Genomic DNA, 144,179 nt, shown 5'->3' with positions numbered 1-144,179 from the left:
GTAAAATAGCAAAAGTATATTTATTTATGAAAAAAATAAATAAATAGATTTAATCAATTGGAAAATTAAATTTAATTGGATTAATTAGAAAATTAAATTCAATTGGATTAATTTGATTTAAATTAAATTTAACCGGATTAAATTGATTTAACTGGGTTAGAAATTATTTAGTGTTTTGAAATTTAATAAATATGAGTATGTTAATTGTTTATCTTGAAACTTATATAGTGAAATAAATAATTAAATTTTATAATTTAAAATTTTACAAAGGAGTTATATAGTGTTTTGAGATTTAATAAATATGAGTAAATTAATTGTTTATCTTGAAACTTAACGAATATAAGTGAAATTAACTATTTAATTTTATTATTTAAAATTTTTCAAAGGAGTTATATAGTGTTTTGAAATTTAATAAATATGAGTAGGTTAACTGTTTATCTTGAAACTTAATGAATATAAGTGAAATTAACTATTTAATTTATTATTTAAAATTTTACAAAGGAGTTATATAGTGTTTTGAAATTTAATAAATATGAGTAAGTTAATTGTTTATCTTGAAACTTAATGAATAGAAGTGAAATTAACTATTTAGTTTTATTATTTAAAATTTTACAAAAGAGTTGTTTTTAGTGCAATGTTTTGGACTTTATGGTGCTTGAATATGGCGGATAAATTTGAGTTGAAATTTTGATTTGTGTTATTTAAACTGTTTTTTTAGTGTATATATGGATTCAACACTCTAAAAGACCCCTAGGGCACTTCAATTGTGCATGGGTTACTCGTCAAGCATGTGATTTCAATAAATTTCCTGTCAGATTTTAGAGAAACCCACGGAAAAAGCTTCTAAAAAGTCTCACTAAAGACAACTTGTTTTACAAATAGACACCCAAACAAAATAAAATAATTTTTTTACAATAAAATAGAATAAACAAACCCAAAGCCATTTTCATGATAAATATTGCTTTTTGGAAAAATACATCGATATCACTTTCGTGAGCTGGTCCAAAGTGATAAATGCCTTTCAATCTTTCTGAAATAATCTCACTCATTGTGATGAGTATTTGGAGAGCCCAAAACCTTCACACCAAAATGTGGATTTTAGAGAAATTATAACTGAAAAACCCATCGGAAAAGCTTCTAAAAAGTCTCACTAAAGACAACTCGTTTTACAACTAGACACCAAAACAAAATAAAATAAATTTTTTACAATAAAATACAATAAACAAACCCAAAGACATTTTCATGATAAATATTGCTTTTTGGAAAAATACATTGATATCACTGTCATGAGCTGGTCCAAAGTGATAAATGCCTTTCAATCTTTCTGAAATAATCTCACTCATTATGATGAGTATTTGGAGAGCCCTAAACCTTCACACCAAAATGTGGATTTTAGAGAAATTAGAACTGAAAAACCCGCCATAAAAGCTTCTAAAAAGTCTCACTAAAGACAACTCGTTTTACAAATAGACACCCAAACAAAATAAAATAATTTTCTTACAATTAAATACAATAAACAAATCCAAAGCCATTTTCATGATAAATATTGCTTTTTGGAAAAATACATCGATATCACTTTGGTGAGCTGGTCCAAAGTGATAAATGCCTTTCAATCTTTATATAATCTCGCTCATTATGATGAGTATTTGGAGAGCCCAAAACCTTCACACCAAAATGTAAAAGAATTATCAAACTAAATGTAATAATCGCCATTAAGATTAATCTAGATTAATCAATGTGACTGATTTATTCAAATAAATGATCTACTGCAGAAATGGTTTTTTTAAACCGACCATACTTACTTGGGTCAGTGAAGATCACAAGCCCAATCTTATTGAAGTAACAATTCTAGTAATTGCGTCCATAGTGCTGAAAATAAATATTCATTGCAATTGAGGCATGTGATAGTAGAGTATTTGGATAATAACATGGGCATCTCCTACCTATAATTCACTCTATCTATAATTCAACAGTGAATGTGATGTCTCTTAATAATAAATAATAAATAATAAATATAATATTAAATAAATAATAAACAATAAAAATATAGTAATAGTAAATAAATAATAATAAATTAATTACATGCTCTAAATAAATATAAATAAGAATAAACAGAAAAATAGTGAAAAATTAGTAAAGCTATCAAAAAGTAAAAACAAAAGAATAATCCTGAATCTGGGTGGCACCATCGACTTTATTGTTTCCCATGCAAGGAATTAATGTCCGGTACTGCCAGCTGCAGAGCAGCGTGGCCTCCCGGGACGTAAACTCATGCGAGCAGGGGAAGGTTATTAATGTTGGATCGGTTGGCGGATTCGCATTTATGTTCTGCGTTGATCGATGCAACATTCCTACTGTTATAATCATGCCGCTCCATAGTTCTTTCACCATGCCTTGTGCTCAGTCGCGTGGTAATGGAACCTGGTTTGCGGAGGCTGTTGGTGATGGACTAATTCTGGTTCACTATCGCGAGCTCCAAGCCAACTCTATCAAGGGTAATTTCTCCCCTGTTCTGGATTCATGCATTGTGTTGTTGTCTGCAAGTTCTGTGGTCGTCTATAAGTTCTGTTATATTGTATTGTCGGTTGCAAGCTCTGTTGGGCATCCCTCTCGCCTCAATCGACTCTGTCCTGTTGGTTCTCCCGTCCATAATCCATTTGCGCCCTACCTCCTGTCTGTCATCATGGTTCGCTCGGGCAAGAGGCAACGTTCAGGGGGGCATCGTGACAGTCACTTCCATCCTCTAGTCGGTCATGCCATAGAAACTGCGTCGGAACCCTTCAATCCCTCCCCCATCCATGAAGCTGGGCCTTATATAAGTTCTGGTCGTAAGCCTATCCCAAACAGTGCTTTCCAAACCGTGCACTTTAAATTTCAAAGTAATTTGCATAGGCCCCTTGTCACTGCTCACATCACCATTATTCTTTCGGAAGAGGAAAACCAAGTCTCCCCTTTGGCCTGCATTGCCCCTGATCCTTCCCCAAGCAGTGAGCATTCCTCGGACAAAGACAACATGGAGAATTGGAAAAATGAGAAGTCTGAACAGGAGGAATTTCTAAAAAATCTTCCTCCCCTTGAAGATACAGGACCTGTGGCTGAGGACGGGACTCATGGCGAGGCAGGCCATGCCATGGCAATCCCTGACAGTGACTTGAATGGCAATGAAGGTCTGAAGACTGGTGATATAGGTCTGGCTAAGAAGAAGAACCATGGCCCGGCAAAGGAGAAGTAGCGCCACTTGGGACTGTCTCTTTTTTGTTTCGGCTACTGTTTCAGGCTCGCGGTCAAGGTTTAGTGCTAATGTCCTACTGTTTTTTGGCTTCCAGATGGGAATTTGGTGACACATTATGTGTTGGGTTGCAATGTTTTTGTGTTTCTGTGCTGGCTCAGTTCTCCTTCTCGACAACACATGTCTTTCTTTATGTCTGTTATCTGGTTTCTTGATCTTTTTAACTGGTTTCCCCAGCTTATGTCTGTAAAGGCGCAGTTCTATTCTGTCGAGTGCTTCCAAGCCTCGATACTATGTAAAAATATTTTGCCTTACAGTTAATAGAAGTTAGTATTTGCAGAGAAAAAAAAAACAAAAGAATAAAACAAGAAAGTAGTAAAGTTGCATGTTGACACATGGAGTGTGTGCATGTTGTTCCCCTTCCAATGTTTGCTCTATTTAATAGATGGGGAGGAAGATGAGAGGCATTCCATCCTTCCATGATTCCATCATCCATTCTTTGGGAGAATAGTTTTAGGAGACAAAGGATACCCTGGCAGTAGTACATTAATTGAGGGCTCGGGGGTGGCTAGTTGTAGCAAGATTTTTGTGCAATTGAGCCTATAGTTAGGTGGAGAGTCGTCCCCAAGACCTTGTTGCAATAAGCAGAATTCAACTAGCGTTCCACAGGTAAGTTGTCTCTGCTCACATGTTCTTTTGAAATTTAATGTTAACTAGTTGATAAATTGTGTGTTGATTATAAATCGCTTGATTAATCTAATTAATTGTGTATTGTTATTTCGGGGTTGTTATAGTCAACTCCTAATTGAGAACATGCGAAGTTAAGATTATCAAGTAGTCGATGATCACCCACTATAGGCTTCACTATGCACCATAGCCTTTGCCCTGGATCATCTATCTGCAACCATAATAACAATTATTAAAATTTGTTTTCAATGCTTTTACTAACCACATACTATCTTTATAGGGCATACTTATGAAGATTGTAGATTCAGGAAATATTCTGGAATTTGATTGCCATGAGAGGGGTCAAACAATTGACCCCTCTCTTCACAGTCAAATTCTAAGATATTCCCAAAATCTACAATCTACATAAGTTCATATATCTTTATATAAATGGTAGATTTTAGAATATTCTAAAAATCTAAGAGACATGAATGATGATAGATAGACAAACATAAACATAAATGAACAATGTTAAAAATTTGAACGTGTGAGAGGTATTTAACACTTCTTGCCCCTTAAAGAGAACATGTCCAAAGAAAGCAATCAAGTTAGCAGTCATGGTGCTCGACAAATGGAGTAAAAACTATATTCACATAATGAAAATTGGTCTCACCTTTTCTTATGTTTCTAATCCATGAAAGGTAGATTGTAAACCCAAAAAAAATTGTGAGATTTAACATTTAAACCTCCCTAGATTTGACACACCTACTATGCTAGCTTTTGGGTTTCCTCCCCGTGACATTACTTAAAAGAAACTGCAACCAACACATTGTCAATATCCCCCTACACATGGTTGAAAAACTAAAGAACTTTGTCAATCTCCCTCTGCCCATGGCTGAAAAACTAAAGCACCATAGAGAAATCCATTCATAATTATAGGGTATTTTTATTCAGATTGCAGATTTCAAAAAAATCTCATAATCTATAGAAAAGTTAATTGTTTAACCTTGTTGCTATTTATAGAATTCTAAGATATTCTCCAAATATGCAATCAAAATTAGTTCAACAAAAATAATGAAATGTCAACGTTAAGTAAGTCGGAATCATGAAAATATGTCTGAAACTGTAAAATGAAAATCCATAGACGTGATCTCAGTTATAGAAGATTGGAAGAATAAAATTATCTGCGCAGTATGAAAGTGAAAATTTGTCCAAGGCTATAAAGTGAGAGTTATGACTAGAGAATCAACCTACTCTTCTTTGTAACTTAACTTTGTGGTTCTAGACAAATTGTCATAATTCTATTGTGTCCAATTTTTTACTTTCAAAATTCTATATAGGATTTCTGAAGGGTGGATATTTTTTTCAAAATAACAATGTGCAGTGGGAAAAGTACCCTCATTCTCAAAGAACAAGTCACATCACAAACAAACAATATCAAGAACTACTAAATTGCTTACTCGCAACAAATAAGATGAAGGACAACAAAAGCCATAACTGGAAAAAGGCTTCCAAGCCAGTGATGCTCTCTACTATTTGATGGAACCTCTGAATAGACTAAGAGAAGTAGTAGGATTAAGTGAGTCATGTAAAACTAAAATGAAGTTCTTCGTCAAGCTAGGGTGCTTATAACAGAAAACCAAAACCTACCACCGTTGTTAATCGTTTGAGAGTCCCACTTTCTACGAATAAGCAACAGTTACCACCGAACTCGGTTCGATTATGGATTGTTGGCGATGTCTTATTGTCATATGAGGAGACGTTCTTTAGGGCACTAAATGTTAGTTTTATTTTCTCCAACGACCGTCTTATACATCGAACTAGAACTCTAGCATAAATATGGTGCGCGTAATTCGACGTAAAAAATATTTGTGCACAACTATTGAGCAGAGAAGAGGAGGGTGAGCACAAAGACCTTTGCACAGATGTCAGCCATAGAGGAGAAGAATAGATGAAAATGAGAGGTGCCCTTATTCAAAAGAAAGGCCTGACGGCCTAAAAATTTGTTGGTTGTATGCACATTGGGTGTATGCCATATGTTAGAAAACAATGCACCCAAGTTTAAATGTATACCATGTTGAAGAATCTAGGGCATCTAGGTACGATGAGATTCTTCTGACGATGATAACAATTTGTGAAGTGCTTTTTACTTTTATTATTATCACAATCTTCTCTTATTATTATTAGTGTGCGTTCTCTTACTTCATCAAACAATTACCAAAACAAAAGAGACAAGAACACAAGATGTTGGCTCTCAGCGAGGGGAAAACTTCTGCAAATTTCTCTTATTGAAGTTTTAATTGACAAATGCCAAACCCTAGACCCTTGACCAGAAAATCCTCCAAGCACAAGACACAATGTCTCTTTTGTACCTTTACTTATGATCTTCAATCAAAGCCTTCTTATGCACTGCACCTTGACCTCTTTATTCGCACTTCTTCCATCAACTGACAACTCTTTTTCCGGCAACTGCAGAAACCCTAGGTCTCCTTAGAGACCTCTTCTTTAGTGTCCTTCTTTCCTTCTCTACCTCGCTTGGCAGTTTTCCTTCTCATTGATACTTAGGCTAGAGAATGGAGCCTTTCTTGAGGTATGTCCTTGAGGTTAGAGGCTGATCCTTTTAACCCTTATTGCCACTCTAATTTCTTCGCACATGTGGCTGATCTAGGGCTTGAAATAAACCCTTTCACTTACTCCTTTCCTTCGCTATGTGTGGGACCTCCTTCACCTGAGATGGAGGCCTATTTCAGGGCCTCTTTTCCACCCAATCGAAACTTCTTGTAGAGTTTCAATTCCTAACTTGTTGCAGTAGTAGAATGTCCTCTCTTACCTTCGCACATGTGACAGAAAAGAGCCCTAAAACAGTCCAAAAAACTCGGATTTTTTTCTTCTAATTTTCGTACCTTTTTTTCATCCTCTCTTCTTCATTGATTTCAGAGATGAGTAGTGATCCTTTTGTGAGGTCGAACTGCCCTATATATAGGATTTTGTCCCTCCTTTAAGGCCGACTTGACATTTGTGCATAAAAATTCATTTCTTGAGCCAACTTGAAGAGGAGACTTGTCTTTGCTTTGGAGGATCTTCTTTGACATTTTTCTTTAACTATAATACATAGATTTATATAGTGTAACATGGCCACATGGGTCTTCAATAATTACATTGACTCTTTGACTTTCCTAGAAGCACTCAAACATGTGCTTGACCTATGCAATGAGCAAGAAACCCATTTTTACAATTTATAAAAATAATAATTCTTTTCTTTTACAAGTACAAAGATCAAAATTACATTTATGAAGACCGAACCTAGTTACACTTTCTTCAACACTCCCTCTTAACTAGGGAGGTATTCACAAATCATTACAAGGTGTTTAGCCATTTTCAATCTGAAGAATTCACATAAGAGAAATCAAATTGGCAATCCATCTGTTATAGCATCATAGTAACCAACATTGTTTCCACAACAAGGCCTTGGCTGACAACTCTATCTCTCAATAGATCAAAGCACAATGTTGACGAGACCAATGATTATAGAAACCATCATCATTGTCTCTCAAGGTACATACTCACCTGGGTGTTCACTGAGTATGACCTTTTAGGACTATTCTTATATTGGGTTCCCAACCCTTAAAGAATATTGTTCCTCTTTCCTACTCTTGTCTTCGTTTCCCTACACATCCTCAAAGAGCATCAGATGCCAGACGAATACCCAATCCTCCATTCTTTCTTCCCAAGTGAAGACAAGAATGTTGCATCTATCTCTCCCTCTCAACTAGGGAAGATATTCCCATTCTTGTGAAGGAATGTACCCAAGCTCCCTCTGACCAAGAACTTGCCCAAGCTCCCTCTTAATTAGGGACTTTTCAGAGCTCCCTCTCAACTAGGGACTCTCCTTTCCTCTAGCAACATCTTCTTTGTGGGTCCTTCAGCTGCTTCATCACTTCTTTTCCTTGATTTCATGAAATTCAATTGAGCTTCTTCTTTGTAGGGCATCAACCGTCAATCACTTTTCTTTTTAGTTCGCCATGTCATTTCTTTCTTTGTGGAAAGTGGCCTTCTTGATACATATCTAGAACCTTTGTCATGTGGTTACTTCTTCATCATCATGTTTCTTTTAGAAATTTACATCCACCACATGAATGTTGGTTGTACTTGTACTTACAACCCTTGTTCCAGTAGCTCTGCATGAACTCATCCAGATATTATTCAAAAAATCAAAATATAACATTGAATCAAATAGTACCTTACGAGATGGATCTTCATCATGACATCTTGTTGACTTGAATCATTGACATCTTTCATTTTCACATCTCTAAGGCCTTTCCAGGTGTCAAGGGTCATTTGATATTTTTCTTCCTTTGTCAGAATTCCCGTGCTTTCTTCTGGGAGGTGCTTTCAACAAATATGTCGGATGTTGATTCCTAGTGTCCATGGTGTCCTTTTATCCTGATATCTTTATCTAATATGCCTTTGTATAGATTTCCTTTTTCAACCACCTCATACTCTATATGAGGACATTTATCATGTTGACCTTTATCAGTGAGTGAACCATGCCTTCATGCATTTTCTTCAATGAAAGAGATCTTCCCTATTCTTGACCATGCTACCAGAGCAATTCCCCATGCTTATTGATACAAATGATGACATGACTTTAACTAAAAACATAGATGTATACATACCTCATCTTAGTTCTTTCCTTGATCATCTCAACTTCCTTTGATAGCTTCCTAGATTGAGATTACCTCAATTTCCTTTGCTTTGCCACATCTTTCCTTGCCTACACATCATCCCGTTCTTCAATCCCCATAAGTGGAATTATCATCAAGGCATATTCCCTTTCTGAAGATCATGAACCTTCTATTTAATATTTTATCGGAGGATCCTTGTAGTCCTCATCCCGCAAATGCTCCTTTCTGCTGATGATAGTGGCCTTCTAAGATGATTCTTCTTGATCATGATCATTTCTTTGTGCCTTGATGAGGTTATCCAATGGCTACATCCTTCCATCATTGATATCTTTATCCAAGCTATATCTACATAATGCTCCTATATTCCTGAAGATGCCATTCTCATAAATCATGCATTCTATCCTATTGCTACATGTTCCTATGATACTTAAAAGTTTAAAGAATACTTATGTGAAGAAGGCGATCTCAGTCATAGTAGAGATCTGAAGGGTCCTCCTTATTTTGCTTCTTATCTTCTTCTTTCACTTCTTGTGTAATGTGGGCTTCTTCTCGTTTCCTCTTATTGTTTTCCTTCTTGAACTTAGGACAATCCCTCTTATACTATCCATACTCTTGGCAACCAAAGCATTGGACTTTGGACATGTCTCTTTTACCCTTTCTTTGTGTACCAAACTTGCCAAATTTCCCTTTTCTCTTGGCCATATCAGCAAATGCTTGCTCCTTTGATCCCAGATCATCTTTGGCTTTGATTCTAGTCTCCTTAATTTTGCATAGAGACCAAAGTTCATTCAACGGAGTAGCTTCCTTCTTGGCATATGTACTTGATGTGAAGTTGTCCCATTCATCAGGTAATGCATTGAGCACCACATTTGTAATTTCTCTGGCTGACATAACTTCTCCTAGTTCTTGTAGTTGGTCTCTCATCTCACAGACCTTCATGAAGTAGGGAGTTATTCATTCTTCCTTATATATCTTCATTTTGGATAGTTCATTACGTAACGATATTACTTCTCCAGCTATACTAACTGAGAATAGTTCCAACAACTTATCATAGATTTCTTTAGATGTTTCAAATTTGGAAACATAAGGATTGAGAGGGTCCTTTATGGATTCTATCAGAATCTTTTGTGCCCTTGTTTCAACCTTATTATACTTTTCTTAGGCTTGAGTTTGTTCCTTAGCATGAATAATGACACTCCTCCCTTCACAATCAAATTCTAAGATATTCCCAGAATCTACAATCTACATAAGTTCATATATCTTTATATAAATGGTAGATTTTAGAATATTCTAAAAATATAAGAGACATGAACGATGATAGATAGACAAACATAAACATAAATGAACAATGTTAAAAATTTGAACATGTGAGAGGTATTTAACACTTCTTGCCCCTTAAAGAGAACATGTCCAAAGAAAGCAATCAAGTTAGCAGTCATGGTGCTCAACAAATGGAGTAAAAACTATATTCACATAATAAAGATCGGTCTCACTTTTTCTTATGTTTCTAATCCATGAAAGGTAGATTGTAAACCCAAAAAAATTGTGAGATTTAACATTTAAACCTCCCTGGATTTGACACACCTACTATGCTAGATTTTGGGTTTCCTCCCCATGACATTACTTAAAACAAACTGCAACCAACACATTGTCAATCTCCCCCTACACATGGTTGAAAAACTAAAGAACTTTGTCAATCTCCCTCTGCCCATGGCTGAAAAACTCAAGCACCATAGAGAAATCCATTCATAATTATAGGGTATTTTTATTCAGATTGCAGATTTCAAAAATATCTCATAATCTATAGAAAAGTTAATTGTTTAACCTTGTTGCTATCTATAGAATTCTAAGATATTCCAAATATGCAATCAAAATAAGCTCAACAAAAATAATGAAATGTCAATGTTAAGTAAGTTGGAATGATGAAAATATGTCTGAAACTGTAAAATGATAATCCATAGACGTGATCTCAATTATAGAAGATTGGAAGAATAAAATTATGTGCGCAGTATGAAAGTGAAAATTTGTCCAAGGCTATAAAGTGAGAGTTATGACTAGAGAATCAACCTACTCTCCTTTGTAACTTAACTTTGTGGTTCTAGACAAATTGTCATAATTCTAGTGTGTCCAGTTTTTTACTTTCAAAATTCTATATAGGATTTCTGAAGGGTGAATATTTTTTTCAAAATAACAACATGCAATGGGCAAAGTACCCTCATTCTCAAAGAACAAGTCACATCACAAACAAACAATATCAAGAACTACTAAACTGCTTACTCGCAACAAATAAGATGAAGGACAACAAAAGCCATAACTGGAAAAAGGCTTGCAAGCCAGTGATGCTCTCTACTATTTGATGGACCCTCTGAATAGACTAAGAGAAGTAGTAGGATTAAGTGAGTCATGTAAAACTAAAATGAAGTTCTTTGTCAAGCTAGGGCCCTTATAATAGAAAACCAAAACCTACCACCGTTGTTAATTGTTTGAGAGTCCCACTTTCTATGAATAAGAAACAGTTACCACCGAACTCGAAGCGATTGTGGATTGTTGGCGATGTCTTATTGTCATCTGAGGAGTCGTTCTTTAGGGCACTAAATGTTAGTTTTATTTTCTCCAATGACCGTCTTATACATCGAACTAGAACTCTAGCATAAATATGGTGCACGTAATTCGACGTAAAAATATTTGTGCACAACTATTAAGCAAAGAAGAGGAGGGTGAGCACAAAGACCTCTGCACAGATGTCAGCCATAGAGGAGAAGAATAGATGAAAATGAGAGGTGCCCATATTCAAAAGAAAGGCCTATCAGCCTAAAAATTTGTTGGTTGTATGCACATTGGGTGTATGCCATATGTTAGCAAACAATGCACCCAAGTTTAAATGTATACCATGTTGAAGAATATAGGGCATCTAGGTATGATGATATTCTTCTGACGATTATAACAATTTGTGAAGTACTTTTTACTTTTATTATTAGCACAATCTTCTCTTATTATTATTAGTGTGTGTTCTCTTACTTCATCAAACAATTACCAAAACAAAAGAGACAAGAACACAAGATGTTGGCTCTCAGCCAGGGAAAAACCTCTCTCTCCTAGAGAGGAAAACCCTTCTGCAAATTTCTCTTATTGAAGCTTTAATTAACAAATGCCAAACCCTAGACCCTTGACCAGCAGATCCTCCAAGCACAAGACACAATGTCTCTTTTGTACCTTTACTTATGATCTTCAATCAAAGCCTTCTTATGCACTGCACCTTGATCTCTTTGTTTGCACTTCTTCCGTCAACTGACAACTCTTTTTCCGACAACTGCAGAAACTGTAGGTCTCCTTAGAGACCTCTTATTTAGTGTCCTTCTTTCCTTCTCATTGATACTTAGGCTAGATAATGAGGCCTTGCTTGAGGTATGTCCTTGAGGTTAGAGGCTGATCATTTTAACCTTTATTGCCACTCTAATTTCTTCGCTCGTGTGGCTAATCTAGGGCTTGAAATAAATCCTTTCACTTACTCCTTTCTTTCGCTATGTGTGGGACCTCCTTCGCTTGAGATGGAGGCCTATTTCAGAGCCTCTTTTCCACCCAATCGAAACTTCTTGTAGAGTTTCAATTCCTAACTTGTTGCAGTAGTAGAATGTCCTCTCTTACCTTCGCACATGTGACAGAAAAGAGCCCTAAAACAGTCCAAAAAACTCGGATTTTTTTCTTCTACTTTTCGTACCTTTTTTTCGTCCTCTCTTCTTCGCTGATTTCAGAGATGAGTAGTGATCCTTTTGTGAGGTCGAACTGCCCTATATATAGGAGTTTGTCCCTCCTTTGAGGCTAACTTGATAAACTGGTGAGGCCGACTTGACATTTGTGCATAAAAATTCATTTCTTGAGCTGACTTTAAGAGGAGACTTGTCTTTGCTTTGTAGGATCTTCTTTAACATTTTTCTTTAACTATAATAAATATATTTATATAGTGTAACATGGCCACATGGGTCTTTAATAATTACATTGACTCTTTGACTTTCCTATGAGCACTCAAACATGTGCTTGACCTATGCAATGAGCAAGAAACCCATTTTTACAATTTACAAAAATTAATAATTCTTTTCTTTTACAAGTACAAAGATCAAAATTACATTTATGAAGATCGAACCTAGTTACACTTTCTTCAACACTTCCTCTTAACTAGGGAGGTATTCACAAATCATTACAAGGTGTTTAGCCATTTTCAATTTGAAGAATTCACATAAGAGAAATCAGATTGGCAATCCATCTATTATAGCATCATAGTAACCAACATTGTTTCCACAACAAGGCCTTGGCTGACAACTCTATCTCTCAATAGATCAGAGCATAATGTTGACGAGACCAATGATTATAGAAACCATCATCATTGTCTCTCAAGGTACATACTCACCCGGGTGTTCACTGAGTATGACCTTCTAGGACTATCCTTATATTCGGTTCCCAGCCCTTAAAGAATATTGGTCCTCTTTCCTACTCTTGTCTTAGTTGCCCTACACATCCTCAGAGAGCATCAAATGCTAGACGAATACCCAATCCTCCATTCTTTCTTCCCAAGTGAAGACAAGAATGTTGCGTCTATCTCTCCCTCTCAACTAGGGAAGATATTCCCATTCCTGTGAAGGAATGTACCCAAGCACCCTCTTAATTAGGGACTTGTCAGAGCTCCCTCTCAACTAGGGACTCTCCTTTCCTTTAGCAACTTCTTCTTTGTGGGTCCTTCAGCTGCTTGATCACTTTCTTTCCTTGATTTCATGAAATTCAATCGAGCTTCTTCTTTGTAGGGCATCAACCATCAATCACTTTTTTTCTTAGTTCGCCATGCCATTTCTTTCTTTGTGGAAAGTGGCCTTCTTGATACTGTTGTGGCCAGCAACAACCCCCCTTCTTATTTAATATAATTCCTAATACTAAATAAGTGGGGAACCTTAGCAAAAAATTTAAAAAATCATAGTGTTTAAATTTCATTTTTCAAATAAAATTACCATCATAAGCTTAGGAAGCCCCCCTTGAAAATTCATAAAAATCTAAGTTTTATGATAAGGTAAGACGCAAATATTTCCTTAGGAATATCGCATCGCAAAAAAGAACACCTTACAAGCCGAACTCCAAAATTACGAGATTGCGATACGCGATAATATCGCATCGCATGCAGCAAATACAATTTACATTGAAAAAATTTAATTTACCGATATGCGATGACGCCGATCGCAAATCGCATTTCGCAGAAAACAAGTTAACAAAGTTTATCATATATAACGTTTCTGTGATCTGCAATATTGCGATCTCGCGATACAACGACAATGCGATAATGTGATGTAACGAGCAGTCAACTTTGCGATGTTATCATTTTGCGATATTGTGATCTGCGATATTGCGAAGCAAATTGCAAAATCGCTCCATCGCAAATCTTTCGGGCACGTATTCAAGAAAAGTATTTTCCATAAGCTGACACCTGGTTATGCGCTTTAATGCTAATAAATGAATTAGTTTCCAGTTATTAATGGAATATGGGTTCGTGCTTATCGAAAAAATCATCTCACGTAAGGTGGTATACTTGATGTGTTTGTGGCATTTAAAACTTTCCCATCACCCTTCCTTGTCATTCATTTTCACTTCACTTGTGAATTGCAGGAACGGAGAACAGAGAACGATACAAAGCAATACGCCGGTTAAAATGGGAAAGAAAAGCAAAGCCCCGAGCTCTGAGGAAAAGGAAATGGCACCCTTACATAAAGACATGGCCTGTAACAGAAATGTGGGAATTGCTACGTGGGAAGGCATGTATAATCTGCTTGAAGAGGAGAATCCCAGAGTAATGGAAGTAGTTGCTACCGCGGGCTCAAATGGTTCTTCTGAAGCATCCCTTACAGAGCTAGCTTGCTCATTCTTGCACCGGATAACAGCAAGGCCCAAAATTCTCCCATACACGGACATGGTGAAGTGGATACTAGACAGCGCAGATATCAGAAACATATAGTTTAAGACTCAAGGTCAAGAGTTCACGGAATTATCATTTTTACAAATTTTGAACTTTATATCTACTGGAAGGAAAAAGCGCAAAAGACGAAAAACGCATCAAGGAAATCCGGATCAAGAAACGGAGGCAGTTTCCGATGTGCGATTAGCGCCTAATCGAGCATCGCTAAGAAATTTTTTTCGAAAAGGCAAGTTGCTAATTTCCCAGTCACCTGCAAGCATCGAAAATTGTAAGAAAGCGATGAGACAGGCAGATTGGAAGCAGAAGGCCCAAGAAAAGGAACAAACAATCCAAGGGTTAACCAGGTTAAACTGGGATTATTACTGGGCTTACTTTGTAAAGCCACACAACCAATGGATGACTCTTAAGTGCATCATCAATTCGGCCGAAAAGATGGCGTCAGCTCTCGTCGATTCTGTTTTCTCAGCTCAACTAAAATCGGAAGTCGGCCAGCCAGCTCTTCTCAGATAGATGCTGCATGCATGTGATTTCAAGGACCAAATACATAAGTAGTTTAATTTTTAGATTTAATTTTAGTTTTATTTTGTTTTATTTTCCTGAAAAGAGGACAGTCATTTAAACCGCATCCTATATTTTTGTAATAATTTATTTTTAGACTTAGTTAGTAGTATTTAAACCCTTCTCATGCATTTAGAGAAGGGTCCTGAAATTTATCAAAAACTTATCCCCAGAACATGCACTTCTGTACCCTTTGAGGAGGTTTTGATGAATGAATGGAACATGATTTATTGATGTTTGCATTTGATATCTGCTACTGATGTTGCACTTTTGTACTCTTAGTAGATATTTGATCAAGAAGAGATAAATCGTTATCACTTGAAGCTCATGAGTAGGACTAGTTGTAAATGGTATTTCTATCTCTTAACTATTTTTGCCTTGTGTTAGAGTGATTTCCATGTCCAGTTATTTATATATTAATGTATGAATGCCTGAGTTATCATTTGGCACTTTTTTACGGTGATAGCTATTTATTTATGCTTAGTATATGAATAGCTTACTATGCAATATGTTTTTCACAACTGTTTCGTCTAACTTTTTATACGAAGTGGTTCATCTTTATTAAATTATTTTCTCATAGCAGCTGGATGATCTTTATTACCAGTTGTTGTTTGAAATCATTTTAGATCGCATAAAGGAAAGATTACACCCCGGGTTAGTGTAGATTTACATATTTCTGTTTATTAGAATATAATTTCCTTATTATTGGATTAGAATTAGAGTAGAAGTATTCCATTTAGAAACTATTAGAAACAGAAATATCCATCTTTCTCACGCACACACACAAATTGGGAAACTGGTCCCATATCCCCAGTCGGACCCGCTATACCAAACGGAAAAGGAGTTGCCAACCAAGGTCCAGACCAGGCGGGTATCCCCCTTGTTGTAGACCCGATTTTCGGGGCTTCAACATATTTGGCTCTAGAAGGAGGGCCATGAACTGTTAATGGCAAGCAAATCCAAATCTAAATACCATTATGAGAGTAAATCGCCCTCACCATCTCCTCTGACTTCTCCATTGCATTCAGAAACCTTAAATCCAGAGTTAGAAGTCGCTGGAGCAACAGCTGCTGCTACAAACCCTGATATTTCAGAACAATCTACTATTGAACCTCCTGAAGTTAAATCTTTGATTCATAAACTTCAGCGATTTTCTATATCTCCTCAAAAATCTGATAAATCTCAAGGCAGTGTGACTTCGCAATATAACCCTGCTCATCCTCTTACCAAGTTAAAGAGCGAAAAGTTTGGTGTTCAACCAACCGAATTACCTCTACCTACTAGGAAGAGAGCAAGGAAGTCTCCTAAAGGATCCGATAGCGAGACTCTTTCATCATCATCATCCATCTCAACCTCTTCACCGTGAAGTTAACCATCCACTCCTCCACTTCAGATCATTTTCCATCAGCCTATTGCAACTTCCTCAACTCCTTCTCAACCATCTGGAGTCATAATATCCTCCTCTTCTCAACCACAAGGATCATCTTTTGCACTTTCCTCTGTTAGTAGTTCAGTGATGACCCAATCTCCATGGAATAACCCAGGGGCAGTGTTAATGCTTGCACCCTTGAGTCAGTTACCGGCCCATCCTGAAAAATGGTTGCCTAAGTTTAACCCTGAGGCAGGCATGCTAGCGAAAGAGCATATAAATAACTTTATGTTCTCTATAAATCTCAATGGAGTTATTAATGAAGATGTTATTGTTCGACTTTTCCCTTATACTTTGCAAGGAACAACCGGATCATGGTATTTCTCATTACCATCTGGATCTATTACTAGTTGGGACATCTTCCAAGAACAATTCCTGACCAAGTTTGGTGATGACAGGTCTACAGTGACACTGATCAATGACTTGTCTAATCTTAGTGAAGAAGTGCGAAGTGAATGGTACATTACTGCTTTACCATCAAACCTAGCAATCTTTGTTGATAGGGCTAACAAAACAACTTTAGTTGAAAATATGAAAGAAGCGACAACAGTATAAAAACGTATTATGACCCTAGAAAAGAAAAACGTGAAAGAAGAACGAAAGTCTAAGAAGGTGTCTTTCAAAGAAGATCCCAAGAAAAAACAACCCAAAGATCCATTTGATTTAGAAGGATTACAAAAATTTTTGAAGACCATCGACATCAAAAAACAAGTGGCAGAAACTTCTTCTAAAAAGCCATATAGGCCTTTCAAAAGAAATCCTTCAACTGATTCCAAACCCCCTAACGCTATATCAAATGTTGAGTCAGAAGAAGAAGAAGAGGAAAACACTACCGAAGAACATACTGATGAAGAAGAAGTTGTAGAGTTACAAGGTATGTGGGATTTCATCCTCCCAAATGAAGAGGATCAAGAGGCATTCCTGGTTAGTACTCGCAGCAGAAATCAACTTGATCCTCCTCAACCTACACCTAAGCCAAAGAGCGCAAGCTCAATGTCTAAGGATAAAGTCGCAGCCAAGAAAACATCACCTAAAGTGACTCAAACCAGCCCAGTCCAAACAGACACATCTACTCCATCTAAAACGCTAATCGTTTCGGATGAAATGGAGTATAATATCATAGAAGATATGAAAAAGACTAGGGCCAATATTACTCTTTTTGAATTGAGCAAGTTAAAACACCAGCAGAAAGTACTTTTGAAAGAATTACATGCTGTGCCAGTTGCACCTTTACCAGCTGCTGTAATCTCTCAAGCTTCCCATGATATGGGAAGACCTCCAACTAATGCGATGAATAAAGTTGATCCAAATGATATCGCATTAATTGGAGGAAGATCGAGATCACATACTCCCCCATTTCTCCTTACTTATGAAATTTTCAATAAAAACGTGCATAATTGCTTAGTTGATTCTGGAGCTTCATCAAATCTTTTACCAAGATCAATTTGCGAAAAATTGAACGTTCAACCATAGAAATCTACTGTATGCATAGTCCAATTAGATCGATCGCAAGTCGAGGTGATTGGCGAATTAAATCAGGTTACCATAAGGCTGTCATCCAACCCAAAGGTATGTCAAGTTATCGACATTTTAGTTGCTGATATTCCTGAATTTTATGGCCTAATTCTTAGCAGAGACTGGTCAGAAAAACTTCATGGATACTTTGCATCTAACTGGTTACATATGTGGTTGCCTTATAATGGTAAACCAAACCAAATAAAAGTTGAGCGCGAACGACATCAGAAATACATAGTAACGGAACTTGAGGGAGAAAACGAACCAGTAGCATATAATTCTAACATCATTGGCAACTATTTAGTAGATTCTTTCTTAGGAAATTTTAATGCTCACACTTCACCTTACTTAGAACATTCTATTTTATCTCAAGTAGAAATTTTTTCTCAAACAGATAGTTCTAAATGCATTAATTTTATAGATAGTCCTGTAAATAAATCTTTGTTTTGGAAACTATTTTTTTATGGTTCTAAGTCTAACGAAGGAGCAGGAGCAGGATGCGTGTTAGTAAGCCCAGAGGGAGATAAAATCATGCTAACTTGCAGACTCGAATTTGAGTGCACCAACAATACTGCAGAATATGAAGCTCTAGTCCAAGGCTTGTACAAAGCAATCGAATTAAACGTCAAATACCTGCAAGTTTTCGGAGATTCTAAAATTGTAATAAGACAGCTACGTAATACTATACACTGTTAATCAGGTCATTTAAAGCATTATCAATCTCTAGTTCAAGATCTGACTGAACATTTTATAGCATTTAATATTTCATCAGTTCCCAGACTCCAGAATGCTAGTGCAGACCTCTTAGCCAACGTAGCTTCCAAGCTCATTCCTTCAGAAGATTTTAGCCCTGACCGGTTTTCAATTGAGTTAATTTTTAGACCATCTATCCCTGATAACATTACCAATTGGAGGATTTTCAATTACGATCCTGATATCGTGAGTTTTCTCACATTTGAAGGATCCTACACCAATCAAATAATTGGCGAAGACCAACATGACCAACAATTGCAACATGATAGTACTAACAATGCTATACCTAAATCAGTAGTCAAATTAGAAGACCTTTATGATTTGAAAGATCGATTCAAAATATCTACCAATTCAAAACTCCAAAGTTCAACTTTGAATTATGAATTAGTAAATCTAGGAACTGATGCCAAACCCCAGAATATCAACCTAGGCCTTGGCCTAGCCCCTGAAGAGAAATTAGCATATATCCGTCTCTTGAAACAATACAAAAGTGTCTTTGCCTGGAATTACGATGAACTCAAAACATATGACACCTCCATCATCCAACATACTATCCCAATGATTGATAATGAAAAACCTGTCCAACAAAAGTTGAGAAAGATCCATCCAAATTTAGAAAATCAGATCAAAACTGAACTCAACAAGTTATTGAAAGCCAAAATAATCTTTCCCGTTAGACATTCTAAATGGGTCTCCAATATGGTACCTGTTAGAAAGAAAAACGGAGATATCAGAATCTGCATTGACTTTCGAAACCTTAACAAGGCCTGCCAAAAGGATAATTTTCCTTTACCTCCCATGGAACAAATACTGCAGGCAATTGCTGGCTCAGAATTAATGTCATTCTTGGATGGATTCTCAGGATATAACCTAGTGCTGGTACATCTCGACGATTAATTAAAAACAACATTTAGAACTAAGTGGGGCACATACGCATATCAAAAGATGCCATTTGGTTTGATTAACGCGGGTGCCTCATTTCAGAGAGCCATGGACATCGCATTCAAAGGGTTAGTTCATAAGTCAGTGGTAATCTATTTGGATGATATTACTGTTTATTCTAAGAAACGAAACAACCATCTCAGAGATTTAAACCAAATTTTCTAACGTTGTTTAAGGTATGGAATTTCGCTTAACCCGAAAAAATCTTTTTTCGCATTAAGTGAAGGAAAGCTTCTAGGATTCATAGTGTCAAAATCTGGAATTCACATCGATCCTGACAGAATCAAGGAAATTTCCGCAGTTCCCCTACCTCACAACAAAAAAGCCATGCAATCTTTCCTTGGCCATATTAACTTTGTAAAGAGATTTGTTCCAGACTTTTCAAGAATCGTATCTCCTTTACAAGCTATGATTAAAAAGAACACAAACTTTAAATGGGGCCAAGATGAACATGAGGCATTCAATCTGATCAAACAAGCAATTATCAATGCTCCATCTTTAGCAACTCCAAATTTTTCCGATCCTTTTATTTTGTACACATTTTCCTCGGATAAATCATATGTTGCGATACTCACACAAGCAAATCAAGAAAAGGTGGAAGCCCCAATTGCTTTTTTTCAGTTCTAATTTACAAGGTGCTGAATTGAATTATTCAGATTTGGAGAAACAAGCTTATGCTGTTTTCAAAGCAATTAAATATTTCAGACCTTTCTTACTCAAAACACATACGAAGATCATAGTACTGCTTCCAGCTGGTAAGAAATCTTCTAGTACAGAAGGATGTGGGTGAGAAAAGGGCAAATTGGGTTACTGCCTTACAAGAATACGACATAGAAATCAAACCAACAAATATTGTAAAAGGTCAAGGCTTTTGCAAAATGCTGGCAGGAGCATCGCTAATGCCCGAAAATCCATCTGAAGAGGTACAACTATATGAGGTAAGCCTAAACGATGCTGAGTCATTATATGCTGATATTATTTATTATTTAAAGAATGGATATGCTTCTTCAAACCTCGATCATACCAAGAAAAGAGCCCTGAGGTTAAAAGCCAAACAATATCAACTTGTGAATAAAGTTCCTTTTAGAATAAATTATGATTATGTTCTTCTTAGATGTCTTGAGAAAGCTGAAGTTGAAAATGTCTTGCAGGAACTCCACGATGGGCCAGCAGGTGGACATTATGCTGGAGACACCACTGCTCATAAGATCTTATGCACAGGCTATTACTGACCCACATTATTCAAGGATGCAAACAACTACGTAAGGAAATGCCAAGTTTGTCAAACCGATGCTGGGAGACAAAAGAAACCATCCTTGCCACTACAACCAGTTACCATCGAACAACCTTTCGACCAGTGGGGATTGGACATAATAGGTGAGATCGTTCCTCACTCTTCTAAACAGCATAGATACATCCTTACAACGACATATTACTTTACTAAATGGGTAAAGGCAGTTCCACTCAAGACGGCTAACGCTGAAAACATCATTGAATTCATAGATTAGCTCATAATCACCAGGTTTGGATTGCCTTCTGCTTTAATGTTTGATAATGCATCATACTTTTCTGGTAATGCAATGACTGAATTTGCACTCAAAAGGGGTTTCAAGCTTAAATACTCGGCCAATTATTATCCATAGGGGAATGGGTTAGCTGAATCTACAAATAATAACTTAATTAGAATCATTAAGCGAAACATTGACCAAAATCATAAAAATTGGCGTAAGTCTTTAATATACGCTTTATGGGCAGATCGAATAACGCAGAAAGCCTCTATCGGCACTTCTCCATTTAATTTAGTTTATGGGAAAGAAGTGGTTCTTCCAACACATTTGGCAATTCCCTCTTTAGCCTTGGTTCAATACATTGATGAAGCACCAACTTCTTCTTTACAACTTAGGCAATTGGAATTGATTAAATTAGAAGAACAATGAGAACGGGCTAAAATAAATCATGCTAATCATCAAGCATTAGTGAAATCCTCTTTTGATTCCAATATGATATCCAGAAAAGATTTTCAGATGGGAGATCTAGTTTTAAAATGGGACAAGGCTCATGAGGAAAAGGGAAAACATACAAAATTTCAAAGAATGTGGCTTGGTTCTTTCCAGATCATAGAAGTCATAGGTCCATCTACCTTCATGCTACAAGATTTAAAAGGAAAAAGAGATTCTCTACCTGTTAATGGTCAAATTATTAAGAGATATTTTCCATAGAAGAACATTCTTCTATTTTTGTAGAGTACTTGTTTTTCTTTTCATAATAAAACCAGTTGTGAATGGTTACAATAGGAATTTACAAAAAAGACACCAATTCTCTTTCAAATTTTGATCTTTCGCTTGTATAAATAGCAAATCTTTTGGAAAATTGATCTTTATTATTGAAAGATACAGTTAAAAACTCTAGCCTAGATATGATACTAGTTTCAACTTCATAAAATTTGATGAAAACAACCTTTAGCGAGAAATTTCTTTATATCAGTTCAATGAAAGATATCAATAACAAAATAAAGATTCTCTGTAGAACAACGATTTCCAAAAACTCTACTATTGTCGTCAAGAGCTATCTTAAGGGAACAATGACTTCCTCCCTACTAAGGAAATCACAATTTTGAGAGGAACAATCCAAGGATACACTTTATCTTAAAGAGTGAGAGGTCTCATCATGAGCCGGCTTATCATGATCATAGACATTATAACTTGCTGACTTTGCCAATACTGCATACCACAACAGGGAAATGACTCGAGATTGTTAAATCAAAAGGCAAGGGATCTCATCACGAGCCAGCTTGTTCAACAAAGCTATAAATCAGTGAATGATTGTGTCATGAATTGGCTACCAAACCAAGACATTGCTCTTTGAGAATAAAAAATAAAATGAAAGCAGAAAGTGTGGATGTGGATTCTTCTTTGGGAATTGTAGGTTTCTTTAAGTAGGATACAGGATCATTGTTGGGTAACAAGTAACCCTGTTGAGGCTATAAACGCCTGCTGGCAGCAGAGGCTCTACCTACGACAAATGAGCATATTTAAAACTGGTTTACAGAGAAGACTTTGTTTTATCTTTACAACCCAAGTAATGACTGATGTAAATACAAGGACTAGCTTGAGGCAACAAATAATCAAAGTTGAAAATAGTTGAAACAAAATGTCATTGACAGGTTAAAGTATAACATACTTTATCTTTCTATAATAAAGTTTAACTTTTTGGAAAAAATTTCTGTTTTGGAAGTTTTGAAAATTCAAAAAAGCAGCAGAGATAACTGGTTCTTCCAAGTGAATCGCCAATTGTTGTGGCCAGCAACAACCCCCCTTCTTATTTAGTATAATTCCTAATACTAAATAAGTGGGGACCCTTAGCAAAAAAATTAAAAAATCAAAGTAGTGTTTAAATTTCCTTTTTCAAATAAAATTACCATCATAAGCTTAGGAAGCCCTCCTTGAAAATTCATAAAAATCTAAGTTTTATGATAAGGTAAGACGCAAATCTTTCCTTAGGAATATCGCATCGCAAAAAAGAACACCTTACAAGCCGAACTCCAAAATTATGAGATTGCGATACGCGATTATATCGCATTGCATGCAACAAATACAATTTACATTGAAAAATTTTAATTTACCGATATGCGATGACGCCGATCGCAAATCACATTTCACAGAAAACAAGTTAACAAAGTTTATCATATATAACGTTTCTGCGATATTGTGATCTCGCGATACAACGACAATGCGATAATGCGATGTAACAAGTAGTCAACTTTGCGATGTTACGATTTTGCGATGTTATCATTTCGCGATGTTGCGATCTACGATATTGCGAAGCAAATCGCAAAATCGCTCCATCGCAGATCTTTCGGGCACATTATTCAAGAAAAGTATTTTCCATAAGCTGACACCTGGTTATGCGCTTCAATGCTAATAAATGAATTTGTTGCCAGTTATTAATGGAATATGGGTTCATCCTTATCGAAAAAATCATCTCACGTAAGGTGGTATACTTGATGTGTTTGCGGCATTTAAAACTTTCCCATCACCCTTCCTTGTCATTCATTTTCACTTCACTTGTGAATTGCAGGAATGGAGAACAGAGAATGATACAGAGCAATACGCAGGTTAAAATGGGAAAGAAAAGCAAAGCCCCGAGCTCTGAGGAAAAGGAAATGACGCCCTTATATACAGACACGGCCTGTAAGAGAAACACGGGAATTGTTATGTGGGAAGGCATGTATAATTTGCTTGAAGAGGAGAATCCCAGAGTAATGGAAGTAGTTACTACCGCGGGCTCAAATGGTTCTTCTTAAGCATCCCTTACAGGGCTAGCTTACTCATTCTTGCACTGGATAGTAGCAAGGCCCAAAATTCTCCCATACACGGACATGGTGAAGTGGATACTGGACAGCGCAGATATCAGAAACAGACAGTTTAATACTCAAGGTCAAGAGTTCACAGAATTATCATTTTTTATAAATTTTGAACTTTATATCCGCTGGAAGGAAAAAGCGCAAAAGACGAAAAACGCATCAAGGAAATCTGGATCAAGAAACAGAGGCAGTTTCCGATGCGCGATTAGCGCCTAATCGCGCATCGCTGAGAATTTTTTTTCGAAAATGCAAGCTGCTAATTTCCTAGTCACCTGCAAGCTCCAAAAATTGCAAGAAAGCGAAGAGAGAGGCAGATTGGAAGCAGAAGGCCCAAGAAAAGACACAAACAATCCAAGGGTTAGCCAGGTTAAACTGGGATTATTACTGGGATTACTTGGTAAAGCCACACAGCCAATGAATGACTCTTAAGTGCATCATCAATTCGGCCGAAAAGATGGCGCCAGCTCTCGTCAATTCTGTTTTCTCATCTCAGCCAAAATCGGAAGTCGTCAAGCCAACTCTTCTCAGACAGATGCTACATGCATGTGATTTCAAGGACCAAATACAGAAGTAGTTTAATTTTAGATTCAATTTTAGTTTAATTTTGTTTTATTTTCCTGAAAAGAGGACGGTCATTTAAACCGCATCCTATATTTTTGTAATAATTTATTTTTAGATTTAGTTAGTAGTATTTAAACCCTTCTCATGCATTTAGAGAAGGGTCCTGAAATTTATCAAAAACTTATCCCCAGAACATGCACTTTTGTACCCTCTGAGGAGGTTTTGATGAATGAATGGAACAAGATTTATTGATGTTTGCATTTGATATCTACTACCGATGTTGCACTTTTGTACTCTTAGCAGATATTTGATCAAGAAGAGATAAATCGTTATCACTTGAAGCTCATGAGTAGGACTAGTTATAAATGGTATTTCTATCTCTTAACTATTTCTGCCTTGTGTTAGAGTGATTTTCATGTTCAGTTATTTATATATTAATGTATGAATGCCTGAGTTATCATTTGGCACTTTTGTACGGTGATAGCTATTTATTTATGCTTAGTGTGTGAATAGCTTACTATGCGATATGTTTTTCATAACTGTTTCGTCTAACTTTTTATACGAAGTGGTTCATCTTTATTGAATTCTTTTCTCATAGCAGCTGAATGATCTTTATTACCAGTTGTTGTTTGAAATCATTTTAGATCGCATAAAGGAAAGATTACACCCCGGGTTAGTGTAGATTTACATATTTTTGTTTATTAGAATATAATTTCCTTATTATTAGATTAGAATTAGAGTAGAAGTATTCCATTTAGAAACTGTTAGAAACATAAATATCCATCTTTCTCACGCACACACACAAATTGGGAAACTGGTCCCATATCCCCAGTTGGACCCGCTATACCAAACAAAAAAGGAGCTGCCAACCAAGGTCCGGACCGGGCGGGTATCCCTCTTGTTGTAGACCCGATTTTCGGGGCTTCAACAGATACATATCTAGAACCTTTGTCATGTGGATACTTCTTCTTCGTCATGTTTCTTTCATAAATTTCCATCCACCACATGAATGTTGGTTGTACTTGTACTTACAACCCTTGTTCCAGTAGCTCTGCATGAACTCATCCAGATATTATTCAAAAAATCAAAATATAACATTGAATCAAATAATACCTTACGAGATGGCTCTTCATCATGACATCTTGTTGACTTGAATCATTGACATCTTTCATTTTCACGTCTCCAAGGCCTTTCCAGGTGTCAAGGGTCATTTGATCATTTTCTTCCTTTGCTAGAATTCCCGTGCCTTCTTCTGGGATATGCTTTCAACAAATATGTCAGATGTTGATTCCTAGTGTCCATGGTGTCCTTTAATCCTGATATCTTTATCTAATATGCTTTTGTATAGCTTTCCTTTTTCAACCACCTCATACTCTATATGAGGACATTTCTCATGTTGACCTTTATCAATGAGTGAACCATGCCTTCATGCATTTTCTTCAATGAAAGAGATCTTCCCTATTCTTGGCCATGCTACCAGAGCAATTCCCCATGCTTATTGATACAAATGATGACATGACTTTAACTAAAAACATAGATGTATACATACCTCGTCTTAGTTCTTTCCTTGATCATCTCAACTTCCTTTGATAGCTTCCTAGATTGAGATTACCTCAATTTCCTTTGCTTTGCCACATCTTTCCTTGCCTACACATCATCCTGTTCTTCAATCCCCATAAGTGGAATTATCATCAAGGCATCTGCCCTTTTTGAAGATCATGAACCTTCTATTTAATATTTTATCGGAGGATTCTTGTAGTCCTCATCCCGCAAATTCTCCTTTCTGCTGATGATAGTGGCCTTCTAAGATGATTCTTCTTGATAATGATCATTTCTTTGTGCCTTGATGAGGTTATCCAATGGCTACATCCTTACTACATTGATATCTTTATCCAAGCTATATCTACATAATGCTCCTATATTCTTGAAGATGCCATTCTCATAAATCATGCATTATATCCTATTGCTACATGTTTCTATGATACCCAAAACTTTAAAGAATACTTATGTGAAGAAGGTGATCTCAGTCATAGTAGAGATCCGAAGGGTCCTCCTTATTTTGCTTCTTATCTTCTTCTTTCACTTCTTGTGTAATGTGGGCTTCTTCTCGTTTCCTCTTATTGTTTTCCTTCTTGAACTTAGGACAATCCCTCTTATACTGTCCATACTCTTGGCAACCAAAGCATTGGACTTTGGACATGTCTCTTTTACCCTTTCTTTGTGTACCAAATTTGCCAAATTTCCCTTTTCTCTTGGCCATATCAACAAATGCTTGCTCCTTTGATCCCGCATCATCTTTGGCTTTGATTCTAGTCTCCTCAATTTTGCATAGAGACCAAAGTTCATTCAATGGAGTAGCTTCCTTCTTGGCATATGTACTTGATGTGAAGTTGTCCCATTCCTTAGGTAATGCATTGAGCACCACATTTGTAATTTCTCTGTCTGACATAACTTCTCCTAGTTCTTGTAGTTGGTCTCTCATCTCACAGACCTTCATGAAGTAGGGAGTTATTCCTTCTTCCTTATATATCTTCATTTTGGATAGTTCATTACGTAACGATATTACTTCTCCAACTATACTAACTGAGAATAGCTCCACCAACTTATCATAGATTTCTTTAGATGTTTCAAATTTGGAAACATAAGGAATGAGAGGGTCCTTGATGGATTTTATCAGAATCTTTTGTGCCCTTGTTTCATCCTTATTATACTTTTCTCAAGCTTGAGTTTGTTCCTTAGCATGAATAATGACACTCCCTTTGATGTAGTTCATAAGTTCATTTTCTTTGAGAAGTAGATCATTCCTCTTTTTCCATGCAAGGAAATTAGCAGTCCCAACCAATTTGTTGCTTTCCTTGCAAAAAGACATTTTGATGTTTTCAGGAGAGAACATAAAAATACTTACTTGAGAGTGTTAGTGATGAGGAGATCTTGCTGCTTCCTTAATGAATGAAGCTTCAGCTTCTTGGATCTTGGATTTCTTCAAGATGCTTCCTTCAAGGTGCCTTGTGAGAGATTTTATTGTCATGAAAACTTATGGAAATCTTCAATGAAGGGCCTAGATCTGAGTACCTTTCTTTGAAGATGACAAGTCTTTGATGTAAACCCTTCTTCGATGAACCTTCTTGTAGATGCCTTTGGATGGAAGACTTACTTCTTTCTTTGTTCCCAGGATGGTAGTCCTTCTTGATGGATCTAGGAGAGGAGATGGTAATCTTCCTTGTCTTTGATGAAACTGGAACCCTTGCTTGTAGATATGATGCTTCAACCTTTGTGTGCCCTTACTTCTTGATCTTGATGCTTCAATCTTCTATGTGTTCTTGATATGCCCTTCCTTAACGTGTCACCTTAGCTCTGATACCATGTTGAAGAATCTAGGGCATCTAGGTATGATGACATTCTTCTAATGATGATAACAATTTGTGAAGTACTTTTTACTTTTCTTATTAGCACAATCTTCTCTTATTATTATTAGTGTTTGTTCTCTTACTTCATCGAACATTTACCAAAACAAAAGAGACAAGAACACAAGATGTTGGCTCCCAGTCAGGGCAACACCTCTCTTTCCTAGTGAGGAAAACCCTTCTACAAATTTCTCTTATTGAAGCTTTAATTGACAAATGCCAAACCCTAGACCCTTGACCAATAGATCCTCCAAGCTCAAGACACAATCTCTCTTTTGTACCTTTACTTATGATCTTCAATCAAAGCCTTCTTATGCACCTTGACACTTCTTCCAGCAACTGACAACTCTTTTTCTCGACCACTACAAAAACCCTAGGTCTCCCTAGAGACCTCTTCTTTAGTGTCCTTCTTTCCTTCTCTACCTCTCTTGGGAATTTTACTTCTCCTTGATACTTAGGCTAGAGAATGAGGCCTTTCTTGAGGTATGCCATTGAGGTTAGAGGATGGTCCTTTTAACTCTTACTGTTGCTCTGATTTCTTCTCACGTGTGGCTGATATAGGGCTTGAAATAAACCCTTTCACTTGCTCCTTTCCTTCTCTATGTGTGGGACCTCCTTCACTTGAGATGGAGGCCTATTTTGGAGCCTCTTTTCCCCCCAATCAAAACTTCTTATAGAGCTGCAATTCCTAACTTTTTATAACAACAAAATGTCCTCTCTTACCTTCACACGTGTGACAAAAAAGAGACCTAAAATAGTCCCAAAAACTTAGATTTCTTTCTTCTCCTTTTCGCTGCCCTAAAAGCACTTCAATGCTCCTTTTTGTACCTCTTTTTTGTCCTCTCTTCTTCGTTGATTTTAGAGATGAGTAGTGATCCTTTTGTGAGGTCGAACTGCCATATATATAGGAGTCTATCCGTCCTTTGAGGCCAACTTGATCAACTGGTGAGGCCAACTTGACATTTGTGCATAAAAATTCATTTCTTGAGCTGACTTGAAGAGGAGACTTGCCTTTGTTTTGGAGGATCTTCTTTGACATCTTTCTTTGACTCTAATACATAGATTTATATAGTGTAACATGCCCACATGGGTCTTCAATAATTACATTGTCTCTTTGACTTTCCTAGAAGCACTCAGACATGTGCTTGACCTATGCAATGAGCAAGAAACTCATTTTTACAATTTACAAAAAAAATAATTCTTTTCTTTTACAAGTACAAAGATCAAAATTACATTTATGAAGACCGAACCTAGTTACACTTTCTTCAACATTCCAGACATAACATATACCATTGGTTTGACATGCTATATTAGTTACGATGCTATGCCACCGAGGATTCAACCATAGGATATGGTTGATATATGCCAAATGTTATGGTTCATTGTATATTAATTGGGCGTATTGAAATATGGTTCAACGGTATACAATATATAATACATAGTTGCAACAATATGCCATTTATATGTGCTTTGGGCTACAACCTCCACGGGTTCAACCCCAAGGTGATGAACCTCCAAATCTATATATATGCAAAAGTAGTGCCACTACTCCACAACTTCATGGTTCAAAAATATGGCCTAACAATTATCTTTTATGGCCTAGTTTTATACTATGTATTATGTGTAAAAATCGTAGTTTTGGCCTTTTAGAAGTGTAGCAAAAGAAGAGATAGGTCAACAAGAGTTTGTAAAGGTCATTGTGCGACTACAAAAGAGATTATATTGTTATGTTAACAAGTGTGGCTATGTAAAGAAAGGTCGAGTGCTACAATTTTGTAGCGTGTTTATCACTATTATTGTGATAAAACATAGAGTTTTTACCCTTTTGGAGAAATGTAAAAGGAGAGCTTTTGCGAGGGGTTCTTAGTGTATTTTTGTAAAGCTAGAAAGTAAAGAGAAAATTGTGGAGCTTCGGGAATTGATGTAATTGGAGTTATTTTGCATCATAATTGAAGATGCCACTCCATTGGAAGTAGACCCAGAGACGTAACTCACATTGGGTGAACTTCGTTATCAATCTCGTTTGTGTTATTTTATGTTATTTACAATTGTTCATTTATATTAATGTGCTTTTATTAGCTTTTCGTCAAGCTTGGTTTTTGACATTCTATTTGTTGTAAATAATACTGAGAGGGGGGGGTGAATCAGTATTATCTAGCAATTTAATAAATCTTCCTTATTTGATCTTTGAATTATTTTAGCATGTCAGTACCATAAAATAATGAGCATGAAAAACAGATAGTCACACCAAAGAACACAAGATGTAAGGTGGAAACCCAATGTGGGTGAAAACCACCTGCTGCAATATGTCTCTATCTTTTTTCAATTTAGAAACTTCTTTTACAATGATTTTGTACTGGTGCAGTCCTTTACCAGTACGCAGGCTGCAACCTGCAGAGAGCTACAACTCTCTCTCTCTCTCGTTTTCAAGTCTACTCCTGGAAGGGAGCTACAACCCCCTACTTCTTTTCATAAAGCATCAGATGATCAACAAGTACATAACAGATATAGATCACTACAAATATCAGATCAGCAACAACAGAACTAACCCAGAACACCTTTTCAATAGAGAAATTCAATCAACAGAACATCTTAAAACAGAGACGCAGTTTTTCTTTCTGTGGCCTGCGACCAGACGCCATTAACCTTCTGCTACTCTGCGTCCACACACAGATATCCTTCTGCTCCGCTGCGTGCCCACGCACTGTTCCTTTGACTGCTCTGCGTTCTGTTGCTTCAGGGACGCACCCAAAGATACTATCGCGCCGCGTCTTTCGCTACAGAGACGCACCTGAAAACACTATCGCGCCGCGTCCTTCTGCTTCAGAGACGCACCTGAAAACACTATCGCGCCGCGTCCTTCTGCTTCAGAGACGCACCTGAACCTTGATCGCCCTGCGTCCCCACGCAGGTCTCTCTCTACTGTGCTGCGTCTCGGCGCACTTGCCCTTTACAGTACCTGCGTCCCGGCGCACTTTCCCTTCACTGAACCTGCGACCCTTTAGATATAAATGATATGAAGGCTTCAGGACAAACCCAAACAGTCAGATCTACAGATCTGATCATGCGCCATAGAGATCACAGTCCATTAGAAGATTCGCCCTCTTAGATCTGGACTAGATCTCACCAAATAAGATATTCAACCCAAGACCATTGCTCAATCCAAATGAACTCCTTTGCTTTATATAGGCAAGCTCCTCCTCAAAACATGGAACAATACCACGAGCCGACACCATAGAAACATAAAACCGTCGGCTAGATACCACACAAGAAACCCCCACGTGCTTTTCTCTGCCTTGAAATGTGTGCACTAGGTAGACGTACCCCCTGAACGGCTGGCCGGCGTCCCTGGACGCGGGTTCTGCATGGTATACCTGCGGGGACGCACTTTCTGCACCGATTGCCTGCGTCCTTCTTAATTTTTCAACAGACTGAGAGCCTTACCACTGGAGTTGCCATCAAGTACAACATCTGTAACATACAGTCATACCAGATAACATAATGCCAACAATCTCCCCCTTTGGACTTGATGGCAACCTCAACCTTACAAGCTTCAGCTTCATTCTCCCCCTTTGACATCAAGGGCAAAGGGTATGCTCCCCCTTAGCTCATGCTCCTCCAGATCTGCAACAAATAACCAGAAATCCACCATGAAAGAGATAGAGACATATTGCAGCTATTTCCAAGATCTCCTTCTCCATAATGCCAACAATGCATTATGTGCTCCCCCTGAGCCTTGTACCACCAATAAGAAGATGTTCAACAATAAGATGATGCTTCAACAACCCCCAGCTTTTGCCTGAGGTATTCAAATGTGTCCCTGGGCAATGGTTTGGTGAGAATATCAGCAACTTGTTCCTTGGAAGGAACATACTCCAACTTGACTTTCTGTTCAAGCACTTGTTCCCGGAGAAAATGGTACTTGATTGGTATGTGCTTGGTTTTTGAATGCATAACAGGGTTCTTTGAGATGCTGATTGCACTTGTATTATCACATAAGATGGGGATTGGTGGAGTACAAGTGATTTGAAAATCCTGCAAAGTCTGCATCATCCAAAGGAGTTGGGTGCAACAAGATGCAGCAGCAACATATTCTGCTTCAGCTGTAGATAAGGCAATGGAACTCTGTTTCTTGCTGAACCAAGATACCAGTCTGGAACCCATAAAGAACGCACCACCACTTGTGCTTTTCCTGTCATCCACGCTTCCGGCCCAATCTGCATCTGTATAAGCATGAAGAGTAAGATCTGTATCTCTAGGATACCATAAGCCATAGTTTTGAGTCCCTTGAAGATATTTGAAAATTCTCTTTACTGCCTGAAGATGAGTCTCCTTTGGATTTGCCTGAAATCTTCCAACTATTCCAACTGCATGCATGATGTCCGGTCGGGTACCTGTCAAATATAGTAAACTTCCAATCATAGATCTGTAGGTTGGTTGATGTACTGCTGCAGATTCATCATTTGCGCTGAGACTACATCTTGTGACCATGGGTGTACATACTGGTTTTGCATCTTCCATGCCATATTTCTTCAAAATTTGCTTGAGATACTTGGTTTGAGATAAAAAGATTCCTCCTTCCTTTTGTTGGATTTGCAAACCAAGGAAATATGTCAGTTCTCCTAGCAAGGACATTTCAAATTCTTTCTGCATGACCGAGGCAAAGCTTTGACTCATAGCTTCTTCATTGCTGCCAAAAATAATGTCATCTACATACACAACAAGTATTAGCAATTTGTCATTTTCGACTTTTATATACAGATTGCTATCTGCTGAACCTTTTGAGAAACCTTGTTGATGAAGATATTTGTCCAACCGGTAGTACCAAGCCCTTGGAGCTTGTTTGAGACCATAGAGAGCCTTTTTCAATCGGCATACAAGATTTGGATCATTTCCAAGAATGAACCCATCTGGCTGTTCAATGTACACTTCTTCTTCCAAGTCTCCATTCAGAAAGGCTGATTTCACGTCCATTTGAAATACTTCGAAGTTTTGAAAACTTGAGAGAGCAAGGAACATTCGGATGGCCTCAAGTCTTGCAACAGGAGCAAAAGTTTCTTCAAAGTCTATTCCTTCTTGCTGCGCATACCCTTTACAAACAAGTCTGGCTTTGTTTCTAATTACTTCTCCATTTTCATTCAATTTATTTTTGAAAACCCATTTTGTTCCGATAACATTCTTATCCTTTGGTCTAGGAACCAGCTCCCAAGTGTTGTTCTTTTCGATTTGCTCAAGTTCTTCATCCATTGCTTTCACCCAACATTCATCTTTGCATGCTTCTTTCACATTTTGTGGTTCAGTAGAGGAGAGTAATGCCAAATAGCTTGAGGCTTCTGCAACTGTTCTTCTTGTTTGTACACCTGCTTCTTTCTGCCCCACAATCTGAGATTCTGGATGATTCTTCTGAACATATCTGGATGGAGTTTTCTCTTCTATTCTTGTCTACTCCTCTGGTTCTTCTTGAGGTTCTCCTTGGGGTTCTTCTTCTTCATTATTCTGTCTTTGAGGGTAGCCTTCATCTTCTTCTATATCTTCATGATGTACTTGCCTAGGAATATATCCCTTCTCATCAACCACTACATCAATGCTGTCAACAATTCTGCCAAGTCTTTTATTGTAGCATTTGTATGCTTTGCTATGTGGAGAATAGCCAAGAAGAATGCCTTCATCTGCTCTAGGTTCAAGTTTGCCAAGCTGCTCATCAGTATTCTTGATATAGCATTTGCTCCCAAAGATTTTGAAGTGCTTTACCGAAGGAGTCCTGCCACTCCAAAGCTCATGAGGAGTTTGAGTGCTGTTCACCCGGACATTTGTTTTGTTGAGAATAACAATCGCAACATGTGCAGCTTCACCCCAGAAAGTTGCGGGAGTTCCTGATTCATCAAGCATAGCACGAGCCATTTGTTGGATTGTTCTGTTCATTCTTTCAACAACTCCATTTTGCTGAGGAGTTCTAGCTGTAGAGAATTCTCTCCTTATCCCATGTTCATCACAGAAATCGAAAAATTCATTTGAAGTAAATTCCCCACCTCTGTGGGATCTGAGGCACTTAATTTTGTGACCTGATTCATTTTCAACCAAGGCTTTGAAGGATTTGAATTTTTCGAATGCTTCATCTTTGTGCTTCATAAGTCCTAACCAGACAAACCTGGAGAAATCGTCAATAAATAATATCAAGTATTCCTCTCCTCTAGGTGTTCTTTTCCTGAATGGACCACATGTATCTGTATGTACTAGCTCAAGAGGCATGCTAGCTGATCCTTCTTTCTCTGGAAAGTTAGTCCTGGTTTGTTTTCCAAACTGACATGATCTGCATATGGTGTTGTCAGGAATTTTGATATCTGGAAGATCGCGAACTGCCTGATATTTGCATGCTTTCCTTATTTGTGAGAAGCTTAGATGTCCCAACCTTCGATGCCATAACCAGTGCTCTTCATCCTTGCTTAGATAGCATTGTTGTTGTCCTTCTTCAAATATGTACAGATTATTTGGAGTTCTTTTGCCTTTGAGTATTGTTTTACCTGTATCAAGATCACGAACAAGACATCCATTCGATCTGAAAATAACCTCGGTTCTTTGATCACACATCTGGCTGACACTTAGAAGATTATGCTTCAATCCATCAACATACAAAACATTTCCAGCTTTGACCTTTCCTTTTAACTGAGCAATGCCTTTTCCTTTTATAGTTGCAGGAGTATCGTTTCCAAAAGAGACTTTCTTTCCTTTTTCTAGAACAGAATAAGATTCAAGTTTTTCTTTATCACCTGTCATATGCTTCGAACATCCACTGTCAATGTACCATAGATTTTCCTGTCCCTCTGCATAAAATGCTATTCCACATCTTTCTGTTTGAGGTTCCTTTCTTCTCCATGTTTTGGTGCTTGAGGCTTGCTCCTTTTTCTGCTGAAACCTGCTCCTGCATTCAGATTCTTCATGACCAAAGTTATTGCAAATAGAACATTCGACTTCATTTTCAAGAACCGAAAAGTTGTTATAGGTCCTTTTTGTCATCCCTGTCATACTTCTTTGTTTTTGAGCTTCCCTAGTCATGATTGTTTTATATGCAACACATTGAGCTGCTTTGTGACCAAAATTATGGCAAGAAAAGCATTGTCCATTGAAGAAGCTTCTGCGGTTATTGAATCTACCTGCCAACTGATTGTAATTTCTATTTTCATCTATTCTTGAACCAAACTGAGAAGATTTTACCTGTGGCTGGTTGTAGCTTTTGTTCACCCTTAAGATGGATTGCCCCTGATAGTTTCTGTTTGTATTTTGTCCCTGCTTTACCTGATTATCTTCATTGTTCTTCTGCTCATTTCTTCTTGCCGCATCAAGATAACTTTTTGAGGTGGATGCTTGAGAGGTTTCTCCATTGTAACCCAAACCTGTCTTGTTTAGAGGAGACCGCTGCACATTGATAATCTCATCCAAAGTTTCAGATCCTTTGACAAACTTAAGATTAATAGCTTTTGCTTTCTCAATTTCTTTTCTGAGACCAACAATTTCACCTTCTAGTTTTTCAAGATGTTTTTCTTTTTCATCAATTTGAAATTGTAGAGTATCAATGATCACATTCTTTTCTTCTATACATCTCTTGAGTCTAGTAATTTCATCATAGAGGTTATTCACATCTACAGCATCCTCATAATCATCATCTTCAAATGCCATTAACAACTTATATTTATTACCTTGTTCATCTTCATCACTGTTTGATAAACCATCACTATCTTCATGGGTGTAGTAGCTTTTCTTATTTGCACTTTGTTTCTTGTTCCATCTAGCAGGTTCCTTTCCTTTATCCTTATAAGGACATTTTGCAGCATAATGACCTACTCTTCCACAAGCAAAGCATTTGAAAGGTAGCTTACCTCTGAACCTTCCAGAACCCCTTTGAAGATTTCTGACAAAATTTGATTCTTCTTCCTCTTCTTCTGGAACATGGCTTGCTTCATAGTAATCTTCTTTGCCTGATGCCTTAAAAGCAGCTTCCCTTCTGTCTGATGGACCTCCCTTTCTCATTTCATAAGCAGTTAGAATTCCATGTAGCTGAGACATAGTGAGAACACGGAGATTTTCCTTTTCTTCTATTGCAGATACTTTAGATTCAAACTTGGGGGATAATGATCTTAGAATCTTTTGAACTACTATAGCCTCTTTTATTTCTTCACCCAAATTTTTCATACAATTAACAATTTCATCTACCCGAAGAAAATAATTAGCCACACTTTCATCATTATACATCTTGAGAGTTTCATATTGAATCCTGAGAGTTTGAAGTTTAGCTTGTTTTACCTGTTCATCTCCTTCATAGCTCGTGACCATTTTGTCCCATATCTCTTTTGCTGATTTGAAGTGCATTACCTTCATGAATTCTGTTTGGGATATACTTCCTAATAGAGTACTGACTGCTTTTGCATTTGTTTCATACTTCTTTTTCTCAGCTGGATCTGTAGGAGTAGCTGAAGGAAAAGCATAGCCTGTTTCTACAATGTCCCAAACTTCTGTACCAAGAGATTGAAGATATGCAGTAACTCTTACCTTCCAATAATTGAAGTTTGTCCCATCAAAAATCGGTGGCCTGATTGATGCTTCTCTCTCGTAGTTGCTCATGATGAACGATCTACCTTCAAGCGATCAAGCTTCTCTGAAGGACCTGCTCTGATACCAATTGTTGTAAATAATACTGAGAGGGGGGGTGAATCAGTATTATCTAGCAATTTAATAAATCTTCCTTATTCGATCTTTGAATTATTTTAGCATGTCAGTACCATAAAATAATGAGCATGAAAAACAGATAGTCACACCAAAGAACACAAGATGTAAGGTGGAAACCCAATGTGGGTGAAAACCACCTGCTGCAATATGTCTCTATCTTTTTTCAATTTAGAAACTTCTTTTACAATGATTTTGTACTGGTGCAGTCCTTTACCAGTACGCAGGCTGCAACCTGCAGAGAGCTACAACTCTCTCTCTCTCTCGTTTTCAAGTCTACTCCTGGAAGGGAGCTACAACCCCCTACTTATTTTCATAAAGCATCAGATGATCAACAAGTACATAACAGATATAGATCACTACAGATATCAGATCAGCAACAACAGAACTAACCCAGAACACCTTTTCAATAGAGAAATTCAATCAACAGAACATCTTAAAACAGAGACGCAGTTTTTCTTTCTGTGGCCTGCGACCAGACGCCGTTAACCTTCTGCTACTCTGCGTCCACACGCAGATATCCTTCTGCTTCGCTGCGTGCCCACGCACTGTTCCTTTGACTGCTCTGCGTTCTGTTGCTTCAGGGACGCACCCAAAGATACTATCACGCCGTGTCCTTCTGCTTTAGAGACGCACCTGAAAACACTATCGCGCCGCGTCCTTCTCTTCAGAGACGCACCTGAACCTTGATCACCCTGCGTCCCCACGCAGGTCTCTCTCTACTGTGTTGCGTCTCGGCGCACTTGCCCTTTACAGTACCTGCGTCCCGGCGCACTTTCCCTTCACTGAACCTGCGACCCTTTAGATATAAATGATATGAAGGCTTCAGGACAAACCCAAACAGTCAGATCTACAGATCTGATCATGCGCCATAGAGATCACAGTCCATTAGAAGATTCGCCCTCTTAGATCTGGACTAGATCTCACCAAATAAGATATTCAACCCAAGACCATTGCTCAATCCAAATGAACTCCTTTGCTTTATATAGGCAAGCTCCTCCTCAAAACATGGAACAATACCACGAGCCGACACCATAGAAACATAAAACCGTCGGCTAGATACCACACAAGAAACCCCCACGTGCTTTTCTCTGCCTTGAAATGTGTGCACTGGGTAGACGCACCCCCTGAACGGCTGGCCGGCGTCCCTGGACGCGGGTTCTGCATGGTATACCTGCGGGGACGCACTTTCTGCACCGATTTCCTGCGTCCTTCTTAATTTTTCAACAAACTGAGAGCCTTACCACTGGAGTTGCCATCAAGTACAACATCTGTAACATACAGTCATACCAGATAACATAATGCCAACACTATTTAATTCCAATAAATCATGGGTTCACGGTAAAAGATCCTCATCAAATATCCACAATCACTGGATGAAGAAAATCCACAATGGCTATTTCACATAATGTTTCCAAAAAATATAATTTATCTAACATTCGTTCCATGTTGGACTGTTATGTTACATTACTGAGTTGTGTGCTGAATCATGACATTCAGATATTATGGCATCATTCATAGATATATGTTAATACAAAGTGGAAGAAACTTTCAATGGGAAGGTACATTTTATAAGTACATTTACAAAGCATATAAACTAATTATTTTAATATATAGCATATAGTTTGACTACTCTTTTATTAAGCGACATGGACAAGCTACTATGTAGCACTTGTTTAATAAAGATGACCCTCAATACATTATGTAACGATTTATTCCACTAATTAGGGAATTTGTGATGAGGCCTTGACATAGTGGCTAAGCTAAGGAAAATGCTAGGTTACCATTTTCTTATAATCTTTTATATTAACCTTCTTATCATGAGTGGAAAGTTCACCTAATGCTCATTACACTTAAATCATTAAATGTTGTTAACCATGAATCATTTGCAGAATTTATCATTTGACTTTAGAATCATACACTCCATGATAGTTAAGTTGATCCTCACTATAAACACCCTCAACTCTTCAAATATATTTAATTGGAACATGCCATGATTGCTATTTGTAGGTAACATTGACATAGGGTGCATGCATTGTCAATTGGGTCTAGCTTAGATGGTTGCGAGGAGGAGTGTTATCCTCCCTTCCCAGGTTAAATTCCTACAAGTGACACGTTGAGCTCTTAACAAGTATATTATTACAATGGCTTTGAGCCTTATTGTTGACTTGGTATTTTGCCCTAAAATATATAGAATTTGTTTAGGGTACCATCCTAGGAATGAGGGGAAATGCTTGGGGGTTTTCCCTATGACACATTACTTGGAAAAGAAAAAGATAAAAGAAGAAGAAAAAGAGATGTGTGCATGGATTAAAACTTTTGATTAAATATAACCCTAGATTAATCTCTAGGTACATACATAAATATAAAAGTATATAAATTAACACTCAACATTTTGTGAAAAACAAAATAAATTAAAGACCATAATAAATTCATCTTAACTTTGAATGTTTTACACACAAAGAGATCATTCTTACATGGTCTCTTTTTTGTAGCCCTCTTAGTCATGCCTGAAAAGACTTCTTTTTTAAAATATTTTTGGTATACCTTCATAAATTTTAATAATCAAATAATTTATATATAATAATTTATTTTCTGACTCAAAAATTAATCAATGTATCAAAAATTTATAATTACATTTTGAAATTCCAACCTTGGTGCACGAATAACATATTCTCCCTTGTAAATTGTAATGAAATGAAATGAAATAAAATGAATGTTTTGAAATTCCAACCTTGATGCACTAATAACATATTCTCCCTTGTAAATTGTAATGAAATGATATTTTAACATCCACCAAACTAATAGTCTATTATAAATTGTAATGAAATGAAATGATATTTTCGCTGTAGTTTAATTAGCTAGAGGAATTGCCGGAAAGTTATGGAAATTCCGGGCATATTTAGAGAAAATCCGGTAAGGATTTTTGTAAATCCAAGTTATAGCTGTTAAACTTCAAAATATTTTAGGTGTCCTAGACCTTTTTGATGATGCTGAATCCATTTCCACCATCAAAAACATGATTCAAACACTGTCTCTACAAGATTTTTTGAAATTTTACCTGGATTCCTACCAAAACAACCAACAGCTCCGATATTTTAACATCCACCAAGCTAATGCTCAAGTTAGTTACTCCATAAAACCATTAGTTACTCCAGTTAGCTTTTGCAATTAAATAATATAAAATAAATACTCAGTGTTGACTTGAAACTGGTGCCGAAATCTTCTTACGCGTTGACAACCACATTAAAATGATAAAAACATTTAATTTTCCATTAAACAAGTAATTTCCGTTCACCACCGCTACCGTACAAAAAGAAACTCAGTTGCGTTCGGAGTGGCTTTTTCCAATCACGAAATCCAGATTATATCAGACGAATCCGACGGTCCAAATGGCCACCGTGAACTGCGCGGGGTTGCACCGACTGTCCGATTCAGCGGAGGCAAGCGAAATTTAGCCATTCGCACGAACAAATCCAGTTACGACATATCCGTCTAGGCTAGTAAATGATTCTCTATTTCTTCCGCCCGAAACGAGTGGGAAACATGTTGAAGGGGGGTGTACAGAGTTAGGGTTTTATCAGTAAACCCCAGGCATTATACCTGCAATTCGAAGGCAGGTAATTTTATCTCGATCACACATGTTTATCCGGTCTCACAGTGCATTCCAAGCTTCAATTCGTCGAAAAGTTTCTACTTTTAAATGTCTTTTTTATCCCATCACTTCACCGCGTGAAGTATGCACAGCATCGACTCAATATCAATATATACATACAAGATCAGAGGGATTTGATAAATTATAAACACATACATATATATTTTCAATCGCTCTAGTTAATGTCCTTCCAGGGTTCGGAACACAGGGCAAATGCGAAAGCCCCATCGAGTGTGATTCCTTTTATTTTTTTTTTCTTCACACTTTAAATCATTTGCAATTTAAAATATAAATTATTATCGAGTATCCTATGAGCCATGCGATTTTCCGAGCTGAATATAAGTATTAATGGAGGTTTATAAATGCCTGTCAGTCAGCCATCTCTGCAATTTTACTAGAAGATAGTGTGGGGAGTTTAATGCTGTACTGAATTTTCGTTGTTACTGTTCTTTGCATTCTCTAGTTCATTTATTTGCCTCTGCTCGGTATCTGGTCAACCTTATAAGTTTTTTCTACATCCTCGCCCTTCTTTTGCTCTCTGCTTCGTTGTCGAGGGTTTTTCTTATTTAGTTTTATCCCTTTGTCCTGCTATTTTTTGGTCACCAGACAACCAAAGTTCCATGGAGTCTCCAAACTCTTAAATAACTTTAGAAAGATAGATTTTTCTCCTTTTGATCCCATACTTAAAGATAAAATATTTGTATAGAAAGTAATGTCAGTTGAAAACGGTAAAAACTCAGCGAGGCAAAAGAGCCAAGAGTTTGGCTCGGATTGATAAAAAATGGACAAGTACAAAAACAAAAAGATAATTTCTTGAGGCGTGCGTAGCAGAAGCTAAATTGAGCAAGTTCAACTTGGGCTTAGACTTATGATTACTCCCGTGTCAAACTTGCGTTGACCGGGTCGATCTCGGTCACACCAACTCTGATTTGGGAAAATCAGGAAAAAAAAACATTGAGAGTCTGATCATAACTAAACTCGTCAAATCACGAGAATGAGAGTATGACTCCAGATCCTGGTAACTACGTAGTGCTGCAGAAAATAATGTCGGATTTTTTGTTCCCCATTGCACTAGCTTGTTTGGTTTTGACAACTTTTCCCACTTTACTAGATTGATCCCTCATTCCTCTCAATTTGCTTTCCAACGATATTTCAACACAGTTCTTTCATTTTGTTTCAAATTTTATCGGGGATATGGGCTGAAGAGAGGTAGTTAACAGGGATGGCGTGAAAAAAGATCTATTAGTACTGCCCTTTCAGCTAAAGAAGTCTAGCTGTGTGCCCATTTTGATAGCCTTGAGTGGATTCTTTTTGGTAACTAGTCCAATCTCCCACTTTGTGGTTGGTGGGTTTCAAGTGAAAGCCCAAATATGCTAGTGGATCATGAAAAATTTGGACAGGGCATAGGGGGAATTTTTGGATCATTTCCTTGTACCCCTGGGGGAGTAGGTTGAAGCTGATTGAAGATTTTCTCTTGTGTATTTCCATACCTGTTGCATTGCAAAAGAGATTCAGTAATTTTTCATAGATCTTGGTCTCAACGATCAATCCATTTCCAAAGAGCAATAGGTTACCCAAAAACACGAGATTAGTAATTCAGATCCTACCTGCTACATGTACTCCATTTGTGGCTTGCTGCCTTATTTCAACTTCTATTTTATCTTCCACCACTAGTAGAAATAGGAGGGAGAAAGAGGGCACCCATGTTGTAGTCCTCTGGTTGGTTGGAAGAAGGTTGAGGTTGACCCATTTCTCAAGACAGTAAAGAATGCATAATAATAACAAGCTTTGATCCAATTGACGAAGGAGAATGGAAAGCCTACTTGGGTTAGTATGAGACAGAGATATATCTAGTTGATGTGGTCGAGGGCTTTCAAAAGATTGATCTTAGCTATGAAGGTCCTCTTCTAGCTTGTTTTGATAGAATGTAGTACTTCTTTGGTCGTTCCAATTACATCCTGTATATTTAGGAAGCCCATTTCGACCTTTGAAATTATTCTCGAGAGGATGAGCTTCAATTTGGTAGAGGTTGTCTTTGCAATTAGTTTGTAGGTGCAATTACAGAGTGATATAAGCCTTAAATTTTGAAAATGGGCTGCATCAGTTCCTTGGTGATTGTGTTATGAAAGTTACACTGAAAGCTTGTATGACTTTAACTTATTCTCTAGATTCTTCAATGATCTGTAGGAGATCTCACTCCCATGATATCTTGAAATCCTCTAAGAAGTTCAATTGGAAAGTTGTCTAGGCAATGGATTTTATGGGGCTTGGGAGAGGTCCTCCATAGTGATAGAGGGCAAGAGGTCCTCACGAGATTTTTCCTATACTTGTCTTGAGAACACTAATGTTGTTTCTAGTTGAAAATTCTCCATATTTTGTTTCTATCTTTTTGAGAAATTGCTTGTTTGCAAATGAATGTTGTATTCTCTGCAACTTCAATCCAAATCGCTCTACTCTTCATTCACTATGAGCTTGTTCCCCCATGCCAGGGGATTGTTGTGATTATTTCCAAATCATCAAGGTCTTCTATCCATTCTTGCCAAAAGCGTCCTGCTACTTCATCATGAATACGCTGTATCTTTTGTTGCAACCCTTTTAATTGGGTTTTTGCATCCTTAAAATTTTGTTGTGCCATTCCATTGTTATTGCTTTTTCTTTGAGCTGGTTCTTTTGGAATTGCATCATTATATATTCCTCCTCGCCCTTGCTTAAAGTCATTCAATTTTGCTTGATTTGCACAATGTAGTCTGGAGATTCAAGCCAATGTCGGTTGAATTTGAAAGGGGGTGGAGTTCTCTCTTTCTATCTTTTATTTCCAATTCTAGTATGATTGTTGAGTGATCCAATTCTTCATTCTTTGCCATGGTTGTTTTGAATTTGTCTATGTTTAAGAGTAGGAACCCTTGATTCGAAATTGTTCTATTTGTTTTGTAATATAGTCAGGCTTTGATCTCTTGTTTATTTAGGTTACAATTAGTTCCATTGGTTCTATATCCAGTATCTCCTCCTTGAAAATATTATGGAAGAAATCAACTAAGGGATCATCCCTTGCCTTCAATTCCCATTGCTATCTTTTGTTTAGGGTTATATTCAAATTGCTTGCTATGGTTAGGTTGGGGAATTACAAAATGCTTTTGTGTTTTAGATCTTCCTAGAATTGTTGCTTATTCTCCAATGGACCATAAATGTTAAGTAGGCCTATATTTATTAAGAGCAATTGAGAAGAGTGTGCTGACATGGCTTTTTGTGATTTTAAACAACTTATGGGATCTAAGGAGGATTTCCATCATACTATCGACTCTCTAGAGTGACTCATAGTGCTTGTGCACTCAAAATTCCGACTTGGGAAGTATTTAAGAGATGCTTTGTAGCATGTTCTTGAATCATGGTTCCTTGGACAAAAGGAAGTTTCAACTTATGTATGTATAGGGTTCTATATAATGAGAAAATTTTGGGCCATTCCCAAGACCTTGTGATTTAAGAAGATTAAAATCACGAGGAAGGAGCGTTGGGGCCCCCTTTTGACTAAGTGCCCCATAAAGCATTAGTTGTCAATAGATGCTTTATAACGTGTTCTTGAATCATGGTTTCTTGGAGAAAAGGAAGTTTTAGCTTATGTATGTATAATGATCTATGCAATAAGCAAATTTTGGGCCATTCCCAAGTCCTTGCAATTTATAGAGAGTAAGATCATGAGGAAGGACGGTTGGGGCCTCCTTTTGATTGAGTGCTCCATAAATGGTTAGTGGTTTATCATTTATATCTTCTTTCCCTGCTTATGAGATGGCCTTTGTTGCATTAGATTTTCTCCCTAATTATTTTCTCTTATGTTTGAGATTTGTCCTCCTATATTCCTTTGTCAATGATCTCATTACAGGCCTTTTTATTAGGCAACAAACACCCAAATACTTTGAAAATGGAAAGATAAGTAATTCCATGCTTTTGGAATTAGAAATAAGAATGAATGATAAGCCTCTTTGCAGGGGCAAGCTCCTTTTACAATAGAATAAATGTACAAGTTGAGATGAGTCAGCAACAAAGTCTCCTCGGTATATATAGGCGACAAAGGGTAAAGTTACAATCAAAGGGTCTAGCTACAACACTAATATAACAATAGAAATGTAATAACTCAATATCTAGGGTTTTATCTAAGTCTTATCACAAGGTTTTGTCTAGGGCCATTCAAACAAGTGTTTCCCTCAACAATTTATTAGCTATGGGTGTTTTTGCATGAACTCATCTGCCCATGTCGCCTCTTCTACTGGTAGGTTTTTCCACTTGATGAGGTACTAAGTGACTGCTCAATTTTGCAACTACTTAATCCTTGTTTCAAGAATTATTTATGGTTCTAGTATGATTTTCCCTTTTTCATTAATCTCTGGTAAAATAGTTTGAACTTGGATCTTGTCCGAAATCACCTTTTTTAAGCAATAAACTTGGAAGATTGGATGTACATGTGAAGATGGAGGCAACTCCAATTTGTAAGCCATACTTCCAATTCTCAACAACACCTTATAGGGACCATTGCACTTGTGTGTTAATTTGTTGTCCTTTTTTAATTGCTTGATGAACATTTGTTTGTATGGTTGTAGCATTAGAAATACCCAATCACACACTTCAAATTCCCTTTTCTTGTGATTTTGATCAACTTGTTGTTTCACCCTATTTTGTGCTATAACCAAGTTGCCCTTCCATGGTTTGAGAACCTCTTGTTGGTGCTCTATGCGGTCCTCCATTGCGTGGACCTTCACTTTACCTCTGAAGGGTGATGTGATGGATGGAGGATGATATCCGTAAAGTGCCATAAATGGGCGCATTTTTGATGAAGTATGGAACGACGTGTTGTACCACCATTATGTCAAGGGCAACCACTTGACCCATTGTGTTTATTTATTAGATGCAAAGTAACAAAGATATGCTTCTGGATATTTATTTTAGTGTTGTGAATGTCGCGATAATAGCGGAAACTAGTGACTTTTTCAAGGTGTCGAGTTTCTCGACTGATTTTTTCTCCTCGAAATAATTGCGATATTATCGTGACATGATCAAAAAGTTTGTGTGCCCGCACCCATACTTGTTTATAAAGTTAATTTTTGGGTTTTTTTCCCTCATTTTACAAACATAGGTCAAGATAGAGAGCAGAGGATTAGGAGAATGAATTTACTAAGCTTAAAGAGGAGAAAACTGACGATATTTTGGACTTATCTCAAAGAAAATTGCACTGTTGACCGACTTTTCAACCTTGTTTTTTTTTGTTTTCTCTTAGTTTTTCCTTGGGTTTCAGTTAACCATTTATTTTCCATGATTTTGCTAGGGGCAGGAAGTGTGTTTTTTTGCCGTTGTTGTTTCATTGAGAGGAGAGGGTTTCTTGATAGTAAAATGGCTGATTTTTAAGTTTACTTTTTAAAATTATTCTTTTATTTAGTTATATAGGCCATAACCTTTCATTGTACCCTTTGTCTCCTATATATATATTGTACCAAGGAGACCTAGTCTTAGGATCATCATCTTGTATTGTATTGTATTAATTGTAAAAGGAGGTTCGACCCTCGAAGTGGATTGCATTCATTGACTTCTTATCATTTTTAAAGTGCATGGTTCATAACAAGTGCATTGATCCTTGGAAGGATAAATGGGCACTCCCTAATCATATCTCAAAATCTATCTTAATGAAAAGAGTATCAAGGCTTGAAGCATGATCTCTTTCTATGGGTTCCTAGAATTCAATGACATTGTCTAGGATGTGCCTACCTCAAAATGTTTTAGCCTAATAATTTTGGATAGGATATGCTTTATGCATAAACCTAGGGCCTTGTCTAGTATTTTATAGAAAGTATTAAGCATAGTGATTTACCTCCAGCTTGTGATCAATGCAAGCTACCCTACCTTGGGGATGAATGTGTATGCTATGTTAAAATGTGATAATCAATCTTACATTAAAGGATAAACATGCCAAGACATTTGGACCCTATGTGGGAATATGGTGAACCTGATGGGGGGTTTGATAGACAAAATTTGAGTTGCAAGTTGTGTGGGAAGCATATGACAAGGGGAATATCCCGATTGAAATACCACCTTGGACAAATTTTGGGACATGACATAGGACTTTGCAAAAAAGCATCTCCAAAAATCATTCGTATTGCCATCAAATCATTAGATGATAAAGATTCAACCAAAATTAACAAGGAAGCTATGAAAAGTCAAATTGCAAGGGGAGGAATGGTGGCAGGTGAGAGTGGTTCTACTTCTTCAACATCAGCTTCTACAATGGCCAACCCCACATTTACCTCATAATTTTTTGTTGCTAGAACCACACTTAGTGCACAATCGTCTATCAAGTCAATGCTTAAAAGAAAGGAGAAGGAAGAAACTAACAAGCTGGTGGGTAGGTGTTTTTTATGGAGTGACATTCCCTTCAACATTGCCAGGAACAATACATTTTACCAAGCTATGGTTGATGCTATTGCTATTGTTGGCTCGGGGTATAAAGCCCCTTCCTCTGATGATTTGAGAGGGCCTATTTTTCAAAATGAAAAGGTTGATTGCACTATTAGATTGGAGGAATTCAAGGCATTATGGGAACACACTAGAAGCACTGTGATGTCATATGGTTGGACTAATCAAAAGGGTGGAACCCTTATTAAATTCTTGGTTAATTGTCCCAAGGGGACAATGTTTATAAAAGCTGTTGATGCATTTGCGCATATCAAATATGCATGATTATTATGTGATTTGTTGGACAAGTTTATTCCAAAAATTGGTCCACAACATGTTGTTCGGACAACATTGCAAATTATGTTGTTATTGGTAGGTTGCTTATGGAGAGGCATCCTAACTTGTTTTGGACACCTTGTGCTGCACACTGTATTGACTTGATGTTAGAGGACATAAGAAAAATTCCTTATGTTAGGGATACTATTGAGTCATCAAAAAGCATAACAAATTTTATATATAATCATGCTTTTGTGCTTCATTTGATGAAAAGATACACCAATAACAAGGAGTTGGTGCGCCCTGCTATTACACGGTTTGTCACTAACTTCATATTTCTTCAATCTCTCTCTATGTGGGATGTGAAGAGAATGTTTCTTTCAGAGGAGTGGCGTGCTTTATTTTTTAGTTGCAAACCATAGGGAGATGCCATATGCTGACTAGTTTCATACTAGGAGAGCTTTTGGGCAGGAGTGCAAGAGTTGTGTGCCATTTTTGAACCTTTGGTAATGGTTCTACGATTGACGGAGACAAGCCCGCAATAGGCTACTTGTATGAGGCCATGGATAGGGTCAAAGAATCCATTCATAGCTATTATGAGCAATGTTGTTAAAAGCGCGATCGGGATTAAATCGGCGTCGGGAAAAAAGCGGAAAAAATCGGCAAAAGCGGGAAAAAAGCAAAAAAAGCGGGAAAAAGCGGGAAAAAAGCGTTTGGCACAAAAATATTCATTTTTTTTTCAATTTTTTTAATATCTAAACCATCTACAACATAAAATAAATACATTGACACATAAATATGATAAAAAAACTAATATATAAGATGTTTAATATCATTTCTAGCGCTAAAATCACACATAACATTGAATAATGTCCTGAATAGTAAGTCCTGAGTCCTGATCACTATCCCGCTGCCCCGCGCCTCGGCGCTTTTTTCAATAAAAATCGCGATTTTTTCGAAAAAATCGTTATAAAAAAAGCCCGCGATTTTTTGGGATAAAAATCGCGATTTAAGCGGGATAGTGATAAAATCGCGATTTTTTGAAAAAATCGCGATTTTATCGCGATTTTAACAACACTGATTATGAGGATAAGGGGCACGAGGGGTTTGAGAAACAACAATTGATATGAAGAGTGATTGATGAGCGATGGAACAATATACTCCATCGTCCCATTTATTTTGCAGGGATCTACCTGAGCCCCGCATTTTCTTACTCCTCCAATTTCAGATTTTATGCTAAGATTTTGGATGGATTCTTTACTTGTGTTCATAAGATGGTGTCATCTCCAAAAGAACGTGCAAAAATTTCTAAAGAAATGGAGATACACAGGATGGGAGGTGGCACATTTAGCTTGAAATGGCTATTGTGGATAGGAAGACCAAAATGCTAGGCAAGCTTTAAATGATTCTAGAACTAGGTCTCCTTGATATATATAGGAGACAAAGGGTGCAATTACAATTTAAGGGTCTAGCTGACAACACTAATATAACAATAGAAATGAAATAACTCAATATTCAAGGCTTAACACGGGGCTTTGTATAGGGCTTAACGTTTTCCATGTTCTTGACCTTAGATCTTGTCTCATATCTTTTGGATTGAAGGGGAACATCCAAACAATTGACTCGAGGGAAGAGGGGTGCTGAAAACCTCCTTGATTGATGAAACTTGAGGGGCCACTTGAGTCATTTGTTGGATCATTGCTTTTGATTTGGAGGGAGAAGAGGCCATGGGTTTGATGGCTTTTACTCCTTTGGAAAGGATATTAGACACATATTTTCTAGGCTGGGTCTCTCTCGAGGAGGGGCCTACCATGATTTCTTCCAATTTGGCTTTGAACACTAGCTCTTGCTTTATTTTATTTAATACCCTTCCTAATTCTTTCATTGCTCCTATAGAGCTTGCTCCTAGGATTGTAATTTGTTAGTGGTTCATCTTAATCCAATAGTTTTGAAAGTTTCCCCAGTTCCAAGACCATTGCAGGAAGGGGTGACAAGAGGAAAATTAGGTATGTTCAAAGGGTTGTGTGACTTACCTAGCTCGTGGATCTCTACTAGCTTTTATTCCTCTTCTCTTTGCTCTTCCACTAGGTGATGAGGGTAAGTATATCAAAGGTGTCCATAGTTTGCATATTCAACATCTAAAAGGGATATGTCACGGTCCATCTCTTGCTAATGGCTTTTTTGTCTGACCTTCAAAGAGATGGTGACTAAAAGGTTGTCATTGAGATCAACTTTTACTCGAATCTTGGCTATTGTTGTCTTCATGATGGCTAGGGAATGTTTGTCAATCTTGAGAAAAGTTCTTAGTTTGTAACCCAACATCCTTAGTACAATGGGGAGGGTGGGAGTTCATGACTTGCAATTTTTTATTGCAAATTCAGAAATTTCATCTCCCACAGAGGTTTCCTAGATCTAGTTCTTGTGAAATTTCAGCCTTAGGGCTGAACTAAAATATAAATTTACAGCAGCAATAATGGACAATATTTCACTTAACATCAACCCCAATACAATAGGCATTTCAAGAGAAAGATACCAAACTAATGCCATCAAGTTTCAGCTCTTAAGAGCAATGTTTCAACTTTCATGCATAAATCAGATTTGAAATTCACTTTATTACAATAAAATTTGCAACAGTAAATCTGCTCTATTATTTTCAAGATCATTTCGAAACCCTTACCAATTTTAGCTTTAACTCATGTCAGATCAGCAAGACATAAAAGTTAGTGGAATTAACAAATTAGGAAGACGATTATAGCTGAAAGTCATATTAATGCTATTTTACTGCTCATACAGAAATGCATATAAATCTGAACTTATAAATGAAAACACATTGAATCAATTTACTTCAAATACTGAGTGGAAACTAAGAAAGCAAACACATTAAATGACAGATATTTTTGGGCAATGCCCCTGGAAAAACTCTGAAGGGAAAACCAGTAGAGAGTAAAATTTATTATAAGCTCACAGAAAAATAAGTTTACAGCAATTTTTTTTCCAGCAATAAATGACTGTACATATCTCGAAAACCGTGCCCTTTCACCACCTCGAAATCTGTGCCAGAGACCCTCAAAATCTGTGCCAATTTTCTGCTGTATTACTGTACAGCCTGTATGGTCTGACAGATGCAATAAATGCCTTGGTTTCTGTTCCACGATTTCCTGCACTTGCTGTACAGTCTGTACAGATTTTACATATAAAATGTGCCTTGAAATCTGTGCATTAACTCAGCCTCGATTTTTGTGCAAAATAACAGCAGTATGGCCTGCAATAAATGCTGTACGGCCTGCAATAAATGCTGATCGTTCTCCTTGGTTTGCATGCCAAATCTCTTGGTGAATACACCTTTTTGCTGCTCCTTTCCTCTTTCTTCAGCGCTTCACGTCTCTCCCTCCCTCCTCATTAATGTAATGAATAATGATGGTGCCTTTCCCTAGAATCTCCTTTTATACCTCATTATAGTGATCTTGACCTAACCCTAAGATCTAATGGCTGAGATTAAGTCCTTGGCCAATAAGATCTATGGTTGTGATATAATATTTCGTTTCACAACTTAAATCACTTTTTTCATTAATGATACACAAAAGTCACTTTAACTTTACACAAAAGTCACTTTAACTTTATAAAATAAAGTTATTGTGCTAGGAACCACTTTTGGACATTCTCCTACATGCTAGACACCAGGCCAATGTGGAAGACTCTTATCGGAGCTAGAAATTCAACACATTATTTGCTAGGATCATTGACCTCATTGGCCTTGCAACAAAGATCATTGCCAATCATATACTTGCCTTCAAGCAATCACGAGGAAGGCCATCAATCTCGGGGGTTTGCCATTTTTCATTCAATTTAGTAAATACTAAAGACTTAATCTTCAGAAAGGTCACCATCAAACTTGCCTTTGTCGATAGTGATATTACAAGGTATTACCTTAATGCATTCTTGTCAAGGCTCCATTACATTGATAGACATTGTATATGGAGAGAACATGTTTTTAAAGTGAAGCCCAAACATGTCCTTGATTTTAGAAGAGTCCTCCATCGATGTTCCATCAGTGTTGCATGAACTAGCAACACACTTTGAAGAATCTTTCCACTTTAAAAGTAAAAGTAAAATTTGGAGCCCTTAACCCCTTCATCAAGCAATTGAAGCTTGGCATGAACTTTGGCTCCTCTATCAATATATTCCTCGTCCATTCACATCATCAATCGCAAATGCCTTGTCTCCTCCTGAAGCATTGTGTTATGGATATTTGCCTCTAGGGAAATTTAGACCTTCTCAAGCGGGTATCTTGCCTCCTTAAACTCTCTCCTTCTCTGTTCCATCCACCTACTCCATCCTCTCATAAATTTCACAATCCCATTAGAGGAGCCAACCTTTGTTCCATGAGGCCTTGGGGAAAGATTCAAAACTCAATGCATTGAATCATGTTGCTGCTGTAGGTTAGGATTTTGGGTATTCTTTGGGTTTGGATGGTCCTCTCTCTCATGGATGTGGATTTTGGAATAAGATAAGATAATTTTATTAATGCCCAATAACTGATTGTAAATAGGTGAAAGGCAGTGCTAGGTGCATTAGAAACAATACATAATAGTAGTGAGAATCTACAGTCTATCGTCAAAGAAACAAGAGAAGATACAAAGTTGGGAGTCTCGAAAGAGAGATGATCCCTTTTAGAAACCCTAGACAAATGTCATGATTGGAGGTGCATGGAGTATGTGCTCAATCCCCATAGGAACTATCACATACTGATGATGAGTTGATAACATTAGTTTGTATTGACAGTAGGTGGATCTCTCCTACCATTTGAGCCTGAGTGTAGAAACCCTTAATGGATGATTGACTTGAATCTTGATGAATTGGAAGATTTGGATATAACATGCTACTCACAAGAGGCTGCTCTTTGTAAAAATTTGGAAGAATGAGCTGGAGCATGTTTGCTGTGAATGGAAAAATTGGCTTTGGTCTAGACTTGATGGTGTTGCAAAGGTTTCATGGGTGGAGTGTGGGGATTACTGAGGTCTAATGGATCTGGAAACTAAGGTGGTTAAACTGCTCTCTGCTTGACACTCTTTGTGAGCAATAAGAAGGAGGTTATCATTCCAGTAGTGTCCAGTGGTGTGGGTGGTTTTAGCATAGATGATTGAATCTCAAAAACGCCCCTCATGTATAAAGCTAAGCATTATTGGTTTAGATATCAAAAGATAGAGAGGGAGTTCTCAGACTCCTTGAGAAAGTAATGGTATCAACCATGGATCTCATAATAGATGGGGCATCAGAAAATGAAATGCTCCTTTGTCTTAGTCTCAAATAGGTGACACCTCTTTAGGTTATTATTTCCATGCATGAGACCCATAGATAGGTTGAGGGATTGTCCTCAAAAAGTGTAAGGCTCTCGAAATATTATGATCTCAAAAATAGAAAAGTCTAAAAATAGCAGCCCACCATAAACTAAAAGTCGTCAACTCTCTCATAATTGTTGTGTAAAATACTAAAATAGAGTAAGGGGAGGCTCAAGTGGGGTAGATTCTGCTAGGCCAAATATAGTAATAATGATGCCTAGGCCGCACACATAGGTTTGAGGAAACCTCTTGCGCAAGTGTGTTGTCGGTCATGGTCAACTTAGTTAACATGGAAGCTTCTAGGCTATTGTGTGTTAGGATTCCAAATAGAAAATATATTTCATGTGGAGTTCACAAATAATCTTCTAAAATATGTTGGAATGGATTTAGACCTTGAAAATTAAAAAATCTTGGAATGCCCTAAAATTGGACCTTCATGTTGTGCGCCATACTGGGTCCCTAAGAGCGTGATCACATCACAAAAATCTTAAGGCTAAAAATGGATCAAATGTTGTGGTCTCTAAATTTGCATAAACACGAAGCACGAGAGAATCTCCATATTGGGTCTCCAAAAATGTAATTACATCACAATTCTCTCAATACCCAAAAAATTACTCAGAGAGCAAGCAATCTTTGACTCTTGGCAAAAAATATGGCCTTATATAATCTGCCTAAAATTTGAGCCATGAGCAGATGTCCATAAAGGGTCATCAGATATATATGATCCTATCGTAAAAAAGGTGATTCTTAAGAAGTGCAAATTTTTCAAGAAAGTGAATCTTGAAAATCAAGAAAGTGAAATCTTGTTGATCTAACCATATGTTTCATAGTTTACAACCTCCCATCTAAGTGATGAAAAAAGCATATATATATGGATAACTTACTACCATTTGAAACCTTTTCCAATTGATATACTTATATGAATGTGATGTGCCCTCTAGATGTACCCATTTGTGAGCTACTTGCTAAGAACCTCTCAAATTCTTAACCCATTAGCAAGAAAATTCTTGTGACCATGTGCCAAGTTTGATTAGCACTCATGAATCGTCAATGTTGAATGATTGACCAACCAATGCAATCTATAATGTATCTACAAACTATCTTATTGAATGCATTATGAATTTTGAAGAAATTCATTGTGGGTGTTAACATGTTCAACTTTGAGATCTCCTAGAGGTGGAATGTTTGTGGGTCATGTGAGAGGATGTTTTTTGTTTATTGTCTCCCACCAACAAGCTTTGCAAGCGAGGACTTTGACTTGCAGTTATTGCCTCTAGCACCTAAGACAGGTTGAAGTAAAAAAATGATGACCCCAATGATACTAGGTCTAGAAAGGCCACCCAAAGGCTTGCGTCTATGGATCATCGCCCCTTGGATGTATAAGGCTAGGCATCTTTAGTTGGGGTAGGGAAAAATTGTTGCAAGGGAACCTCCCAACTCTTGGAACAAGTAGTGGAACCTCCCCAATCTTGCAGTATATGGGACATTTCAAAGCAAATTGCTCGTTGGACTCTATCTCGTATATGGGACATTTGAAAACAAATTGTTCCTTGGACTCATATCTCGTATATGGGACATTTGAAAACAAATTGCTCCTTGGACTCTATATCTTGGAGATGGCAAAGTTGGTAGATCCTCTCAAACTTTGTAATGTGGTGGTTTTTCTTGATTCGTAGTGGTTGGGAGCAAACTTGTAATTGGTTGAGTGGGATACTTAGTTAGTATGATAGTTAGGATGAATAATGAGAACATCCTACATTTGCATGAAATTCTCATAATAAATGGTCATCTTGGGGCCAGAAGTCTAGGTAAGAGACCGAGTTGCTCTAAATGTACACTCGATAATGTCATCTCTAATTTACTTGTGGATCTCCCCTTTAGTGGGGAGGAGATGATTGAGGACATCCAAACAATGTTCGAAATGTGGGAAATGCTCTATGAAAATGCCAATGGATTGAAGAAAAGAAGTGGTCTCTAATAACCAGCTTTGTATATGCTTGGAAAAGGCATTCTCCTTGAAAGAGTAGAGAGTGAGATAGGGATATCTATCCTGGGCAGATGTAGAGGAGTCCATAGTACAGATTTTCTGGAGGAAGAAAATGAGTTTGAAAATGTTCCCTAGGTATAAAGGATGAGCCCTAAACTCAACTTGGATGTGGGATGCCAATTTGCAAGCAATGTTGCAGTTATCGTTATCGGGATATTATCGGTGAGGGGAAAAAATCGTAAAATACAAAAATATTCATTTTTTTAATATCTAAAGCATCTACAACATATAAATATGATAAAAAAACTAATATATAAGATGTGTAATATCATTTCTAGTGCTACATCACACAACTGTGAATCATGGCCTAAATAGTAAGTCCTGACTCCTGAGTCCCAACTCAGCCTCAAAATATCAACAAAAAATATAATAATGTATCTCATATCATGAGTCGTAATGTCATATAAAATGAAATGAACCAAATAACTAAAGTCTAATACTACTGATTTCCTCTGCCCCTCTTGCGAGAAAATGCAATAGCTTTCCCCTTCCCTCTAGATGTAGATGCCGCTGGAGTTGGCAATGGACTCTGGAGTCTGCTGTGCTCTAGAAGCTGAAGAACTAGGAGCTACAGGAGGTAGACCACGTCCTCTACTGGTGATAGGGGTAGCCTGGGTAGGTAGTGTCAACTCCTCCTTCTCATAAAAAAATTGGAGGTTTTTTTTTTTGTTTTTTGTTTTGTTTGTTTGTTTGTCTATTATAATATCCAAAAGATTTTTTGGGTAAAAATCGGCCGATAATATCGCCAAACTCAAAAAATCGCGATTTGCCGATAATATCACGATTTTCGCAACACTATTTGCAAGGGGTCATGCACTCAAGCATGATAGATTGCACCCTCTCAACACATTCCGAGAATACGAAGGACAAATATGGGCCCCAAACTTTGATCCCATAAAACACTGCAGGTTTGGTAGTACCAAAAAGGTACATCTTTGTAAGAATGTCTTGAAAAGGCAAATGAAAATGTTGGCGCTTGAGCAAGGGTAAGGCGGCATACCTTTTGTAGATTTGGGGTTGAAAAGTGGGCTTCATGATGAACTAAGGGTGTGCGAATCATACACCCAGGTATGTGTAGGCCATGGTAACCTCCATTTGCCTCGTGGAAAACGGAAGTGAAGATTCTTTAGAGATTTCTTTTAGGAGTTGAAAATCAAAACCTTGGTTTTGGTTTTACTGTTGAAAGAGTGATACCCACATATTGAGAACAGTGGCATAGAGTTTGGAAAATGTGTACCCATCATTATAGTATTGTGGTTGTTTAGATCTATCTATTGCTTAATGCCTTATTTAAAAATCAGGTGGATGATGCACTGTGATAATGATTGCGGGGGCCTTGTGAAACCTGGTTGAAGAGATCTGCAATGTGGGATATTTGATAAACCAAACCATACTAAGGAATTTGGCATGAAAACTGAGATATCTCTTTCAATGCCTGATGAAAATAGGTGGCAAGGGGTAGGGGGAATGGACAAAGGTAGGGGATTGGACTGGGAAGACAAAGGGAAGTAGCATAGTTTAAAAATATCTGCCATCCATTTGCACACATTGTCTCTCCAAGATGAAATTCCGAGTCAAGATTATTAAAACATAAAAAGTTCAAATGATGCTCCTATGTTGGTATTATATGCCGAGGAGGCTTCTCATGCAATATTTGTCTTGTGACCTGTGGGCCCCTGTTTATTGTATTCTATTTTTTATGCTGTTAGGTAGGTAAGTCTGTTGTGGAGATCTCTATGCACCATGTGTTGGTTTTTACCTATCTTGATGACTGCATTGGGTTCTCTGTAATAATAACAGTTTCTCTCCTTTCTGTTGTAAACATTTCATGATCCTAGTATTTATTTATAAACAGCATTTTCTTTGTGGTTTAAATATCCATAGTAGAGCAGCAGCTTGAATTCATAACTCACTGTGATGTTTTCACAGTAAATGCAACCCTGCTGACTACAGGCCATACAAGATAGTGTTGAAGTTGTTATGATTTGGATGATTTCCTTTGGGTTTTTTTCCATTGCATCAGGATGTCGATGGCATAGCCAACACTGTATTTTCTCAGGTATACTTTTAATATCAAATGTTGTTAATTACTCGTTGATCTGTGACAGATATTTTCAGAATTGGCATGAAGTGAGAAACTTGAGAACAAAGGAGTTTTAACATTGGAATATGTTATCAGTTCTTGTTGCGTTATAAAAGGGTATTTGCTGGAGAAAATGTCCAATGGCAAAGATCAAGTCTCACTATTACATTTTATTCTTCAAATTAAAGTAATTCTATTCGCTGCAACAACATTTTTGTTGAAGGTAGTTCTTTTATCATGGACTGTATACTTTGTCTTATATTCATGTCCATTTTTTTGATAATTTTCTTTGCACTGGAATTTTAATTGTTTAATAACAGACATTTAAATGTTTTGTTTCAGCAAGTCAAGTACACTCTACAAATTCAACGTTCTGTTTAAATCATTGGTTTCAGAATAGTCAGGCTTGTACTTTAACGGCTGATCTGTATAACGTCTGATTTAGCAAGCAGAATGGAAGAACAGGATGAAGGGGAACTTGAATTTAGGGAGGAGGAACTAGTAGATTTTGAGGGATCTGATTACAGCATTGAATATGATGATGAATTTGGTTATGAAGAGGAGATGGGGGGTCCGTTGTCATCGACAATATCAGAAGATATTTTACTAGAGCAGACTGAACACTGTGAGCAGCCCAGAAGAAAAAATGCCTTTCTTACCGGAGATCACATAAACTCAACTGTTGGTCACACCATTGAAGGACTGGAATTTGAAGTGGGGGATGCCCAACCAAATCATCTAGATCATACTCAAGATGCTGCAGAAAGTGGGGACATTGAAGAGGGAAAATATGAAAAGGATGATTTTACTGTTTCACGGATTTCTTCTAGTTTTGACACTAATATTTTGGACTACAAAGGATCTCAAGTCGGGGCTAAAAAACATTTGAGAGCAGATCTTGAGGATGGCGAGCTTGACGACGCAGCCATGGTGATCCCATGTTCCTGTTCTCCAGTATTCCTTCTACACTCTACTTTCTTTGTTGCCAGTTGTCTGTCCATAGAAAATTCTTGTCAGTCTAAACTAACTACACATTTGTGTATCCTAAGGTCCTTCCTCCCAAGTCTGGCTGCAGTCTGAGTTCCACATTTGTGTGCATTTCATCTCATCTTGTTTTCAAAGAAGAATCACTTATTGTAGCTTGGAAAGGGAAAGGTGACTATGTTCTATTTCCATTCTAGTACAGCCTTGTTCACCGCTGAATGCTTTATGCTCCATTCTGTTTGTTAGTCAGTGGCTTCCTGGTAATTATTTATGGTCACCTTCTCAAAGTTTAGATTACCACTTCATTGAAGTGTTTTTCAAACTTTTTGCAGTTATATCTGATTCTCAGTGTCATGTCTGGATTTTGCATTTCCTTACAAGTATAATTTGCTCAAGGGGAAGCTAGAGAGAGATCAGAGAAAGTGTGGGCCAGTTGTACAGTAATACATAGAAAAATGGCAAAGAAGTAGTTCCCATTGTTCATATATCTGAGTGTCCTGTCTCCTATTTAAAGTAATCTTCAATCTTTACACTCATATCAAGTCATGATGGTGTATTGGCAGTTTCCATTTTCACTCATTTCAGATACGATTTGAATATCTGAGCCCAGAGTGTACCTTTAAGTGCTTTCAGCATAGCATACTTAAGGCTCAAGAGTGCTTTCGAGTTATTTTCTTGTTGATGAGGCAAAGTTTTTTTCCATGAGATGATTGGGCTTTTGTTGGGATCCCTTTCTAGAAGGAGAAAATCATTGGAGACACATCCATAGCTGGAAAGGCCTTTGAAATCTGTTGGGTTAATCCTGATTCCTTTTCTCATGCTTGCATATGATAAAATGTTGGAAGTTATTGCAGTGGTTCATTCAACTTATATTTCTTCTGTTAAGTTGGGTGATATCAAACTAGACAAGCTAGACCTTACAACAACTATCCACTCTACTTCCTTCACAGTTATAACATGTGACTTTTTCTCATCTTGTTGGGTTGGGTGAGAGTTCACTGACTTATAGTCTTGGGGTGTTATGAACTTTCAGTTCTCAATGAGCGACATTCTACTGCAAAGTCTGATGTTGAAGAAAGAAGAGTTTATGATGCTTTATGTGGCCAAATGTTTAACATATAAACCTCTGTTTGCAAGTGTCATATGTCCTGGCCTCCCTCTCAGGACTTGAGCTATGAGCTTCTTGAGTAAACTTCTGGTTTCAGTACAGATGCCAATGATGGTGTTGTGGGCTTAATATTGAGCTTTGATATATCAGAGGATTCATCAAATGGGAAACAAAAGTGGGATTGTGTTCTCGAGCTGTGTTGAAGGAAATACTGGACAAATGGTGTCATTTTCAGCCTTCAGGAAGCATATTGAGGTTTTTACCTTTTTAAGAATTTTCAAGGACTTCTAAGTTCATACAAGAGATTATGGTATGGAGCATATGATGTTTCCATATTGTTTAATTTGCTACTTGGGTACTAGTGTCAATTCCATTAGTTGACAATTACAGATGAATAAAAGTAAAAATATTGAAACATTTTTCCCAACAATGTTACTGTTAGCTTAAACTTGTTATCAAGACTCATTTAGAGTCCAGCTTTCATGTACATGATATTTGACATCTGGTGTATGTTTTCTGCCTTGATTTTTCCTCCTTTGCACTCATTCTCTTTTGCATGTTTGGAGCCAGGCCTTGATTTTCTTTTATAGGATATTGTCTATGCACTAGAGGCTAGGGGTTATACTTGCAAGTTCATTTCTTGTGAAATGAGACAGTGTTCAAGTGCAATGCTTGTTGTCAGGTGTCAGATGCTGTGCAGGAGGGTTTTGCAATGCCTCATAGTATCTGGGTAACCATACTATGATGTTTTACAAGTCATAACCTAACTATGTGTTTCTCCTTATTAAATCATGAGATGGTCAACACTCAAGTTTTCTTTTAGGTTTGGTTGAAGGGAAAGCATTAGTCTGCAACATTCTGGGGCTTAAGAATAACTATTAAATGAGATTTAAAACTTATAAATGGGTTTGGTAATGGTAACACAACCTGAGGCTTTTAACTATGAAGCACTGGGAAATATGGACGTTTCCCGAGCGAGTGAAGAATGCATTGGAAAAGAAAGGAAAAAGAGGAACTTCGAGGATGCCTCTGAGTGCCAAACAGTTGTAAAAGGAAAGGAATCAAAAGAAACATGGTTGACTATAAGAACAGCGAGACAAAATCGTCCAAGAGGGAGGTAAGCTTTTGCGGTTTGAGCCTTTGCAAATTTCTCTCAGCTTGTTAGAATCATAGACATCACATTATCTCTATCTCTTGTTCTTAAATTGGATCATAAGATGTCAATCAAATATTATGGGTTATGCGAGTTATCATACTAGTGAGAAGTAAGAACATTGTCAGACGATTTTTTGCTGAATTTGCATGCATAATTTCTGTTAACGATAGATTGCATATATATTTATATATTTAATACTTATTTGTAAATAGTGAATGCTAAATGTTTGTGAGATCAACACAATTTTATCAAATTTTTTGTGTTCTGTTGCTAGACAATCGGATTACTCTGCAAACTTTGCAAAGGGCAAACCTGCTGGTAAGTTGTCCGTTGATTAATTTGCATTCATAAAGAATTTGCTTGCATTTTTTTTTCTCTTTGTAGGTTCTTGTGGTAGGCGAAACAGGCACAAAGTTCAAATTTAATTTGGTAAAAGGCAAATGCTTCTTGGCCTGCAGGTTGTCGAGGTCCTGACATGCATATGTTTGGTCTTGCACATGCAAATCTGGCTCCTTGTCTCATGGGTCCAACAAGACCTTTGATGCCTAGGGGTTTAGGTGGTCCTCTTCATCATTTTGGTGGTCCTCTGGGGATGTCTGCATCTGTAAGGCCAAGTTTGAGAATTCGTTCACATCAGATTACACATCTCTGCTGTTAAGATAAACTTTTGAATAGTTTTTTTAAACTTTTACGATTATTTTTTCTTATGATCCTGCCAGATCCAATTCCAGGATGCATTGTTGCAAGAGCAGATAATGATGTCTAACCATCCAATACAACTGGGCATGCATGGGCCAAGGCATCCTCCCTTCAATATGAATGTCCCTCCCCCTCACCTCTTTGCAGATGTAGACTATTTTGGTCATGGACCGAGAGGTATGATGCACATACAGCCTCGTGGACCCAATATGGTCCCTCCAGTAAATTGTGTTGGTGCCATTGATAATACAGGTCGGGGCCAGATGTCTATGTATGGAGCAGGTAGAAGTTTACTCCGAGGTACTTGTTCAAATATTGGTGGGAGAGGAGGTTCATTCCCCAGGAATGGATTTGGCAGGCCAGCTACTTGGCCATCAAGTCCTATTGATATTCAGGCAATAGGGAGGGGAAGGGGACAAGGGCACCAGGTAGAACTTGATGAAGTTAAAAACACTCAAGTGGGTCAGTTTAGGCTAGAACTGATGGTGGGTGTTGGACAAAAAATTCCAGTTGATGTAAACAAAGCAGATAAAATTGTTCAAGGCAAAAGGATGAAATGGATCCCAGTGAAGACAAAGAACAGCACCAGTGGTGAAAACACTAGTGATGCTCGACAACTATCTGATGGTCAGAAAACAAGTGTTGAAGATTGTAGGAACTCGGTGGTTTCAAGCATGTCACAGGCTACAAACAAAAGTCAAGAGCCTGGGCCTAGTACTGCAAATATGATTCAGCTTGGGGGCCCTGTACAGCGGAGCAGGTGTGTGCATACATTTATGTGTGTACTGCAGATTATTGATTTTGTGGGATTGTTGTTTCTGACATCCAAAATTCATAGGAATTGTCTAAATGATATGGACTGATTTTGGTTATAGATAGGCCTTTTTTGGTTCTGATTTGACCATTTTTCATCATATATGGGTCCAAATATTAGAATATTTAGAGTCTAGACAACAACAAAATTGTATTCATAAAATTTGGTTGGTGCATGCGTTTGTGAGGGTGTGCTTATTATGCATGTGTTCTTATGCTGTAGATTCTTCATTGCATGGAATTCTTGTTGCTGATATCCAAAAATCATATTTGTAAAATTTGCTCTGTTCAAGCTGCTTGAGTTTGTGGCCAGTAGTTACAGGCTATTCTTATTTGTTAGTGAATACCTGTTATATTCCAGGGTCCTGACTGTTGGTGGCTTGCCTGAGGGGACACCTCTTTCAATTGTTATTGAAGCATTTGAGAAGCAAGGGAAAATAGAGGTACGTTTTTGCAGTGTATTTAGTTTAAATGCTTGATTCAAGGGATATCAAATATTGAGAGCTTTTCTTCTGTAGTTCCCATTTGCTTACAAAGTTAATTATCATTGATTTCCACTTATGGAATTTTAGTCATGAGTTTACCTTCCTACTATCTGTTGCAATCAAGAAACTGGTAAAATTAAATGAAAGATAAATTTATAATTACAAACATGACATTCCCAGAAAATTCAGCGAGAAATGGGGAAAAAGAAAATAGGGGGAAGATGTGGATACAAGTGAGTCGTGACAAGGAAAACAGTTTGTGAGATATTTCTAAACCTAAGTTCGAATTTGTTCATTGAGATACAATTGAAAATTCTTTTGGGAGTACAAAAGTTACCCACCTAGGGCTAGTACAGCCTGGTTGTGGTCCTTGGGCAATGCCAAAGTGATTATGCAAAGGATTTCTTTGTGGCATACAAAGGACATGCTGGGAGGTGGCTATACCTATATTGTCTAGGCTGTGTACCTATGCCAGGCCTTATAAAATCAAGGAATAGGTAAAGCAAGCCTATTTCGGCTTAACCATTGCTTTCCATATTTAGGCTATCCCATGAAACTAAGTAGAAGTATTAGCGTTTAGGATCTGTTTTCGATTCATATTTCTTGTTATTGGTATTGGTTGGATCACTGAACAATGTAATGGATATAAGTCATATAATAAAATAATAAAGAAATATTTAAATAGAATGATAACAAATGTTGATGTATGTAGCTTGGGTAGGTACTTCTGCAGAGGCCTAAGTGTAATACGCTTTGAACCTTAGCAAATTACTTTAGTGATTAAAGTAATCTCATTCTATAAGATAAAGTGAGTTAATCTAATGAAATGCAAAGTTTTTGCATTAGTGAATTAGAAGTAATCTCAACTGTCGATCTCAAGTGATGTTGAGATCAATCTCAACCGTCAATAACTTTGGATATTAGGTTTAGGAGAAGGACTTCCTTTCAAGTATGCCGTCTTTAAGGAAGGTGCAACCTTGCAAGGGTGCAACAAAGGAGATTCGAATCAGCCAGGCAGGTCAAATCCAGATCTAGGGCTTGATCAATTGGATTAGATACGGTATGTTTTATATGTAAATTTCTCAGTGGGCCATTTTCCCAGGAAGGGAGCATGAGTAGGCTTTGATATTATTTTTAAACCTGTGTTGCATGGGTTTGCGAACCCAGGGGTGGGGTTCTTGAACCTGTCCCCACGTTCCAAGTGCTGGAATAGGTACCTCTAGGACGAACCCTAAAGAACCCGGTTCTTCGTGTACGAACCCATCACTTCACAAACTTGAGATGGGTTCTTTTCATGCATTGGGTGCGACAAACCCCGAAAAAGGGTGCTTGGCGGGTTCATTGGAGGCACGGGGGGCAATAAAAAATTAACTTTTTTATTTAATAAAAAACCACAAAACCCTACCCGGATGTCATTTTGACATTTTGTTCATTGGCGGCTTGACATTTGTTCACTGTTCATTCGGCTCGCTTTGCATTTTGCTTGTTGCTCGAATTGTAGAGCTCGAGACGACATCCATTTTCGCAACAGTGAGCACAGGTGACAGGTCCAGACGACATCCATTTTTGCAGCAGTGAGCACAGGTGATAGGTCTAGACGATGTACATTTTCGCACAGGTGACAGGTGCAGACGACAGCACAACATTCTACCTGACTGGTCAATGAACGGTGGCGAGTTTGTGACCATTGGTGTTTGGGTACAGCACTGCAGCAGGACCGCAAGTATTTCTTTGAAGTGTATTCATGAACTAGTAGACCCTCAAATCACCTCTTGCAACTCATATAAAATCACTCTCCTATGCTGCTGCAAATTCTCCAAGGGGACAAGAATGAGAGACAGAAGAAGAAATGAAGGACTCAAGAATAACCAAACGCTTAACTCTCACTCTCCTCCAACTCTTATAATATGAACAAAGAGGTTATCATCAATCTTTTTCTCAGAAATAAAAAACCTTAAAATAGAAAAGTACGAGTGCAACTTCCACCAATAGGGAACTCTTGCTTAATCAAATGTAACTCCCCCCATTATGACTATATCTTTAACTGCTGCACCTCCTAGAATAGGTATTAAACTCCTAAAACAAATGTCCTCTTACACACCCCAATAACAGCTTGAGGAACTCTAATGGAATCTTCTCTTGTTGTTCTGCATGCATCAATGTTAAATGATTCAGGAATGCTAGCGCCCTCACACAAAAAATGGATGTAAATTCCCACTGATGCAGCATCCTCCTACAGGTGAGTATCTGCCAGGTTTACTGCACCCTCCACGTACCAAAAATATTGTAACTCCTAATGAAACAACTTCCATGTTTGCTGCTAAGAATAGTGTAAAAATGCTCTCCTAAAGGCACCTTTACTACTTCTAGGGTGGGACAATGTAACTACCTCTAATTTGTCCCTCATGCTACTATTAATAGTAGAACGATACACAACAACCATCAAGTAAGGCAGTCTCATGCTGCAATAAAGTCCTCAAGACTGTGCCCCCTTTAGATTCTGCTATATTCTTCAGAAAGGCACCCTCCCTCTGTCATTAATAGCTATGTTCTTTATGAATTTGATTGTCTTTTATATTCCTTTTCTGTATTAAACCTTTATTCTCAGCCACAGTGTTAGAGCATTCTACATTTTATAGATGTATTTTCCTTCACATTAAAAATCTTTGGTACAAGGCAGTGCTCAAATTTGTAGCAAAGGTGGAAGATAATTGGATCAACAAATTCATATATATATAAACTATAATATAACCCCGACAAACCCACGCACCCTGTTTCAAAAAGTGACGTACCCGTCCCCGAACCCACATTTCCTGGCAACATAATTTTAAATTGTTGATTGGGCATAATTTGTTTGTGTAATGTGTGATTGAGATTGGTTGTGCTTTTGCTGAAGATTTTTGTTTATGTTAGAAACCTAGTTGTGCTTTTATTCAATTGGTTTGAGATAGTCTGCTAGGTTAATTGCCAGGTGCTAGGTTTAGAAATTTAACAATAAATACTAATAACCCTATTTTGAATATGATCTAAAGTTGCCTAAATAGTCAAAATTCAAGGTTCTTCATAAAGATACATCTTAAGAGGGTATATTTATTCTTGAGACTATCATAATTGTAATAGTCTTATCATCGTTATTTGTTATGAAATATATTTTTATCTTTTATAGACATCTCTTCTCTGTTTCATATAAGTATTACATTAGTATCACAGATTCACAGCCAATTCCAGGCCACTTCCGCTGTGATAGATCCACTGCAAAATTGTTGTCAGAATTCATGGAGGCCGGAATTTGTGGAGGTTGGGTTTCATGAAAGTTGATGATAGTGGAGACTGGAGACTGGATTTTTTGCAGGCCAAAATTTGTGGATGCTAGAATTCATGGAGCTGAGGTATGAAAGCCACCAATGGTCATTTCTATGAAATTCCACAATGGAATGCTAGTCTAACATTTTGGGTGATATGTCCTTTTTGTACAACAAAGTATGAGTATAGGAGGTTTTTTGAAAATATCTTCTCTACCAATGCTGCTAGATGGTGTTTATTGCCAAGGAAATTTTTGTGGAGATGTTGACTTTGTTTGAGGAGGCTCAATGTGGGCATTGTTACCCACCACCTATGGGTAGTATACATAGGAGATTTTTTTTTTCTTAGATAGTCCTCAGCTGACAGCACCTTGTAGCCACCAGATAGCTCGATGTTCCATTATCTTTGCCACCTGAGCCAGCGATGTGGTCCCTTGCCCATCTGTTATGATTGCATGTTCGAAGGTAGGCCTCTTGACCCTGAAGGTATGGCTTTTCATTGGTATAGTTGAGTAATTTTCCTTACTTTTCATGGACACTTTGGGGAATGGATTGGTGGGGGGATTCGGCGGAAAGAGTGGGCTTAGGTCTGTACTCTTGTTTCCTCACCCTTGTATCCTAGTCTTGTGGGACCTCCTTTACTGGCCATTGGCTTTAGGGTTGACACTACATGGGAAATCCTTATTTTGGTTGCGTGGTCCCGCTACCTGGCACCATATACATCACTCCCTTCCGCTCATTCTAACCCCATTCATCATTTTACCCATCCGGGTCCAAATGAGTCCACTGGGTCCACATAGGGTTAGCCCCCCCTCCTCTTGTCTGCACCTTGGGTCGGGCCTGGAACGATGCCTGGAGGTTGATGCAGCTAAAAAGAAAAGAAAAAGCATAATTTGGCCACTCTCAACAGGAAATGTACCACAAAATGCAAAAGATGGTCGGGACATATAGATTTAGCACATGGGAAAAAGCCAAACATGAGGTCTACCCCTTATTCATCGCCATCACCCTGGTTCCTCTGGGCCTTATATTAGCCCCCTCCACATTAAGGAACCCATGATTGTTCCAACCACTGGCGGGCAATGAGTTGCCCCACCTTAAAAGGGGGTGTCTAATGCGATATTCTACACATCATGCTCTCATCTCCTGGAACCCCAAGTAGTTTTGAAGAAAAATCAATCAAAGGCAAAAGGCATATGAAGAAGGGTGGAAAAACAAAGGCCGGGGTAACCCATGTACTGCGATTTGCTCCTTCCTACACTCCTATACTCAAGTTTGGGCTTCCCTCATCATAGCTACCCTTCTACCATGAGATGTGGCTTGGAGCCTTCCCCTGACCCCCACTTCGTCTCATCACTATATCACATCCCACCTACCCATCGATGGATGTACCATGGACTTGTCACCCCCTTTGAAGGCTGAAACCACCTAATAAGGTCCTTGGTTAACCCCCTTATTGAGCTTGGAGCCACCTGTACATGCCCAAGCCCACTATGGAAGGGCATGCCACCATGAAGTGCCCCATTGATTCCATGATTTGTAAGCTTTTTTACTTGATTATTCTAATGATTTGTTGTATTGGAGGGCAAGGGGATGCATTGGATCTTATGCAGGATTGCAGGTGGGTCTCCATTTGGGGTTTGGTCTCCTTATATGGGGTCCAAGCCCTCCAGAGGGCCACATTAGCACTTGTAGGGTGAGAATTGAGAGCCATGGGCCTCCACCATAGCAGAGAGTACTTCATGGACCCCCAACACCACTCAGTGATGGCTCATGTTCCACCTTTTGGATGAGGATGATGCACTTGGTTCACCATGCCCAGCCGGCTCCACTCTTGCACCATACACTTGGCAAATGTTCGAGGGTCCAGATGTGGATGTGTCTTACCGTAGGAGACAAAGGGAGGGCTTATATCATCATCCTACCCTTATTGATGGTTTACAGGCATCATCGATCCACTTGGAGACCCATGAGGATGTCCTTATGCTCTCACACCCACTTGGGGGCACCACATGTGACCTACTAGATAAACAAGGGGCCACCCCCTTGTCTACTATGTTTGGAGTTCATGGCACACTTTGGACTTCACTAGGCCTTCTCAATGGCCCAACGACTCATTATATTGATTATTCTTGCCCTCTTGAGAGGCTTATTTTTATGTTATTAAGCTATCTTGGTGGGCTTGTCACCAAGTCATGTCATTATTGAGAATTAGTTTATTATTTGGGGCTAAATAAGACAACTTAGGCTATTCGAATCCCCTATTGGATTGCATAAATATATGAGAGGATGATTCATTTCTCTCATCATCACTTGGATTGGATTAGTATCTCTTGAGAGATTTTTGCACTTTTTGCTAGGGTAATTTTTTTGGAGTTTTTGGATGCACTATGATGTTTGGATTTTTGCTATTGTCTTTGGAGCTTCTTTCTAATGCAAAGTTGATGAATGGATATACTCTCTCTCGTGTAAGTGAACCTTTAATGCTATTCTTGTTATCTTACTTGTCAAATGCATGTATATTGTTATCATTATTCTTGTATGGGTTATTGTAATGCGAAATTCTTCTGGGACATTTGAATAATTGATTTAATGCATGTGTTGCTTTTGAGGGATTGGGTGAATGTTCCTAGAGGCGCCTCTTAAGTTGAAAGACTTCGAAACTTCATTTCTTTGTCAAATTTGAAGTATAAATCTCTAATTACCTAGTTGCTGCCCTTGAGTAGGCTAGCGAAGGTTAGTTAGGGCTCCTTAACTCACAAAATTCCTTGATCTAGGTGTATATTGACTCCATCAAGCCCCTTAAGCAAGGCACTAATCCTCGCATCCTCTTGGTGGTCAAATTTATCTCTCTTTCTTCACTCTTCCCAATTCTAAGCCTAGCCCTAAAGGGTCACCAAATCTTTTGTTGCCATCCAAACACCTTACAAATTGGTCCGCTACTGCGCTGGGGCGTTCTCAAGAGGTCCTCCAAGTTTGAAGCAAATCCAATTGTGGAATCTTGAGATATAGCAAGCCCCCATCTCCCTACCTAGGTTGATTTGGGTTAGTGTCCTCCCTTGAGTCATTGCATTTGTTTTCCAAAAGAAAAGTTGTCCTTTGACCCTATTCTCCTCCCGAACCAGGTCAAACCACTTTAGTGTTGATCAACTCCACATCCTTGACCTAGCTTGGGTCCGCTTTGGCTCTCTGTGGTCCCACAACTTGATAACTCAAATTCAACAAGGATTGCATAGAAGCCATTTCTCCACAAGGATTATTGGACCTAGGAAGCTTCTTGACAAGGGATATTACGGAAACCTAGGCTTAAGTATCCTCTTAGCCCTTCCTAGAGAGCCCATTGTTGGGCCTCGTAATTGTCATAAATTCCTTGTCTTACTTCTTAGTTTTCAAATTATTTTCTAAGTCTTTTTTGTAAATAGGCCATGATAACTTATGTTATATGGATTCTAGTAGTGTTTTATTTGCATTTATTACTTTATTATTTTCATGAATGGATTTGACCAATGAAGTGCTATTTACTTGCGAATGACTTCTTGTTATGGACAGAAATATGTTGATGCATTGGCATTTGATGCTGCTTCCTGTAATGATCGTAGGAGTTTGGATAGCCTCAGACTGCTATACTGTCAACATTTTGGCGCTGTTGCCGAGGAGGTCGTCAAAGAGAGTGCTAGTTGTATCCCTGGGAGATGAGTATTAAAGACGGAAGGTAAGAACTTGCGCATGTACCCAAGTAAAAAGCTTGTGCTAGTGCCTGCACTCGGCTGATACGTTTAGGTTGTTTAGTATGTATGACTAGAAAGAAGCATAGGACTAGGAACTAGATAGAGATAGATCAGAAATCTACCTTGAAAATCACCAAAACCCAAGGTCAAGTTGGCCTTGGAAGAACGACCTTTATAGACAAAATCATTTGCAAATCAGAATCTCAAGCGTCAGTAGGTCCCCGAGCAGTATCTAGGAAGGGTTCTATTGTTATTGCCCCTTGAGTAGCAGGGTCATCTGCTGCAGCTAACACTGAGATTCATGATAAAACTTTAGGATTTGAGCAGAGCTTTCAAGATATACTTGTTAGGCATCTTAGTCCTTTTGATAAGAGTGAGGGGCACTCTTGTAACTTAAGGGAAGGGAGAGGTGAGACAAGTGAATCATACCCTCAACCTTCTGAGTAGGAATCTCCTATGGCACCCGTTGTGAGACGAGAATTTGAAGTTCCTGACTTGAGCAATGCTGTGAGACCTGGTCAAGGTCCAAAACCCCGTCAACATATTACTTTTTTTTTCCAGGTAGTACCTCCTGACTAAGGGATCCTTGAAGGTTATTGACAGATCTTTGACCAAATGGCAAATGCAGTAACATGAACACAAACCTCGATCATAGAATACCCTATTGTTGATCCGCAGGCTAATGCACAATGAAGGCTATCCCGCTGCAAAACCTTCCAAACTTTCATGGGACGACCTATGAAGATCCCGATGCATTTTTGTTTGAGTTTGAGTTTGATGTCTTATGTTGAGGATATGATTATATTACTCACTCCCAAAAATTAAAGTTGTTTCCTTTTACTTTAAAGGGAGCAACATTACGATGGTTCATGGGATTGAGGGGTGGTACTACAATTTCATGGGATAAAATGAAAGAGGCTTTCCTTACTAAATACTAGAATTATTGCCGATCTAGGGATTTAAGGGAAGAAATATTTAAGATGATGTCAAAAGAAGATAAAAACTTGGAGGAATATGTTGAAAGATTTCAATATAATTTACAAAGATCACCATATATTGCTCTACCCAAGGATGTGTTGAAAACTATTTTGATTAGAGGTATGAAATATGAATGGATAGAAATGCTTAATTAATGGGGCAGGGTGACATTTCTAAAGAAGAATATGATGGCATTGTAAAACTGTGTATCAGGTGTTCACGAGGGAGTACACGAACCAAGCCTGGGACTCGCGATCCTCTCAGTAGATCCAACATAATTGCAGAGGGAGGAGTTACACGAGCAAAGATTGGTAATCTTTTAGAAGATTTTAAAATTGATATCTTAAGTACATTGACAACACAGTTGGATGTTTTATAGGTAAAACAGAAGCAGGTTGAAGCGGAACAAGCATTAGCTATTTTTTGTCCTCGTTGTTGAAAGAGGCACAGTCGTAAAGAATGTCCATTGGATATAGTTGAGATATGTGCTATTTGTACCAAAGATCATTCAATTGATCGTTGTCCTTCACTTCCTGGGTTGAAAGCTGTATTTAAGGAAGCTGAAGAAGAACCAAAACCAACGTATTTTGTGGCACAACGACGACAATGGCAGAATTGCCCATCAAGTATGCTGTAGGACCCTTTTATGTTTTTTCTTGGACAATTTGCTCAGCCGCAATTTCCTGGATTAAATTGGCAGGGTCAACAACATTTTCCTAATACATGGTAGCCTCAGCCATACAATTTTCCACCGTGGACAAATCAATCATTCCTAGGTCCTTGGTCGAATCAACAATGTCCCACAACTTCATGGCATAATACACCAAATAATTCATACCCTACGTAATGGGCAAATCAACCTACTCAAGGGCCAGTGTGGTCCCAGAATTGGCAACGCCCATTGGACCGATTAATCAATCAATGGGAGCGATGCCTCAATCACAAAATCAACCACCATTACAACCTCCACTTCAATTACCTCCAAACGCTCCACCTTTGCTACGACCTCAGTTACCTGCATAGCCAAATCCGAATCCAAATAACATACACGTGCAATTTTTCGAAATTTTGGAAATTTCGGATTCCCCCCCTTCTTTGGAATGTAGCGAACTACGTCTGAGATCTCTGGGAGAACCATTTTTCCAGAAGATCACTCAAAAATCAAGAGCAACAAGAAAATGACAAACCCACTAAGGAGCAACGGTTGACAGTTAATTCTCATTGTACCGTAATCATCACTGAAGCAAAATCGTCTAGTAAACCAACAAAAAAACAGGAACCCATTGAGATTACGGATACTACTCCTTTGTTCCCTAAGAGATTTGCCATAGTAAAACCACCTATCAAAATCCCTCTCCTACAGGCTATCAGAGAAATACCCATTCATGATAAAATCATTAAAGAATTATGTGTTGAGAAGCCTGGTAGGAAGCCAAAAGACTCTCCTACAGTCCATGTTTTAGGGAACCCATCAAATATGATGACCTGGAAACCCTGTAGTCACTTTCCATATTCAAGGATATAATTTCCCAAACACTTTAGTGGACTTGGGAGCGGCCATAAATATTATAACACTTGAAACTTGTGGACTCCTTGGAATAACCAGATTTAAATAGACTCCAACCATGTTGGGACTAGCTGACAGATCTGTAGTAAAACCAAAGGGGACTTTAGACGGTGTCATTGTTTTTGTAGATTCCCGGGAATACCCAGTGGATTTTCTGGTCCTCAATCCTAAAAACAAACTAGGACACCCTTTGATATTAGGTAGACCATGGCTTGCCGCTGCAGATGCATACATCGGGTGTCGAACTGGAATTATGACAATCGCTAAAGGACCTACTATCAAAAATCTTATGTTATACCCTCCTGCTAGACCCAGCATGTCGACTGACAATTTTAGATATTCCCCGCTCGAATACCATGAAGGCAATTTACGCTCTTCTTTTATTGTCGATAAAGCTTTTATCTTTAAAAGATAGACCGAGGATGACATGATTAACGAGTTTATTAATCAACCTTCAACTATTGGGAACCCAACATATCAAATGCTGAAAGCTATGCTTGACAACAAAGCCCAAGGAGATCCGCTAGAGGACTTGAACACTGAACATATACCCACGACTGTAGTTCACAATAACATTCCCATTGAAATTGAGCCTGACAAGACCTTGAATATTAATGCCAATCTTAATGACCTTTAGCGTGAAAGGCTGATTCAAATTCTTCAAAAATATAAATAGGCTTTTGCCTGGGAATATTTTGATATGAAGGGCATCGATCCACAACTCTGCACACATCATATTTATATCGAGAAAGATGCTTGAGCCATTCGCTAGCCTCAAAGAAGACTAAATCCACACCTCAGGGACATAGTAAAACAAGAACTTCAAAAACTTCTTGATGTTAATTTCATATATCCTATTTTTGATAGTCAGTGGGTTTCACCACTGGTAGTAGTCCCTAAAAATAATGACAAACGGAGAATTTTTGTCGACTATAGAGAACTAAATAAAGCTACTTAGAAAGATCATTTTACCCTTCCATTTGTGGACCAAGTCCTTGACACTCTTGTTGGAAAGAAATATTTTTCTTTCCTGGATGGGTTCAGCGGATATAATCAAATCCAGATTTCCCCTGAAGACCAAGATAAAACTACATTCACTTGTCTGTGGGGAATGTTTGCATATAGAGTCTTACCATTCAAGCTGTGCAATGCACCAACCACTTTTCAAAGGGAAATTATTAGTATTTTCACTGATTTAATTAATGAAGTACCTACACTATATGGATGATTTTACTCCTTATGGTAATGATTTTGATCAAGCCTTGCATAATCTTGAGAAGGTTCTTGCACGATGCATAGCTACTAGGCTGTGCCCCAATCATGAAAAATGTCATATGATGATGACATAGGGCATAGTTCTGGGACATTTTATTTCTGCTACAGGCATTCAGGTAGACCCAACTAAGGTTGAGGTAATTCTTAAACTTCCTACCCCTCAAATGCAGACAAAGGTACGTAGTTTCCTTGGTTATGCTTGTTATTATAGGCGGTTTATAGCAAAATTTTCAAAAATTGCAGCACCACTGTATGTATTAACTGGTGTTAAATTATGGCATGTTCTATGCTTAGAGCAATTTACTTATTTTTCTTATTATTAGCCACAGATTAGCAATCACATATACATTAAGTAAAGCGCAGATAGAACATTAAATGATCAACAGAAAACAAGCTAAGACAAGAGACATAAGATGTGGTGGCTAGCCAGGGACAAAACCCAATGCGGGGAAACCTTTTGATCAAATCTTCTTTTATCTTCAATATTTCAGTAGAGAGAAATAATACAAAATCTGAATTCTGTAATTTTATATCAGCAGCAACAAACCCTAGATCAGCAAAGTCAAACTTGGTCAAACTAGCTAAAATTGACCTCTAAAATACTTGGTCAATTTCCGGTCAACTTCTCCTCGAACAGCCTGAAGAAACAACCTTTGAACAACCCCAAAAGTTCAGTCAATTTGCAGATTTTTGAAGTCAACTTGCAGCCCTAAACTAGGGCAGTCAATACCAGTCAAACCAGAGGTCAGATCACCTCGATTTTCGTGCCAAAAAATGCGGCCTGCCTAGGAGAGGCAACCACACCCAATCTGCACTTCTGGAAGGTCAACGCTGGTCAAAGAGATGACCTGCTGCCCTAGCGTCCTTCTTTTTGCATATTCTTTGCCCCAGGACGTCTTCCTTTCAACCACATGTGTGTGAGAGAGAGGCTCCTTTTATGCATAGGAGAGAGAGAGAAGATGAGTGAATTGAATTGTCCAAATGAGGAGAATTCTCCTTGTATTTATATGCAAACGTTGAGGTTGAATAGACATGACTGTTGGGCTTCTGAGCCTACATAAGTTTGCTGGCTGACCTTGACAATTTGTCCATAATCAAAATAAATTCATATCTCCATAAATACTTATCGGAATCGGATGATCTTTAGATCAATCCTACACCTCTCGATGAGAGGAATCTAGGAAAAATATCAAAAACGATAAATAAGGTGATCCACATGGAGTTTGGCCCTAGTTGCCAATTTTAACACTCCCTCTCAACTAGGGAGAACTTCATCTGTAATCTGTCAGACTGTCGCTGCTATCCATCCATCAAATGCACTATCTTGTACAACTTGACCCCACTCTGCTCTGCTCAAACTATGAAGAAGAAGAAATGATCGAGGATGTATCATACCATCCTCCACTGACCCGAAGTCAATCTCAGAGTGTGAACCACTCTCACTGATCCCAGATCAATGGAGGTCATCCTAGTATAGGGAGTATGGTAGATACAGTGATGCGCCCATCGATAGTACTACTATGGTCCCTATCCCCATTTCTCTGCTCATTGATCAGATGAGAGGTACTTCCCAAGAGTCCCAGACTGCATGGGTAGGATGCCTCGACAAGAGAACTAATCATCCTGTCTATAGGAGAACAAATCATCCTGTCCAGTGGATGCCACAGAGAACTAATCATCCTGGCCTACAGGAGAACTAATCATCTTGCTCCACAGTGGCCACGGAGAACGAATCATCCTGCTCCACAGTCGCCATGGAGAACGAATCATCCTAGCCCACAGGAGAACTAATCATCCTGTTCCACAGTCGCCACGGGGTGTCACAGGGGAAGGTTGAACCTTTACCCTGTACATAGTGCACCACCAAGGGATGGTGAGTTGCCCTGTGTTCACATGTCGCTCCAAGAAGTGTACCCCGCACCCCTCTGGAGCTCCCAAAGCTCAATACATCATTCTCGACCTTCATAAGAGGGTCTCTGAACGACACAAAGTCGTTCTCGGAAAGTCAGGAATTTGACCTTTCCTAGGGGCTTTGTCAAAATGTCGGTGACCTGTTCATCTGTACCGATATGTTGGAGCCTTATTGCTCCTCGCTGCACCATATCTCAAATATAGTGGTACCTAATATCGATATACTTGGAGCAATCATGAAATACGATATTCTTTGATAAACGGATCTCGCTCTGGTTGTCGCACAGAATCACGGTGGTATCCAATAAATCCAAACAACTCACTGAAGAGCTTTCGCAACCAGACTGCCTCACAGGAGGCCATGCTAGGAGCAATGTACTCTGCCTTGGCGGTGCTCAAAGCCACCGACTTCTGCTTCCTTCTCATCCAGGATATTGAGGCAAATCCCAAAGAGAAACAACACTCGGAAGTTGTTAGGATATTCCGACACATAGGAAATAGTTAAGTATAACTTGGTCTAGTATAGAGTTAGGTAAGTGTGTTTCTTTACTATGTACATTTTGTAACTTACAATCCGACGGTCACGATATGTAGTGATCCGACGGTTCATTCTCTCCTCAGTATTACCGACACTTGATCCGTGGCTTAACACCCGATTGGTCCATGATCTCTATTTAAAGAGCATGGAGGGTCATTTGTAGGTTAACCGTTCATGAGAGAAGCTTATGTAAATTTTCATTCTTTTATTAATAAATTGCCTGAAGTGGCCGCGTTGGCTCAGGTCGTGGACTCTTTCCCTCTTTGAGGGTTTTAACCACGTCAAAAGTACTGGTGTATTGATCTGCGATCTGTTTGTGAGCGGTGTCCTTTGGTGTTCTATCTGAGGAACTTACCCTGTAAATTCCTAAATGGTATCAGAGCTATTTGAGGGCTGCGTCCGTTGGTGATCCAAATATGAAGCTGGTAGAACTGCATCCGACTGCCGTTTCCTAGATCTACTGTTTCTGACTACTTTCGGGCCGAGAGGACTGCTCTGTTGTGTTGGGAGCATTTGTTCTAGTGAGGAACCCTTTTCGTTTCACGCGAAAAGGTTTCCGGTAGCCCTAGCTGCGTCATTTTTAAGATCTGGAGGTATACAGTGTTTATTTGCAGTTTACAGTTATTTTTTCTCTGTTTATTTCGGTTTCGGTTTATTTAGCTTTTTTTTATAACCGGATCTATACCTTTCATTTCTACGTATGCTCTTTGCCTCGCGACTCTGTGCGATCTAGGCAAATCAGAAACAGGAAGGAAGGATTTTTCTCATGCGTATGCTCTTTTCCGCTGCACCTTAGTGTGATCTCGGAAAATCAGAAACATTGAGGAAAATATTTAGTTTTCGGCTAAAGCTAACTTCGAGCCGTAAGGTTCGTTTTTTTTTGTATGTCCGTGTTGGGTTTTGTGTTTTTTGTTTTGTAGGGAAAAAGAGCTTTCTCAAAGCAAGCACGCAACCCAAAGCTTCAACCCCCCCCTCTCTCTCTCTCTCAAACTTTTTGTATAGCTCACTTGGTTCAAAGCTAATTTATGAGAGTAGAGGTCTTGAGTTCAAGTCTCCTTTTTGTGGGGGCGGATTTTTCATTTCCGCACATTCTCGCACTTCGTCGGCGACTTCATCAAATTTTCTTCAAAAAGCCATAACTTCTTCATCCGGAAGCCGTTTTCAGAATCGTTTTTTTTGAAACAGCCTAATTTTTCGAGATCTTTCCATTGGAACACTTAGTTTCAGCATCTATAGCTTCAGTTTCTGTTAAAATGGAAAGTCCATGCCAAGTTATTCTTGATAGCACCAACTACTTCCAATGGTGGTCCTACATTGTGGATTTACTTAGAAGTAAAGGTCTCTACAGAATAGCCACAGGCCAAGAAACCAAACCGAAAGATGAAGATAAGGCAGCTAAATGGGAAAATAGGCAAGACCAAGCACGTGGGTTGATAGGGATGTCTATTTCTCCAGATCTTAGATTCCATATTGCAGAACTTGATGCTCCTGATGAAGCAATGAAACAGATTACTAAAGTCTTTGGAATTAAAAATGAACTTAGAGCCCATCAACTTGAAAATGAGTTGCTTACATTGAACCCTAATAATTTTTCTTTCATTGAAGATTTTTTGTCCAAGTTCAAGACCCTTAGACTTCTCTTGGAAGGTGTTAAGGTTAAGAAAGAAGATAGTAACCTTATATATTCCATTCTTACTAAGTTGGGACCAGCCTACTCTGTGTTTGTTTCCACCTTCTATTCTACAAGATAAGCCTTCATTTCTCAAGGACAAGACTACAAGTCCCCTTCCTTTGATTCTTTTTGTGATTCTTTAATAAGAGAACAAGAAAAACTCTTACACCTTGGTCTTCTTAATCTTGGAAACTCTTCTAAGAAAGCGTTAGCCGCCCAACAGCAACCAAATCCAAAGAATCCCAAGAAGTTGTATCCTAAAAAGAATGGTCCTAAACCAAACAAGGGTCCTAAGCAATTTCAGCCTCAAAATGAAAAATCATTTCAACAAAATGATAAGACAAATAAAAACAAAGGGAAGAAGACTGATAGAGAATCGAGATGGCCACTTAGAATCCAAATGCTTTAAGAAGATGGAAGCCTTGGAAGCAGCAATGAAGAAGCATAACATCCATTTGGAGCACTCTTCAACTTCAACTTCATCTTCAGGAATGGCACTTTTTGCATGTGGTTGGCAAGCATCTCGGTCTAGCTATGCACTGAATGTATCTTCTTCTTCTCATTCTCATGAGTGGCTCATTGATTCTGGAGCTTCTTATCACATGGCCAAAAACAAAGCCATGTTTTCTTCTTTAAATGATTGTAACACCAAAAATATATATGTTGGTGATGATAGATCTCTTAGTGTTGTAGGGACTGGAACTGTTCATCTAGACAATGGTCAGTTTAATGATGTATTATGTGTTCCAACCTTATCATGCAACCTTCTATCTGTATATCAGATAACTCATTCAGGTGAAGGTAAAATCATTGAATTTTCACCTCACGATGTTGTAATTAAGGACCTAAGAGATCCTAGATAGATTTTAGCTACTGGCATTGCTGATGATTCTACAAGGTTGTATAAGTTTCACAACTTTGGGTCATCAAATCTTCTGTCAGTATTTGTTGCTCATAATGATGAAGTGAGCAAACTTTGGCATGAGCGATTTGGTCACTTAAACTATCGCTCTCTTCAGAATCTATGTAAAGAAAATATGGTGACAGGTCTTCCAATGGTATCTTGCAGAGATGGTGTTTGTTCCAGATGTGTACTCGGAAAACATCATCGGGAAAATTTTGAAAAACGTGCCTCTTGGCACGCCTCAGCCCCTTACAGCTCATGCATAGTGATTTATGTTGTCCACTTCCAGTTGTTTCATTCTCTGGCTACAAGTATTTCTTAACTTTCATTGATGATTTCTCCAGACGCACTTGGGTATACTTCTTAAAACTCAAGAGTGAAGTATTTAACATGTTCTTGGCCTTTAAGGCCTTTGTTGAAAAACAATCTGGACATCAAATTCTTAAGCTAAGATCTGATAATGGCGGAGAATATGTTAAAAACAACTTCATCAACTTTTGCACTGAGCATGGAATTCAAATGCAACATACTGTTCCATATACTCCACAACAAAATGGTGTAGCTGAAAGGAAGAATCGCACCTTAAAGGAAATGGCTAATTGTATGCTTCAATCTAAAGGACTTAGTCTTAATTATTGGGCAGAAGCAATTAACTGTGCAAATTACATAATAAATCGCACTCCTACTAAGGTTTTCAAGAATATCACTCCAGAAGAAGCATGGAGCTCAATTAAACCAGATGTAAGTCACTTTCGTGTTTTTGGAAGTGAAGCATGGGCCCATATTCCAGATGAGAAACATAAAGCTTTAGAACCTAAGAGTGAAAAATGTATTTTTGTTGGATATTCTGAAGATGTCAAAGGATATAGACTTATTCCACTTAAGTCCAAGAATGTTATCATTAGAAGAGATGTAAAGTTTGCTGAAAATATATCGGCCTACGAGCCTAGTTTGGCGGATGTGCCACCTCTTCCTATCTCTTCCACTTTTGAAAATCTTTCTTCTTCAGATGATGAAAGCGAGGATGACAATCCTCCCCCACCTTCTCAGGATCCTCCTTCAGCTCCTCAGCTTCCAAAATGGGTCCGTGCTACTCGGGATGCAGCAGGTGATCTTGCCGGTGATCCTACAGATCAGCGACGTACACGTTCTCAGTGCGAGAGAGCCTCTTCTTTACTGACTCAAGCTTCAGTGAATTATGATCCTGACACCTTTGCAGAAGCTTCAGGCCATCCAAATTGGGAAGCAGCTATGAATGAAGAATATCATTCATTATTGGCAAATGATACATGGGATCTTGTTCCTCTACCAAAGGGACGAAAACTTGTTAGATGCAAATGGGTTTATAGAACCAAGTATGGACTAGATGGGAAAGTTGATAAACATAAAGCTCGTCTTGTTGCTAAGGGTTTTTCACAAGTCGAAGGCATTGACTACACTGAAACCTTCTCCCCTGTTGCCAAAATGAACTCTATCTGCCTTGTTCTTTCCCTTGCTGCCTCTTTCAAATGGGAAGTCCATCAAATGGATGTTAAATCTGCCTTCTTGCATGGGGACTTGCATGAAGAAATCTATATGGAACAACCTATTGGCTTTATACAAACAGACTCCAGCCTTGTATGTTGGCTTAAGAAATCCCTTTATGGTCTCAAGCAAGCTCCTCGAGCTTGGTATGCCAAAATGGATAGCTTTCTTTTAGAAAATGGCTTTTCTAGGTGTCATTCTGACAATACTGTCTACACCAAGAAAGTGGGCAAGTCTCTTATCATTCTTGTTCTTTATGTTGATGATCTTATCCTGACTGGTAGTGATCCCAACCTTGTAAACCATGTGAAGTCTAGCCTTAAAAGGAAGTTTGAAATGACTGACTTAGGATACTTACATTATTTTCTTGGTCTTCAAGTCTTGCAATCCAAGGAAGGTATTTCCCTTTCCCAGTCCAAGTATGCCTGAGATATTCTACGCCATTTTCACATGGAAGACTGTAAGCTAGCCCCTTCTCCCTTTCAGTCTGGAGTCAAACTTTCAGTCACTTGTACTTCTCCTGAAGTTGATGCTACCTTATACCGTCAACTTGTAGGAAAACTTTTGTATCTAACCCATACTTGTCCTGACCTTTCCTTTGCTGTTGGCCTTGTTGCTCGGTTTATGCAAAACCCACGTGAAAGTCATTGGAAAGCAGCTAAAAGAATACTTCGTTATGTTCGAGGTACAGTTCAGTTTGGGATTCATTACAGTGCCGAAGCATCTCCTCTATTGGTTGGTTTCACTGATTCCGATTGGGCTGGTGACCCTGATGATCGGAAGTCTACTGCTGGTTATGTGTTCACTCTTGGTTTAGGACCTATTACATGGGCTTGCAAGAAACAAGGTGCCATTTCTCTTTCTTCAGCAGAAGCAGAGTATCGTGGTGCCGTAAAAGCTAGTAAGGAAGCCTTGTGGCTTCGTCAGATCCTGTCAGAGTTTGGCTTTCAGCAGCAACATCCGACTACACTTTGGTGTGATAATCAAAGTGCCATTCAACTATGCAAAGATCCAGTCCAACATCAACGCAACAAACACATTGAACTGCACATGCACTTCATCAGAAAACTCATCCACGACCATGTTCTTGAAGTGCAATATTGTTCAACAGATGATCAAGTTGCAGACATCTTTACAAAGGCTCTCACAGAGGCGAAGTTCACTAAACTTCGATTTATGGTTGGAGTTCAGGAAGTTGTCACTAAGGGGGGATAGGCTCTAGTGCCTCCTTCCTTCTCCTATTGTGTCATATTTGTAAATCCTTCAATCCTATCGCAAGTTGTTCTTAAGGGGGGATGTTAGGATATTCCGACACATAGGAAATAGTTAAGTATAACTTGGTCTAGTATAGAGTTAGGTAAAGTGTGTTTCTTTACTATGTACATTTTGTAACTTACAATCCGACGGTCACGATATGTAGTGATCCGACGGTTCATTCTCTCCTTGGTATTACCGACACTTGATCCGTGGCTTAACACCCGATTGGTCCATGATCTCTATTTAAAGAGCATGGAGGGTCATTTGTAGGTTAACCGTTCATGAGAGAAGCTTATGTAAATTTTCATTCTTTTATTAATAAATTGCCTGAAGTGGCCGCGTTGGCTCAGGCTGTGGATTGTTTCCCTCTTTGAGGGTTTTAACCACGTCAAAAGTACTGGTGTATTGATCTGCGATCTGTTTGTGAGCGGTGTCCTTTGGTGTTCTGTCTGAGGAACTTACCCTGTAAATTCCTACAAAAGTGCTCTTTCGGTCCACCACACTGCCTGCCCAATCAACATCAGTATACCTAAGTAGTCTCACATCTCCGGCAGTGTATCTCAACCCATGAGTGATTGTGCCACGAAGATATCTCAACAGATTCTTGGCACCAATCCCATGTGAGTGGTGAGGCTCAACCATATGTTGACTCAATGTGTTGATTGCAAAGCATATATCTAGACGGGAGTTCACCAAGAACATTAATGCTCCAACGAGTTGACGATACTCGGTAACATTTCGTAAAATAGGTCCAACAACACTACTGCTTAACTTCTTGAAGTCAAGCTCCATCAGGGTAGTTACGGGCTTGCAGTCCACCATGCCAAATCTCTCCAATATCTTCACCACATATTTTCCTTGAGATAGGAAAATCTCCCCTGGTTTCTGCCAGACTTCCAATCCTAGGAAATAGTGTATAAGTCCTAGATCTTTCATCTCGAACTCAGAAGCCAGCTCGCTCTTACATTCGTGAATGAGAGGGTGTGTACCTGTTAGAAAGAGGTCGTCAACATATAGCACCAGTATGAGAGGTTTGTCATCTATAAGGCTTAAAGTAAAGGTTAGGGCCGGCTTCACTCCTAGTGAATCCCAGCTTCATCAAGTAGCTATCGATCCTCTCATACCATGCTTGGGGTGCTTGCTTTAGCCCATAGAGGGCCTTCTTCAATCTGTACAGATGAGATTCTTGATCATAAATCTCAAATCCTTCTTGTTGCTCCACATAGACCTCCTCTTTTATCGAACCGTGTAAGAACGCAGTCTTGACATCCATCTGATGTAAGGTTCCATCCTTGCGAAGCAGCAAGGGCTATGATCGAGCGGATGGTGGTATATCGGGCAACAGGTGCAAATATCTAGTCATAGTCTATACTTTCCTTCTGAGAGAAGCCACGAGCGACAAAACAAGCCTTATACTTTTCCGCACTTCCATCAACTGCATGCTTTATCTTGTAAAGCCATTTTGAAGTGACAATTGCTTTGTCCTGGGGTTTGGGGACCACATCCCAAACATCGTTTTTCATAATGGACTCATATTCCTCGGTCATATTATCCTTCCATACTTAATGCTTGATGGCATCTGTGAATGACGAAGGCTCATTTTGGATGATCGTGCTCATGATGGTCAGGTATCCCTGATACCTGTTTGGCTTCTTACTTTCACGGAAGGTTCCTCGGGGTGCAATGTGTCCTTCAGCATCATCAAGTGCCCCCCTAAGCCATGAAGGCCTCTTCCTAGAAGAGGAAGGCTCTTGCGGAGGAGGGTCAATAGGATCCATAGGTTCTTCCATATCGGGCATCGTCTCATCTTCCTTTTCCTTCGGTTCTCCGGTGTCAGCATCTTTAGATCCCCTTAAAGTAAGAAGATTGTCTACCTTGCTAAGAGCCATATCTTCATCAAAGGTGACATCATGACTAATCTCGACTTCCCTTTGACCAACTACATAGATTCTATAGCCCTTAGTATTTTCGCTATAGCCCACGAAGATTCCTTTCTTTCCAGATGCACCCAATTTATTCCTTTTTCTTTAGGCACATGAAAATGTATAGGGCTTCCAAAAATTCTAAAATGAGATACGTCAGGTTTCTTATTGGTGAACATTTCTTCGGGAGTTTTGGAACCCAATGCTTGATGAGGGCATCGGTTTTGTACATATATGGCGGAATTCGCAGCTTCGGCCCATAGAACTTCGGAAGTCTTTGATCATGGAGCATAGCACGAACAACTTCCACAATTGCACGATTCTTCCTTTCCACCACACCATTCCTGCTCAGGAGTATATGGTGTAGTAGCCTCTCTCTTAATCCTAGCCTCTTTGCAGAAGTCATGAAACTCATTGGATTCATATTCAGTCCCATTATCAGTCCTTAAGATCTTGAACTTCTTTTCGGTTTGATTCTCGATCAAGGCTTTGAAGTGCCGAAACTAGGAGAACACTTCATCCTTCTTTTTCAAGAAGTATATCCAAGTCTTGTGAGAATAATCATTTGCAAAAGTGAGGTAATATAAATATCCTCCCAAGGATTTCACAGGCATCATACCGGATATGTCTGAGTGAACCAACTGCAATATATCGGAGGTCTTGCTTTGGCTTGAGGGGAATGGTCCACTTTTGAGCTTTCCTTCGGCACATCCTGGACATGCACCTTCTTGCTCTAATCTGAACTCGGGCATCCCGGTCACCATTTTTCTTACATTGGGTAGAGCTTTATAATGAAGGTGAGCAAACCTCCGATGCCATAGTTCGGACTGAAGAGATGTGTCACAAGACATGACACCCAATGGACTTCCTCCGACCTGATATAATGAATCAACTCGAAACCCAAAAGTAAAAGCATCTTTAAAGTTCTTTTTCCATACATGTACCTTGCCATCGCTGAAGGCCACCTTGTAGTCTTTGTCTTCCGTTGCCGAAATGGACACCCGGTTCTTTTTGAGATCAGGTACATATAATACATCTTGTAAGTGGATGGTATTACCCTGATTCAATTGAAGAGTGACATTTCCTATGCCTTTCATGGGATATTTTGAATTATCTCCAAGAACAATTTCCAGGTTGGTTTCCTTCTCTATTAGATTATAGAGAGCTTCTTTGTAACCAGTGAAGTGCCTTGAGGCACCACTATCAATAAGCCAATTTCCTAGCGAGTCCGGGGGAGCAGTAGTAGATAGAGCTGCTTGTAGATAATATTCATCTTGCTTATTGTTAATAGTGTTAGATTCATACCTGGAATTTCTTACCTTCTTGAATGGTTGTCCTCTTCCTTGATTTTCGACATTTCTTTTACCTCTGCCATTTGACCTGCCATTCCTTTGATTGCCTTAAGAGGGATTTTGATCATCGTCCCGGTGTGTGTCCTTTTTATCAGGGCACTCCCTTGCATAGTGACCCGTTTTATTGCAATTGTAACATCGTCCTTTTCTTCCACCCTGTGGTCCAGTCTTTCCTTTGAATTTAGCCCCGAAATTGTTTCTTCTTTTAGTATGAGAAGAAAAGGTAGAGGGATGACCTTTAAGTATGGGCATTTCTTGCTCTTCCATCCTCGTTTCTTCTTGAATGCATCTGGCCATTAATTCCTCAAATCCAGGAATGTCCTGAATATATACCATTCGGATGGCAGTCCTCCAAGAGTTGTGAGTGTCATTTCCCTGTCAGGAATTACTTCCCCAATAGATAGGAGATCGTTCTTGATCTTGGTGATCCTTAAGAAATATGCTTGCATACTCTCATCTTTGCCCTTCTTAATTTCCTTTAGCTTATTTCTAGGAAACAAGACTTGATTTGCATCATTAACTTTAAATAAACTCACCAGTCTATTGTAGATTTCCTTGGAGGTGTTCAGCTCGGAAAGATAGGCCACCAGGCGCTTGTCGATAGAGTCCTGGATGATCTTCTTTGCTTTGACTTCTCCCTTGGTCCATTTGTTCCTAGCAGCAGCAGATGCATTTGATGGAGGCTCAACAATCCCGCCTCTCACATGGTCCAACACTTCCTGCTCTTCTAATGTTAGATCGAGAGACATCTTCCATCCGTGATAGTCAGACTTCTCACAGAGTTTGTCTTCAGCAGGGAAGTGTGTTGAGGACCCCATGATTTCCTTTTAAGATAGCCTTGCCAACTTTCTCTTTGGTGATTGCTCTTGCTCTTGCTTGGGCTTTGTCTTCCCCTCAGCTCTGATACCATGTTAAATTATGGTATGTTCTATGCTTAGAGCAATTTACTTATCTTTTTTCGTATTAGCCATAGATTAGCAATCACATATACATTAAGTAAAGTGCATATAGAACATTAAATGATCAACAGAAAACAAGCCAAGACAAGAGACACAAGATGTGGTGGCTAGCCACGGACAAACCCCAATGTGGGGAAACCTTTGATCAAATCTTCTTTTATCTTCAATAGTTCAACAGAGAGAAATGGTACAAAATCTGAATTCTGTAATTTTATATCAGCAGCAGCAAACCCTAGATAAGCGAAGTCAAACTTGGTCAAACTAGTTGAAATTGACCTCTAAAATACTTGGTCAGTTTCCGGTCAACTTGTCCTCGAACAGCCTGGAGAAACAACGCTTGAACAACCCCAAAAGTTTAGTCAATTTGCAAATTTCTGAAGTCAACTTGCAGCCCTAAACTAGGGCAGTCAACACTGGTCAAACCAGAGGTCAGATCACCTCAATTTTGGTGCCAAAAAATGCGGCCTACCTAGGAGAGGCAACCACACCCAATCCACACTTTTGGAAGGTCAATGCTTGGTCAACGCTGGTAAAAGAGATGACCTGCTGCCCTAGCGACTTTCTTTTTGCATCTTCCTTGCCCTAGGAGGTCTTCCTTTCAACCACACGTGTGAGAGAGAGAGAAGCTCCTTTTATGCGTAGGAGGGAGAGAGAGAGAAGATGAGTGAATTGAATTGTCCAAATGAGGAGAATGCTCCTTGTATTTATATGCAAACGTTGAGGTTGAATAGACATCATTGTTGGGCTTCTGAGCCTACATAAGTTTGCTGGCCAACCTTGACAATTTGTCCATAATCAAAATAAATTCATATCTCGATAAATACTTGTCGGAATCGGATGATCTTTAGATCAATCCTACACCTCTTGATGAGAGGAATCTAGGAAAAACATCAAAAGCCATAAATAAGGTGATCCACATGGCGTTTGGCCCTAGTTGACAATTTTAACAACTAGACATGTGGAATATGATTGATTTGTATTGAATGCCATTGGTTAATTGCCTTATACAATCTCACTATCAGGTCATAACTTATTTGAATAGAATTTATTGCCTTGATTTTTAAAAGCAGAATGAAATATGAGCTGTTACAGTGAGTCTATAGAAATTCCTTGTAGATTCAAACTGCATATTGTATTATGTTAAAGCAATTGACTTGAATCTACTCTACTCATCAGCGAAAACAATAAACGATCGATGAAATCACAAAGCATAAAAGAGAAGGAATTCAATCACACAACACAATAATTTTATGGGGAAAGCCATAGCTAAAAACCCCTACTATTTGTATATTGCATTAATAAGAAAATATAAGAAGATTACAATGCTTTGCTCAAGCTTGAGCAACCTCTGCACTATCTCAATCTATCTCACTGCTTCACAAACAAGCTCTAGCCAATACTTAGCCAAATCTGCTGCCTGCCAAGCTCCTATTTCCTTGCGCAGTTTCCTAGGGAATTAACCCATATTTAATTTGGAAATTCCTCATCCATAACTGCGCAATCCATCATAGGCCTTCCTCTAATTGCATGCACCATATGTACAATTCAAATGATTATACAATTGATAGTACACTGTCCCTGAACTCCAATCTCAACTGGGTCTTTCTCTGATTTGACATGCATGAGTTAATTATGAGTGAATCTTTAGTTTACTGGTTGAGTAGTGCTGGTTACACCCCACTACTGGATCTCCCACTAATTCCTCCATCAGTTGGAACTAGTTTAACTGAATTTAACTCAGTTAAACTGAATTAAATAATTACAACTCAAAAGAACTCAACCTGAGCCCCTAAAATTTAGGAACCACTCTACATGACTCTAGATAGACTCCTAACTCGAATTAACTGAGCCAACTAAGTCAAATTAACTTAGTTAACTATTACAAGTTGCTATGAGAATTAGAATTACAATTTAATTCCTAATTTAATTCAAGGACAAAATTAAATTAGGATTTTCTTGTTGCATTTTTCAACACTCCCTCTCAACAAGAAAGGGATTATCTGCTACCTCGATCCTGCCTCTGTGAAACTCAAATTTGCATCTTGACAATGCCTTTGTCAAAATATCTGCATCTTGCTCCTTTGTAGGAATGTATTCCAACAACATGATTCTCCTCTGCACACAATCTCGTAGATGGTGATACCGAATGTCGATATGCTTGGACCAATCATGAAAAACTGGATTCTCAGAGAGTTTGATACAACTCTGATTGTCACAGTAAATCACTGTAGGATCTATCTGTTGACCAAATAAGCCAACAAGGATCTGCCTCATCCAGCTAGCCTCATAAGCTGCTTGACTAGTAACCATGTACTCTGCTTCTGTTGAATTGACTGCGACTGATCTCTGCTTCCTGCTGTACTAAGAAACTGCTGCTGACCTAACACTGAAGATTCCCCCTGATGTGCTATTTCTGTCGGATGGACTCCCTGCCGAATTTGCATCTGTGAAGCCTTGAAGCTTCACTCCCTCTGTCCGTCTATACAAAAGACCAAACTGAGTGGTGCCTCTGAGGTATCTCAACACATGTTTTGCTGCCTTCCAATATAGTTTGGTTGGCTTAACCATGGCTTGACTAAGCTGGTTAACTGCAAAACACGTTTGGTGGTGTGTTCACCAAATACATAAGCGAGCCCACACGCTGTTTATAAATAATAGCCTCCACTACTTCTCTTGAAGTAGCATCCTACTTCCTCTAATTACCTACTTGAGGAGTCTCCATGGGTTTGTTGCTCTCCATGTGGAACTTCTTCAGTATCTCATTGGCATACTTGCCCTAAGAGACAAACAGTTCCTCATCTCCTTGCCATACTTCCATACTAAGAAAGTAATGCATGAGCCTCATGTCCTTCATCTCGAATTCTCTTGCAAGTTCCTCTTTGCAAGATTTTATCAGCTTCTCATCACCTGTTAGAATCACTACATATAATACTATAATCAACTATTTACCTTCAACCACAATATGGTAAAGCGCAGTGTTTTAAAAACTTGCCGGTTTGAACTGGTAACTGGTCAAACCGGCCAGTTCACTAGCTGACTGGGTCAAACCGGTAGAAAAACACGGTTTGACCCCTCCCTTTGCCAAAAAATTAGAAAAACCGGTCCTAATTGACCGGTTTATGGTCAAACCGGCTGGTTAGCTGCCAAGGCCGCCGAGGACCCACACAACGTGGTTTACGAAGGCTGTAGGGTGTTTTGGAGGGAAAATAAGGGTTCTTTCCCTCCAAAAATACCCTCTCCAAGCTTTTAAAAGAAGCTTGTCCCTCTTAATTGTCTCACACATCTCATTTGGAGTTTTTGTGGGTTTGATTGGGAGCTTGGAGAGTGTTGATTTTTTGCTAGAGTAGTCATCTTGGAGGCTTGGAGTTGGAGTTGGAGCTATTTTGGAGATAGTTTGGAGCTGTCAGTGGAGTTGGCATCTTCAAGAGGAGGCTAAGGAAGCTAGTTTGCATTTCCAAGTAAGGATTTTCACTTGAAAATTCCTCATTTGATTGTTGTCCATGTATTAAATTTTTTGTACGTGTTCTAAACTTCTAACTTCTATCATCTATTCTATCAAATCTCTAATTCTATGGTATCAAATTTTGTAGGCTAGATGTGCATTTGTTTTCCTAAATTTAGCTTTGGTTTTCCATGTTTCTTAGCTGCAATTTTTTTTAAATGGCAGATTTCTTTGCAAATTTTAATTATTTCAAGCCAACATAGCTCCAAAAGCCAAGGATAGTGCATGGACTCATTGTGATTTGATTGATGGAAAAATGATATGCAAATTATGCCATAAACCAATTGGAGGTGGGGGTATTATTAGATTGAAACAACACTTGGCTGGGATAAGAGGCCAAGTAAAGCCATGTGAAGCACCAAATGAAGTGTTAGGTCCTATTACGGCAGAATACCTTTCCAAGTTTGAAAAGTTTCATGAGGGTAAGGCTAGGGAGAAGGCCATCCAAGATGACATTGCAAGGAAGAGGGAATTAGTAGAAGCCGTGAAAGAGAGTGGGTATGATGATTATGAGATTCACGATTCCTCTTCTATCCCTTCCACCAATGATCCCTTTCACTATGTTCATCCTTCTTTTGGCCAACAATCAAAAGGAATAAAGAAAACAAACATCCAGAGTTATTTCTCATCCTCTGCCAACATTGCCTCTTCTAATCCTACTTACTCCCAACGAAGGCGTCAACCCACTTTGGATCAACATTGGAAAAAAAAATGCAAAGATTATCAATACATTGCTAGATGGTGGTATGATGTAGATATCCCATTTAATGCTGCTCGCTCACCTTGTTACCAAGCTATGTGGGACTCTGTTATAGCTGCAAGAAAGGGCTTCAAAGGCCCTAGTATGCATGACTTTAGGGGAGCTCTTTTGCAAAAAGAGATTTCTTCCATTGATGAGTATTTCGCCGAGTATAGAGATTCATGGCTCAAAATAGGTTGTTCCATTAGGTTAGATGGATGGACCGATGGATAGAACCACACTATCATTAATTTCCTTAGTTCTTGGCCCCAAGGAACCATGTTTTTGAGATCAGTTGATGCATCTGATAAGGTGAAGGATGCAACCCTTCTATTTGAGCTTTTGGATGACACTATTCAGGAAGTGGGGGAGCAGAATTTTGTGCAGGTCATCACCAATAATGCCTCACTATGTTCTTGCTGGAAAGATGCTTGAGTCTAAATATAGGACCATATTTTGGACTCCATGTGCTGCACATTGCATAGACCTCATGCTTGAGGACGTAGGCAAAGTGGAGTGGGTAAAAAACACTGTAGAGCATGCCAAGTGCATTACAAAATGCATTTACAACCACTCATGGGTATTGAGCCTAATGAGGAAAAACACTAGGGGCGAAGAGCTTGTTAGGCCTGCAATTACGAGATTTGCAACTCACTTCCTCATGTTTTAATGTTGAAATGCTCAACATAAAAACCTCTAGAAAATGTTTTCTTCTGATGATTGGGTTGAATCTCAGTGGGTTCGTAGACAAGATGGAAAAGACACCAAAAAGAAAGTGTTTGACAACTATTTTTGGAAAAGGTTTGCAGAGCTTGTGAAAATTACCGAGCCCCTTGTTAAGTTGCTAAGGATGGTGGATGGGGAAAAATTGGCTATGGGCTACATTTATGAGGCTATGGATCAGGCAAAGGAGTAGATATGGGCAACTTACAAGGACAGGTTAGCTAAATATGGCCATATATGGAGATCATTGATAATAGATGGATCATGGAACAATCAACTCTATCGTCCTATACATGCAGCTGGGTATTTTTTGAACCCAAAGTATAATTATAAAGTTCGGCTAGGAGATCTGCAGGAATGGGAGGTCAGAGCTGGATTTATTGATTGCTTGGAGCGCATGCTCCCTGGCCATGCAGACCAGTTGGAAATACATAGACAACTTACTCTTTTCAGTATGGTAGTTGGTACCTTTGGCAAAAACTTGGCAAAGATGGCAAGAGATGTGGATCAACCAGGTAAGCAATTCCAATTTGTTTTTCTTTTCAAGTTAAATTGTTTACAAATTTACAATTCAAATTATCTATAAATACTTGTAATTTGTAAATAAGTAATGAAATGAACTAAGTTACTAATTAATGTCTTTTTCTTTGCAGCACATTGGTGGGAGTCATTTGGCGGCCAATGTCCTCAATTGCAAAAGTTTGCAATTAGAGTCCACAACCAAACTTGCAGTGCTTCAGGTTGCAAGCACAATTGGTCTGTTTTTGAGCGCATACACACGAAGAAGAGAAATCGTTTCGAACAAAAAGGGTTAAATGATCTTGTCTTCGTGCAATACAACTTTCGAAGGCAAAACCAAATGATGAACAAAACCCCTGATCTAGATCCCATTGTGTTGGACGATTTGATCCAACATCAGAATGGGTGGAGGATACTGAAGATCTCGTGTTTGATGCTGATTTTGATATTGACATGGCATTAGCGGGGGATGAAGCAGATTTGGTGGCTCCATTAGAACCAGGATCAGTAGTCCCATCAAAGAAAGGCAAACAACAAATGGAAGGAACTAGTCGTGCAGCTCGATCACCTTGTGCTTCCATTAGGTCCACTAATTTATTGTTATTGGTGGCAGTGCTATTGAGGTTGCAGATGAGGCTAAGGCATCCTCAGACTCTGATTCAGATGATGCCTATGTAGCTCTTGCTAATGATGATGATCATGTGTCTAGTAGTGGTGATGAATTTGATGATTGATCATGTGTAGACTCTAGACTTGTAGTCTTGTAGTAGGCCAATGGTCTCATAACTTGTAGCATTGTTTTTGGACTTTATAGGCCATTTAGAGCCTTATTGCTTATGTATTTTGTCGATGATATGTATTGCACTCGGTGCCATTTTGATATATTCACCTTTACATGGTATATAAATGAGCAAACTTTGCATATTTTGTCTCTATTGGCTTGGAATCATGGTTTTAAATCTTAAAAATAGTGTTTTTTCATTAAAAATTAATTATTTAATGTATTTTGTTAAAACCGGTTCATTTAGACCTGACCTATCTCGGTTCGAAACCCGGTTTATTTGGTGGACCGGTCCAGTCACCGGTTCCAGTTTTTAAAACTATGGGTAAAGGTTCACATCTGCCCAACCCTGTGAAATAACTGTCAATTCTGGTGTACTAAGCACGAGGTGCTTGTTTTAGTCCATACAACGCTCGCTTGAGTCTGCACGCATGCGACTCTTTGTTGAAGGTCTCAAATCCTTCCAGCTACTCAATATACACTCATACCGTTGAGGAATGTTGTCTTCACATCCATCTAATGTACCTTCCATCCCATCTGCGTTGACAATGCTAGAATAGATCTGATTGACAAGTGCCTTGCTACTGGAGCAAAGGTCTCATCGTAAACAATTCCCTCCTCCTGAGAGAATCCTTTGGACACAAATATGGCCTTGTGTTTCTCCACACTCCCATCTATTGCTTGCTTTACCTTGTAAAGCCATCTAGAACTCACCACTGACTTGTTTGCTGGTCTTGGGACCACTTCCCAAACATTGTTTTTGATAATGGAGTCATACTCCTCAACCATGGCATCAACCCATACTAGTTGTTGCACTGCTTCCTTGAATGAGGATGGCTCAATCTCTACACTCTTGCTCATCAGAGCCATGTAGCCAGTGTACTGATCTGGTGACCTCCTCTGCCTGCGCTGTGATGTGGGTGCTCCCACATTCTCTCTAGCATCATGCATCAATCTGTCAGCCTCTCTGGTGTGCTTCCTTCCATCTCTGGAAGTCTCTGCATGAGTGGGTGTTTCCACTCTCTGCTCCTCTGCATGTGGCTGCTCCACATCATCCTGAGGTTCCTCCTTTGGAGCTAAAAGCTCCTCATTTGCATGTAACTGAAGCTCCCTCTCAAGGGAACATCTCATGGCCTTCTCTTCATCGAACTTCACATCTCTACGAACCACTGTCATCCTATTGGATGGCAAGTACACTTGATAGTTGTGAGGTGTATCAATGTACCCCACAAATATACCCAACTCAGTTGTTGGCTCTAGCTTTTTTCATGCATCCTTGGTAACATGACAATAGATTGATGAACCAAAGATCCTGAAGTGTGCCACATCTGGTTTCTTACCTGAAAAAGCTTCTTCTAGTGTACTCATCCCAAGAATTCGATGAGGGCTTTTGTTCTGCAAATAAACAACTGTGTTACATGCTTCAGCCCACAAGTGCAACGATAGGCCCTGATCATGTAACATCGCCTGTGCCACTCCCACAATAATTCTGTTCTTCCTTTCAACCACCCCATTCTGCTGTGGGTTATGAGGTGCTATTAACTCCCATCGAATGCCTTATGATGCACAAAAGTTCTTGAATTCATTCAACACATATTCTCCATCGTTATCGCTTCTGAGAGCTTTAACTTTTCCGCTAGTATCTCTCGACAAGTGCTTTAAATTCACAAAATTTAGCAAATGTATGATCTTTCTTCTGCATCAAGAAAATCCAACACTTAATCAACAAATATTACATAATACTTGTGCTTGGCTGTGGAGGCTATCGAGAACGGTCCACACACATCTGAGTGAACTCTATCAAGGATTGCTTGCACTCGACTATCTTTATCATGAAAGGAAGCTTTGGTGTACTTTCCCAATGTACACCCTTTGCATGTGTCTCTTTGCTCTAGTGTACCCTTGGGAAGTCTTGTAGAAATTTGCTGCATGATCTTCAAAGCTCCATGGTGCAAGTGACCCAATATTCTATGCCACAACTCACTGATGTCTCAACTCTGCACCTTCTCTGCTTTAGTGCTCAAAGTAGCGCAGTCTTCTACATCCAATTTGTAGAGGTTCTTCACTCGAACCCCGATCCGCTTCACTTGTCCTGAGGCTATGTGATGAAGGAAAGCCTTTCCCTTACTAAATATCACATCATGGCAACTGAAACCAAGTTCTTCTTCAAACCTGGAACATACATGACATCTTTTAATGTGAGAGGAGAACCAGACTCCCTCTGAAAGGTAATAATACTGATGTCGATTGCGCTATACCTCCCATCATCTCCCATCTCGATGTGCATCTGGAGGTCCTTCTCCTCCAAGTCACTGAAGAACTCTTTGTTGCCGGTCATATGGAATGAGGCTCCATTATCCAGGTACCACACACTACCCATCACCGATGTCACCATGCAAGTGATGAGGGTGAAATCCAGTTCGAATTGTGAAGCAAGAGCTTCACCTACCACTCCTCTTGAGGGCTTCTTACCGACCTTCTTGTGCGGACACTTTGTGGCATAATGTCCCAGCTCGTGATAGTGAAAACATTTAATCTTCGACATGTCCTTCTTCTTGCTGCCCTGACTGGAATCTGATTTGGAATGGGATGACTTCCCCTTCCCTTTCTTCGCCTTTCCAGCTAAGGCACAATTCTCGTCATCATCATGCTTGGATGAGGATCCATCTCTGGTGTTCCGCTGAATCTCTTCTTGTACCAAGTCAGACCACAATCGCTCCCACTCTGGTAGCTTCTCTCTCCCATTAACTGAACCTTGGTAGCTATGCTAGCTCTTGGGAAGGCCTAGAAGTGCTAGGCTCGCCAGATCTTTTTCAGTAATGGTGACACCGACACTTCCAAGCTCATCTCGACATTGGGTGAACTTGGTCAAGTACTTCGGTATTGAGTTGTCCTTCTCTATCTTGATCTTTTTGAGCTTGTTCTTCAGTGCCAACTTCTTGTGGTCACCGCTATTTTGAAATAGGTCTGTCAAGGCCTTCCACATTGCAAATGGAGTTTCCTTACCGTGGAGGTTTGAGACAATATGATGTCGAACTCCTTCTAGGATAATCTTTCTCACCTTTTCCACACACTTTCTCCACTTTGCCAGATCTTGGGCACTAGTTGGCTTAGGAATATCTTTGTTTATGAATTCCAACAATGCCTCCATATTGTCCTTCTAAGCAATATAGTTCGAACTACCCTAAAGGGCATATTCGAGTCTCATTCCGTAGAATGACATCCTGCTGGCTCTAAAGTATGATATTGCAAATTTGATTTCTCTTGCAAAAGACAAACTCGTATTCTCCTCTTTTATAGTGATTTCAACTCTGAAACCATGTAGAAATTCCTTGTAGATTCAAACTGTAGATTGTAATATGCTAAAACAATTGACTTGAATCTACTCTATTTATCAGCGAAAACAATAAACGATCGATGAAATCATGAAGCATAGAAGATAAAGAGTTCAATCATACATAAAACAATAATTTTCTGGGGAAAACCACAGCTAAAACGCCTTGCTATTTGTATATTGCATTAATCGGAAAATATGAGAAGATTACAATGCTTTGCTCAAGCCCAAGCAACCTTAACACTATCTCAATCTATCTCACTGCTTCACAAACAAACTCCAATCAGTACTTAGCCAAATTTCCAGGTTGCCAAGCTCCTATTTCCTTGCACAGTTTCCTAGGGAATTAGCCCATATTTAATTGGGAAATTCCTCATCCATAACTGCACAATCCATCATAGGCCTTCCTCTGATTGCATGCACCATTTGTACAATTCAGATGATTATACAACTGATAGTACATTGTCCTTGAACTCCAATCTCAACTGGGTCTTTCTCTGATTTGACATGCATGAGTTAATTATGATTGAATCTTCAGTTTACTGGTTGAGCAGTGATGGTTATACCCTACTACTAGATCTCCCACTAGTTCCTCCATGAGTTGGAACTAGTTTAACTGAATTAAATAATTACAACTCAAAATAACTCAACCTGGGACCCTAAAATTTAGGAACCACTCTACATGACTTTAGATAGACTCCCAACTCGAGTTAACTGAGTCAACTAAGTCAAATTAACTTAGTTCACTATTACAATTTGCTATGAGAATTAGAATTACAATTTAATTCCTAATGAAAATCAAGGACAAAACTAAATTAGTATTTTCTTGTTGCATTTTTCAACAGAGTCTATATAAGGTTGATTGATAAATAAAACTCTAGTGCTTTGACAATGAATGTCTATGCTATTCTAGTGTTACATGAAGCAGGGATGTTTTTTGGAAGCAAAGCATCGGAAGCGTCATTTTCCAAAAATCTAGGAAACGAAATGTCTATTTTACATGTGTGTGTGTGTATAAATTATTTTATTTTATTTTTTGCATTTATATTAAAAAAATCCACAATACCAAATTAGTTGTAGAATATATGAAAAAATGCATATTTGTACACAAATCAAGATAGATATGGCATCCATTGTACATCAATGATTAATTATTCAAGTGTCAACCATCTAGATTCTTGCAACTACAAACATAAATCAAATTGTTAAGCATATCAAAGATAATAGAAGGTAGAAAATACCAAAATTTTAAGCATATAATAGAAAGTGTACATTTAGAAGATAAAATCATAAAACATTCAAATAACTTATCTAGGAAGTGAGCAACTGTCAACATGAGTCACGACCAAAATTCAAATAATAATGTTTACAAAATAGGCCACTTGGCCACCACCAACTACACACTGAACTAGGAAGAGTAAGACAAAAAAGTTCAAATTCGCAACACTAACACTCTAGAGTCAAGAGTCTAATTGATGACAAAAGTAGAAAACTGTGAATATATCTACTAATCTCTCCTTCGTAAACCATGACCACCATGTGAGCCTCCACATGGTGGCAGTAAAGAAGATGGTGACCGTGGAAGTTGTGGAATTGTTGAGCTTGAAGATGAAGCCCCTGTTGCATTAGTTGAAGAATGGAACTTGGGGACTATGGGATCGGATGGGGGTGTCGTCTCAGATCGATCATCATCATCCTGGATAAGAGCATCCTCCAATTGCTCTAATTGCAACACTCCATCCTCCAAATTGGCCTCCTTTGGATTTTTGTCCCAAATCTTAAGGTCTTTATTATTCTTTGCATCCTCATAGTGATGGGACAACAATCACAAGTTGTAGTGAACAAAAACCAAGCTCTTTGCCCGATCTACATTTAATCTGTTCCTTTTAACACTGTGGATGAAAGTATAGGTGCCCCAACACCTCTCTGCAAAAGAAGTGTTTACCACATGTGATAACACTCGTAATGCCAAAGATTGTAGAAGTGGAGTAGCACCTCCATGCACGTTCCACCATTGAAGAGAAGACAGATTCACTCGATTTTTAATTGCATGGTTGTTCCCAAGTGGACCAATGCCAAGCATATAGTTGCTCAATTGTTTTCATAACATGGCACACTCCTCCTCATGAGGGACTAATTTATCCAATGCTTTCATATAACTAGATAGAACCTTTGGATCTAGGTTTGGTTTTCTCCTGGTCCCCCTGCCAGGTGCTAGTGTTGAAAGCCATTGGATAAATTAGTCCAGAGGTCTCAAAACATATGCTAAGGCATGCATTGGAATGTTTAACATTTCCCATCATTTTTCCACCTCTGCACGAATATAATTGTAAGGTGATATCTCTAGGCTCAACAATGTCTTTAATCTGCCCCAACATGTTATCCATCTGCTAATACACTTCCCCAAATAATCGACCGATCTGAATCTGTAAGCTTGAGCATGTAATAAATTGGGTTGGTGAATTGAAAAACATATTTAATCTATGACCAAAAGTAAGTGTCAACAGTAGTGTCCTTGACTACATTAGCACCATCTCTATCATTGTTCATTGTCATCCCATGATTCACATGTCACCATATGAGTTAAAACTTGTTTCATCTTCACTAGCCGCCTAAAGGTGAGGTAGTAGCTTGCAAATCTAGTTTTTGAAAGTTCAAGCAACTGCAACTTGGAGTAAGTGCCAGAAAAGTAGTTTACCCTTGCATGCCCTGTGACATATTTAATCAGTTGCTTCCCTTTCTTGTAAAGCTCATTAATCCATCCACATTCTTTATGCTTCACAATATCATGCATCAAAAGGTTCAATGTGTGCACCAAGCACCCGAACCAAAAGATGTGTGGATGAGTATGCTCAATGATTTTTCCTGCTCCCTTACAATTTGTTGCATTATCAGTGATCACTTGAACCACATTATTAGGACCAACATCTTTGATTGTTTTCAATAGGAGATCTGCAATGTTTTGAGAAGATGCATTGATGGAGGAGTCATAACTTTGAAGAAACGCTGCATCACTAGCATAAATAGTAAGAACATTTATCAAATGTTGGTTTCTAAAATTTGTCCAACCATTTGATACAATGGACACCCCACAATCCACCCACTCATTTGTAAAACGTGTCAAGCTCTTTGAACCTTTTCATTTTCTCTTTCTAATAACCTAGATAACCGGATTCGTCCTATAGGCCCCACGAATCCCGAATCCATCGTGTCCGACACGATTCTCTCGAGATTCATTGTCCAAAAACCATGACACGTCGAATCTGACTGCGTGTCACGATTTTGGCAGCGTGTCTTGTTTTCCAAGACTTGTTAGGCAGCAAAAGTGACCTGCACGGGTATGAAAAGGCCGCATTTGATCATTACAACCACACATATTTTCATTTGGCAAGCGTTTTGGCAGCTTAATGATCAAGTCCAAGCCCTAGTATTGATATGCTATTCATGGTAATGTTAAATTCTTAAAGTAAAAGTTACATTCTCCTTAATCTTCATTTTCATCCTTTTACTTAAATTTTTAACATTACCATGAAATGACTCAGGATGTTTGAGAGTGGTTCTGGCCCCATTGGATTTCATATGGAGAAAGTAGAATTTTAGATTTCATGCAAAATCCAGCAGACTTATCAGTTTTTCAGGATTTTAGGATTGGGGGATTGCAATGTTTCCATTGAATTTTGTCATGTATTAGGGTATGGAACTCGTATTTAATCAAGAGCACCAATCCCTCTATGTACCTTGATGTTAGTGACATTGGTTGTCGAACACCTGTATCATGACCCTCCTAAAAATGTATGCATCACTCAAACAAAATCTTGACTTGACATGTTATGCTTGTTTTATCTTATGTTAATGCTTAAAGGGTGATATTAATGACAAAGATCCCTATACAGATACAGAGGTAATGACAAAGATACCTGTGGATATTAATGCTTAGAGGGTGATATTAATGACAAAGATCCTGATTTTCCAACAGGACTAAAAAATTAGACATTTCTCGTGGTGGCAAGAGGGCCAAGCATAAGAAATAGATAATAGATTGACATGTATTTGAATTTTGTATGTACTATGCATGCTAATAGCTATAGATGAAGATCTATATTTGAAATCAATAAATTTGTATCATTAATTAAAATTTGTGTAAGAAATATCTAATTTTTAATATATATATATATATATATTAATAAAATAATATATAATGAATCCTACGTGTCCTGTTCCGGGGGGTCAGCGTGTCCGAATCCGACACCACGAATCCCGAATCCCCGTGTCAGGTGACTTAGCTAATAACACAGTTCTAGCTTTCTCATAGTTGGGGATCTTGTATCCTTTTGGGGCTTCATTGATAGCCTTAACCATATCATGCCAATAGGGAGAGCAAAGCACATTTAATGGTACATGGCAAGCACAAAGAAACCATACCATCTTTCATCCACATCATCCCTCTCAACAACATTCAGGAAATCTGCTGTTGTTCTTCTATTTTCAGAGGTTGTAGAAGTACCGTGAGGAGATGAACTACCAAATCGAGAGTTGCATTTGCAGTTGATTCAGAATGAGTTTTTTGTTTCTTGCTTTTCATTTGTGCAACCTCTTCTATTTGGATGTATTTTCTCCTTTGTTCCATTGAAACATTAGGGAAAATTGATATCCCTATGGGACCCTTTTTGTCATCACTGTCCAACACCCCACAAAATTGCCTTCTCACTCCGATATATGAACCACTATGGTTTTCCTCCATGACAATCATGAGGGCACGGAAAATTGTAGCTTCTACCACCTCTTCTCCCTCATGTTTTGTCACATAATTCCACAAGGGTGTTAATGCAACTTTTCCCCCTTGCATTTCAATGCCCTCCTCATCATACATTGGGTCACTCATATGGGGACTACTATCCTCCTATTCTTTTTCCCTTCTATGCCTACTCCCCACCAACACCATGAAAACCAAAAGTGGAATGATACATATAAGCCAAAAGAACACCATTTTGGAATATAATTATAGATGGACAACTTGCAATAAAATGAGCAAGAAGAAAGAATTGGAAAGACCAGGAGAGGGAGGAGAAAAAATTACAAACAAGAATGACAAAAAAATGAGGGAGTTTGGGGTTTGCACTTAACTTGTTTAGCTCTTGTAGATGGCAACCCTTCTTTAGTCCTCCAAGCTCCTCCTCCTTCACTCCTCAATGCTCTCACAAATCGCTGGGTATCTCCCCTCTTCTCCAAGCTCTCTTCTCCTCTCTTTTCCAAGCTCTCCATAGATGCAAGAATGAGGAAAAGAGAGGGGGAAAATGCTTTTTAACATCTTCTTCTCTCTTCCATAACTCACCCTTAACTCATTTGAACCCTACCTAAACCCAAGTTAAGTCTCCGGATCCGCTTGTAATTCACGACATAACTATGGTTTGAGCCGATAGAACTGCGCTTGGAACTGCAACGATTCCATTTTCCCAGGAAGCGTGAAAATATGGCGGATTGGCGCTGTGGTTTCACTGAAGAATCGATGGTCGATTCGTTCGTGATGCAAATCCGCCTTCAGATCTAGGGCTAGGGGTTCTTGCAACACTGTGCAACTATTTTGTTCTTGCTTTTCCTCAAGATGACTATTAAAATTCAAACCATGATGAGTTTCGAGTCATTGTCTGTTATATAATGTTGTTATTCTAGTGGAGGACTTAGCCTAGTATATGGGCATATGCATACCGAAGTTGTAATCAAGACCACTAATAGGCACCATAAAACACATGATTATTTACAAGTGGGCTACCCTTCTCATGTACAACTCCTTAAAATTGATCTTTCCTGTACTTCTAAATTCTTGGCTTTGTCATTTCGTGTTCAATTTTCTAGCGTAGTTGATTTTTGTTTCCTCAACATGACTCAATTTTGCAAGGTTGCCATTGTCAAGGAACAATTACAACTTTAAATTAGTGACCACCTCAAAAATTCAAATTATTTTTGCAAGAAAAGTGTGCTAAGAATTGAGCACAAGCAAGATGAGAAAAGAATTGGCGAAAAAGGCTTTAGTTATTCTCAACTACTAGTATTGATCTCATAATATGAATTTAGAGTAGATGCATTTGAACATTTTAGATCTAGATCTCATTATAAACTCCTCAATAGATCATGACAACACCTCATCAAAGATAAGGATTAAAACAACAAATATCATTGTGGTCTTGAACTTTGTGATTATCTAGGGACTTAGAGTTTAACATTGGCCCCCTCAATCACAAGTTTGAATAATCATACCAATAACTTGTATCATCTTCAATGTAAAACTGCTGAACTAAGCTCCAATGATGATATGCTTGAAAAACTGCCAATATCTAGAAGTGAACAGCTGCTGTCTAAACATTCCCATTCTTTCTGATTATCATCTAAGTAGTTGATTTTGAGGAGATCAATTACTATGTTGGAATTCCCAAATGTTGATTGAATTTTGATTGTCGTAGGACTTTGAATTTTGAAGTATAATATCTGATATCCCCCCTTATCAGGTGCAAAGTGAGGAGTTTGTTGAAGGGATCCAAGCTTGAGCTTTGGATTCTTCTGTTCTTCAATAGTTCATAGTTGAAAGGATCCAAGCCAGAGCTTTGGATTCTTTTGTTCTTCAATGGTTCATGGTTAAAAGGATCCAAGTTGGAGCCTTGATTTCTTTATGTTTTGGATTCTTCTGTTCTTCAATAATTCATAATTGAGAGGATCCAAGTCGGAGCTTTGGATTCTTTTGTTCTTTAATGTTTTATGGTTAAAAGGATCCAAGTTGAAGTTTTGGAATCTTTAGGTGGTGGTTTTGTTGGTTGAACACTAACCATCTTCACTTCATTTGGTGGTTTTTTTGGTTGACCGCTAACCATCTTCCATTGATATTGGTGGTTTATGGCTACCACTAATTATTTTCACTCCCATCTATTGCTTGCTTTACCTTGTAAAGCCATCTAGAACTCACCACTGACTTGTTTGCTGGTCTTGGGACCACTTCCCAATCATTGTTTTTGATAATGGACTCATACTCCTCAACCATGGCATCAACCCATACTAGTCGTTGCACTGCTTCGTTGAATGAGGATGGCTCAATCTCTACACTCTTGCTCATCAGAGCCATGTAGCCAGTGTACTGATCTGGTGACCTCCTCTGCCTGCGCTGTGATGTGGGTGCTCCCACATTCTCTCTAGCATCATGCATCAATCTGTCAGCCTCTCTGGTGTGCTTCCTTCCATCTCTGGAAGTCTCTGCATGAGTGGGTGTTTCCACTCTCTGCTCCTCTGCATGTGGCTGCTCCACATCATCCTGAGGTTCCTCCTTTGGAGCTAAAAGCTCCTCATTTGCATGTAACTGAAGCTCCCTCTCAAGGGAACATCTCATGGCCTTCTCTTCATCGAACTTCACATCTCTACGAACCACTGTCATCCTATTGGATGGCAAGTACACTTGATAGTTGTGAGGTGTATCAATGTACCCCACAAATATACCCAACTCAGTTGTTGGCTCTAGCTTTTTTCATGCATCCTTGGTAACATGACAATAGATTGATGAACCAAAGATCCTGAAGTGTGCCACATCTGGTTTCTTACCTGAAAAAGCTTCTTCTAGTGTACTCATCCCAAGAATTCGATGAGGGCTTTTGTTCTGCAAATAAACAACTGTGTTACATGCTTCAGCCCACAAGTGCAACGATAGGCCCTGATCATGTAACATCGCCTGTGCCACTCCCACAATAATTCTGTTCTTCCTTTCAACCACCCCATTCTGCTGTGGGTTATGAGGTGCTATTAACTCCCATCGAATGCCTTATGATGCACAAAAGTTCTTGAATTCATTCAACACATATTCTCCATCGTTATCGCTTCTGAGAGCTTTAACTTTTCCGCTAGTATCTCTCGACAAGTGCTTTAAATTCACAAAATTTAGCAAATGTATGATCTTTCTTCTGCATCAAGAAAATCCAACACTTAATCAACAAATATTACATAATACTTGTGCTTGGCTGTGGATGCTATCGAGAACGGTCCACACACATCTGAGTGAACTCTATCAAGGATTGCTTGCACTCGACTATCTTTATCATGAAAGGAAGCTTTGGTGTACTTTCCCAATGTACACCCTTTGCATGTGTCTCTTTGCTCTAGTGTACCCTTGGTAAGTCTTGTAGAAATTTGCTGCATGATCTTCAAAGCTCCATGGTGCAAGTGACTCAATATTCTATGCCACAAATCACTGATGTCTCAACTCTGCACCTTCTCTGCTTTAGTGCTTAAAGTAGCGCAGTCTTCTACATCCAATTTGTAGAGGTTCTTCACTCGAACGCCGATCCGCTTCACTTGTCCTGAGGCTATGTGATGAAGGAAAGCCTTTCCCTTACTACATATCACATCATGGCAACTGAAACCAAGTTCTTCTTCAAACCTGGAACATACATGACATCTTTTAATGTGAGAGGAGAACCAGACTCCCTCTGAAAGGTAATAATACTGATGTCGATTGCGCTATAACTCCCATCATCTCCCATCTCGATGTGCATCTGGAGGTCCTTCTCCTCCAAGTCACTGAAGAACTCTTTGTTGCCGGTCATATGGAATGAGGCTCCATTATCCAGGTACCACACACTACCCATCACCGATGTCACCATGCAAGTGATGAGGGTGAAATCCAGTTCGAATTGTGAAGCAAGAGCTTCACCTACCACTCCTCTTGAGGGCTTCTTACCGACCTTCTTGTGCGGACACTTTGTGGCATAATGTCCCAGCTCGTGATAGTGAAAACATTTAATCTTCGACATGTCCTTCTTCTTGCTGCCATGACTGGAATCTGATTTGGAATGGGATGACTTCCCCTTCCCTTTCTTCGCCTTTCCAGCTAAGGCACAATTCTCCTCATCATCATGCTTGGATGAGGATCCATCTCTGGTGTTTCGCTGAATCTCTTCTTGTACCAAGTCAGACCACAATCGCTCCCACTCTGGTAGCTTCTCCCTCCCATTAACTGAGTCTTGGTAGCTATGCTAGCTCTTGGGAAGGCCTAGAAGTGCTAGGCTCGCCAGATCTTTTTCAGTAATGGTGACACCGACACTTCCAAGCTCATCTCGACATTGGGTGAACTTGGTCAAGTACTTCGGTATTGAGTTGTCCTTCTCTATCTTGATCTTTTTGAGCTTGTTCTTCAGTGCCAACTTCTTGTGGTCACTGCTATTTTGAAATAGGTCTGTCAAGGCCTTCCACATTGCAAATGGAGTTTCCTTACTGTGGAGGTTTGAGACAATATGATCTCGAACTCCTTCTAGGATAATCCTTCTCACCTTTTCCACACACTTTCTCCACTTTGCCAGATCTTGGGCACTAGTTGGCTTAGGAATATCTTTGTTTATGAATTCCAACAATGCCTCCATATTGTCCTTCTAAGCAATATAGTTCGAACTACCCTCAAGGGCATATTCGAGTCTCAATCCGTAGAATGACATCCTGCTGGCTCTAAAGTATGATATTGCAAATTTGATTTCTCTTGCAAAAGACAAACTCGTATTCTCCTCTTTTATAGTGATTTCAACTCTGATACCATGTAGAAATTCCTTGTAGATTCAAACTGTAGATTGTAATATGCTAAAACAATTGACTTGAATCTACTCTATTTATCAGCGAAAACAATAAACGATCGATGAAATCATGAAGCATAGAAGAGAAAGAGTTCAATCATACATAAAACAATAATTTTCTGGGGAAAACCACAGCTAAAACGCCTTGCTATTTGTATATTGCATTAATCGGAAAATATGAGAAGATTACAATGCTTTGCTCAAGCCCAAGCAACCTTTACACTATCTCAATCTATCTCACTGCTTCACAAACAAACTCCAATCAATACTTAGCCAAATTTCCAGGTTGCCAAGCTCCTATTTCCTTGCACAGTTTCCTAGGGAATTAGCCCATATTTAATTGGGAAATTCCTCATCCATAACTGCACAATCCATCATAGGCCTTCCTCTGATTGCATGCACCATTTGTACAATTCAGATGATTATACAACTGATAGTACATTGTCCTTGAACTCCAATCTCAACTGGGTCTTTCTCTGATTTGACATGCATGAGTTAATTATGATTGAATCTTCAGTTTACTGGTTGAGCAGTGATGGTTATACCCTACTACTAGATCTCCCACTAGTTCCTCCATGAGTTGGAACTAGTTTAACTGAATTAAATAATTACAACTCAAAATAACTCAACCTGGGACCCTAAAATTTAGGAACCACTCTACATGACTTTAGATAGACTCCCAACTCGAGTTAACTGAGTCAACTAAGTCAAATTAACTTAGTTCACTATTACAATTTGCTATGAGAATTAGAATTACAATTTAATTCCTAATGAAAATCAAGGACAAAACTAAATTAGTATTTTCTTGTTGCATTTTTCAACAGAGTCTATATAAGGTTGATTGATAAATAAAACTCTAGTGCTTTGACAATGAATGTCTATGCTATTCTAGTGTTACATGAAGCAGGGATGTTTTTTGGAAGCAAAGCATCGGAAGCGTCATTTTCCAAAAATCTAGGAAACGAAATGTCTATTTTACATGTGTGTGTGTGTATAAATTATTTTATTTTATTTTTTGCATTTATATTAAAAAAATCCAAAATACCAAATTAGTTGTAGAAGATATGAAAACATGCATATTTGTACATAAATCAAGATAGATATGGCATCCATTGTACATCAATGATTAATTATTCAAGCATCAACCATCTAGATTCTAGCAATTACAAACATACATCAAATTTTTAAGCATATCATAGATAATAGAAGGTAGAAAGTACCAAAATTTTAAGCATATAATAGAAAGTAGACATTTAGAAGATAAAATCATAAAACATTCAAATAACTTATCTAGCAAGTGAGCAACTGTCAACATGAGTCATGACCAAAATTCAAATAATAATGTTTACAAAATAGGCCACTTGGCCACCACCAACTACACACTGAACTAGGAAGAGTAAGACAAAAAAGTTCAAATTCACAACACTAACACTCTAGAGTCTAGAGTCTAATCTATGACAAAAGTAGAAAACTGTGAATATATCTACTAATCTCTCCTCCTTACACCATGACCACCATGTGAGCCTCCACATGGTGGCAGTGAAGAAGATGGTGGCCGTGGAAGTTGTGGAATTGTTGAGCTTGAAGATGAAGCCCCTGTTGCACTAGTTGAAGAATGGAACTTGGGGACCATGGGATCGGATGGGGGTGTCGTCTCATATCGATCATCATCATCCTGGATAAGAGCATCCTCCAATTGCTCTAATTGCAACACTCCATCCTCCAAATTGGCCTCCTTTGGATTTTTGTCCCAAAGCTTAAGGTCTTTATTATTCTTTGCATCCTCATAGTAATGGGACAACAATCACAAGTTGTAGTGAACATAAACCAAGCTCTTTGCCCGATCTACATTTAACCTGTTCCTTTTAACACTGTGGATGAAAGTATAGGTGCTCCAACACCTCTCTGCAAAAGAAGTGTTTACCACCTGTGATAGCACTCGTAATGCCAAAGATTGTAGAAGTGGAGTAGCACCTCCATGCATGTTCCACCATTCAAGAGAAGACAAATTCTCTCGATCTTTAATTGCATGATTGGTCCCAAATGGACCAATGCCAAGCATATAGTTGCTCAATTGTTTTCATATCATGGCACACTCCTCCTCATCAGGGACTAATTTATCCAATGCTTTCATATAACCAGATAGAACCTTTGGATCTAGGTGTGGTTTTCTCCTGGTCCCCCTGCCAGGTGCTAGTGTTGAAAGCCATTGGATAAATTAGTCCAGAGGTCTCAAAACATATGCTAAGGCATGCATTGGAATGTTTAACATTTCCCATCATTTTTCCACCTCTGCACGAATATAATTGTAAGGTGATATCTCTAGGCTCAACAATGTCTTTAATCTGCCCCAACATGTTATCCATCTGCTAATACACTTCCCCAAATAATCGACCGATCTGAATCTGTAAGCTTGAGCATGTAATAAATTGGGTTGGTGAATTGAAAAACATATTTAATCTATGACCAAAAGTAAGTGTCAACAGTAGTGTCCTTGACTACATTAGCACCATCTCTATCATTGTTCATTGTCATCCCATGATTCACATGTCACCATATGAGTTAAAACTTGTTTCATCTTCACTAGCCGCCTAAAGGTGAGGTAGTAACTTGCAAATCTAGTTTTTGAAAGTTCAAGCAACTGCAACTTGGAGTAAGTGCCAGAAAAGTAGTTTACCCTTGCATGCCCTGTGACATATTTAATGAGTTGCTTCCCTTTCTTGTAAAGCTCATTAATCCATCCACATTCTTTATGCTTCACAATATCGTGCATCAAAAGGTTCAATGTGTGCACCAAGCACCCGAACCAAAAGATGTGTGGATGAGTATGCTCAATGATTTTTTCTGCTCCCTTACAATTTGTTGCATTATCAGTGATCACTTGAACCACATTATTAGAACCAACAGTTTTGATTGTTTTCAATAGGAGATGTGCAATGTTTTGAGAAGATGCATTGATGGAGGAGTCATAACTTTGAAGAAACGCTGCATCACTAGCATAAATAGTAAGAACATTTATCAAATGTTGGTTTCTAAAATTTGTCCAACCATTTGATACAATGGACACCCCACAATCCAACCACTCATTTGTAAAACGTGTCAAGCTCTTTGAACCTTTTCATTTTCTCTTTCTAATAACCTAGATAACCGGATTCGTCCTATAGGCCCCACGAATCCCGAATCCATCGTGTCCGACACGATTCTCTCGAGATTCATTGTCCAAAAACCATGACACGTCGAATCTGACTGCGTGTCACGATTTTGGCAGCGTGTCTTGTTTTCCAGGACTTGTTAGGCAGCAAAAGTGACCTGCACGGGTATGAAAAGGCCGCATTTGATCATTACAACCACACATATTTTCATTTGGCAAGCGTTTTGGCAGCTTAATGATCAAGTCCAAGCCCTAGTATTGATATGCTATTCATGGTAATGTTAAATTCTTAAAGTAAAAGTTACATTCTCCTTAATCTTCATTTTCATCCTTTTACTTAAATTTTTAACATTACCATGAAATGACTCAGGATGTTTGAGAGTGGTTCTGGCCCCATTGGATTTCATATGGAGAAAGTAGAATTTTAGATTTCATGCAAAATCCAGCAGACTTATCAGTTTTTCAGGATTTTAGGATTGGGGGATTGCAATGTTTCCATTGAATTTTGTCATGTATTAGGGTATGGAACTCGTATTTAATCAAGAGCACCAATCCCTCTATGTACCTTGATGTTAGTGACATTGGTTGTCGAACACCTGTATCATGACCCTCCTAAAAATGTATGCATCACTCAAACAAAATCTTGACTTGACATGTTATGCTTGTTTTATCTTATGTTTAATGCTTAAAGGGTGATATTAATGACAAAGATCCCTATACAGATACAGAGGTAATGACAAAGATACCTGTGGATATTAATGCTTAGAGGGTGATATTAATGACAAAGATCCTGATTTTCCAACAGGACTAAAAAATTAGACATTTCTCGTGGTGGCAAGAGGGCCAAGCATAAGAAATAGATAATAGATTGACATGTATTTGAATTTTGTATGTACTATGCATGCTAATAGCTATAGATGAAGATCTATATTTGAAATCAATAAATTTGTATCATTAATTAAAATTTGTGTAAGAAATATCTAATTTTTAATATATATATATATATATATATTAATAAAATAATATATAATGAATCCTACGTGTCCTGTTCCGGGGGGTCAGCGTGTCCGAATCCGACACCACGAATCCCGAATCCCCGTGTCAGGTGACTTAGCTAATAACACAGTTCTAGCTTTCTCATAGTTGGGGATCTTGTATCCTTTTGGGGCTTCATTGATAGCCTTAACCATATCATGCCAATAGGGAGAGCAAAGCGCATTTAATGGTACATGGCAAGCACAAAGAAACCATACCATCTTTCATCCACATCATCCCTCTCAACAACATTCAGGAAATCTGCTGTTGTTCTTCTATTTTCAGAGGTTGTAGAAGTACCGTGAGGAGATGAACTACCAAATCGAGAGTTGCATTTGCAGTTGATTCAGAATGAGTTTTTTGTTTCTTGCTTTTCATTTGTGCAACCTCTTCTATTTGGATGTATTTTCTCCTTTGTTCCATTGAAACATTAGGGAAAATTGATATCCCTATGGGACCCTTTTTGTCATCACTGTCCAACACCCCACAAAATTGCCTTCTCACTCCGATATATGAACCACTATGGTTTTCCTCCATGACAATCATGAGGGCACGGAAAATTGTAGCTTCTACCACCTCTTCTCCCTCATGTTTTGTCACATAATTCCACAAGGGTGTTAATGCAACTTTTCCCCCTTGCATTTCAATGCCCTCCTCATCATACATTGGGTCACTCATATGGGGACTACTATCCTCCTATTCTTTTTCCCTTCTATGCCTACTCCCCACCAACACCATGAAAACCAAAAGTGGAATGATACATATAAGCCAAAAGAACACCATTTTGGAATATAATTATAGATGGACAACTTGCAATAAAATGAGCAAGAAGAAAGAATTGGAAAGACCAGGAGAGGGAGGAGAAAAAATTACAAACAAGAATGACAAAAAAATGAGGGAGTTTGGGGTTTGCACTTAACTTGTTTAGCTCTTGTAGATGGCAACCCTTCTTTAGTCCTCCAAGCTCCTCCTCCTTCACTCCTCAATGCTCTCACAAATCGCTGGGTATCTCCCCTCTTCTCCAAGCTCTCTTCTCCTCTCTTTTCCAAGCTCTCCATAGATGCAAGAATGAGGAAAAGAGAGGGGGAAAATGCTTTTTAACATCTTCTTCTCTCTTCCATAACTCACCCTTAACTCATTTGAACCCTACCTAAACCCAAGTTAAGTCTCCGGATCCGCTTGTAATTCACGACATAACTATGGTTTGAGCCGATAGAACTGCGCTTGGAACTGCAACGATTCCATTTTCCCAGGAAGCGTGAAAATATGGCGGATTGGCGCTGTGGTTTCACTGAAGAATCGATGGTCGATTCGTTCGTGATGCAAATCCGCCTTCAGATCTAGGGCTAGGGGTTCTTGCAACACTGTGCAACTATTTTGTTCTTGCTTTTCCTCAAGATGACTATTAAAATTCAAACCATGATGAGTTTCGAGTCATTGTCTGTTATATAATGTTGTTATTCTAGTGGAGGACTTAGCCTAGTATATGGGCATATGCATACCGAAGTTGTAATCAAGACCACTAATAGGCACCATAAAACACATGATTATTTACAAGTGGGCTACCCTTCTCATGTACAACTCCTTAAAATTGATCTTTCCTGTACTTCTAAATTCTTGGCTTTGTCATTTCGTGTTCAATTTTCTAGCGTAGTTGATTTTTGTTTCCTCAACATGACTCAATTTTGCAAGGTTGCCATTGTCAAGGAACAATTACAACTTTAAATTAGTGACCACCTCAAAAATTCAAATTATTTTTGCAAGAAAAGTGTGCTAAGAATTGAGCACAAGCAAGATGAGAAAAGAATTGGCGAAAAAGGCTTTAGTTATTCTCAACTACTAGTATTGATCTCATAATATGAATTTAGAGTAGATGCATTTGAACATTTTAGATCTAGATCTCATTATAAACTCCTCAATAGATCATGACAACACCTCATCAAAGATAAGGATTAAAACAACAAATATCATTGTGGTCTTGAACTTTGTGATTATCTAGGGACTTAGAGTTTAACATTGGCCCCCTCAATCACAAGTTTGAATAATCATACCAATAACTTGTATCATCTTCAATGTAAAACTGCTGAACTAAGCTCCAATGATGATATGCTTGAAAAACTGCCAATATCTAGAAGTGAACAGCTGCTGTCTAAACATTCCCATTCTTTCTGATTATCATCTAAGTAGTTGATTTTGAGGAGATCAATTACTATGTTGGAATTCCCAAATGTTGATTGAATTTTGATTGTCGTAGGACTTTGAATTTTGAAGTATAATATCTGATATCCCCCCTTATCAGGTGCAAAGTGAGGAGTTTGTTGAAGGGATCCAAGCTTGAGCTTTGGATTCTTCTGTTCTTCAATAGTTCATAGTTGAAAGGATCCAAGCCAGAGCTTTGGATTCTTTTGTTCTTCAATGGTTCATGGTTAAAAGGATCCAAGTTGGAGCCTTGATTTCTTTATGTTTTGGATTCTTCTGTTCTTCAATAATTCATAATTGAGAGGATCCAAGTCGGAGCTTTGGATTCTTTTGTTCTTTAATGTTTTATGGTTAAAAGGATCCAAGTTGAAGTTTTGGAATCTTTAGGTGGTGGTTTTGTTGGTTGAACACTAACCATCTTCACTTCATTTGGTGGTTTTTTTGGTTGACCGCTAACCATCTTCCATTGATATTGGTGGTTTATGGCTACCACTAATTATTTGCCAACTCTTTTTTTGTGTGTCTTTACCTGTCTTGACTAGGTGGTAAGATTTGTGCAACTTCTTTACATCTTGATTCTATCTACAAGAATTTATCCATCCATAATGGATTGTTTTATTAACCTGCTTCTGCTTCTGACGTTTTTCAGATAGGTGATTTGTCTTTCCACATTGAAGACAAGGATGGAGATCTAAACATTGTCTCTCCATATAACTCATTGACAATGTTGGCACTTAATACCAAAATTTTGAACATCTTCAAGAAATATTGTGCTCACAAACTGAATTTGTTAATTGGGATATGAAAGCTAGTGTCTTTGTCATATCCTATTCCATGCCGAATTTTGTTGAACGATAATTTTCCCCAAGGTTTGACAAACTTCTTGGAAATATCATTTTGTTGTTCTTTTGATTCTTCACATTTGTTGTTGCTGTTGCTGTTGCTATCATTCCTTGCTTCTTCTTGCGACTCATCTTCAATACTTGTTTCCTTCATCAGTTGTCTAGAGTTTCCATCTCATCTAGATCTCCTATTGTCTTTGTATCGACTATTAATTCCTCTGTATCACAATTAACACCGGCCATCTGCATTATGTCTTGTGTGTGTCAATTCGCATTGACCTCTTTGCATTATCTCATTTGCCTCACATATTGCGTCAAACTATTGGATAAGGTCCTTTGAATCGCAACTGACATCAACCTTTTGGATGAGTTCATCTATATCACAAGTTGCTTTAGTCTTGTGTATTAGATCCTCCATATCACAAATCGCATCAACTTTTTGTATGAGGTTATTAGCTGCAATTGTTGTGTATGTCATCAATTTGATTTTGCTTTTCTCTTAATTTTATTTGAAGTGCATCAATCGATTGATCACTCATATTTATTTGAGCTGAAGATCAATAAGCCCATTATGTAATTCATTTGCTTGCACTTTGTTTCTTTTATCTCAGGGTTGCTTGATTTTTTTCACAATAGAGCGTTGGGTACTATCGATCATGCACCCCAAAGTGTAATTTTTACAATGATTGACTTTCATTACTCACTTGACCTCATTCAATTTCAGGCAGGTCTTTTTACAATTCTCTTTTGTTTTGAATACACCTTTTCACTTGAAAGGGTTTCAAACAATTTTTCCTTTGTACAATTCAATCAGTGACTTAAGATTATGCTTAAATATTAAGATCTAGAAAACATTTGAATGCAAGACCATGGACCATGGATGATGTTCCTTTCTATGATGTCAGAATGCTCAGTCAGGATTTGAGAAATGAAGAACCTGTTGTTTTCTTCGTCACAAGCTTTTAATGATCAAGATTTGCATGTCTTTTTTCCTTCATGTGAGTGTACTGTTTGTCAAATCAAATACATGTAACACTAGATAACATAAGCATTAAAGTAGATAGCAACCATCCACGAGTACAATTTTCCCTTGGACCCCCTTGTTCAATTTTGGGGTGGTCTAGGACAAGAAGCACAAAAAATGGATTTTATTATGGTATGTTTCTTGTTGAAAATTGTAGGCCCAACCCTGTTTCAGTTTTAGGAATCCCATCAGTTTGATGCCCAACTAACATAGATTTTTGCTGCTGTTTTTAAGCATGAATATTTGCTAAAACATACAACACATAAGCCTATTCTGCTCTTTCAATTTCTCTGAGAATAAATGCGGCAGTCACACAAATTTAACACAATGATTTTTGGTCCAAAGACCCTGGAAAAACCCCGAAGGGAAAACCAGTCACAAGAGGGAAATCTTATTAATAAGCTCACAGAAAATTACAGTGAATTTTACAGCAATAAATTCCTTGTGCTTATCTCACAAATCTGCCTCTAAATTCATGCACTTTTTTTATCCTCGAAAAATGTGTCAAATAAATGTACAACATGCCGCCACTTTTCTCAAATTCTGAGCATATTTATAAGTACCATCTGTACAATACTGTACAGCCTTCACACAACAAAAGCCAGCACCTCAAAATCTGTGCCTTACACCTCGATATTTGTGCCCATTAAATGCTGTACGGACTTGCAACAAATCCATACTATACAACCTTATTTATTTCTGTACTCCCTCCTTGGAATGTGTGACAAGTTGGAATTCAAGCCCTCTTTCAACTGCAATAAATGCTGGTAAGGTGCTTTGGGATTTGCGCCCTTTCACCCAGCCTCTCCTTCACAATTTTCTTCAGCTCTCCTTTTCCCTCTCGCCTCATTAAAATGCTCATTAATGAGTCAATGTGCGTGCCTCTTCACTTCCCACTTCTTTTATAAATTCATTAATTACTAAAACTGCTCACCCTTGATCTCAATGGCCAAGATTAGGTCTTGTCATCTCAAGATAATCTCTCATTGAGATTACTTTAGTCACTTTTAGAAAAAGCCACTTGCTAAAATCACTCAAGTCACTCAAACTTTATAAAGTCACTTTTAGAATAACACTTTCTAACTTTATAATATCACTTTAGTCATTTTTAATCATTAAATAGAAAATGTACTTTATAAAATCACTTTACAAAGTTTATCATCTAGAGGCAATCTTCCACATGCTAAAACACCAAGCTAATGTGAAAATCCTACTGAGCTAGAAAATCCAACACTTCTTAGGATCACGATACTGTGCTGAAGTACAATGAGAGATTTTTCAATGGTCTTCACGAGCTTCATAGCTTAGCTCTATTTAACCCTTTTCAACAAAAAAATCCCTTGCTAATAACAAAACTCCAAGCCTTCAACCAGATTACATATGACATTATTTCTCCTTTTCCATGAGGAGATAGATGGCCTTTTTAACAAACTTTCGACTGTTTGCTTAAAAAGTTTTAGAGAAAAAGGTTTGAACTTCAAGCCTTGAACCATATTGCATATGACATTGTTTCTCCTTTTCAATGAGGTGATAGATGGCCTTTCTAACAAACTTTCAACTGTTTGCTTAAAAACTTATAGAGCAAAAGGTTTGACGAGCCTTGAGGGAGGCATATATCAAGCTGAGTTGTGCCATCGGGCATCAATTGTTTCCTTTCCAAATGGCGTTGGTTCATGGGCCTCTGATCAGTCTTGGGCTGCTATTGGTAATTATTGTGAGCACTGTGTGGTTGCATGCAGATTTTGCTGTATCTATGTACGCCTTGATCACCTTTGTGCAAAATACAAATTGCTGGCACATTGAGCCCTTTTTTTGTAAGCTAACACCCATGGGGGATTTGAACTGGTGACCTATGGAAAATAGTGCCTTAACAGTGCACCCATTCACCATCATTCCAAAGCCCCGTGGGCAACATTAAGCCCTTTACTCAAGCCTGTCACTACTGTTTCTGATTATTGAACACATCACTATTATGAAGAGCCACAATTCTAGAATCGGCCCATAGTGATTTGAGAAAGATAGTCCATGTTCAAAGTCAAGATCGTTCAAAGTTGAATTGGTGCCGTCCATGTTCAATGTCAAGATCATTCAAAGTGAATTGGTGAAGTCCACGTTCAGAGTCAAGATTGTTCAAAGTGAATTGTTACTGTAAATTCTTCAGAAAATGATATGTAACCTAACCTTGAGATTTAATTGGATTTGAGATATGAAAACCTTGCCCAAAAAAAAGATAAATTCTCTTTCTTTTGTCACTTCTCCTATCAAGGGATCCCAACATGTTCACTTGCTTGTTGACTTTAAGGCTGCGTCAGCCTTGTGCTTCATTCGCTGATTGGTTGGTCAACTGTATCCCGCTAAATGTCATTTGGCTCTCAGATCAGCTATTAGAATAGATGGATTGGTGGGTCTTTGAACCACCAGTAGGGTGAGGGATGAACGTGATGATTCCTTAATAGAGAGGGTGAATTACATCTCATGCTGCACAGATTGGAAGATATTGCACCAGATTGTGGAGCTGATGAGGCTGGCCAAAATCAAGACCAAGGTGAAGGTGAGCAAATCAATTCTGAGGGTCTTTTTCAAAATCCTTGAATACAATAATATTTTCACTGTATAAAGGAGATGTCCGCAGAGATCCTTGATTGATTGTTCAACGCTGCAGAAGAAGGATTTTGAAGTTGGTCTGCCAGCACTTGGAAAGAGAACCACAATTATGTAGGGTTGGTTCTTGCTACATGCTCAGTTATACAACCAGAAAAACGCCTTGTTTTTGGCAAACGTTAGAAACTGCTAAAAAAAACTCTGGTAGAAAATATCAATGCAGATTTGAAAATCTGTGGTTTGATCCAAGTATTAGGATGTATAGCTTCACAGTCGCTACAGATTTTTAACAAACCCACAAGGTGGTTAATTGAACAAGGGTGTCAGCATTACCACAAATGAATGAACTGTCTCTCTATTCTACAGCAGTCCGTTATTAATGCTACATGAACTATTCATCTTTGCTTTAAACAGAGCGGTGTGGCAAATCAGAGGGCAGATCAACAAAACAATATTTCTAGCACTGAAACAAAGCATATCACACTTTATAATAGATAAAAACCCAGCAATTACAAAAGAAAAGAACTCTGACCTCTTTATCTTCCATTCACGGTGTAGATCTGCATTTCGTTGTTACTTCTCATGGAAGACTACTATGAAGGACCTGCCATGCTCTCAAGACTAAAGGGCTATGATATTATCAAACTCTGATACCATGTTAAGAATTGAGCACAAGCAAGAAAAGTATAGAATTGGTGGAAAAGGCTTTAGCCATTCTCAACTACTTGTATTGTTAAATTATGGTATGTTCTATGCTTAGAGCAGTTTACTTCTTTTCTTCTTATTAGCCACAGATTAGCAATCACATATACATTAAGTAAAGTGCAGCTAGAACATTAAACGATCAACAGAAAAGAAGCCAAGACAAGAGACACAAGATGTGGCGGCTAGCTAGGGATAAACCCCAATGCGGGGAAACCCTTTGATCAAAGCTTCTTTTATCTTCAATAGTTCAGCAGAGAGAAATAGTACCAAATCAGAATTCTGTGATTTTATATCAGCAGCAGCAAACCCTAGATCAACAATGTCAAACTTGGTCAAACGAGTTGAAATTGACCTCCAATATGCATGGTCAATTTCCAGTCAAGTAGCCCTTGAACAACCCCAAAAACACAGTCAAACTGCTGCCCAAAACTAGGGCAGTCAACGCTGGTCAAACCTGTGGACAAATTGCCTCCATTTTTGTGCCAAAATCTGCGGCCTGCCTAGGAGAGGCAGCGACACCAAAACCGTACCCTTGATGAGTCAACACTTGGTCAACGCAGGTCAAAGATACCTTCAGCTGCTTCTGTGTCCTCCTTTCAACGTCCTCTTTCTTCCCACGTGTGAGCTACTCCTTGTATAACCCAAAGCTAAGGAGAGAGAGAGAAGAATGAGTGAGATGATATGATGAGAAAATGAATCAACCTCTCTTGTATTTATATGATTCACTGGGCATGTGTGCCACACATTTAACCGCTAGCTGACCTTGACAATTTGTCAAGTAAATACAAATAAATTCATATCTCCATAAATACTTGTTGGAATTGGATAATCTTTAGATCAATCCTACACCTCTCGACAAGAGGAATCTAGGAAAAATATCAGCTGCCATAAATGAGGTGACCCACATGGAGTTTGGCCCTAGTTGCCAATTTTAACACTCCCTCTCAACTAGGGAGAACTCCATTTGCAATCCGTCTGACTGTCGCTACTATCCTAGCCATCAAATGCACTGCCTTGCATTGCTTGGCCCTGCTTTGCTCTGCTCGAACTATGAAGAAGAAGAAATGATCGAGGATGTATCATACCATCTTCCACTGACCCGAAGTCAGTGTCAGAGTGTGTCATACCACTGTCACTGATCCCAGATCAATGGAGGTCATCCTAGCATAGGGAGTACGGTAGATACAACGATGCGTCCATCGATAGTGCTACTAATGTTCCCTAACCCCGTTTCCCTACTCATTGATTAGATGAGAGGTACTTCCCATGAGTCCTAGACTGCATGGGTAGGATGCCTCGACAGGAGAACTAATCATCCTGTCCACAGGAGAACGAATCATCTTGTCTAACAGTCGCCACAGGAAAACTAATCATCCTGGCCCACATGAGAACTAATCATCCTGTTCCACAGTCGCCACGGAGAACTAATCATCCTGGCCCACAGGAGAACTAATCATCTTGGCCCACAGGATAACTAATCAGCCTGTTCCACAGTCGCTACAGAAAACTAATCATCCTGGCCCACGAAGAACTAATCATCCTGTTCCACAGTCGCCACGAAGAACTAATCATCCTGGCCCACAGGAGAACTAATCATCCTGTTCCATAGTCGCCACGGAGTGTCACAGGGGAAGGTTGAACCTTTCACCCTGCACATAGTGCACCACTAGGGGATGGTGAGTTCGCATGTCGCTCCAGGTACCCCGCACCCCCCTTGAGCTCCCAAAGCTCAATACATCATACTTGACCCTCATAAGAGGGTCTCTGAATGACACCAAGTCATTCTTGGAAAGTCAAGAATTTGACCTTTCCCAGGGGCTTTGTCAAAATGTCAACGACCTGTTCATCTGTACTGATATGTTGGAACCTTATTGCTCCCCGCTGCACCATATCCCGAATACAGTGGTACTTGATATCGATATGCTTGGAGCAATCATGAAATACAAGATTCTCCGATAAACGAATCCCACTTTGGTTGTCACACAGGATCACGGTGGTATCCAATGTAAATCCAAACAGCTCACTGATGGGTTTTCGCAACCAGACTGCCTCACAAGAGGCCATACTAGCAGCAATGTACTCTGCCTTGGCGGTGCTCAAAGCCACTGACTTCTGCTTCCTGCTCATCGAGGATATCGAGGCAAATCCCAAAGAGAAACAGCACCCGGAAGTGCTCTTTCGGTCCACCACACTGCCTGCCCAATCAGCATCGGTATATCCCAGTGTTCCACGGGGACTCCCCCCCCCCCTAGGGGTCTAGTTTCCTCGCTCCCCCGCGCTCCGGGGACTTGGGGACTAGAAGGGGACGTTTCCCCACGCTCCCAAAAATGAGGAAACTCAGGGGGACGTGCCAGGGGGGCGTTTCCCTTCCCTGAGGGGGCGTTTCCTTGCTGTACAAGATGTTTGTACTGGCACTGAGATTTTACCGAGATATCTCAGGACTGCTGTGTATAACACAGTCCCTTCGTCCGAGATTTTCATCTTCTAATCACTGTTATATTATGCTGTCCAACATGCTTAAATTGCTACAGAAGAACCACCGAGATCAGATGTCAAGACTGTTATAGACAGCCTTGGATTTACCACACTGTCATCTACAGCTACGTGCCATTAATGTGGGACCTTTTTCCTGAGTTTATAGCTTTGACTGCGGCTGCCACACCTGCCATTTTTCAGCGTGAACAGTTCTTCTTTTGGCTGTAAGTTACATGTCTCTTAGACTGCGTAGAAGTTTCCCTGATCTGCGTGTAATTTCCCTTCATGACCGTATTTTAAATTTCTTTCCTTACTGCGGCTATATGACAACGCATCTGTGTGGCTGCCATCTATGCTTGCGGCTGTATCATGTCAATGGATCTATTGCGTGGCTCATCCTCATCAGCAGCGTGGATATCCTCATAACTGTGTATGACTGCGTGGTCTATTATATGAATGCCCAACATATATATTCAATGTATATATTTCCACCGTATATGCCATGTATGGACTCCATATTGCATTAACGTGGTTCCATATTCATATGACATGAACAGCATTTGACATGTGAATAGCGTCTAATATATGAACATCGTTTGTATACATATCACACCATGAACAGCCTCATGAACATCATTTAATATATGAACAACGTTTGATATATGAACAACGTCTAATACATATCTCACCATGAACAGCCATGAAAAATTTAATGCATATCTCACCATGAACAGGCCTACGCTATGCTTTACAGCTTTTCAATTCAAACCAAAGTGGCAAATTGTCATAGTGGACTCAATTAATAAATTATATTTTATATCTATAAATTTTTAAGACCCTGACGCTCCCCCATGTTTCCTAAAAAATGGTAGGGAGCTTTTGCATAGGCCGCTCCCGTGCCCCCTCGCCCCCTCATCTCGGAACCTTGGTGGAACACTGGTATATCCAAGTAGTCTCACATCTTCGACAATGTATCTTAACCCATGAGTGATTGTGCCATGAAGATATCTCAACAGATTCTTGGCACCAATCCAATGTGTGTGGTGAGGCTCAACCATATGTTTACTCAACGTGTTCACTGCAAAGCATATATCCGCACGAGAGTTCACCAAGAACATCAATGCTCAGACGAGTTGACGATATTCGGTAGCATTTCGTAAAACAGGTCAGACAACACTACCGCTTAACTTCTTGAAGTCAAGCTCCATCGGGGTAGTCACGGGCTTGCAGTCCACCATACCGAATCACTCCAATATTTTCATCACGTATTTTCCTTGAGATAGGAAAATCTCCTCTGGTTTCTGCCAGACTTCCAGTCCTAGGAAATAGTGCATCAGTCCTAGGTCTTTCATCTCGAACTCAGAAGCCAACTCCCTCTTACATTTGAGAATGAGAGGGTCTGCACCTGTTAGAAAGAGGTCGTCAATGTACAACACCAGTATGAGAGGTTTGTCATCTTCAACCTTAAAGTAAAGGTTAGGGTCGGCTCCACTCCTAGTGAATCCCAGCTTCATCAAGAAGTTATCGATTCTCTCATACCATGCTTGGGGTGCCTGCTTTAGCCCATAGAGGGCTTTCTTCAACTTGCACACGTGAAATTCTCGATCATGAATCTCAAATCCTTTGGGTTGCTCCACATAGACCTCTTTGATCGAACCATGCAAGAACGCGGTCTTGACATCCATCTGATGTAGGTCCCATCCTTGCGAAGCAGTGAGGGCTATGATCGAGCAGATGGTGGATATCGGGCAATAGGTGCAAATATCTCGTCATAGTCTATACCTTCCTTCTGAGAGAAGCCACGAGCGACAAAACGAGCCTTATACATTTCCGCACTTCCATCAACTGCATGCTTTATCTTGTAAAGCCATTTCGAAGTGACAACTGCTTTGTCCTGGGGTCTGGGGACCACATCCCAAACATTGTTTTTCATGATGGGACTCATATTCCTTAGTCATAGCATCCTTCCATATTTGATGCTTGACAGCTCTTGCGAATGACGAAGGCTCATTTTGGATGATCGTGCTCATGATGGTCAAGTATCCCTGATACCTGGTCGGCTTCTTACTTTCCCAGAAGGTCCCCCTGGGTGCAACCTACCCTTCAGCATCATCAAGTGTCCCCCTTAGCCATGAAGGCCTCTTCCTAGAAGAGGAAGGTTCTTGTGGAGGGGGATCAATAGGATCCATAGGTTCTTCCACATTGGGCATTGTCTCATCTTCCTTTTCCTTTGGTTCCCTGGTGTTAGCTTCTTTAGATTCCCTTTGAGTAGGAAGATTATCAACTTTGCTAAGAGCCATATCTTCGTCAAAGGTGACACCATGGCTAATCTCGATTTCCCTTTGACCAGCCACATAAATTCTATAACCCTTAGTGTTTTCGCTATAGCCCATGAAGATTCCTTTCTTTCCAGATGCACCCAATTTATTCTTCTCCTTCGGCACATGAAAGTATACTGGACTTCCAAAAATTCTAAAATGAGATACGTTAGGTTTCTTACCAGTGAACATCTCTTCGGGAGTCTTGGAACCCAATGCCTGATGAGGACATCAGTTTTGCACATATACGACGATATTTACAGCTTCGGCCCATAGAAACTTCGGAAGTCTTTGATCGTGAAGCATAGCAAGGACAACTTCCACAATCGTACGATTCTTCCTTTCCGCTGCACCATTCTGCTCAGGAGTATATGGTGTTGTAGTCTCCCTCTTAATGCCATCTTCTTTGCAAAATTCATGGAACGCATTGGATTCATACTCAGTCCAAGATCTTGATTTTCTTTTCGGTTTGATTCTCGATCAAGGCTTTGAAGTGACGAAACCAAGTGAACACTTCATCCTTCTTTTTCAAGAAGTATATCCAAGTCTTGCGAGAATAGTCATCTGTAAATGTGAGGTAATATAAATATCCTCCCAAGGAGTTCACAGGCATCATACCAGATATGTCAGAGTCAACCAGCTGCAATATATCAGAGGTCTTGCTTTGGATTGAGGGGAATGGTCCTCTTTTGAGCTTCCCTTTGGCACATCCCGGACATACACCTTCTTGCTCTACTCGGAACTCGGGCATCCCTGTCACCATTTGTCTTGCATTGGGTAGAGCTTTATAATGAAGGTGAGCAAACCTCCAATGCCATAGTTCGGACTGAAGTGATGTGTCACAAGACATGACACCCAGCAGACTTCCTTCGACTTGATATAATGAATCGACCCGAAACCCAAGAGTGAAAGCTTCTTTAAAATTCTTTTTCCATACATGTACCTTGCCATCGATGAAGGTTACCTTGTAGCTTTTGTCTTCCATTGGCGAAACAGACACCAAGTTCTTTTTGAGATCAGGTATATATAGGACTTCTTGCAAATGAATTGTATTACCCTAATTCAATTGAAGAGTGACATTCCCTACGCCTTTCACTGGATATTTTGCGTTGTCCCCAAGAACAATTTCCAGGTTGGTCTCCTTCTCTATCAGATTAGAGAGAGCTTCTTTGAAACCAGTGAAGTGCCTTGAGGCACCACTATCAATAAGCCAATTTCCCAGCATGTCCAGGGGAGCAGTAGTAGAGAGGGCCGTTGGTAGACAATATTCATCTTGCTTATTGTTAACAACGTTGGATTCATACCTGGAGTTTCTTGCCTTCTTGAAGGGTTGTCCTCTTCCTTGATTTTCGACATTTCTTTTACCTCTGCCATTGGACCTGCCATTCCTTTGATTGCCTTGAGAGTGATTTTGGTCATTTTCATGGTGTGAGTCCCTTTTATCAGGGCACTCCCTCGCATAGTGGCCCATTTTATTGCAATTGTAACATCGTCCTTTTCTTCCACCCTTTGGTCCAACCTTTCCTTTGGATTTAGCCCCATAATTGTTTCTTCTTTTAGCATGAGAAGAAAAGGCAGAGGGATGGCCTTTAAGTGTGGGCATTTCTTGCTCTTCCATCCTTGTCTCTTCTTGAATACATCTAGCCATTAATTCCTCAAATCCTTGGATGACATTATTGTTGAGAAGAGTAGTCCTGAATATATACCATTCAGGTGGCAGTCCTCCAAGAGTTGTGATAGTCATTTCCTTGTCAGGAACTACTTCCCCAATAGATAGGAGATCATTCTTGATCTCGGTGATCCTTAAGAAATATGCTTGCATACTCTCATCTTTGCCCTTTTTAATTTCCTTCAGCTTATTTATAAGGAACAGAACTTGATTTGCATCATTAACTTTAAATAAACTCACAGTCTATCGTAGATTTCCTTGGAGGTTGTCAGCTTAGAAACATGGGCCGCCAGGGGCTTGTCGATAGAGTCTCGGATGATCTTCCTTGCTTTGACTTCTCCCTTGGACCACTTGCTTTTGGCAGCAACGGATGCATTTGATGGAGGCGCAACAATATTGCCTCTCACATGGTCCAACACTTCTTGATCTTCTAAAGTCAGATCAAGAGACATCTTCCATCTGTGATAGTCAGACTTCTCACGGAGCTTGGCTTCGGCGGGGAAGAGTGTTGAGGACCCCATGAAGTTTTTAGGATAGCCTTGCCAACCTTCTCTTCAGTGATTCTGTTGTTCTTGCTTGGGCTTTGTCTTCACCTCAGCTCCGATACCATGTTAAATTATGGTATGTTATATGCTTAGAACAATTTACTTCTTTTCTTCTTATTAGCCACAGATTAGCAATCACATATACATTAAGTAAAGTGCAGATAGAACACTAAACGATCAACAAAAAACAAGCCAAGACAAGAGAGAAAAATAGTACAAAATCATAATTCTGTAATTTTATATTAGCAGCAGCAAACCCTAGATCAGCAAAGTCAAACTTGGTCAAATGAGTTGAAATTGACCTCCAATATGCATGGTCAATTTCCGGTCAAGTAGCCCTCGAACAGCCCTTGAACAGCCCCCAAAACACAGTCAAACTGCTGTTGACTGAAGTCAACCTGCTGCCCAAAACTAGGGAAGTCAATGCTGGTCAAACCTATGGACGGATTGCCTCGATTTTTGTGCCAAAATCTGCGGCTTGCCTAGGAGAGGCAGCCACACCAAAACCGCACCCTTGATGAGTCAACGCTTGGTCAACGCAGGTCAAAGATACCTTCAGCTGCTTCTGTGTCCTCCTTTCAATGTCCTCCTTGCCCTAATGCGTCCTCCTTCCCACGTGTGAGCTGCTCCTTGTATAACCCAAAGCTAAGGAGAGAGAGAGAAGAATGAGTGAGATGATATGATGAGAAAATGAATCAACCTCTCTTGTATTTATATGATTCACTGGGCATGTGTGCCACACATTTAACTGCTGGCCGACCTTGACAATTTGTCAAGTAAATACAAATAAATTCATATCTCCATAAATACTTGTCGGAATCGGATGATCTTTAGATCAATCCTACACCTCTCGACAAGAGGAATCTAGGAAAAATATCAGCTGCCATAAATGAGGTGACCCACATGGAGTTTGGCCCTAGTTGCCAATTTTAACATGTATTAATCTCATGATATGGATTTATGATTTTATAGTATATAGGATATGCATTTGAACATTCTAGATCTAGATCTCATTGACAACTAACTCATCAATGGATCATAACAATACCTTATCAAATATAAGGATTAATTACTCATATCAATGTGGTCTTGGACTTTGTGATTGTTTAGGGATTCACAGTCTAACAAAATAAAGATACCTACTACTAAGTTGCTCCCTTTAGCACAAGATTTTCATTTCTAATTATGTTTTTTTTTTTTGTTCACTATTTTTAGAATGAATAATATCTGATAATGAAAGCATAATCATCTTCTAGCTGTTAATTATTCAACTTTTTTTGTACAGCTGAAGCATTAAATTTTAGTGCTACAGTAAAGTTTCCTAATGAAATCTAGCTTGGATACTTTACGAAGCTTGATTGAAATGCTAATTGAGGTTAGATAGTCCCTAATTCCATTGGTTGGCCATCGACAACAAAGAGTTCCCTAACCCCAACCACAGACAAAGAGGTTTATAATTCCTAGTGTAAGTTGTATCACATCTAATAACAAGAAAGAGCTAATTATTTGTGTTTTCTGTATGAGACTTCATGCAGAGGTGTGTTATACTCGGATATTGGAAAGGGAACCAACATCTGCGATGTTGCTCTTATATATATTTGTGTCTTGTGCACTTATTGTACAGTGGCACTAAAAGATGCTTTCTTTTAAAATACTGCTGGCCAAGGAAATTCACACATTTGAATTGTGCTGCGGTTCTTATATTTTGTACATTCATGCAAATTGTGAAGGATTAGATGGACTATGCTATTTTTAGGTGATGTATATTCTCTCAAATATCTCTATGTGACAGGATGTTAAGAAGAGAGAGAGTGGGGATGCATTTACTATAACATTTTCAACGTTACATGAAGCTGTATCAGCCAAGCGTCTCTTGCACAGGTTTGCTCTTAAAAATGACTTATTCCTTTAGAATTGATTATGACTTCAGAATTTGTGCCTTTATGGTTCTTTATATTCGGGTGTTGCATTGTCATTTAAGTCATGGACTCAAAACAATGCAACGGCCTGATCCTAATGTTCTAGAAAAATTACTCATAGATCTCTGTAAACAGGATCAAAGACAATGAAACAGTCTAGTTTCAAGTTAAACTCAATATGACTTGTCAGATTTCATCCATGTGTGTCAAGAGAAATGTGATCAACTTAGTTGTGCACTATAGCTTATAAGTTATTCCTATATACTAGAGAATCTTTTACACTATCTACAAGATCTACCCCAGAGGACTTTCATAGTTTAATATTGATGATCACATAAATTCATTTTAAAAGCCACATTTTTGCATTAGAGCTGCAAATATTTTCTGTAAGCCACACCTGATATTCTTTGTTCGGACCAAAAATTTTCGAGGAATGTGGGGAGTACGATTGGTGTGCTTTTTTTTTAGCATTTTTTGATATCCCAAAGAAATCTGAATTTTCTGTTGTTTCAGAAATATAAACCAGAGATGGATCAACTTACAGAAACCTCCTTTAATGGTTATTATGTTTCTTGGATCTTCTCCATTTGTTAATCTCTTTAGGGATCAGCTTTATGTCATGGGCTTATTGAATATCAAGGTTTGCACTGAAGTTTTTCATGGGCAGAGTCCAGATATTTATCGGATAATGGGAGTTCATCTGTGGCTTTTTCTCTTGTTTTCATTTCATAGGTGGTTCATTTATTGAGATTGCTAATTTATGCTTTTTAGATGTCTGACAAATTGATTAGGATGCTGTAAGCATATCCTGTTTTTTGTGGTTTTCTATAAAACATCTTCCTGTGGACTATTATACTAGGTTGCAATCCACACATTTTACAGTGGTCTCGTCCTCAGTAGAAAGTTCTCGACAGATCAACTCATGATGTAAAAGCATGCTATCCAATAGCTTGGAAGTTAGATCCTTTCTGCGGCAAGAAGTAGTATTTCCTTCGAGGAACAGAACTCTAGATTTCATTTTGAATGCTGTGAATATTGGAATCTCTATTCATCTTAGCATTACGTCTGTTGACCTGTTTTTTCATTTCCTTTCTGTATTACTGTAGCAGTGGTTATTGCTAATATTTGAAAACCTTATTGTTGGCAGATTAATATTGTAACTTTAATCTCTAAATAGTTCTTTGTCTTTTACCTAGTAATCATTATCCTTGCCTAGAGAATTTGGACACTTCAGATATTGCAGTTTTTACATTCACGTATATGTGATTGTGCAGATCAATCCTTCGCGGAAAGCAGATAACAGTTGATTATTTCTTATGAGTGGGGTTCTTATCAGGAAAGGTTTGCGGAGATTTGTATGTTTCTTTCCCTGTTGGCAGGGTTATCAAATTTAGCGACAACAATTTTTGTTTCTTCTTGATTGGACACTGATCTGGGCCATTTGCATTATCTTTTTGAAGAAGGCAAGAATCAGTCTCCTCTTGTATAAAATCTCTGGATATGTTTTGGAGGATTAGTTTTACCTAGCCTATAATTTTTCTCCTTCCTGACTCCATTTTTGAAGTATAAAATGTTAGTATTTTTTTTGACCGGTATTTGGCAATCCATGTAATCCATTTATAAAGTATCATGGCAATTCTAGTATTAGATTCTTGAAAATATAATTCTGCAAACGTGACGCCTCGGTGGTGTCAGTGATCCTTTGATTCAGAATTCTTGACCACATTAAAACTTTATGCCACAGACAGATCATGCAGACCTTCAAACAAACTACATTGCTATGGTTGGAGTAACTGGCAATCTGGGATGAAAAATCAGATTCCCTTCTAATCGGTTAACCTTATTTGATCCTCATCAATTTTATGCATACTGTATTTGGCAGATGGTTTCTGGTCAACCATTTTCCAGAAGCATCAATATTTTAATAATAAACAAATGGGTGTTGACAAAGGCTGTAAAACTTAACCGGAAAATACTATGGTAAGAACAATACTATCTATAATGACAATGTATAAAGGCATCTTGCGATAATTCAGATTACTGAAATGTCCCTTATTATTGTGAATGCTGGGACAGCAAAATAAAAATATTCACATAAATCTAGCTAACACCCTATTAGTTGTATTTTGCAGTTAGGATCTCGTTTAAAATAATAAAATAATTTCACATAAATCTAGCTAACACCCTATTAGTTGTTTTTTGCAGTTATAGTCTAGTGTAAAAATAATAATAGTAGAACAAGAAGGAACATTTTGATAATAAAATTTTCTTTTATATGTTGATATGGAAAATTGATACAGACTGCAATTTGAATTCAGCCACAAGACCTGTTAGCTAGTCTGTGAAACCCCAAAAATAAAAAAATTTACATGTACCACTAGTTCCTTGATAGATACAATGGTGGCAGACAAAACAAGACAAACAGATTGATGGGTAGATCCTTATTGGCCTTGTTTGTCAGCTTATGTGGACATGGTTGGGCTGTCCAACTAACAGAGTATTGTAGGGCTTGTTATCGCAAAATTTAGCAGACCCAATGCAAAGCTTCACTATGCAACCTAGGTCTTATGGCAACAAAAGATCAACCACGGCTGTCACCTTAGTGGCCTCTTTCCAGCTATTTAGTGGTGGATATTATCCCCACAAGGGAGACTTCCTTAAAGAAATCACCAACAAGATATTCAACAAAGGAAAACTCAAGGGTGATTTAAGGTCTAATGATTGAAGGGAAAGGTACCGGCCAAACCTTGAGATAAGAGTTGCAAAAGTTTAAGTACACTTTCCTAAGACCTTTATGATTTAAAAGAAAGTTGCTATAAGCTAGGGATTTTTATGATATGCAGATTTATGGTATACACTCATATAATAGATTGAGAAATAGCCTATAAATGACAAGATCAACAAAGGGGCAAAGACTGACAGAGGCAGACATGGGTTGGGCAAACAATGGATTTTAAATGGTAAAAAATGCATATGGCAACAATAATTACCTAGACATCAACCCTAATTTTGGGGTGAAAATATGCAATTAATGTTGATTTGTTTTTTAATATTTATTAAATGCAATACCAACTAGTAGGGAAACAACAATTAGACATAAAATTGCTATAAAATGCATATTTAAGCTAACCCTAACCCTAGTTACCATGAATTAAGAGGAAAAAGGGAGAAATTAAGATGATCAGTCTAGTGTCTTCTCTCAATTGTGCAATGGAGTCAATAATGGCAAAGGTCAAAGAGAGAGGGACTTGTATGAAGAGGGCAGAGGTCTAAGAATCCTTACTTAGAAACCCTAGTGACTTCTCTATATGGGAGATTTAAGGGATGCATAAACCAAGTTTCCTTGATGGTTTCTTGCAAAACAGATTTTACATATCATAAAGAATCAAAATCTCTAGAAAGATATTACACTTTTTAATATGACACAGGGAGAAACTCTAATCTTAGCAATATAACATGCAAAATGGAAGAAAATGACAACAAACTTACACAATTTCTGCAAGAATCACTTTATTAGTCTTAAAAAAACCTCTCCATGCGAAAATCTCCCTTCCAAGACAATTCACCTCCACTAAATATCCATTGCCTCCAAGAGAAAGTTACAAAGGAGTTAGTGCACACTTAAAGAGAGACAGAGAAATGAGATGAATGTGTGATGATGATCCAAATGAAGAGTGACTTTCCTCTATTTATATGAGGGCAATCAATTCACTCATAATTTTACAAGTAAAAGCCCAAGAAGTTTGTTTAAGCATCCAACTAGGCCTAAAAGTCACAAGCCATCCTTTAGATATCTTTAAAACATAATAAATACATAAAAAATCTCTCATATGTGTGGGAATAAATGCTATCCATCATGACATCAAACTCTTAGAATGAACAATCTCCATCAAGCAAGTGATAAAGTGGACTATAAGTGCTCCTCATTTCAATGAAATCATTAGAGTGCATGGGTACATCTCCATATACCATCTCCTCCACCATGACATCTCTAAGAAGGCGTATGCCACCCTTTTAGGGTATATGTGGGGGTGATGTGGCAAGCTCCGACACAAACGTTGGCATCTAGGCATGATGTGTTAGCCCTCCTCATTTGGGCTTTGGAACAAAGCAATGTCCATCAAACAAGGTCAAGTCTAGCTTGGGGACACCTCAGGTCCATCTAGGCACATCGTCAAATGAGCCAACACCTTGGCTTTCTGTTACAACATTTCAACGTCTGGAGGTGTAGCAAGGGGAGTACAACCATGTGGAGGCTCCTCAAAGTTCAATGTTCATCTTAGGAGGGCAACATTTACGCTGCAAGGCGAACTCTATGCTCAAGAATGGGATAAACATCCTTTGAATGGTGTTGGATAAGTGTCAAGTCATCCTTCAAAGGATCTCTACTGCATGAGTAATGAACCATTTGAAACATACCCTCAAGATCAAGTGAGATCAACATCATTAGGGATACAAACCATTAAAGTATCAAAGCAAACCATATTCTAAGTTAGGGGCACAAAAATAGTTCACACAAACCTTGCTTTCCAATGTATTTAAACCTTAGGATTTGTAGGCAAGTTACAACTTTTTTGTTAGGGATGATTATGCCCTCAACCCTTTTGTAGGGGCTTCTAGTCCCCAAGGGGAAAGACATTTCACAGGTAGACCAATCAATCCATATATGCATGTGTTAATGATGGTGATGGATTTGGAAAGACATCAAGGAAGATGACAATAGCCATGGCACTAGTTGAAGTGGGGTCCAACATTTTGAAGTGCGATAATGAGAAGAGGGAGAAATCGTGAAGGCATGAGTTATTATTTCCTAGGCTTGTTTTTTCCACCCCTCTAATGTGCCTTTTACTTTAATAATAATAATAATAGTAATTTTGTTTTGTTTTGTTTTACTGCATAGCTAAGAGACCTATCTTCCTTTATTCCTTTATAATACCCCTTAAAGATGTAGCAGTGTCTTGCTCATCGAGTTTGGGACATTCAAGAGTACCTTTATGATGGAGCATAATAAGTTGATGAACCATGTGATAGTTAATGAAGAGGGTGAAGCTCATGCTAGGCTTTTGCCCACATGCTTATTATGTTCCAACCATCTTTTGCATTTTTTTTCTTTAGTTGTGGCTTTGTATGCTTTTAACGTTATTGGAGTGGCATCAACCACTTAGGGAAAAATTTCGGGTCTTGACTCAGAGATGATGACAAATGTGCTAGTGCTAATGACAAATGATAATTGGTCCAAAGAATGAAAGTGGAGAATAAGGGGTGCATGGAATGTGGGAAGAATGGGTTATCTTGGGCACAATACTCTCTTATTAGTGCCCTTCTTGAAGGAATGACCTCAGGGGAGGTCACATTGGGCTAGGGTTCATTGCGTTTGAGCCCGTTGTTGCTGGTGTTGGCGTTGGAGGGTGTTGAAGGCGTTGGAGGGTGTTGAATACGTTGGACGAGAATTCGTACTTCAAGTACGCGAAGAAGCCGCAATTTCTCCTTCAGAAGAAAGCCACAATTCTTCTTTCATCATTTTCTGCAAGTCTTTGAACGGGTATTTATCTTTCTTAAATCTACAATGGATGCTTCTAGAAATTCATCTGCTGAATCTTCTGAGTCTATGGGAATATTTGGAACAAAGCATTTTAAATCTATAAAGACTGAAGAGGAATTAAGATCTGGTCTAGAAGGTTTATGCCGATCTGAATTTGCTTCTGGTAATTCTGCAATAATTGAGCAAGAAGAAACAAACCCAACTGTAAACTGGAAACTTCCACCAGTCTCTCCTCAGGATGTTTATCGAGGACTTTCCTCTTTTAATTTCCGTGCCCTCAGCCAGATAAAAATCAAAGAAAAATCCATTAAAGCTGATTTAACATTGAATGCTATGTTGACCATCTCTCTCCTAGAGGCCAAACATATCAAAGCAGCCCTCAAAGCTGGTTATCAATACGCCCATCTGGGGATGGTGAGAATAGGACTGAATGCGTTGCATAGAAAAGGCCAAAAAGCTTATGTAAGCCCTATTTGATAATCGATGGACTACATTTACTCAAGCCATGATAGGTGGCATTGAGACAAGCCTTGCTGAAGGCCCTGTACAGTATGATGTTTTTCCAGACTTTTCTGTTGCATTAGATGACCCAAATGTCCTGCAATGCCTAACATTAGGTATTCAGACTGCAGGATATGAAAACTTCAAAACAAAGTCAAAAAATTTGGCCATCTTTTATATTACTTGTGTCTGATTTTATAATACCACAATTCCTACTGTATTACACACCCCTGACAAAGATGAAGGTCGGGTCACTCTCATCCAGTATGACTCATCCTGTAATCCTGTAGCACCAGTCTATGTTTCCCGCAACGATTTGTGTCCTCCTGACGACTGGGTAACCAATTGGGGAAAACCCATAAAAAAACCTGTTGCTGCAGCACAGTCAATCATTACTGAGATTGATGGTAAAGTTACCACAAGATTTCCCAGAGTCAATACAGTTCAGCATGGTGGACCCTCTGTCTCTGCAGTTCTAACCACAATCAGCCAATTACATTCTGCTCAAACCTCTGCACCTCCGCAATTTGTAATTGACCAAGCAGTATATGATTCCATCAGAAGATTATTTTCACAGCCAAACCCATCTCAGCCATTCAGCTCAGTCTGTGATCATCCACACTGCTCAATTTTTTTTTTCCAATTCTCCTCAGAGCCGCCTACACCACATGGTGAGTCATCAGACCGTCACAGGATCAAGATGATTAGATTCACTCCTCTGTCTGATTCCTCTGAGGAAAACTACAAAAAAGTGGTATTCTTTAACCCACAAGAAGAACTACTTGTACATATAGTTTCTAGTTCTTCCACTTATGGTTTGGGCTATGTTGATTCTTCACCTATTCCTGAATACAGAAGAAATCCTATTGATAGGATTCCAAAGCATGTAGAAATCCCTCCTGATTCAGAGATAGTTGCCTTTTTAAAGATTTTTAAAGGTATCAGTCCATATGATCCAGAGGATCAATGGAAAATGAAAATGTTCAATTGGGATATGTTTACACATGAAAAAGAACATTTGTACTTCGAAGAAGTAATGCTTCTTCCAAGAGATGATCGCCCTGCCTTCAACAGACAGAATGTTGAGAAATGGAAAGAATGGATGAAGGCAGAAAATCAGTGGATATCATTCTACGAATGGTATTACCCTTCTGCAAATATAATAGAACAATCCTTGATGAAACAATTCAGAAACCAAACAAAGCAAAAGAGAATCAAGGATCCAGAGAAATTTGTAGAAGAAAAGCTGAAAGAAAATCCTGTAGTAATTCCTCCTCCTTTGAAAGCCCATGTTTTTCAGCCAAAGATTTAGAGCATGTTAAACAAGCCAAATATTCCCAGATCTCTGATTACTGTTCAAATTGAAGGAGAAAAATTACTAAAAAAGATTTGTTCTCATCTCCAAGTAAACATGATGCGGACGGGAACTCCAAATAAACACAAGTGGGAACTCCTTGACGGAAGCCTTTTGGAAACAGACACAGAGTTTCCCCCTTGGAAAAATTTTGTGATAAGAAGTCAAGATGGAAAATTGTACAAATTGCTTCGATCTCATGCTGATGATCCTAACCTAGTAGCAAGAGATGCTGTTGCTGCTACTAATTGGACTAATTTAGCTCTGTCTAGTCTTGAGAAATTTGTCAGTTCTAAATTTGAGAGTATTGAAACTGCTAATTTTGAAATGAAGACCATGCTTGAAAGTATTATGAGAAAACAAGATTATAACATAGTTTGTCTGAATAGCAGCGTAACTACTCTAGCAGAAAATGATAAGGCTCTTGCTAAGAGTCTTGACAGATTATCTTTACAGACAGGATAGATAGAAAAAAAGACCCATGAAGCTACCTCTGCTCATGGAAAAAAAATAGTGAAGATCAGTAATTCCCTAGATATTGTCAAAAAACAAGTTTGGGAAGTATCTCAAGGGATAGAATCCCTGAAAAAGAAGCCTAGGGTCGAAGCTTATAAATCTGCAACTATATTTTCAGAACCCAAGACTTCTGTTCCATATTCTATTACTCCTTATGTGGAAAGCCTCATCAGGACACCCAGTTCTATAACCTTTCCACCACCTACTTCCTCTCATCCATATTCTTTGTTTGCAAATCCCAGTTTCTTTAGCCCACATCCTGCCATAAAACAATCCAAAGAAACTGAAGAATCAAGCAAGCCAGAATCCTCTAATTTCATGTTTGAGGATTCATCCACTAAAGACGAAGAAGAAAGTTTTGATACACGTATTCATAAGATAGAAGTATCACTATTTGACATGAGTCTTCACAAGATAGAAGCAGAACCACAAATTGAAGATCTTGAAATCTGTATCAATAACTTCTCTGTGACAGACCAAGAACAATCTGATGATGATAAAGATCAGGTCAATGCTACATCTTCCAGATCGATATGGGAGACTACTTGGAACTCTGCTCCTGATCGCAGAGACCTTATGAAATCTGAATATCATAAGGATTGGTCTGCAAATTCTACTTACTCATGGAATATTGACAATTGTACTGAGGCTGAAATCATGTCTGTTTTACATTCCATGCTTGTTTGTTATAGGACTTATCTTGCAGATGACATAGGTCCTACTAATGCTACAAGAAGAATAATTGGAGGATTTGAGGGAACATTAGATTCTTGGCTAAAAGCTGAGACATTGAAAGAGCCAAGCCTCCTTGCAGATTGGGAACAAGCTGTTGTCTTAAATGAGGATGGCACTACTCACATAGACCCTGTTACTCATATGCCTGTCAGCAATATGATAGGAAAACTCCTCTATGCCATTACTGTCAATTTCATTGGTTTCCCCCAGATAACCAATGATATTACGACCATTACTCTGCTGGCCATGAAATTGCATAATATGCAGCACTTTGATGAATACTTTAATGAATTCCTTCACAGATTGCACACATTGACTCCAGATCTCATTCTTGAGCCAAAATGGAAGGAAATTTTTGTTGCATCCCTTCCCCAATGGGTTTCTTCTGTTATTGTCAATAAATTACCAGGGAAGGTTGGTGATTATAAATTTGGTATAATCAGACAGGTTGTAAAGGCTATCATTGTTGAATTATGTTCACAAATGAAGATTGCTAGAGTAGCTACTAATCCTAAAAAGCCTCATGGATACCAGCAGCTCTGTAAGCAATGGCACCTTGGTAAAGCTGGAAATTCCGAGGGGCATAAGAGAAGAAAGAAAAGACATTTCAAAAAGAATTACCAGATTTCCCAAGAAAAACCAAAAGGAAAACATTACAAAGCAAAACCTTATAAGCATACAAAAATGTTTTCCAAAGACAGAGAAATAATTTGTTACAATTGTAACAAAAAAGGCCACACAGCTCCAAACTGTCCAAACAAAAAGAAGGATTCATCTAAAAAGAAAGTTCAGTATAGAAATAAGAAAGGAAAGATAAATTCTTTTGATCTTCCTAGCAGCTGTGATGAGCTTGTATCTTCTGATTCTGGGTCTGAAAATGATTTTAACTTTGTTGACTCAGAAGAGTCATCTGATGAATTTTGTAATGACCCACACTGTACAGAATGTAAATATTGTGACTGTGATGATCCTGATGTTTGTACATGTAATGCAGTCAGAATGATGAAGACTGATTATGATGAGACCAGCAAAAATATTTTTGCACAAATGATGGCTGCTACTGATCCACAGATGAAAGATATGTACAGATCTTTGCTAACAGAACATTTGAAGAAAACACCTTCTAATCTGAAGAATTCTCCAAATAAAGGGTATGTACCTCCTGCTACTCTTTTCTCAGTAGAGGCCTTAACCAAACAGTTTAGAAATGAAGATTTTGGAGAAGATCTGCCTCAGACTTTGCTTGTAGTTCATCAGGCAATTAAGGAATTGAGAAAAACAATCAAGGAGAACAGGAGACTGTGTGTTGAGAAACACAATGAACTAAGTCTAAGGATATTGAATGCACAGGCATCTCCTGCCTCTTCATCACAAGGCCCTGTTTCAGGAAAAACAGAAAACTGGACTTATCATCCAGGACAAGTTCAGCAGCAGTACAGCCGGGAAGAAGGAGAAGAAGAGGAAAAGGCAAGAACAGATTTTGGATGCAATAACATGAATAGAGATGTCATGTATTGTGTCAAAATGAAGGTAAAGATCGGAAACCAGTATGAGTTCTGGAAAGTTCTTATGGATACTGGCTCTAGGTTAAATATTGTAAATGATACTGTAGTTGGTATGCATCATCGAAGGCCAACAACATGTCCGAGGGTGATTACTGCAAGTGGTGATATCCCCACTAAGTATGAAGCAGAAATAGATGTTCTGCTTACAGAAAAGATCGGAGTTCATTTGGTTTGTCCTGTTGTCCCAGGACTAGATTGTGCAATGTACCTTGGGACCCCATTTTTTCAGAATTTTAGCATGCATGGAGCAAAATTTGATACAAAAACTTAGAGGTATGGATATTTTATCAGCCTTGAGAATAAGGAAGTCTTTTTTCCATTTATCAATTCTAATTCTCCAATTAGGATTAAAAGACTGGAGAGAATGGAAAATCTTCTGGCAAAAATGGAAGTAAAAAGAGAAGTATTAAAAACAGAAGAACATTTGGATAATGGAAAATATGCCTCTGAAATAGCAAATCTCACTGCTAAATTCAAAGAGTGTTGTTCGGACGATCCAAATGCTTTCTGGCATATTAAGAAACAGGAAGTAGAGCTTCCTCTCAAAAAAGACTTCAGTGGAAAATTAAGGAGATCCAAAGCAGTGGCAATGAATGAAGAACAGATGAAGCTTTGCAGAGAAGAAATAAAGGATCTCTTAAAGAAAGGGCTTATCAGGAAAAGTAAGAGCCCCATAGCATGTTTTGCATTTTATGTTAATAAGCATGCTGAAATTGCCAGAGGAAAGCCAAGGTTGGTTGTGAATTACAAACCCCTGAATAGTATTTTGGATTATGATGCATACCCTTTGCCAAAGCCATCCTCCATACTTGCCCAGATATCAAAGTCTAAAATATTCTCCAAATTTGATCTTAAATCTGGTTTTTGGCAAGAAGGAATCAAAGAGGAAGACAAATGGAAGACAACGTTCTCTGTACCTGAAGGACATTATGAATGGAATATCATGCCATTCGGCCTAATTAACGCTCCTTCAGCCTTCCAGAGAATAATGGATGAAACTTTTGAAGGAATGGAGGAATTCCTGAAAAAGTATATTGATGATTTACTGATTCATTCTGATAATATTGCTGACCATGTTAAACATTTGAAAATCTTTCTCTGCAGGGTCAAAGAAATGGGTATAGTATTATCAGAATCCAAGATGAAGTTATTTCGGCCAATGATAGACTTCTTGGGTTACAATATACAGTATGGATCCTATACTGTAATCCAAAGGAGTTTGGATTTTGTTGATCACTCCCCTGATGAAATTAAGGATAAGACACAGTTGCAAAGATTTTTGGGAAGTTTGAATTACATTTCTAAGTTTCTGAAGCATTGTGCACAAGAAAGGAAATTGTTGAATAAAAGGCTTCAGAAGGATCCAATTCCATGGAATGGTGACTGCACATAGGCAGTCAGAGCAATAAAAGAGAAAGTTAGAAATATTCAGCCTCTCCCCCCTATCAGAGAAGAATGGGAGAAAATCATTATGACAGATGCTAGTTATGAAGGTTGGGGAGCAGTCTTGTGCCAAAAGAACCCCAGCAGCAAAAATGAGATTGAGATAAGTCAATATGCATCTGGATTATGGGCCAAAAATCAATTGAATTGGTCAAGTCTAAAGAAAGAGCTTAGAGCAGTTTGTTTGGGAATAGAAAAATTCAGAGATTTTGTCATCTACACCAAATTCACCATCAAAACAGACTGCCAAGCATTAAAATATGCCATTCACAAATGTGATTTTGAAGACGCTGCTATGGTAAGATGGATTATGCAACTCAGTTAATATAACTTTGATATTGAATTTGTCAAAGGAGATAAGAACAATTTTGCAGATATGTTGAGCAGAGAGTTTTTATCTGAACATTCAATAATGAGTCTGCAATGCAATTTCATCAGAAGACATGAAGATACTGTAGAAATTGAGACTTCATCTGGATGGATTTCATATGATTTGGAAACAAGTCTTCTAGACCATGATGAAGATTGGCGACCGATAAAAGAAGTCAGGTACAGGACAGGCATTGATTTCCTTTGGACAGATCCTCATCAAGATGAAGCAAATAATGAAGCTCTTGAAGCCCTGGATTATCTAAGGCAAATCGGGAGCATTGCCTATGTAATTGAGAGAGATCATGAAGATGATAACAGGATCACTAGTTGTCACATAACATTCAGAAGGTTTGACAATCATCTTCACAGGGAAAATTATGATTTGGATCGGCAGCAAGAGGCTTTCTACACAACAATGAATCTGCAGAATTTTTCTACTAATATGTTTTATTCCTTGCAGTTTTCTTTTTTGTTTGAAGATACTCCAGTAGAAGACATGGAAGAAGATGACCCTGTTCCAGGATGGTTCATGGATTGGTGGGAAAAATATGGCTTATCCCCGCTTATCATGAAACCATACTCCATGGGCTTGTTGAAAATACCAAATTTCAGTCCTAACAGCACAATGATGACATTGGTTTTGGATAAAACAATAGGAGATGTGGTAAATATTAACAGTACAGATTTTCTAAATGGTGTCAGAAGATGTGGCCATGTGAGGTGGTTCGTAATGAATCACTACAAGTGCAGGAAAATAATTCCGAGTACCAGCTACGAAGAATTCCATCAACAAGCTGATCCAGAATTAAACCCATTCATGAACCTTAATGAATTAGATTTACCAGATCCTCATGATAATTCAACTTGGGAAACTGAAAAAGAAGTGTGGGTACAATATTATTCCAATTACTTAATTGAAAGATGGAATTACCAGTACTACACTTACCCACAAATTGATTATTACACATTTGATTGACGTCTTTCCAGCCGACTATGGTGCTGGACGAGCTTTCGTGGATTCCCTCGTCCTGGAATCTCCACTTTGTACGTCTTGAGATTTGCATATCTCGTCTTTTTAGTCATTTCAGTCTTTCGAGGGTTCTCTTTTATGAATATCCTCTGTGTAAATTACTATATGTATGAAGATTCGGTCCCCACATGCCTCAGGCTCTCTGAAAAAGAGTAGGGATGAGATAACATAGGACAATATTGTCCTATGCCCGAATCTTGCTTTCGGCGATTTGCCCAGGTCTGTCCAGTACTTTATTTTTGAGTCATAACATAGGACAATGTTGCCCTATGCCCGAATCTTGCTTTCAGCGATTTGTCCAGGTCTGTCCAATACTTTATTTCTGAGTCATCAGTATGGACACAGTCCATTCACGGATGTTTGTTCCCTTCCAGCTTTATAAATAAGAGATAGCTGCGAAGTAAGATTCATTCGGGTTTGGAGGGAGTCTTGAGTCTTGAGTTTTAGGTCGAGTGATTTTTCCTGCTCTGCATCTGCGGACCATAGTGTCTGATCTGCTTGCATCACGAAATATTCACTCAGGTCTTATAGTTTTGGTTTGGAATCCTGTGCATCAGTGTGCTTAGCACTGGTGAGAACCTAAAGTGGCTGAACCAATAGGAAAAGTCTGTATATTTGTGAGTCTGAAAAATTTCTGAGGCAGAGTCTGTTTATTGCCAGGCAGCCTCCGGTAATACTTGTTCCTTGCGGACGATAGAAAGTCCGGTAAATGCAATGACAGTCAATCTCTGTAAAGAAAACATCTTTATGTAAAATCTGCATCCATATAATAAAATTTCCACCAGTTCATATTTCCGCAAGCTTGCTGTGTCATTTATATCTGTGAGAGAGAGGTCCTGTAGAAATCAATCATCTAGCTTCGCTTGCGAGCCATTTTAGTATGCACCAAAGCATTAAATGAAAGCACATGATTGCAAAAATGGTTAATGTACCTTTCGATAGATGAACACATGGAATGTTTTAAGTATGGATTACCTTGGGCACACTATTTCAATCAGTGCCTCCTATTAGTGCCCCTCATGAAGGAAGGCCCTTAGGAGAGGTCACACTGGACTAGGGGAAAAGGATAATCTCCCAGGTAGAGCATTGGAACAAGGGTACAATCAGGAGCTTCTAATCATCCATCTTGGCTTGTGATCCATATTAGTATGCCCCAAAACATTAAATGAAAGCACATGATTACAAAAATAGTCATGCACCTTCAAATAAATGACCCACCTTCCTTCAAGATCATACTAGACGATTGACTCTTCTTGAAGGAAGGACCTTAGTGGAGGTCACATTGGACTAGGGGCAAAGGATAATCTCCTACGTAAAGCATGTGAACAAGGGTACAATCAAGAGCAATGAACCATATAGCTTGGTCGGTGATCCATATTATTTTGTCCCAAAGCATTAAATGAAAGCATATGATTGCAAAAATGGTTAATGTACCTTCTGATAGATGAAAACATGTAATGTGGTGAGTATGGATTACCTTCGGCACACTACTTTGATTAGTGCCCCTCTTGAAGGAAGGATCTCATGAGAGGTCACGTTGGACTAGGGACAAAGGATAATCTCTTAGGTAAAGCATTGGAACAATAGTACAATCAAGAGATTTTAATCATCCATCTGTTGGCCCAAAAGTCACACTGAGAGGGGGGCAGAGGAGGGTTGGCGGTGAATTAGTGTGAGGTCAATTTTACGATTTAACAATCCTAAGTAACCATTCATTTATTTAGTAGTGATTATAAATATCAACTATTAGAATACATCATCATATAAGCAACAAAAACAAAATGAACACAAGAAAGCATCACATCACAAGGAGACACAATTTTTTTAGGTGGAAACCCAAATGGGAGAAAACCACCAACTCTTCTTTTGCTCAGTTTTCAATTCTTCTACATCAATTTGCAAGCCCCAACCTGTGGGAGTCAACTAACTCAAAAATATGCAAGCTGTCACTTGTGGTAGGCTACAACCTGATTGAGGTTTCAACCTTGAAGATGCAAGCTCACTGTAGGCAACACCCTGATTGTGGCTCCAATATTGAGATTGAGTAGGCTCCAACCTGCTCTAAGCACTAACTTGATTGAGGCTCCAACTTCAATAAATGAGTAAGCTCCAACTTGATTGAGGCTTCAACCTCCTTTCTTTGCTTCTTTGTGGACCTCTATTTCATCACATTTTCAAACTAGATCCATGATCATAATATATCACTAAATATGCATATAAGTAATCTGTCACAAATTGCAAACACAACCAACACACTCTACCACTGCCATAAACATTGCCACTGTATCAATCATTGTCTCTTTAATTCAACTTGAAACCATTGTACTACCATACAACTTGCAATCATCAATTGTAATTACTGTCACAAAATTTCGTCAATCCCTGCTGGTAGTTGTCATACTATTGTCCTAAAACTCCGCTCCAACTGAAACTGCAATCTGGTAACTTAAACACCTTCCTTGCACTGTTTTACTTAATGTATAAAGGCTACTTGCAATATGGTCATAACTTTCGTCAAACAAATAAAAGCGCTTCTAGTAATCAAACATAAGTCGAAACATAGTCAAACCCCTTGGAATGCATCCATCTTTGAGTCCCGATTGCTCAACTTCTTCCATATTTCAATTTAGAGCAATGATGACTTCAGTAACAAAAAAAGACCATAATAAACTATATAAAGGGATGTTCGATAGACTACCCCTTTCCGGATGTCCTACAATGGACCCACTAGATTCCAGTGCTAGTCAATGGAACTTGCTAATTGTTCGAAAAAATGCTTGAATATAATAAAATTATATTACCAAATTGTACCATCGTAGGTCAAACTCTCGACTACTGAAACACACTCCGATGTGTGGCTTGTTATGTAGCCCATTTGACTTGTATTTGTTGGCAATATATGGCGAGGGAGTTGAAAAGGGTGTTGGGCCCTACCTCATATTCTCCACAGGAGTTCATGTGGCTCGGGATTAACCAATCATTGATGTCCTTGTCAGTTATATGTTGCCAACTATATATCGTCGTTCAACAAGTGAGAGTCTTGGCCTCCAATGTGTCCACCTTGCATGGAGTCCGAGTCATTGTCACAACTACTGATCCAATTGTATACTCTGCCGAATAACACCAAGACCCTTGCCATGCAAGGCTTGCCTCCATCTAATTTTAAACGAAGTTACAACCATTGGAACTTGGACCTATCCACGAAGCTTAGAATAGGGTTTTCTTTTGCTGCCATAACCATAACCATAACAAAAAAAATAATGCGTAGAGTGTGAGCCAAAACCAAAACTTCACTCCAAAATTGTGTGAATGCGACCAAACAACTCCATTACACTATGACCATGATCATATATCAAACCTTTGAACGAGACTTTAATAGAATTGAAACCGCGAGTTAATTCATTTGAATTGATATGTCCATCTTGATTATGAAGTGTGTATATATATAGTAGAGGTCACATGATTTGGGGGTCAAGGGTCAACGAAGGGCCTCTCCATATAACCTGGAGTAGACCTACCATGTGATCATTTGAAATTTCCAGAAGCCATAAGACCCAAAGTTTTATAACCATATGCCCTTGCCACATGACCAAGACCCAAGGGTCATTGGGCATGCGTGTGATGATGTCATCATGATGTCACACACGCCATGTAACACTCCTTGTGTTAGCCACATGTTGTCCAAATTTGTGCCTATTGGACCACTAAAAATGTCATTTTTTCTTGCCACGTGGCAGCCTCTTGTGGCTCCACATCAACATGATGACATCATCATAATCCAGGTCATCGCCCAATGAAATCATGCTACATGTCGTCATGCGATTGAATGATTAACCTTTTTGCATCTTTACCCTCATTTGGTCGTTGACCTGTTGAGAACACAATGGTTGGATTTTGGACTTGCGCGCTGTTTAGTGCTGTTAACCAGCGCGCTACTTTCGCACCTATTATCATTGATTTATTGAGTCAATGTTGGATTCACTCCAAACTTGCATGACATTTAACCAATTCAATTTTTGGGTTTGATTATATAGTTTGGGCTTTTGATTTTTGCCCCAACTAATACTGATTTTGAAGATCTTTTGAGGATCTTAACTTAGAAAATCTCAAATAACTTAAAGTACGACATATCCTCATGTAGTGAGACCTTGCAAAAGATCAAGCTGTCATACTGCTTCATGAAGAGTCCCATTGCTTCTATGATCATCAAGGATGGTCTTGCTCCAGCTATCCCTTTGACATCAATGACATCTTGTTGTCATCAATGATAGCACTATGTGCAACAATCTCTCCCTTTGTCATTGACGGCAACACCCCTAGACATTTATGGTCATTGGATGTCAAAGCAAATGAAGTGCTCCAAATAATGTGGTGCAACCTCTCCCTGCAACAAGAAAAAGTGCAATACCTGCAATATCTCCCAATACCATCTATGTTTGCAATCTCTCCCCCTTTGACATCAATGTTAAAGGGTCACATATATATGTAGAAAGTTGTCATGTAAATGAACCTATATGAGTCCCTGTTTTTGGATGATCCCATGGATCTGTGATAAACCATGCTCCTTTCTTGCTAACATATAATCTCCCCTTGGGACCATGCTTACGCTATATGCTCTTCCTAAAGCTATGCTTTTGTGGCTTGCTTATGACTCTTCGTGTTCTCCGCCTGAAACCATGCTAGCTGTATGCTTTCCACTATTGATGTACTATACTTGTACTACCCCTGTGATCATGTGCCATTGGTACGTGTCATATGCCTTTAGTTGCCCTTGAATTATTATGTAGACTTGAAGTTTCTTGTGGATGTGATGAAGTCTCCCCCTATCTAACTATAAGAATGCTTCCTTCTTCCTTTCTCTCCTCAAATTTACCTACACAATGAGCATCAATATCTGTATCATAGTCTTCCTCTAACAATATTCCTGCTTGTATTGATGATGTATTCTCTCTTTTGAACTTGGTTATTCCTGCTATCATACTCTCTATCAATCATGAGAGTTCAACTTTGATCATTGTGTTGAATAAGTAACTACGTCCTTGGATACTACCTCCATACCTTCTTCCTTTTACATTGTTGAATGGTGTTATCATTGATGGCAACCCTGGAGTTTGACTTTGACTAAACCCCTGTCATTGATGTCAAACTATTAATGAACACTTTTAATATTTCTCTGAATTACATCTAGTTGGAAGCTCCATTGAACGATGGCTGGAAACACTAGCTCTAGGATTTGGGTTCCCTTGATTAAGGACATAGCTCGCTCTTGTTGAAGGTTTTTGAAGAAGCATATCACTAAGTTTTCCTTGGAGGTCTTCGTCATTGGATTCTCCTCGTCACACTATTTCAGGTAGTATGTGGCACGTCTCGAGCAACCTCACGGTTTGAGAGATATTCTAATTTAAAGTTGAAGCCCCTAGCTTCTAGGCAAAAACCCCAAAGGGTGACCATATGATTCCTTCACCTTGACCAAGTCAAATGATCATGCCATAAGACCCCTCACCAAGGATTAAAATAATATAAAATAATTGGTTTTTTAAATAAAGGGATTATGAAGGTTTTAAAGAGTCAATGTATTAAAAACCCACAAAGGGGTTTCTCCTCCAAACCTTGAATCCTAAGGTTCCCTCCTTATGCTAACATTCAAAAGTTGAATGTTATGAAACCAGCTCAAGAAAAGATAGAAAAGATAGATCAACGCCTTAGAATTCAGCCTCTTCGAGGGGGCAACCTCCTTTACATTACATAAATGAACAATTCTTGGATGATACAAATGAAAAGACCTCCTTTCTATATATAGGAGTCTAAGGGGTCATAACATAATCAGAGCCGACATAACAATAATAATGTAAGGGCATAATAATAACAATAGTGGGCTTCTATGTGGCACAATAGTAACAATATGGGCACTACATGGGTACATCAATATAATAAGTGGGTTGTACTAATAATAATAAGGGGTTACACTAGTAGTATAGGGGCCTAACATGCCCCTATCCTTCAAAAAGTGTTGTCCTCAACGCTTGAGTAGTTCTTGATGCTTCTGTATAAAATTCTTGTCCTCCTATGTGGATTCTTCAGCGGGTAAGTTCTTCCACTTGATGAGATACTCTGAAATTGATCGATTTCGTAGCTGTCAGGTTCTTGTTTCTGTGAATGCTCCAGGTTCCAATATGATTTTTCCTTCCTCTTCATTTTCTGGCAATATTGTTTGAATTGGGATCTTTTGCAACTTTTGAATAAGTGGCCATACTTCTTCGTCCTTCTTCCATTCATCCCTTGCTTCGTTTATCCAATCTGGTTGGATAATAGAAATAGCACAAAACAATGCTTCCACATCCTCATCCTTGAAGAGTCTTCCCATTTGGTAAGGTCGCCATTTTTTAAGTACATGTAGTATTGCCAACATTTCCTTCTCATAAATAGCTTGCTTGAGATGTAGCAGTGAAAATACCCAATCACTTACATCAAAACATTTTTCACTACGATGTTGATCTACCTGTTGTTTCGTTTGATTTTGCACCGAAGTGGCATTATCCTTTAAAAGTTGGAGAACTTGTTGTTGATGCTCAATGTGATCTTTCTCTGCTTGAATCTTTTTCTTTTTGATATGTCCTTCTATCTCTAGAGTTTGAGGAGTGGTAATTTCTTCCAATCCTTTACAAGATATGGTCGGATTCATTTCTTGATGCTCAATGT

General features: G+C 38.6%; 1 protein-coding gene across 1 annotated transcript; it reads left to right on the top strand.

The window, feature by feature from the left end:
- The first annotated feature begins 40,093 nt into the window (after positions 1-40,093).
- On the top strand, positions 40,094-126,017 carry LOC149178500 (uncharacterized). The gene is made up of 10 exons (XM_089420353.1): positions 40,094-40,396; positions 56,637-56,834; positions 56,954-57,565; positions 59,630-59,820; positions 60,134-60,177; positions 60,318-60,463; positions 60,579-61,318; positions 61,733-61,814; positions 124,296-124,384; positions 125,697-126,017. Exons 3-10 carry the CDS (start codon positions 57,065-57,067, stop codon positions 125,740-125,742), a joined length of 1,839 nt encoding a protein of 612 aa, XP_089276479.1. The 5' UTR covers positions 40,094-40,396; positions 56,637-56,834; positions 56,954-57,064; the 3' UTR covers positions 125,743-126,017.
- Positions 126,018-144,179: the final 18,162 nt, after the last annotated feature.

The sequence above is a fragment of the Pinus tabuliformis genome, chromosome 4_1 (assembly GCF_031772625.1).
Source record: "Pinus tabuliformis cultivar Carrire ecotype Pingquan chromosome 4_1, CPIR1, whole genome shotgun sequence".
NCBI classification, from domain to species: domain Eukaryota; kingdom Viridiplantae; phylum Streptophyta; class Pinopsida; order Pinales; family Pinaceae; genus Pinus; species Pinus tabuliformis.
Note: the sequence above shows the minus strand (reverse complement) of the source record. Positions and strands in the feature narration are given on the sequence as shown.

Excerpts from the sequence above, each read along its gene's own strand:
- LOC149178500 (XM_089420353.1), top strand. The coding sequence starts at position 57,065 with ATGGAAGAACAGGATGAAGGGGAACTTGAATTTAGGGAGGAGGAACTA. Across the intron at positions 59,821-60,133 it reads CAAAATCGTCCAAGAGGGAG|ACAATCGGATTACTCTGCAA; the intron begins GTAAGCTTTTGC and ends TTCTGTTGCTAG. Across the intron at positions 124,385-125,696 it reads GCCAAGCGTCTCTTGCACAG|ATCAATCCTTCGCGGAAAGC; the intron begins GTTTGCTCTTAA and ends GTGATTGTGCAG.